The sequence below is a fragment of the Molothrus aeneus genome, chromosome 12 (assembly GCF_037042795.1).
Source record: "Molothrus aeneus isolate 106 chromosome 12, BPBGC_Maene_1.0, whole genome shotgun sequence".
NCBI lineage: Eukaryota > Metazoa > Chordata > Aves > Passeriformes > Icteridae > Molothrus > Molothrus aeneus.
Window position 1 is genome coordinate 4845175 of NC_089657.1, and position 122620 is coordinate 4967794.

At 47.7% G+C, this 122620-nt stretch overlaps 1 protein-coding gene across 1 annotated transcript; it reads left to right on the top strand.

Annotated features, from left to right (window-relative positions):
* The first annotated feature begins 40186 nt into the window (after positions 1–40186).
* On the top strand, positions 40187–118281 carry FRMD4B (FERM domain containing 4B). The gene is made up of 23 exons (XM_066557962.1): positions 40187–40348; positions 59705–59770; positions 60450–60544; positions 62021–62113; positions 65263–65347; positions 76752–76808; positions 77695–77717; positions 91221–91304; positions 92487–92552; positions 93607–93664; positions 94556–94642; positions 103904–103980; positions 104385–104523; positions 105011–105152; positions 105282–105415; positions 105506–105625; positions 106848–107076; positions 109710–109766; positions 111227–111374; positions 112314–112439; positions 113521–114326; positions 114887–115019; positions 116554–118281. The coding sequence occupies exons 1-23, from the start codon at positions 40187–40189 to the stop codon at positions 116672–116674; spliced, it is 3108 nt and encodes a 1035-aa protein (XP_066414059.1). The 3' UTR covers positions 116675–118281.
* Positions 118282–122620: the final 4339 nt, after the last annotated feature.

Below are 122620 nucleotides of genomic sequence, written 5' to 3' on the forward strand. Positions count from 1 at the left end.
CCTTGGGCTGAGACCACAGCACACTGAGGGGTTTTATGTGACAGAATTCCTCTGGAGGCATTGCAGTGCTAAATGTGTAGGTTATGGGAACACAGGTCCTGCATCCATCTTCACAGTCCTGCTTGGATGTTGTGGAAAGCAGATGTACACATCTGGTAGCTGTTGTGCAAGGGGCTGAGTCCAACCAGGGAAAAAAGCAGTTCTTGTAAAGGTAAAATGTCTTATATCTGAAAAGAGGAGGGGGGGAAAGTAGGGGTGTGCATGTTTAAGATTAAACACTGACATGCTCTATCGTGGTGTTTGTTTCTGAAGGTGGTAATGATGGAAAAATGTGTATCTGGAGCTTAGGAGACTCTCCAGGCTGTCTCTAGTGCATGGAGAGTGCTTCTTGTTTTCTTCTCACACTTTATCCCTACTCTTAGTTTAGACTTCTGCTCCTCATTTAGAAAACAAACTGCAAACCCCTCTGGACTGCAGATCCAGCAATTTAAGCATATTTAACTCTCCAGACACCAAGTTCCCTCTTGTGCATAATACCAAGGAAGTGTCTTTGTTTGCAGGAATGCTGCCTGACAGCAGGGCCGGGCTAAAAGCAAATTTTAAATTACCAAAATCTTAATAAACTCTCCCAGTAACATGATTACACCACACAGGATAGCTGCACATGGAGCAGAACTGAGAAGCGTGGGAACTGTTCAGGGATGTGCTGCAGTAGGAATCCTTCTAATGGGGACCATATTCCTCGATTTTATGGTAACATAGACCAAGTGTTTCAAATTGCTTGTTTCTCCTCCACTGTCAAAAAAGCTTAGCAGAGAGCTCACAGAATCTAACATTTTAGCAGCTCAAACACAACTGGCATTGATTGTAAGCATCCTTGTTAGTGGGTTGGAGAGATGTGTATGTATTGTGTAGCTAATGCAGATTCTGAATGCCTGGACTTGGTTCATCCTCCTTGCTTCCAAAAAAGTTTTTTTTAAATCAAGGCAACAGAATTTCTTCTAACTTTGCTGTCTCAAACACCTTGAAAACCAGTTGCAACTTTTTCTGATTCAATGGTCTGTACTGTTGTGTAGAAGAGAAAGTTTGGAGAAGTAACCTTTCCTAAACCCTTCTCCAGCCCCACCTGATTCTGCTTACATGGGAGGCAGAAATGGGAAGCTCCAAGGAGGTGTTTGCTTGGCAGCCTCGAGGCTGATGCATTATCTGGCACAGAGTTATGTGCTTATCTGTCAGTATTTCCCAGTGCTGACCATGAGAGCCTGCCTCTCTTGGCAGCAGCAGCAGAACTCCTTTGCTGTGCTTTTGCCTTCATTGCACTCACAAGAAAATCACTGGGAGTATCTGCTGGAAATGAGAGAGAAGTCATCTAATGAAGGGTTTCCATGAATCAGAGGGTGAGATGAAGTTGAGATGTAATTATGTTGAGTTAGTTTGGGGCATTCAGGAGATGCCAGGGAGCTTGGCCAGCTGTTTCTCTAGGTAATGGCATGAACCTGATAAACACACCAGAGTCAAGGCTTGTTCATTTTATCCCTTAGATGATCCCTGATTGTCACTGGGGAAGGAGAGGACACCATGGGCTTCATCAAGTCAGCCTGATGGTGCAGGGAGGGAGGAGAGGAGGGGTGTGGGCATGCTGGGGGTTACTGGGATGATAGAAGAGCTTGCTTCTCCTGTGCAGCCCTTGCTCACCCTTAAGGGTTTTAGTGACCCCTGCTTTAGTGCCACACTCAGGAGTGTTGGTTTTGGGTGTACTAGGAGTGGCCTTTAGGGATGGAGATCTCTTGATTGTCCACCCCTAGTCAAGGGAGGATGTGGGTCAGAGCCACGTGGTGGGTTTGGAAGGGAGGAGAAAGGTCTTTGCTGTGTGTGTATGAATCCATCTTTAACTCTGTCTTGGAGTACTTGGATGGTTTCTTGCTGTCTGGAGTTAACTTGGCTGCTGACTTGGTTCTTTCCACTTTAAACACAGGGGAGCTGGTGTTTAGACTAATTTTAACCTCCTCATTCTCAGCCTGAACCTCTTTTTTTAACCCAGTGTGAGCAGCTTTGATGCTTAATGACAGAAAGTTCTGTTAGCAGTGCATTAACATCTTGTCTTTCAGTAGTTACACCCTGTCAGAGCATCACATGCCTGTTGGGGCAAGCTACACCTCTTCTCCCTGCCTGAGGAATCCCTTTCCCTGCTCCAAACTCCTCCATAATACTCGAGTGGAGCCTGGGCTTTGCAGCAGCTGAGACACAAATGTTTATTCAGATATTTTTGAGTGTGTCATCTTTGCTCTCCTCTCCAGCAGGGCTGTGTGGGATGTCAGTGGCACCAGGAGTCAGACTCCAGCTTGCTGTAGCAGTTGTTGTCTCCAGCTCTGCTGTTGGAGCACAGAGTGGCAGGCTGTGCTGTGTGCCAGACTGTGTGTCTGCCACTTCCTCTGCGCAGCTCTGCTTGTTTGGTTTTGTTTTTGCATACTGGTCGTGCTCTGTAGTCCTGTCCTCCTAAAATAAATTGTGGTGGAAGGGGAAAAAAAAAAAGAACACAACAAAAGCCAACGGAGTGAGAAGAGCCATGGGTGGGACTGAGCTGGGGAGGGCAGGCAGAGGAGGGAGCAAAGCAAGCAGTGTTCAGTGGGGAGCAGCAGGGTGGAAATGCTCCAGGGAATGAGGTGCCTGGCACTGCACCCTTAGGAACTCACCCAGGGAGTCCAGGTGAGTGAGAGGTAACCTGAGATTCCAGTCTGGCCATTGTTGTGCTGAGTGGATGCAGTCCTGCTGCGGGCTTGGGGAGAAGAGAGGTGTTAGCTTTTATAGCTCTTTGTGTCAGCAAAGAAAGATGTGTCATTCCTTGCCCTTACTTGTGCAAAAACAGGAGGATGAGCTTGGGAGATGTGCTCTGCTCCCTCAGCTGTGGAAGCTGCAGGGGGAGATGTGGCTGCCCAGGGTGGGAGGCTGCAGCCTGGGACTGGGCTCCTGAGAGTTTACCAACACAACTCCTGCATGATGAGTCTTCCAGAGATGTGCCTTATGAAGGCTGCAGGCTCAAACCTCTGCTTCCAGGTCCCAGAAGTTGCATTTAATTTTCTTTTTAAATGTGTCAGTAATTTCTAAGTTGCAGTCCAGCCTTTTAAATCTTGGATGCTTGGAGTCCCTGATGAACTGAGGTGTGTTGGCCTAGCCAGGTGTGTTGTAACAGCTAATCTGAAACAACAGTGGGCATACTTTACTCAGTGGTGGAGCAGGTAAGTGCCTTCAGTGCACAGCAGGGAGGTGGGAGGAAGCAGAGTAGAGGAGGAAGGTCAGAAACTACAGCCTGACCCAGCTGTGCTGTCCCCACACCTGCCCAGCTGCAGAGCAGTGGAGTGTGGCCCTCACACCCCCAGATTTTAGGTATGAGCTCCCCTCTACCCACATGGGTTTGTGTCCTCAGGCTGCAGAGTGGGGCTGTGCAGAATTACCAGGAGTCAAGAGGAAATGGCCAATAAGCTCTTTGTAAAAATGTAGATCCTGGTTCCATTCTCACAGGATTAGTCTCGAATTCAGGAGGAGGAGATGGAGTCCAAGGTGTGAACTCCATTTAGAACCCCTGGTGGGTCTAACACAGCATCTGCTGGAGGTACCACTGCCTGTGCTGGGGGGATGTTCCTGCAGCAGCCTGTTCACCCTGCTGAAAGAAATAGTCAATTACACAATTAACTGGGGAGAATAGGGGGAAAATGGGATATTTGTTTCCTCTGAGCACCCTACAGGACAGCAGGGCATACACCCACATGTGCTTGTGCTGTGTTTGGTACTAAAGAGCTGTTAATGCTGCTTCACCAGGGTGCCAAGATGATAAAATGGTTAAAGTTAGGTTAAAATGGATTTTCCTGGCTATTTATCACTTGTGCCTGTCACCTCCCTCTGCAAAACTTGTTGGTGGTCAAAGCACCACTCTGGGCACCGTGTGAGAGCAGTGCTGAGCCTCAGGAGGTGCCAGGCTGGTGCTGCAGGGTTTGTGCTCCAGGCTGGTGCTGCAGGGCTGTGCTCCTGCAGGGTTTATGGTCCAGGTTGGTGCTCCAGGTTGGTGCTGCAGGGTTTGTGCTCCAGGCTGGTCCTGCAGGGTTTGTGTTCCTGCAGGGTTTGTGTTCCTGCAGGGTTTGTGTTCCTGCAGGGTTTGTGTTCCTGCAGGGTTTGTGCTCCAGGTTGGTGCTCCAGGGTTTGTGCTCCAGGTTGGTGCTGTGTGAGAGCTCTGGATGGAGGGGAGGGGTGGTCTCAGCCTGGCTTCATCTCCAGCTGTTCCACCCAGCGCTTCCCAGTCCTGTGCCCTGGAGCCATCCAACCACAGGGCCTCTCCCAAGCCTGGGGAGGGGGTTCAGGGCTGCTGCACCTCCCAGAGCAGCCAGGAGTGGAAATTCCTGTTGTAGAGAAAAAGATGTCTGATAACACTCCAGGTACTGCTCTGCCCAAAGCAGCTGATAATGCTGCTTTTGGAAAAGAATGAAAGGTTTGGGAGGAGGAGGTGGTGTGTGATGAGGAAGTTGGTAGTAGATGAATGATAACACCTGTGTGTAGTCTGCTTTCCTCCTCTGGGGCTAGAACAGGTGGAAGGTTTGCTTTCAGCAGCAGTGCCCGTCACCTCAGGCTGGAGAGACTTCTCATGTCCCATTGAGTCTCTGACAGCACTGGCTCTTTTGTCTGGGTTCTGGAGCTCTCGGGGTCAGTCCTGATGCTGGTTATCATATTGCTTTAGAATCATTTATTCCCCAGAAAAAGAAGGAAAGGCCTTTGGAATTAGCTCATCTTCATTCTGGGGTGTTGTTTTTTTTTTTTTTTTTTATCCTGAGAAATTCTGCAAGTTTGCAAGCCTTACCTTGGATTGTGGAATGTGAGAGGTGGTCCCCAAGGCTTGTGGCTTTAAATTCAGAGGTTAATTCTGCGTGGAAAATGAAAGATATTTGTGCATAGGGAGCAAAATCATGGAAAATTAAAAACAAAGCAAAATCTTTTTGAGGAGTTGAGAAGATCTGCTTGAAGTGTTCCCTTGGTATTGTGGTCTCTTATGTGAGCAGGTTCTTGTAGCTTGTGTAGTAACTCAGAGTAAATCAGTCTAAGGGCTGCAGTTCTGAGTTGAGGGGCTCTTTACAGGCTGGGGCTGCAGATGAACATCAGAGAAGGAGGGGTTTGCACAGGGCAGTGCAGAAAACCCATGGCAGAAGTTGGATGGAGCCAAGCTGCAGGCAGGAGAGCTCCTTGCTACAGGGTGAGGAGGAGTGGAAGCACAGAGCTGAGGAAGAAGGTCCAAGCCAGCTTTGGGGATGCTGTGGTGGGGAATTCATAGATAAAAATCCCTGCCAGGCCCCAGGATGGCCTGAAGAGAACATGGTTTTGGCTTGAAAAACCAGCAGGAGTACTCAGGGCAGAGCAGAGGCTTTGAGGCAGATTAATCTTGGCCCAGCCATACTGACAGGATCCAAGGGGGGACTTTTTTGTCATTTTAATGCAGTTCCTCAACATGAGCCATCTCTGTCCTAATGACTGTCTTGGGCTGTAAGAAATATATCTGTATTGTTACAGTGTCCATGTGTCACTTAGCTTCTGGGCTATGGTGACTTTGGTGACTTCCTTTTGCTTGAAATTGGGATCTTTTAATTTTTTTTTTTTTTTTTTTGTGCCTAAGCAGGATGTTGGGTAGGGCATAGCACCTTACCCTGGTGGAAGGAAGGAAGGATTCCAAGGGGTTTATTGATGGTGCTTTGTGCCCTTCTCAAGGACAAAAGGTTTTGAAAGTTTTGTATTTGCCTTTTCACTGGGCAATTATTTCAAGCCAGCAATTTCTCTGCAGCTGTGACACCCATGTCCAAAGGGAGGATGGGGAAAGACAGGAAGAAAAATTTAATTAAATTCAAATTTACCACTGTCCAGTAAATTCTCAGGACTAATATGACACTAATATAACATTAGCAATGGCTTCATTATGACAAATCATTGCTTTTTTTCATGCAGGATACTTTTTTTACCTGTAAGAACCTTCTGGCATGGTTACAGCTCCCCTTTTGTCTAAATAATACAGTTTAGAGCAACCATTTACTGGGATAAATGTGTTCACTGGGGGAGATTAATGCTATTGATTAACAGAGCACAAAATCAGTTGTGTCTTTGGTTTTGGTGGAAACCAGCAGCAAGGCCATAGCTGTGCTTCCAGACATTAGAATCCAAACTGTTTGTGTCAGCTGGGCAGGAATGTGCTGGTATTTACCCCAATTTTGAAGAAGACACTTAGCAGAGGAATGTGCTCTGCATGCTCACCATTCCTCTAGGAAACTCTGCATTTAAAGGAAACCTCAAGCAAATATTTGGAAGTCCAGGAGGGCTTCAGAGGAACAGCACATCCTCCAGATTTTAGGGAGGGCAACTCATCCCCACACATTCAGTTGTGCCTTGCAAGCTCTGTCCCAACCCATGCTGCTACCTGGGGTGGTTACAGTAATCCTCTTTATTTCATTTTAATGTCTGTGTGAGTACCTGATACTCAGAATGGGATTAGGAGAGGTGAATTGCTGCTGGAATTGGTAATAACAGAAAGCAAACCTGTCTGACAGCATCTGCCCTGTGATCTTCAGAGAGCAGGTAAAAGGATCCTTAATTAACTTTTGCCAGGGTGGGGTGGTGTTTTTGAGAGGAATTCATTTGAGAAAGTTACAGCATGAATTGTTGTTGCCCGAGTTAGAACAGCCTAATGAATTGCCATAAATTAGCTGCCAGCCTATAGGGAATGCTGTGTTTAAGGAAAAAAAAGCTGTGAGGATTGCTCTGGCCTGAAGAGAGGGAGCTGACTCAGAAAAACTTGTTAAAGGTGAAACAAGAGTGTGGTGATTCTCAACTGTTGTCAAAACATTTCCAGAAGCTCTTTGCCCTGCTCCTGTTTGGCTTTTCTCCTCCTGTCTCCAGGATTCCCCTCCAAGCTGGTCAGAGGCTCTGGTGCAGGCAGGATGTGCCTGTCATGGTTGTACAGGTCCCAGGCCAGTTACTCCACAAATATTTAAAATATTGTGTCCTGGGTTGCTGCACATCCCTTATTAACAGCTAGTTGGGTGATAGAAAATGGGAAGCTGTTAGAAAGCAGTGGATAATTCCATAGTTTGGGACTAAATGCACATTGCTTCCCAAGATAAAGCCTTGACAGATGGCTCTGTGGGTGCTGGAGAACCCAAATGGGGCTTTCCCTGTGTCAGGGCTGCTCTCCTGTCCCTGCTCCAGGGCTGCTGATGGATGTGTCCCCTCAGCTGCTGCTCAGAGGGCTGAGCACACTGCCACCAGGGGATTTATGGTGTATATTAATGCACACAATCCAGCAGCTTGCTGGAAACAGGACTGGGGTGGCTGGAGGGCAAGCGTGGAAGAGCCAAGATCCCTTGTTGGGAAGGATCTGGGTGGCTTTAGCTGTGGGACAGAACCAGGCAGAGCAACTCCTTCCCAAGGAATTGCTGTCCCAAAGCAAGGTACTCCTCTTCCCAGCCAATAAAACCACAGGGGTTGTTTGAATGAGAGTAACAAGCACCTTTAACTGGGTACAATTGCCTGGGAGGGTTAACAGCTTTGTGATGTTTGTGATGTAGTGCCCCTGTGCTGCTGTTCACTACCATGAAATTCTTGTGTTAAATACCCTTTCAGCTTTGACCCTGTGAAGGTGATGAAAGCTTTATACAAAATGTAAAATTTTTGTCTCCAGTGAAGCCTGTAGAAATTATCTGAATAAATTGGGTTGGTTAATACCCATCTCCTGGCAGCACCAGCTCCTTCATGAGCTGATTTTCAAAAGTTCTCTTTGTGTTGGGATGGTTTTTCCCAAGAAGTTTTTTCTCATCTTGGTTAGAAACTGGCTTGTATCCAGAAGTATCCAAGTGGCTTTGAGTCCTGGTAAAATTCCAGTTTATTCAGACCTTGCTCTGGAAAAGGCCAAATACTGTCATGCCTTTATGCTTTGGAGATGCAAGAATTTAATCAGCTGTGTGTTTGGCTTGCTGGAGGAACAATCTGAATTGCTGAATTCAGGGAGGGGAAAAAAATAGCTGTAACATAAACCAAACAGTATTTCTAAAGGCATGATGTCTTGACTGAATGGTTTTAATCAGCATAATTTGAATACTCTGTCATTGCTTAGCAAACAAAGCCCAAGTTGGCTCACAGAGCTATAGAATAACTAAAGCAGGCAATATCCCTGCCAGGGCATTCTTATCTTCCACTTTGATTCCTGTCTGTGCACACAAGAAGGATGAAATTGGTGCATGCACAGGAGGTAAGGGGAGCTCTTCTGCATGAGCAGGGGGTGCTCATTTGGGAAGCCTGCCCAGAAAGCAGCTGCCTGTCTGTGGAAGGGTTTGAGGCTCCACTTCTGGAAAACAGCCTTGGGTACCTTCTCATTTTTGCTGTGCAGGTTATTTGGGTTTTATGTTGTGAACAGGGAGTGAGCAGTCTGGTTTAAAACAACAGTTGGGCAGAAAAGTGGATCTTAAAGATGCAAGTAAAGAAGAAAAAGTGCTGCCATCAAGCTGGCTGTGTATGAGATGCATGCAGTGCCCACAACTTCTGCCCCTTGTTCTGAAGGGTGTTTCTGGGTAAAATCCTGTTTCTGTGTCTGGGTGAAAGCCTGGCCTGCTCACATGGGCACTGCCAGGCAGTGCTGCCCCTGAGCTCACTCCTGCAGCTCTCCTGCTTGCTGAGGATTCCATGGGAGCTGGCAGATCCTGGAGGTGTTGCCAGGAGCTTGGGCACATGGCCTCCTGCAGTGGCTCTGAGCTGGCAGGCAAGCCTTGGCTTGCTTCTCCTGGGGGATCCCAGCACTCCTGAGGTGCTGGCAGCTCTTACCTGGCCTGGGGAGAAGGTGGCCATGGGATGGGTGCAGCTCCCAGATCAGTGTGGTAGAACAGGAGGTTTGGGTGAATTGGTGCTGCATGAAATGAATGCAAATAGCAGAGGAGATGGAGGAGGAGGAGGAGGAGGAGGAATCCCCGTGGCTGTGGGGAGCTGACAGGCAGATACTTGTCCAGTGCTGCTCTGTAGCTGCAGACCTACTGATTCAGTCATCTCCTTCCAAAAGGGGTGGAAATGTAGGCCCTGAGCCAGGATTAAGCCTGAACTTTCTAACAATATCTCTGATTGCCTCACTTTAAAAGCATTTTCTCTTCTCTGCTGTTGGTGTGCCCCAGGTGAAGTGCACAGCTCACATGGGTGTGCAGGGATAACTGCACAGCTGCTCTCCAGGGATTCCCATAAATCCAGCTCCCTTTGCAGGTGGTTGTGCTGGTGGCACAGCCTTGTGTGTAGGGAGACTGTCCTCTTCTGATGTCCCTGCATTTCTGAAAGCTGACCACTCAATTCCTGGTAGTGTTCAATGGGGTATTAATTCTCGAGGCTTTCCAGGCACATCGATGCTGTTGTGCAGGGATGTGTGCCAAGGTGTTCTCTCATTCAAGCTGTCTCTGAAATCTGACACTCTTTGGAGCTATCTGGCTTTCAGGGTTGCTCTGAACCAATGAACCTGGGCTGCTATTTAAATAAAAAGCTTGCTTCATCCAGAGATCTCCCTTAAAGAAAAAAAAAATCCAAATCAGCACCAAAATAAGCCCAGAACAAGTAATGCTGCTGCTTTGGGGGAGGAGAAATGTGACAGAGCAGTGTCTGTGCCTTTGCTAAATTATACAGGGAGTAGGAAAACTGCTGTTTGCTGTTGCTTCTCTGAGTTACAGCCACATTATCCTGGTGCTGCTGGGCATGGCGAGTGCAGCTCTGGGGATGCACATTCCTTAATGGCTCTGCTGTTCTGCAGTGATCCACTCTCTGGAAATCTTCCCATTTATTTCACTTGCTGCATACAATCTTTGCTCTCAAGCCAACTTTCCCCTCCTTGTTTAAGGCTCTCTGTTTTGGAAACTGTCACAAGGTATTTCCAGATTAATCTTTCTCTCTTCTCCCCCTGCAGCCTCCTCATCCTCATCATGATGTGGTCTCTGGCTCTCTTTATGGCTGTTTTGCTTCCTACATTACTGAGACAAAGGAAAACCCACCTTCTGTATGCTGGCCTCAGGCCAAGCCTGCCTTATTTAAATTTAGTGTGGGCACTTGCCAGGAAGGAATCCCAAGTCAGAGTGTTTGAATTACCATGGTGCTGGCACTGGCTGTAAAGGGAGGAGTGAGAAGACACACAAAATGAGTTGATATTTTCATGTCTAGCTGTGTATTTACAGGATGTGAAACTTTATAGCCATGCAGTGGGAACCAGCAGGGCTATGTAAGGTATATTCTGCTGGCAGGCAAGAGCAGCAAGCACTGGTTTTCCCAAAAGGGTCTTGTTTTATGAGGATGTTTGTGGCACATGTTCTGCCCATGTCAGTGGCTATGAACAGCAGTGACATCTTGGCCCAGGAGCAGTGTCTGCATATTGCAGGGCATGTCCAAAAAAACATTCCATAGCCTTTTCCTTCTTTTAGGATAGGGTAAGGAATAGAAGCAGCAGAGAAATGTTGCAGCTGGGTGTTTTGTTGAGTGGCTAGATGTGGATTTTGGGGCAGAAAGCTCATTACTGCTCTGATTTGTTGGTAATGGGGGTCCTCTGCCTGCACTGGTAGGTAGGTCACTGTGGCAAGAAATGAGTTATATGGTGGTGCTGTTGAAAATAGAAATTGTATTTCTTGTTTTTATGGTGTCTTCTGATGTCTGTGGCACTCTGCCCTGGGGATTTAACATTCCAGGACAGTCCCTTTTTCCTGGGGGTGAGAGCCTGGCCCAGGTGGGTGAGCAGCTTGCCAGGCAGCAGGGGCTGGCCACTCCTGCTCCCACAGAGCTCCTGGGGACAGTGGGAGCCCCCCCTGCTTTGGGCAGTTTGTGACACTCACTTGCTGCTGCCCCTGCTCTCCAGCTCCTTGTGCCAGTGCTGCTTTCCTGCCCCTGATTCCAAAGGGGTGGGTTTTTGTTTTCCCCTCCAAGGAGACCTCAGGAGGACTGGTTTGCCTGGGCCACCCCCTTAAACATCCCTTGTTTAAAAGATGCTGCCATGGGTGTTGCACCTCCCACCACAACAACAGCTCCACGCCTTGCCCCTCTAGTGAAAACAGTGGGGGACAAGTGCCACTAGGGTGACAGTGTGCCACCAAGCCCAGCAAGTGCCATTTCCTGCAGGATCCCTGCTCCTGGATTCCTGCTCCTGATCCCAGCAAGTGCCATCTCCTGCAGGATCCCTGCTCCTGGGGATCCCTGCAAGTGCCATTTCCTGCAGGATCCCTGCTCCTGGGTCCCTGCAAGTGCCATCTCCTGCTGGGTCCCTGCTCCTGATCCCTGCAAGTGCCATTTCTTGCAGGATCCCTGCTCCTGGATCCCTGCAAGTGCCATCTCCTGCAGGATCCCTGCTCCTGGATCCCTGCAAGTGCCATCTCCTGCAGGATCCCTGCTCCTGGATCCCTGCAAGTGCCATCTCCTGCAGGGTCCCTTCTTCTGGATCCCTGAAAGTGCCATCTCCTGCAGGATCCCTGCTCCTGGATCCCTGCATGCCTCAGAGGAGCACGGGGAGCGAGCGCTGCCTCTCTCTTTGTTCCTGGGTTATTGGACCTGTCTGACAGCAGGGCTGGGATTTGCTCTGCCAGGGTTTCTTCTGTCTGTTTAATAGGTGCTTGTGGGCATCTAATAACCAAGCCCAGAATGAATTGCATGGGAAGGTGGGGCTGCAAGCAGGAGGCACATGAGCTTTCAGCTGTGTCTGCAGGGGATTTGTGTCCCTGGGGATGTGTTCCTGAGTGCTGGGCTTGTTGATGGCACAACAGAGATGTAATTACAGGTCTGTTCTCTGTCACAGCTGTGTTGTCCTCTTGTACAGACCAGGCATAAATTTGGGGTTCCCAAGGGAAAAATCTGAGTAATTATGTGTGTATTTTAATGTTACCCACGTAAACTAAAAGGAAGAATTTCCCACTTTTTGCTACCACGTGTCAAGCTTGTCTTTTCCCCCCTGCTCCTTTGCCAGTAGATGTGGATTTTTAATATTTTAATTTAATCTATTCTTTCATCTCTACAATTTGGTATTCTGTATTTCTAAACTTTGAGGCTACCTTTTTCTGAGTCAAACCAGCAGGATTTCTACCTTTTGCTCTTTGAATCTGCATGTCTCATAAGTCAGCAAGTCATCTGATACCTTTTTTTCCCAAAAACATATTTTTAAAAAAAGGTCATGTAACAAAATTTCCTGCAGTAAAGATGGTTTTAAATAGAAGCCCCACTTGGAGCTACTGAACCTCAAAGCATAATGCCCACCAAAGACTGTAAAATAAGGAGGTGGGGTGGGGTGTAAATCTCCATGTTTAATCACATAAAGCCAGAATCCCTTGAGTATCTCTAATGCTATGTGATGGATGAGAATTTCCCAAAATAGACATTTGAATTTTTTTCCCTTTTGAAAGGACTTTGTCTCACCATGCAATTGCTGACAGTGATGCATGAAAGCAATACAGGGAGCAAGCTCTTCTGTTGGTTCTCTTCCTCTGGCAGAGGAATAGGATAAACACTGTGTTGAATTCATATGCCTTATTTCTCACTGGGGCAAACATTTAAAACATTTGGGAGGAAGTGTTGGGCCTGACTGCAGTTATCTGGCTGTGCAGAGTACCTGGTTTGATTTCTGTCCCACTCAGGACAGAAAATGGAGATTGAGCTCAGAGCATCCCCTTCCCAAAGGCTGCTCACAGGAGCATTGTACTGCAGTTCTCTTTGTGTTACCCTAATTGTGGCATACAGTTAAAAACAAGAAATTAAACCTACATTGAAATTTATTTCATGCTCTCTCTTTTTCCTGTGCCTTTACAGGCTTTGCAAAGCCTTTGAGCTGTGATGTTGGAAGTGTAGCAGCATCAGGTCAGGCATCCCTGGGCATGGGGGGAATTGCTTTTGGTCACCCAGCAAAGAATGTGTTACAAATATCAGAAAAGGCAGGACAGCAGCCAAAGCAAAGCACCATGGCTTGGTGCCTGCTGATGGCAAATAAACAGCTGGACCTCTGTGTCAAATTCTAGAGTTTTTTTAAACGATTCAACAAAGCCCTACTTCAGACAGCTCCTTGTCACAGTGTGTGCCCTGGATTCGTGTCCCTTGACTGTAAATGGTGTGGGAGTGCAAATTGAGGACTTTGGCCACCACAGTGTGAAAAATTAAAGTCATGGTCACTGACTGGAAAGTGGCCAGACAGGGGAGTGTGGGCCACAGAGCCTGGAGAACTTCAGATGGAGAGAACCAAAGTTGGCTGTCACCCATCAGACTTGGACAGTTCAGAATCCAGACCCTGATTCCATTGAAATTAAAAGGGAGAAGCTTTTGTTCCTTACAAAAAACAGAGAAAACATCTTACTGTGGTGAGAGGAGCCTCGTGTGTGTAGGTGTTGTTTACATAATGCACCATATCAGGATATCTGCTAAATCCAAAGTGGCATCCTCAGCTGCAGACAGCCACCTTCTTTTCTGCTATAAATAATGAATCTATTTTTTGCTGCAAAAGTAGTCCCATTGGGGAAAACTGATCAAGGCCATTTGCAGGGTTTAGGAGCTTTTAATGTGTTTTCCAGCTGGGATGCTTTGTCTGCTGTGCTGGTCCTCAAGCTGAGCTGCTCTCAGTTGGTGTGACACAGCTTCAGTGCAGTGCGGTCACCCTGTGAAGTTTGTCAGGGCCTTGGTTTGTGTCACATCTTGGGCCAAGGACTGGAGACGTCTGTGAGCAGTTTCCCACCCATTGCTTCCAGCATTCTGCAACACCCTCCCTTGGCCTGTGTCAGGTATGTTTTACTCTCTTAGACTTGAATGGATCATTATCTTGTTGTAGTTTGATCTGTGAGGATTCACGGATTGTTTGTAAAGCAGTCTGTGATCTATTACTGAGATGAAATCATGTTTTCTTATAGCTGTGAAAATGTAACTCATGTTGAGTTTAAAAGCAATAAGGCTTCTGTCAGGCAAGCTTTTCCTGACTCTGTTCTGAGGATAAATTAGCTTTTTAGGAGCATTCTGTTACACGGGGTCCTGTGGGTGGGAAGACTCACAACTCTGGTGCTGCATCAGTCTGAGAAATTAGAGGTGCAGCAATTTTAAACAGTTCTTGCAGGGAAGGTGTGGTGTTAGCTGGTATCTCTTGCTGAAGGGCAGTTTGAGACCCTTTAGGTGTCATTTGAGTGTCAGGTTTCACGTGAAAGGGTAGCAGGGGTGTGGAGGAGGTTGGGGCTTAGCAGAGGTGCTTCACCCTGGCAGTAGGTAAAGGCTGCTTTCACACTTGGAGCATTTTACTGATACTGCTGGAGACAGCAAAGCACAGCCTCAATGATCAGAAGCTCAATTGGCAAATTGAGATGAAAGGGAACTGTTTCTGCTGTGTGTTGTGAACAACCTCAGCCAATAAATAGTGGGTTTGTGGTCACAGAATGGTTTGGGTTGGAAGGGACATTAAAGATCATCTGGTTCCAATGGACAGGGACCGCTTCCACTGTCCCAGGCTGCTCCAAGCCTGATCCAGCCTGGCCTTGGGCACTGCCAGGGATCCAGGGGCAGCCACAACTGCTCTGGGCACCCTGTGCCAGGGCCTCAGCACCTTCACAGAGAAGAATTTCTTCTCAATGTCCCATCCAGCCCTGACTTGTGTAAGTCAGAAGCCATTCCCTCCTGTGCTGTGCATCCCCTGCCCCGGGAGGCTGCAGAGCAGTGCCATGTGCTGTGCTTGTTCATGTTGGTGGGTGCCATCACTTCTACTGCTTTTCTCATTTTAATTTGCCCTCCCACTCCAGCTCTGGGCTTTAAATACTTGCAACTGGAATGGGATGGGCTCTGATTAAAATAAACATGATACAGCAGTTAAGCATGTGATTATAGAATCTGTGCTCCCACCATTGGTAGGTGGGTTTAAACAAAAATGAGGGTGGGTAAAAGTGGAAACAATTTGTATTTTTAAAAAAAGTTCTCTTCAGGGCTGTAAATCAGTTTGTCAGGTTTCTAAGTGCTTTGATTCAAGCAAAAGTTTCCTTTTGGTGCCCTAAAATCAAAATGAAGCCAAAAATCGCAGAACTGAATTAATTATCTTTGAGTTAAATCTTGCAAGTAATACTGTATAAACACTTCAGACCCAAGGGGGATTACAGGCAAACACTGAGCTGATGGAACAGTTTAGGGATGTTCTGAATTGCAAACCAGGCATTTAGAAAGCATTTCTGGAGCTGCACCTCTGGGCTGGGAGAGCATGGAGGGCAGGATGAGGCAGCTGAGAAGAAACTGGACTTGGCTGAGCCTGGAGAGCCTGGATGAGAGGAAAGGGAATGGCTGAATGTCTCTGTCAGGCTTTACCCCCTGCTCCTTCCCATCCATTCTCAGGTGCTGCCAGGGATGTTTGCAGTGCTCCATTTGCTCAGGGGGCTTTGGGGTGTTTCTCTCAGGAGGGTGGGGGGAAGCTCTGCCTGCTCCAGTGATCTTGAGCAAACAGCTTGGTATGGATCTGTTTGTTCATCTGGGAAATGAGCATCAGCCACAGCAGGGAACTCAGATCAACTGATCAAGTGCTTGGGATGGAATTTTACTTTGGATCATTCCTGAAATAGAGTGGGGTGTGAGATTCTGTGTTACTGTGGTGTGGCACAAATCACCTCATTGTGGCAGCAGGGGAGGGGAAGAGAGAACTTAGGTGTTTTTTGTGATGGAGAATAATTAGTGTATTGCATAGCTTTTAATGCTGTATCAGGACAGGTATCAAGTGCCAGATTCTCTCTCTTATTCAAGACAAAAGAGTTCTTTATCCTCTCTCTCTCTGTAATAAGACTACACATGATTAAATAATGGTTTCATTTCCCAAAGAACAGTTGATGAATCTAGTCTCTATCTTCCCTGTAGAGGCACCTACACAGATTTTATATTTGTTATAGAAATATTTTTTCTAGAAATAGAAATAATAATTATATTGAAATAATAAATATTTTTAGAGAAAATAAGAAATAATTATTTCTTAATAGAAATAATAAGAATGAAGAAATTAACTTCATTCATAAGTGAAATGTTACTTTGTTTTCCTAGCATTTTGGAGTTTTTCCTCTGTTTGAAATGCTTTGACTTCTCTGCTGTCATTTTTACCTGCTGTGACTAGTGGTGCAAGCTCTCCCTGCACATTTCATTTTCCTGGATGATTTATTTACTACCAGTGATACTGCAGAGCCCTTGACATAGTAATTGCAATGATGTGATCGTCCAAACATCAAAGGCAGGAGCCCCTGGTTTCTCATCTCCCTCATGCTGCTGCACTCCTCCCACCTCTCCCTTTGTGCTCCCTCTTTGTTGCTTTAATCCTTGAGGAGAAGGAAAGAATTATGTCATACTTGGATAAGAACTGGGCAGTGCTGGAGCAGGTTTCTGGATGTGCCTCCCTCCCTGGCTGGCTTTGCTCAGAGGTGCCAAAATGCTCTTTGGGCTTTGCAGTCCCCATGTCCCCTGCCTGACCCAGCTTCAACTGGCTGTGTCCCAGCAAAGATGGGCTGGGCAGAGAGCAGGGTGGTGCCTGCTTTGCTCTGCCTGGAGAAACACTGGGGCTGGGTGAGTGGGAGAGCCCTGGTTTTCATCTTCCCCACCTGTTCCTGCACCTTCAGGGCTCAGACAAGTCCTGTGCAAGAGGGGAAGGTGCTCTCCCCTTGATGGGCTGAGCAGGACCTGGCTGTGCTCCCGTCCTCCCTCTGCTCCCTGAGTCTGATCTCAGAATCACTGAGGCTGGAAAAGCCCTCTAGGACCATCGAGTGCCACCATTGTCCCAGCACTGCCAGCTCACTCCCACCATCAGCTCCAGCACTGAACCACATCCCTAAGCACCACACCTGCAAGTTTTCTGAGCATTTCCAGGGATGAGGACTCCACCAGTTTCTTGGATTTTTCTCTCTGCCTGATGCCCAGGAGCCCGGCCTGGGCTCAGCCTCTGCAAAGCCTGAGATGGGTGCACAGCTCAGACCTCTCTGTCCTTGTCACCTCTGCTCTCTGGAGCCTGTCCCAGGCAGAAGTGATGCTCTCCCTGGCTGCCACTGACCCTGGCTGCGTCTTCAGGGCAGTCCCAGTCCACTCCAGTGTGTGCAGCAGGTCCTGGGTACAGTGATTGCTGCAAACCAGAACCTGAGCATGCTGCATAAACACAGCTCTGCAGCTCCTAGAAATGTTTCCTGCTCTCTTTGCTCTCTTCTATCATATAAGAAAATCCATCTTGCAAGAGAAGATGCTGGCAGGATGAAGCAGAATCAGAACAGGTTTCATTCAGCAGGAAGGAATTTTAATTTTAACTTTGAGGCTCTTTGCAGGTCTGATTGGGGTTGAGGAGCTCATCTTGTGCACACTCTCCTGCCAGTTGCTGTGGGGCTGGGCAGATGTTGCAGATGTTCATCCCTCTGCAATGCCAGTTCCCTCCCAGCTCTGCAGCCCCACTGCAGCTCCTGAGCTCACTGGGGACCTGGGATGCTGCTCTCTGGAGAACAGGCTCCCCAAGAGCTGGCTTTTGGAAGAGGCCCCTCAGCAGGGAGCTAAATGTTAATGTGGGGGATTAAAGACTGCTTGGAAGGTGAAAGTCTGGCAGCAGTGTTGAAGTGCTAAATCACCGCTCAAGGCATGCTGGTTTCACCAATTCAGGCTGAGACCATTAATTAACTTGTTCTGTGAGTGTGCACATCTCATTTAAGCAGCTTTCTATTATTTGGGAGGAGAACAGAAGGGAAGAAAGTACTAGGAAAATATACTGATATTTCTTCATCTTTTGAAAAGCAGCTGGAAGCTCCAGTTCCTGCTGAGAGCAGAGTGGGGTGAATTCCCACTCCCAAGATGATGTACTCTGGGATTTGGAGGGACCAGCTGACCCAAGGCAGTGCACTTAGCCCTTGGCACAAATTCTGTCTCTTCCCAGACTGCAGGAGCCAAGGCTGCTGCTGCTCCATTACATGCTAATAGTCTGAGAAATAAAATACAATTATTAGTTGAATTGTTAAATGGACCTAGAGCCTGAATCAGAAATTGCTTTCCAACAGCAACTGGAGCATACAGTAACAAAACAAAACCAAAACAAAAAGAGGCAAAAGAAGGATTACTGCAGGGTTTATTTTATATGCTTAAGGACAGTGCAGTGGACTGTTTGGTAGAGGGGATGCAGTTCTGGGTGAGGCTGGGATGTAGCTGTGCTCCAAGCTCTGGAACTGGCTTTTTGTGTGCAGCCAGGTCTGTGCTTTGCTTCCTTTATCATAAAGGAGTGGGGTCTGTGAGAAGATGGCAAAATCTGTCAGGTTTAATGTGTTGTTCTGCATTGAAATAGTGAATATCACTGTGTTCAGCCCAATACATGCCAAGTCCAGCATTTCAGCACTGCCATCCTGGAGCAGAATGGATTCTCTTTTCTGAATCTGGCTGTTGAGTGCTTCAAAACACCCAGCAAGTCCTGGGGGTGCATTGGGAGGTCCTGTGGGCAAAGCTCCCCTCTCCCAGGGGATGACAGGAAGATGGGATGGGATGGAAGCAGGTCCACCATGGAAAAAGCTTGGGGCTTAGCTAGGTGCTGGTATCTTTGCTATAGATTTTGCTGTGGTTTATGTCCTTTTGTCTCTTGGTGAAGGTGGTAGCACACAGGGAGCAGCCAGCCCCTACCTGTTCCCCTGCAGCAAGAAAGATTCTGTTGGGAGACGACTGCCCCCAGTCTCTGCCAAAGGAAAACAGGCCAGGAGTGTTGAAGCTTGTCTGCAGAGCTGCAGGTCAGCATGGAATCTGCTCTCCCCAGAATGGAATGCACAGTGGGGTGTGGAGGGAGAGCATGTTTGGCTGTGAGGGTTTTGTTTATGCCAGGAGCTTGGCTGGGTGAAGGCAGATGGAAGTAATTTTAAGGGACAGGAGCCAGCTGACTGTTGCATCTTGATTCTGAGCAACTGTGGGCCAGCCAGTCCTTGGAGGAAGCTTTTACCCTAACCCCTGTCATTTAGTGGTTGTTCTGTGCCCTAAGAATGAGGTTTTCTGCTCCCTTACTGTCTGCCCATGGTGTTTTTAGATGCTGCTGCAACTCCAGCCCTTACTGGTAATCACAGAATGAGAGATCACAGATGATGGGGAATGATGATTTCCATGATGTTTGCAGCTCTTAAAGGGTTGTGGCCCTTTGCTTTTGATTTCTTTTCTTAAATCCTAAAGTCCAGACTCCTGGAGTGCTGATATTGCAGTAGCTGCTCTCCCTCTGCTTGGTTTGTGAATCTCAGGGCAGCTGAGGAGATCCTGGAAACAGGAACCTCAGAAGGCAGATGGAAAGAAGCCCAGATGATGATAACTGTATAATGCATTTCTCACTGCTTTATGCTGTCTTATCCCAGACAAAGCTTTATCTTTCATCCCATAATTATGTGATTCCCTGCAGGCAGCTTAAAGTGAGCTTTCCAAAGGTCGATAATTTTATCTATTAGATGCCTTCTGTGATCTCTAAGTGCAGACATGGGTACTTGAAGGAAGGTTTCCAGGGCAAATTCCTGTAGTTTGAGTGAAGTTCACTACAAGACTCAATTGCTTTGAGCCTGTTTAGCAGGATTGTCCACATTTGCATTTGTGATCTGCTGGAGGGGGATGCTTCCCCTGCCACCTTCCCTTTCAGCTTAAGCTTTGAATGCATTCCTCCAAGATCCTTTTCTTTTTCCATACCTGTCCCAGAAAATGAGCAGAACCAACAGCTGGCATTTTTTTTTTTGATATTTTGAACTTAATTTAAAACATGTCCATTTTTTTTTTTTTGCTTGTCATCTTCTTCTAGATTGCATTATGTGTTATGGTTCATACTAAAGGAAAATAAACTTTCATAGGTAGTGAAGGGAATAGATGTTTTTCCAGGCTGAATTCAGCTGCAGCTGTGTAGGACAACACTCCCAGGGTGGCTCAGCAGTGTGATTCAGGGTGCAGAGATCACTCAGAGCAGTGATTACAGAAGCCACATCCATTCATCCCTCAGTGCTGCCCTTGCTGGTACATGGCCTTTCCCTAAGGAAAGGGGAAAAGAGCAAACCTGTGAGCTGCAGGCTAAAGCAAACAGATAAGAAGCTTTGAAAACAGATGGGACTGGTTTGAATCCAATCCTGCAAGGGGGAGTGGAAGGTGTTGGGGGCTGATATGCAAAGGGGATGACTCAGTGCTGTTGTCATCCAGGTCTCCTCTTGCAGAATTAGTGATTATTGCCCCAGAACATCATTTATCAGAACCCAAACTGGAGACAAAAGTCTCTAACCTGAGACCCCTTAGCACAGGGTCATTTCTGCAGCAAGGTGCCCCTGACTCTTGCCCCAAGGCTCTGGCAGGGGGACCCTCAGTGCTGCAAAGGGTCCTGCAGGCTCTCAGGGCTGGAGATTCACCAGCCCTGCTCCTTGGAAAATCACAAGCACAGGGAACCCCGTGGGACTGCATCAGGGATTCATTGGCTGCTGCAGAGATGAAGTGAAATTGCTGGATTCCTGTTTGGAGGGGAAAGTGCCTCTAATGCTGAAGTGCCTGATGCTGTGGGAGCCTGGGTGTGGAGTGTGCTGCCAGCTGTGCACTGCTCTCAAAACGCTTTCCTTCCTTTTGCCCCAGTAACTGCGAGTTTGGGTGTGGTACCCTGCAAACTGGCCCATCCCAGGTACATATGGGTGAGGGACCCTGCTGCCATCTTCTCACAATCATCAGCCTGTGTCTGATGGGCTTTTAGGAACAGCTTCTTGTTTCAGAGTCTTTGCTAGATCTGATCTTTAGTACAGCCTGAGTTTTACTGAACTACAACAGATGCCAACCACTGCTTTGGTTACAGTGCTTCTGGATGGAAAAATATCAAAAAATTCCTTTAAAAAACGCCAAAAGAAATCACCCAACCCCTACCCCTGGAGGTGTCACAGACCAAAAGAGATGTCAGCCTCCCCAGTGCTGCACAGGTGCCTGGTTAGGAGGCATCACCTGGAGAAGGTGACAGCCCCTGGCACACAGAGCAGAGTCACAGCTCTGCAGGGACAGGGATTCTTCCTCTCCTGGGGTGATGTGGCCCAGGCTCCCAGCTGAGCTGGGTACCAAAGCAGCCTCTTGGGAAATTGTGCTCAGCAGCTCAAGCCAAGCCCCTCGATGCCTCGTGGGGCACTGCAGATCAGTGCTGGGGCAAGATTGGGCTCTTACCACAATCTCAGCTCTTTAATTAAAGTAACATGGAACAAAGCAGGGAGAATTAGTTAAAAATAACAACTCTCAGAAGTACAGCTTGTCTTTTTATTAGGCTTGTCCTCACTTTCTCTGCTGCTCTGATAAGGAGGATGTTCTCCCTCTGGGGTGGAGGGAATAAACTGGGATGGAACTCATTTGTTGGGGCATTATCTGTTAATTAATTTTGAACACTAATCCTGTTCCCCATGCACTGTTTCTTTTTCTCCTGGTTTTAGAATGCAGAGCACAGTTCTGCTCAAGGAGAGGAGGGGCAGCTTTGCTGTGTTACAGGAGGGGGGACCTTGTGTTGTCCCATTGTCCCCAGGGCTGGAGGAGCTTTTCCCTAACCCTGTGCTGCAGCTCACCTTTGGGAAGGTGGGAGCTTTCCCAGGAGCCCACCCAGAACGTGGAGAACTGAAAATTCACATTAAAGGACGCCCTGAGCCTGAGCTGCAGCCTGTGCTGGTGTGAGCCCCCCAGGGCGGGGTGGAGGGGCTGATCCAGTGAATCCCAGTGGAGCTGGCACTGCTGGGAGGGAATTTCCCTCCACAGTGGGCTAGGAACCCCGTGTCAGTCCCAGCAGTGCCTGTGCTCCTGCACTGGGCAGGAAGGCAATGCCAGAAAATCACTGCAGTTGAGGAAAAAGAAAAAAAAAAAAAAAAAAAATATATATATAGAATGATTTTTTTCTATACATTTCTCTTTTTAGAATAATCTGAAAGAATATTTGAGCCTCTGGACAACATGAGCTGGTTTCCTTTTTGTACCCAGTCTTCTGATGGAATACATTCTGTTTTTAAGTGGTCTCTTTAATCTGATGGGAAGTTTGCCATTCAAACAGGGGGAAATGTGGGCTCTCTTTAATCTTTTTTGATTAAGTGATATTATTTTTTTTCCTCTTCTTTTTAGTCCTTTCTCTGGCTCAGCAGTTACTCCTGGCTGCCCCTGCATCCTGCTCATTTAGCTTTGCCTGGTCTTTCAAAATCAATATGTGCTGCTAAATTACTGGAGTTGGAGAATAAAATAAAAAAACAAAATCCAATACGAGGTTTTGGCATGTAAGTATGGCTTATAAAGTCCTAGGATGGTCTTTAATACAAGCCATCTTGCTTTCTCATTTCTGGTGTATACATAAGAGTCCATAAGTGAAAATCCCTGTTCAAGGAAAGGAGTAATAATATTCAGCAATCCTGGAAAAGGGCTAATTCTTCATTCTGTCCAAGTTTCTAAGCTGCTGCAGGTGTCTCAGGCAGTGACTTCATGTGCTGCCCTGCAGATCCTTCCCACAGTGGCTCACTTTCTAGTAACAGAGTGAAGGGTGACCTCTGTGCTGTCATCTTGCTTGGAGTTCAGGTGGATTAAGGGACAGACTGGAAAAAATGTGTATGAAACAAATTCCAGCTTGCCAATATGCTCTTAGAATACACAGAGCAGGAAAACATTAATTACGTGGGGGCTGTGGGCAAGACTGATTTCTCACAGGGGAATTCTTGGATATGGTTTGTTTCACTCCCTAAAGCAAGGAGACATTTGGGGTCTGGGTATGGAATTGGGACCATGATGGCCTTGAAGTGGTGAGAGCAACTTACAGGAGGAAAACTGTCCTTTTCTTAAAAAATAATGTTCTTTTTGGTAGTATATCTTAAATTATGTTCCTTACTAGTCCGAGACCAATTTTCTTCTAACAGAGATCAATTTTTGAAGACTTTTATCTGTAATAAAACTGCATTTTGTTAGTTAAAACATGGAGTAGAACTGACTGAAGGGCAGTCCCTGCTGAGATGGGGTCATTCACAGGGCTGTGCTGGGTTCTGGCCCCTCCAGAACCATCTGTTGGCACTGGAGGGGCTGACCCAGCCTGGAAGGACTCCAGGAAGTTTTGGATCAGATTTCTGGTCCCTCACATAAATAACCCACCATCAGAAAAGGGTCCCCTGGGAATATTTGATCTGTTTAACTATTGTTCTAAGCAAATCAGTCCCAGTGGAGGTTATTAAATCCTGGTGAGAACTTACACTTAAATCCCTATTCCCATGATATTTCCTACTAGGACCAGGTATTGTTGCCATACAAAGGCAGTTGCACCATGGTAGGCATTTACTGTAAATACCTAAACTGCAGAGCAGCTCTCCCAGCACTGGGGTTTGATCTTGCTGTTTCTGGCATGAAGGAATTCAGCTGGTGAGGTCCTGGGTATTCCCATGGGAAAGGGGAACTTTGCTGTGCTGCTGTTGGCTCATTGATTTATATTTGTCTGGTATATCAAACAAAATTAGGGCCTGGATTTTTTATTTTTTGTATGTTTGGTTTTTTGTTTGGGTTGTTGTTGGTTTTTGTTGTTTTTATTCGGGTTGTTGTTGTTGTTGTTATTTTTGGTGTGTGTGTGTGTGAATTGCTAGGATTCTTCATGAATTGCTGTGTTTCCCCTCTGTAGGTAGCCAAATAACTCTCTGCCTCTCTCTCCTGGCGTTGTGGAGACAAATTTAGAGGTTCTGCTGAAAAACCTGCACTGTTCAGTAAATATTAGCACTTTGATGGGGAAAACCATCAAAAGCAGGGTTTAATATTGGAGCTGGTGAGGGGATTTGAGCAGCCAGGGTGCTGGGAGCAAGGGATGTACCTCTGAGAGTCCCTGTCAGAGCCACACCACAGGCACAGAACAGTTCATAAAGTGTTTTATTAACAGTTAATAAAGTACTTTATTAACCGGCCCTCAATATTTATCATAAATAAAATGTATTTATTCCTCCCTCATCCCACTGTCCCCTCTGAAATCGCTCAGTGCCGGTTGTGCTGAGCTCTCTGAGCTGTGGAGGTTTGGTGCTGGCTGCCCTCTAGTGAGGCACTGCCCGGCAGGAATCAATGAATGAATGAATGAATGAATGCAGAAATCCCTGCCCGGCCATCGCTGCTCTCCATCCGCGGCATCCCCGAGTTTTTGATCCATCCCTGGAACCTCAGCCTGGTCCTGCTCCGCCTTCCCGGTGGGAATCTGCTCTCGGCCATTAGTGGGTGTTAAATGAGAGGGGAGAATTCGATTTTCCTCAAGAGCATCACTGCAGGGGGTGCAAGGCATCTGTGGGGTCGTGGTATCCGTCTAATAAAATTTAATAAACTTTTGGGAGGCTTTGGACGGCTGGGGCAAGTGTGTGCCCTGTGTGCTGGGAGCCCCCTGTTCCTCTCAGTGTGCTGGCATCCCTCTGTGCCAGCCACACCCCTGGGAAAGGTTTTGCTTCATGTCCATAGGGCTGAAATACCTTGGAATGGGCATTTTTTGGTTTTTTTTTTTTTTGCTTTGTGTCCATAGGGCTGAAATACCTCGGGATGGTTTGTTGTTTTTTTTTTTTTTTAAATTCTGTATTTCCCTGGCTGTTTGTACATTGTAGTAATCGTGGTGTGGGGAGGGTGCAAGTCCTGCCACCATTATCATTGTGATCACTGGGATTAAAATGGAGTTTTTGAGGTGAGGTTGGCAATCCTGGAGTCCTTGGGGTTGGGACTCCCCAAGAAATGTGGGTAGCTTCCCTAGGCTTGAGTTTTATGTGAGGGCCCCCAAAACTGTAATCTGTGCATGCTGCAGCTGCTGAGGAGAAAAGCCAGGGAGAGCAGGAGATCTTGGCAGTGCTGGATGTTTTTAATGCTGGAGCTGCCCTCTCTGAGAGCAGGTGTGTGGATGCAGGAGGGGAATTGGACAGATTCCTTGCATAAAGCCAAGCTTGAAACACTCACTAGAGCCTTGGGCCATGGGAAGACCGGTCCTGCTGCTGCTTTTTGGGGATACCCAAGGGCTGCAGGAGGGAGATTGGGTAAACAGGGTTAGAAGAGCTCAGTCAGGATGTGTTTGTTTAAAGGATCTGCTTCAGCCTGAGTCTTGTAATTTGGTAACAAGTGTGTTTCTGCTCCTTGGAAACATTTCATTCATTAGCCTAATAGAGGGGAGGATTATGCAGAGATGAACCTAAAAGATGCTAAGCAAGGAGGGGTTTGCATGTGGACTGAACCAAGGCATGCAGCAGGAGTGGCTGCTGGGCTGGGGGACACAGGAATGTCACCATGGAGCTGTGCTGTGGTTCAGTCTGTGCCAGGGGGTCTTGGCTGTGTCCCTGGTGTTTTCTGTAATCCCTGTCTGCTGTTACAGGCTGGGACATGGACATTGTTCTGTGTGACTGTGGGTAAAAATCTGGAAAAATGTTTCCATTTAGGATGCATGAGATTTTTGCAAGGGAAAATAGATGTTCTGCCTGGTGGTGTCCCATAAAGACGCTGCAAAAATAGTGAAAAAATAAAAAGGACGAAATCCATACATGGTGTATAAAACTGAGGATGGGGAGCTGTGAGGATAAATTGATTAGGTTCCAGCAGAGCAATCCCAACAGCAGGCCAGAAGTGCACTCAGGCACAGATGCTTTAAATCCTGAATGTCAGAATCTCCAAGTGGAGCATTCTGGTTGCTGCAGGCAGGGCAGTGGCTCCTTTGGGGGTGCTGGTTTTGCACACACCTCTGGGATGCACAGTGCAGCAGGTGAATCTCTCCCCACACAGGTCTCTATTAGAGGGCTGAAATGCAGCAAAGCACAGGCACTAACAGTGCTGCAGTGAGGAAGGATAAAGTGTCCAATGACTTCTCCCTAGCAAGTTATTTTATTGGGAGAAGTGAGAAAAAGCATCCCAAGATCTGATCTCATTGGGGCTCTCTTGAAGAACTGAAGTGAGATTGTGTCTCTGATGGCATCAAGGGAGAGTCCCACAGCCACAGGTGGGCCAGTGGCTCCTGTGCCAGGCTGGCTTGGCTTGGGATCAGCCTTTCCCTTGGCTCTCTGCTGGCTCAGAGCTGTTTTGGTGCATTTATGTGGTGCATCCCTTAGGCAAAAAAGCAGCTGCTGAAACCTGCAACCATGGGAGTTGAGATATTCAAGGTGTAAGGAGAATATAACAAACAGGTTGTACTTCCAGATCAGCTGGACCTTTTTGAAGCATTGATGGATCCTCTCCTTTCCTTCCATGGGAGATGAGGGCAGGTTGTTTCTAAAGTGATGCCATTGTCTTGATTTCTTACAGCCTGTGACATAGATGGGGCTGGAGGGAAAGAAGTGGGAACAAGACTCCCCATTCCTGACTGAACAGTAAAATTAGGGCTGTAGAAGAGGAGGTGCTTATATGTAAAACAAAATCTGGGAGGAGAAAGGATTTGTTTTGCTACAACTTTGGCATTGACATTCTAGGTCTTGTTTTGGCCTTATTTCAGTCATCAAATAACCTCTTTGAAAGTAATTAGGTGAAAGTCTTAAATCCTACGAAACCACTCGATTTTTTGGGTATGTTTTTTTTTGTTTTCCAAGCTGGGGCAGGAGTGAACACATGACTTCCACACCTCCCGTGCCGAGCTGGCCCTCAGCAGAGGCAGCAACAGGCTGAACCAGTTTGCTCATTGCTTTGTGTGCTCTCCTGTCCCGCCTGCCCTGGGAGGTGCTGCAGGAATTCCCCTGCCTGCAGCCACCAGCCTGGGTGCCCGGGTGTGTGCCCAGAGCCCCTGGCCAGCGACAGCCACCCGGGCCAGGCTGTGCAGAAGAGCCAGGACGAGGTGGGGGCGCTGAGAGGAGCATCAGGACACGGATCCAGGAGAGTTTATGGCGTGTGCCAGAGGGTGAGCAGTGCAAGCAGCTTTCCCTTCCAGGAGGTGCCTGACTCCTGAGGCTCAGGTGAGAGCAACTTCTTTGAGCTGATGTTAGTTGAGCCTGGGGGATTGTTACCACCACAGGAGCTGGGGGATGTGGTTGGTGGAGGTGCTCCTGGAGCTTGGGGCAGAAGGGACAGAGCATGAAGGGTATTCAGAGGGTTCTCCCGGGTTTATTTTGCATGGGTGTTGCTCATGGCAGACCTGCTCTTGATGTGCCTCCCAATGCTGGTGGCTCAGCTGGCCATGTGGGCATGATGTTGACCGTGGGTGGTGAGGGGATGGAGGCTCCCAGCCCCAGAACACTTGCTGCTGCTCCAGCTGCTGAGGGCTCTGCTCCCCTTGCTGAGCACAGAGCCCCACCAGCTGCTCTGCAGGGAGAACAGCAGCGATTTGGGCCGAGCTGGGGTGCGGGCTTGGCTCTGTCGCCTGTCAGTCTGTCCAGCTGTAACTCAAGGGAGCTGCAGATGGGGCAGCCCTGGGAGGGCTCTGCACCCCCAGCACTGGGGCTTGGCACCCCCTGAGCTCCCCATGGGGACTGTCACCCTTGGGGTCAGCTCTGTGCTGGGCTCCCTGGGGCTTTGGTCACTGTTTGAGATCCGAAACCATTGCACACAGGAGACTGGGAGCTGCCTGACCGGCATCTGAGGCTTTCACAAGCTCTTGTGTACGAGTCCCTTGAATTTCAATCTAAAGATGTGGAACTGTTGGCTGCTTTTCTCCTTCTCCTCAATCATAGTGGAAAATTTGCAGCAACTCCTGGAACACTTAGAAGAGAAACTGCTGATCTAAATGTGCTCTGGCACAAGGCACAAACAGCTGGAAAATGTGCCTTCCCCTGCAATCTGTTAGGGATGTGTAGCATCATCAAGGGCTATTCACTGGAGCTGGCACTGTGGGCCTGTGCTGCGTGTGACAGAAAAGAAATGTTCTGTCCCCACCTTTCAGTGGGTTGTGTCCCCAGTGGGCAGGTGACAGATCCCTTTCTCTTGTGACAGATGCTCTGCTCAGCAGCTCAGCTCTGCCTTGGGAGGGCTGTGGGAGTAAATCCCTGCAATGGAAGCTGGCAGCGAGCAGATTGGGAAACAGATGGTGCTGTGCTACAATTTTACCTGCTGTAGGGCCAGTGCATGCTTAGCAATACAGAAACAGGAGTTGCAGTCCTTTGGCTGCTGTGTTCCTGGTGGGGGGAGGAATTATTTGATTTAATATTCAGCAGCAGGGGAAGGGGGAAAGGATGTTCACTGTAACTCTTTTTATATTTTCCTTAACTCCCTGAGGATTTGAAAATGTAACACCAGCTAGATTTGGTTTTGAAGCTCAGAATTTATTTTCCCCTTCTGTGAGTTAGTTGTGTGCTGAGGGAGCTTGCTGTCTCATTGGGGACAGGGAAGGGAAGGTATCCCCAAGAAGGGACAGATATCCCCATGTCCCTGCCAAGGCCACGGAGTGCCTGGGGAGGGGGGGAAGGACAGGGCTGTGATGGGGGACAGTCCCCTCTATCTATCCCCCCCTAAGGAGCAATGTTACTGTCTCTGCAGGCAGCCTGTGGGACATTTGAGCCCCTCTCAGCTTTCAGCTGTGCTTTCTTTGCCCTCCAAAGCCCCATTCCTGGAGCTGTTCCCACCCAAAAGCTCCCACCTGCCTTGAGGTATAGGGGGAGGAGGAAATGAAACTGGGTGTAGCAGGGCCCAGCCAGAAGTAGCTGGAAGTTCTTCTTCCTCCTGATGTGGAACTGTGGGGAGGGAGGAGCAGGTGCTCTGGTTCCCCTGGGCTGGATGTCCCCTGTCCCCCTCCAGCCAGGTGCACAGGGTTGGGTTTCTGGGAGCATCCCCCAGGACCAGCTGGGCAGGACAGGCTGCTCAAACTGCCAGGCCAAGGGCCCTTTGTGCTACAATTTTGCCCATTAATGTGAATGAGAACAGCAGACTTTAAAAAAAAACCAAAAAACTCAGTTTGATCCTCTGACCTCTGAAAGGGCCTAATATAAGCATCCCAGCTCTACTTCCAAGCATCCTCTTCCTGCTCCAAATGGCTTCCTTTTTCCTTGGCTAAGGTCTCATGTCCTCTCCAAGGAGGAAGGGAAAAATACATTACAATTCTGCAGTCTTGGCAAGTGAGGAATCACACCCATGAAAACAAATAGCCGCTAATTAGGGCCATGAGAAGCTGATTGAATCACAGCGCTGATAATGGCAAGGGCAGTTTTCAAGTCTGCTTCACATCCCAAGGGGGCAGGGAGAGGGAAGCAATGGGATTTCTTCTTTTAGGAAGCCATTTTAACCCCTCTTATCCATTAATTTAAAAGTTTCTCTGTCAACAGGTACTATTCAGTCCCCAGTCTGCGTTGTCTCCATTGGAAGTTGAGGGGGAACTGAAGTTACTGCCTGAGATAATTGTTAACAAATGCAGAATTCTCATTTGTGCCCATTACAGCAGGAATAACTTTAAAAGTGTATGAGTGGTCTCAGATTGACCCCATTGGGGAGTTGATGCTGTTGCAGGATGGCCAGAAGAGAGATCAGGGAATGTGGGGAGCCTGGCTGGGCTAAAGCCCCACTCTCAGCAAGTCTGCTGGGCTTCCCTTTTTGCCAAGATGATGAGGAGGGAAAAGCTAAAAGGAGTTAAAAACCAGAAGAAAACACTGGATCTGAAGTATATTGAGTTTTAACAGGCTGTTTTATCAACAGTCCTTTGGCAAAATGGGAGAATGGGCTTTACCATTGCCTTTTCCCTTCTGTTCTCTCCAGTTAGCTACAAAATGAGTGACTGAGCTGTGGGCTGAGGTGACACCCCTGCCTCTGCACCCTTTCCTCACCCTCCACGAGTGCAGGGATAAGTAAAAAAAACCAAAACAACACAGTTTTTCCTGTGGATCTGCCCATGGCCACCAGCTGTGGGGACAGATGTGCTGGCAAGGGGGGAGTTGCTGTGCCCCCTGGGTCTGGTGGGGTTGTGAGGAGGGGCTGAGCTGTGTGTGCCCTCCCCTGGCAGGGACAGGGCTCCGTGCCCACTCCTCACCCTGTTCCCTGCAGGCTGAGCTCAGTGTGTGCCCTCCCCTGGCAGGGACAGGGCTCCGTGCCCACTCCTCACCCTGTTTCCTGCAGGGTCAGGTCCTGCTGACCTCAATGGGCTGCCACAGCCCCCGTGGCCACCCCAGCTGTGTCCCCTCAGCCTTTCCCTCCCTCTTCCTCTCTCATTGTTTGTGTTTCTGACATTTCCCCACGTCACTGCTCCCACCCTGCAGTGTCTGATAGCGCTGCTGGCGTCAGGCCTTTCTCTTGGGGATTCCTTCATAAAAAAGAGGGAAAATTGCATCAGGACTTGTGGCTTTCAAAGGAGGTTTGCTCTGTCTCAACTTGACCTGTCTTGGTGAGAAGAACTTGGAATTTCTGTAGCATCAGTGCAGACTTCTTGTCCAACTCCTGGAAGCTCCTGGGCAAACACGAGGGTGGCAACTGGGGGAGGACTGAGCTGTGTGGTAGCTCCAGAAGGAGCCTTGTGGAGCACAGAAGCAGAGTTCAGGTTTTGGTGCAGATCTTGTGGGCCACAGCAACATCAGCAATGGATTAAAAACCTGTATGAGTTCCTGGGGCTGTGTAGAAAAAAAATATTTTTATATAAGTATATTTAATATATACTTGTATTAAAGAAGTATATTTAATAAAAGGGTGGCTTGAATAGCCAATGACTGCAGAATGCCTGCTGGGGCTGAGGAGAACAGGACAGCAGCGGCAGGAGGAGCTGCAGGAGGTGAAGAGTCCCCACTGGGCTCAGTGTGTTTGTTGGTGGGGCAGCTCGTGGGGCTCCCAAGGCATGCCCAGCCTCCCCATGAGCCTATTGAGGGCAGCTGGAGGCTTTCCACTGCTCTCAATGGGCTTTGGATCGAGCCCATGACATGCTGCTTGTTTGTTTTGGATGCCTGGTGAGGATGAAAACATCCTTTCAATGGCTGCTCTTTCTCCTTCTCCTTTGGACCAGCTGCTCCTTGCACCCCAGAGCCACAGAGTGACCCCTCTTTGGGAAAATGCCATGAGCTGCTCAGTTTGTTTCCTTCTCCACAGCCAGATTCAGCCACCCTGAAGCCAGGCTCACCTTCAAGAGATGCTTTACACCAGAGCTCATCTGGTCTAACAACAAGACATCCCAACCTGCCTGCTTTCAAATTTTAGATGGTTATTGCCCATTTATTTGTCCAGAGCTGGCAAATGAGCACTTTACAGGTAATTTGTTAATAAAATGAGGCACTAATTGTTGTAGCAACAGATGAGACATTGTGAAATGTTGTTTTGTGTTTCCTAGCTCTGGAAGTGCAATTGCAGCAGACCTGTGTTCAGAGAAAACATCAGTCCATAGCACCAAAAGTGCTGGCAATTTATTATATGGACTTACAGTACCAATTTATTTTTGTCTCTTCTATTAACAAGTGCTCTCTCTTTCCCCTGGTTAGTGGTTGTCCCCTGGCTGGGAAAATGCACAGCTCTGCCTCAGAGGATCTGGACTGACCTCACCTACAGCAGGTGCAACGAGATCCATTGTCTTCAGACTGTGCAGGATCAAATCCCAGATAAAAATGTCCACAGGACCATTCTCCTGGGTGTGCTGGAGGGGTGGGGCTGGGGCCTGGGGGAGGTGAAGTGGGTGCTGGTGTGATGCTGTTCACAGGGCTCTCAGGTTGAGGGAAGAGACGAGGATTTGACTCCATGTTTCAGAAGGCTTGATTTTTTATTTTATGATATATGTTACCTTAAAACTATACTAAAAGAATAGAAGAAAGGATTTCCTCAGATTTCCTTATTCTAGCTAAGAATAGAATAGGAAAGAATGATAACAAAGGTTTGTGGCTTGGACTCTGTCCGAGCCAGCTGACTGTGATTGGCCATTAATTAGAAACAACCAACATGGGCCAATCAAAGATCCACCTGTTGCATCCCACAGCAGCAGATAACCATTGTTTACATTTTGTTCCAGAGGCCTCTCAGCTTCTCAGGAGGAAAAATCCTAAGGAAAGGATTTCTCACAAAAGATGTCTGTGACATGCTGGTGGTCCTGGAGAGCATCAGCTGCTCTGCTGTGCTGCTGCCCTCATCCCTGCCAGCCAGCAGCCCTGGGGATGGGCTGCTTTAAATAAGGATTTTGATGCTATCAGTATTGGTGCTCTGCTGTGCCACATGCTGAATGGACACAGAAGTGAATCCTGCTCTTGCTGGGTTTGTGGCCTGGAACTGGGGACAAAGGCATCCAAGATGTTGTCTTGGTTTGTGTTTGATGGAGTGCAGTGATCTGAGCTCTGTCATCTGCTACCTAGGGAAGGGCAAGTCCTTTCCTGGGTGCACCTTCCTGGGCTAGGCATGACCCATAAAGCCTAATCAAGGGCACAGCATTGCTCTGAGTCATGACTTTTCTGGAGGCTACAGCATCCTGAGTTACTCATCCTAAGAGAATGAATGCACTGAGGATATAATTATAAGAGTTAGATATCACTTATTCTCACTCTTTAAAAGATTCTTGTCAGGAAGCTGGTAGGTTTGGGTTCTTATTTTGCCTCTTTGCCCATATATATCATGCAGAATGCTGAAACTTTACTATCTCATTTATGCTTCCTCTTACAGAGCTGTAGATGTCTGCCCAGAATTTAGGTTATGCACTAATTCTGCCCCATTTGCCACAGATTAACGAGGCTATAAAATAATCATAAAGCTGGGGCAGCCCTGGTTTTCCATGCTCCTCACGTCCTTCCATCTACTGTGAAATACTTCATCCAGCAGTAATTACCTGGCTTCTCCAAGCTCCCTTTAATGCTCCTTGACGACTCAAAATGAAGGAGACGCTGTCCCACGTTTGTCTGGGACATTAGCAGGGCAATGGCAGCATCCATGGTGGTGCCTGGGGGAAGCTGGGCAGGTGTGGCACCTCTTGGGGAGCAGGGTGTCCACCTGAGTGACCAGAGCTGGGGAGGAGCCCCTCCTGCAGCCAGGGACAAACCAGTGGGGCTGGATGTGTCACCTGCCTGGAACCCTTTGGTCCTGCAGACTTGGGGCCTGCCAGGTCTCTGATAAGACCCTGAAGCACTTCATGGCTCCAGTGAGGTGATGGGCAGAGGAGTGTCCAGCCACAGAGAGGAGCCTGGCACAGAGAGGAGCAGGGCTGGCTGTGGGAGGAGAAGGGACTGGGCTGACTCACCTGAATAACTGGGCACAGGAGGTAGAAATTCTGTCAGCATGGTGTGTGAGTGCACAGATGATGTTAGAGTTTTGCCTCCAAAACCAGGATGTGGAAAGTATTTTGTGCACTTTATTACTCTCCCCTGCCCCTCTGGGGGAGGTAGAGGTACAAGATGAAGGTGCAGAGGGTGTTTTGTCTCTTTCTCTAATTTATTTTCATGGTGTATAATTTATTTTCAAAGGGCTGCTTGCCCTTTGCTCTGCAGGGTCTCAGTCCCTCTTTGGAGGCTCCTGTCCCCTCTCAGGCTTGGGGTCCATCTCTGAGGGCTGGTATTGGGGTAGGAGGCATGGCACAGCCTCAGCCTGCATGGGAGTGAGAGTGACCTGCTACTGAGCTGGGACCTAGTTAGGAAACCCTGATGTGAAATCAGCACCTTCAGGTAGGTGAAATCAGCAGCTTGGAGAGAAACTGCTTTTCCTGCCTCAGCTTGCCAAGGCAGCCACAGTCTCTCCCCCCTGTGCTGTCACTTCCCCTGGATGCTCCCCAGAAGGACAGCCCTTCTGGGGCTGGGGTTGGGGTGTCCTCCCTCTCACAGGGGGCTGGTGGGGCTGAATCATTTCCTCTGGCAGCTCTGTCTCAGGGAGGGAGGCTCTGGGTGAAGCCCTCTCTGTTGGTGGTGCCAATCTCTGCAGCTCTGAGGATGCTCCACGTTTCCACCCTGTGCCATTTGATCTCTGGCTTCCTCCAGATGTGACCTGGGAGTAGAACCAAGAGCAGGATGGTTTCCCATGTCACTGGTGATGACTGTCCCCTCCTGAAGGAGCTTTCCTTGAGAAGGAAGCCCTTCCCACAAAGCAGAGAACAAGAGGGTGGTTTTCCAGGCTCCTGCCCCATCCTGGAGCAGGGAAGGCAGTGTCACATCCTGAGCTGCTGTGCTGTGTCCCTGGGCAGGTCTCTGTGCCCACAGAGGTGCAGACAGTGGTGCTGGTGGCTGGGTAGGTGTCAGCCTCCCTGCTGCTCCCCATCCTGCTCTGCTGGCCATCACCATGCAGCTGAGAAAGGACAGAAACCTGTATTTAGAAAGCATTCTAAATGGGATGCTTTGTTCTGTGTGATAGAGACAAATCCTCTTTCAGCTGGAGATCAAACTCTATTCTCCCATTTCCTCATCCTTCTTTCCTCACAGGTCTGGTGTTTCTCCCTACTGGGTATCTTTTTGTTACAAACTGACTTTGAGGCTGTAAAGTTCTCCCACCTTAGAAATACAAATTTAAATTTATAAATTAGAAAAATTTCAATGTATAAACCTTTAAGTACAATGTGTGTGTAGGTCCATGTTAATAGTGACCTGCATTAGAAGTCCTGCTCCCTGCTGCCAGGTGTCACGTAGCCTCCTCAAGCATCCCCACCTGATGGTGTTTGGACACGTGAGGTTTCACTGAAGCCAGTGGAGCTGGGCTAAATTACAGCCCTGCTGCACTGGCCACAGGCTATGGGAGGAACTGGGGTTGTGATTGAAAACTGGGTGATGTTGTTCTGCTGGTGATAGCGTGGCAGTGCAAGGTGATAAACCCTGACTGGTGAAACTGGAGCATCTGCTGCTTGTTTTGAACCTGACCTGATTTTGTCGTTCTGGGTATGGCAGGTATGAAATTTGCTGTTTGAGGAATCAGCAGCTGCTTAATCATTTATAAAGTTAAAAGACTGTGGCACCTCATTTCTGATGTGAAGTGCTAATTAGTTTACTGTGGAATCCAGACTGCAGGAAATTTGTGTTTCTGGCACAGTGGCTGTGCATCTTTAAAAATGTGTTCATCACAGTGTTGTGTTTATATTATTAGTGTAGAGCAATACAGTGCAGCCCAGGCTCTGTGAGAGGAGGGAAAACAGCAGCACCTCCTTTAGAAATATGTAAGGCTGCTGTTAAATAAGCTTGTTAGAGGCTGTGCCTCATCCAGAGAGGAGAGCATTAGGCATCAGCCTCCCTCTGGAGCTGTGGATCATTTTGGGTGTAGTTGTGGCTTTCAGCTACAGCAGGCACTTGACACAGGTGCAGTTCAGTGGGCAAAAGCTGGGAATTGAAATTCCTGGTGTAGAACCTGATAAATAAATAGCGTCACTGGATGCTGTTGTTAGCCTTAAAGGAGAGTAGCATGGCCCTTTTCATTTTTTCTAAATTTAATTTTCATAATGTGATGGCAGTAAATAAATCATTGTGGAAGTGTAGACTTAATTTCTGAGAGGTTCCCAGATTTGTGCTATATGAAGGATTAAGTAGGTTAGTTAGAGGCACATTATGATTAATTCTTTTTTATAATCTCAAGGAACAAAATTGGTTTGCAAACACTTTTACCAGAAGTTGAATCTTGCATCAGAAGCTCTCGATCAGGGCAGGCTGGATTACAGATTTATCCTGTGCACTGGTGCTGCTGCTTAAGCATCTTATGTACTGAGAGGTTAGAACATCAAAGAGAGGGTGCCCAGTGTCTGCATTTCACTTTATATTTAAGTTGGTAATTAAGGGCCAGAGTGTAGCAAAACCGATTTTTGAAAAGTCACTTCATCTTTATTTGGGGTTAATTGCATTAATGCTCACAGCTTGACAGGCTTGGTTCATGACAGGAATTTAAAAAACAAAGTTGTAGGGAATATGCAGCCTTCAGCATTGTCTGAAAGTCCTAATTCCCAAGTAATCCTGTTGTTCATGCTCATGAAACCGCCTACAAAACAGCACCTTTGAGCAGTGCTTAAGTTTATTTTTAAAGGCAGTGTAATTGTGTGCTGTTGGCTTCTAACTTGAGCAAAATGGGAAGATTTTCATGCAGATCTGCACAGAGATTTGTGCAGAAAGGAGAAGCACGTGTGGGTGAAGCAGGATGAAGTGGGACTGCATCTGGTTCCTGGTGGGAATTCAGAGGACAGTGAGGATTTTGGGTTCTAGCACAAATCTCAGTGATGCTTCTCATTGCCCTGGGTGGGCTCAGGGCTTCAGGGCTGGAGCCCTGGGAGTGCAGGTAACAGCAGATGTCAATAGTGGTGTGTGCCATGAAACAGAATTGCCTCTCATAACTTTGTGAGGGCTCTCTGTGGGTTTTTTGGTTTGTTGTTGTTTTTTTGTGTGTGTGTTCCCTGAACTGTACTGCTTTCTCTATGGAATGTTACAAATATTGGCTGCAATCAGGTGTAATCAATATGAGTGCAGAGTATGGATCAGAGCATGTTTTAAAGCTCTGGTCAGGACAGACATCTGTGAGCCTGCAGAATTAGACATTTTATGCATCTGCACAATAACTCACCTTTTTTGGTGGAAGGTTCAGAGACTGAAAATGATCAAAGCTTTAATTTCATTTGCTATCACCAGGGACTTTGTGTGTGTGTGTCCTTTCCTGCATGTCTAATCAAAAGTCCTGTCTAGGAGCAATACTGCAATGTAGATTTAAAAGCAGATTGATGCTCTTGTCCTCTGGCCTCACAGGCAGATGAATTCTTTATTCATCCTTATTCTGAACTTCATATGAGCAACTTTGAAAAGAGGAGCAGCATTTCAGCTAAGCCTGGTTCCATTAATTTTGGCATAGAAGATAACATGCAAGGAAGCCTGAGAATCCACTTGGGATCATCTTTTCCTATTATGTTGGTAGCAAACCTTTGTTCTTTTTATTACTCATTATTCTGGATCTGCAGTCAATAATGTGAGGAGAAGCATGAGTCTGCCACACATCAAGTTTTCTGTTGCCTTTTCAAGTGACATTCTCCTTAGATCACTGTTGTGTAGGCTTATTCCTTATCAGCAATGAATGCTGTGTTGTTCATATGACTGCACATCAAACAGATCTGCAGTAGCTGTCTCTTGTGCTCCCCTGACAGTGGTACATGTATCTACAAAGACATTTTCTGAGAGCCCTCTCCTCCTCCTTCTCCTCACAGAATAGAAATCTGGATGGTAGAGCCTTTGGAAACCACCTGGGTATTTATCCTGCTGCCTTTCCCTTGCTGAATCTTGTTTTCTGTTCTGACTCTAAGGAGCTTGGGTATTATTTAGGTATTTCAAACTAACCCTCATACAGTCAGATTCTTAGAGTGGAAGTCAATAAAAGACTAAGACTGATGTGAATGGATAATTCATCAGCTGCATATAACTCCACCCAAATTATCCTGAATTGCATTTAGCTGCTCTTTGCATCACAAACTTCATTTGCTTTTTATTTCTGTGTGTGTTTAACACTGTCCAGGTTCAAGGGACAGTGCACTCCTGTACTTGGGTCAGCTGGGAAGGTGAACTCCAGGTGGGACTTAATTCTTGTTTTATCACCCAGGGATGAAAAAATGGGCGAAGTTTCTGTTTGTGAGACTGGACTTGAAGTCCATGTGCCCTGAGAATAAGGGTGGAGAGAAGGTTCTTGCCTTGCTCCAGCAAACCCATGGAGCTGTAACTTTGCTGTAGGAACGTGAAGCCTGCACAAGGTGATGGGAATATGGATGGGAAAAGCAGCTGGGAGCAGTGAGGAGGGAAGGCCTGAGTACCTCTGGCTCTGCCTTCTGAGCTGGAGCATCTGAGGCCATTGCTCAGGCTCACAGGAGCTTGTGAAGCATGAAGAAAACTGTGCAGAAATGTAAGTTCAGTGTAAAGATACCATGGATCATAGAGCTATTGAAAAAAACCAAACACGCAAACAAACCCAAAACCAAAAAACCTAGCACAAATCTGCTGTGCTCTGATGAAAGAGAAAATCATCATCCTTATTTTTCAATCTAGTTAGGTAATGGGAGGAAAAAGGCAAAACAAAAAGGCACTGAGGGCAGCAGGCACAGCACAAAACCACGTAAACTTTTCCTGGTGGGTTGGTTGGATTTTCCTGGCACAGGACAGTTCCCTGAACTGTTTCTTTAGCTACAAAGGTCCTTTTCTTCTAGAAATGGCACTTGAAAACTGAATCTTTTTTTTTTTTTTTTTTTTTATCTCTGTGTTTAAATTTGGATATGACTTGACCGCAGTGAGCAGATGCCATTGGAGATTTTCCTGGCTGATTCCTCTCCAAAGCAGTGTTCTGTGAGGGAATGGCAATTCCCTGCTGCCCAGCCTGGCACTGCTGCTGGCTCAGGTTATTAGAATAACCCCATGGATATTTGTGACCACTCTCTCCCAGTGGAAGAGGGAAACCTTTTCTGTTCAGTACCTGTGGATTGCTGTCAAAGTCCTCTAAACACAGTGGTGGGCAGCACTGGAGGAGGAGGAGAAGATTCTTTTGTGGCTACAGGCTCTGAGTAATTCCAGGGCATGATAAAACCCGTGGAGTGGAAATATGGATGCTGGATTTCACTGTAGAGCCCAAATCTTTGTTTGTCTCTTGTTACAAGCAGGCATATCCTCCTCTGCTTGGGCTCACTTTGTAGCAGCTTTACCCAAATGAGCTTTACCCATTTGAAATGCGGTTGTTGTTTTCCCCATATGAAAGCAAGCAAGGTTTGGAGTGACCAGAACCCCCTGGCACCAGCACAGCCAAGGGACAGCAGCACCAAGAGGACCAGGGCTGCTTTCACTCTGTCATGCATGAAAGGGAAGAGGGAGATCTCGGAGACACAGGTCCAAAGCCTGTTTCAGGCAGGCAGGCAGGCAGGCATCTGCCTGCAGAATTACATCACCCAGCTGCCACAGCAGCGCTCACGGCGTGTGAGCTCCTGCAGTTGGGAGCAGGCTGATGAATAAGGGATGAAGGGCGGGGGGGTTGTGAATGCTTCCACTGAGCCGTGGGCACACAGGTGTGTTCCTCCCGTGAGGATATTTGGGACGGGCAGGCAGTGCCTTTGGGGAGGTTTGGTGGGATTTAGCTCTCCCACCCAGCCTGCGTGTGCCGGCTGCTCCTGCCCCTTTCCATTCATTGCATTGCACAAGAGTTCGCTCCTACAGGTCAGCCTTGCTGATGATTTTAGCCAAAAATCTTCTCCTTGAATCGATTCTTCAGCAAGGTGCTGATGGTAGCACACAGCTTCTGTCCCAAAAAGCTTAGAAAGTGTCAAATCCTTTGAGGAGGGGTTTAAAAAGATTAATCATGCTTTGTCTTCCTCCTTCCCTTAGCTTGTAATAGGGAAAAGTGCTCAAATGGAAGGTTTGGGAGCTTTAACACTTTAAGCCCCAGGAGGGCAGGGTGCTGTTTAATTTTAAACTGGCTCGAGGCAAGGCTGGAGTCTCCTGTGGGTGATTATTGCAGTGTTTATTTTCTGCGGGCTGTTGTGAAGGGCTCGGCTACAATGCCCAGCTTTGTTTTTCTCCTGCAGCAAGTGCTGTGTTAATGGAGGTAGTTCAAGAGTAGAGTTTAATCATCTCTTCAGCACGTTTTGGGTGTTTTACCCATGTGGTGCAACAGCCGAGGGGAAGGTGTCGAACAGAGGGATGGCTCTGTGCTGTGGGTTAGAGCTGGAAGAGAAGTTAGTGCATCTGTTTCACTGTGAGGCACTGGCACAAGTTGTGTTCAAAGCCAGCTTGGATAGGGCTCTGAGTAACCTGATCTAGTGGAATGTGTCCCTGCCCATAGCAGGGTTTGGGACAATATGAACTTTAAGGTCTCTTCCAAGCTATTCTATTTCTGCAGGACTGATTCGCCACCCTCCCCTCCTACCCCCCCTGCTTCCCAGAAGTGCCTTTTTCAAGTAGGATTTCTGCTGTATAATTTGAGCAAGGGCTCAGCCGCGAGAAAACGATGACAGCTTTGTTCCCCGTATAGCGGATAATGAGGTGTTGGAGGCAGATAGCTCGGGATTCGTGTGTGCAGCGCCTGCCCAGCTCATTGAAGGGCGGCAGCGCTCAGCGCCTTCCTCTCCTCCCGCAGCATCTAAATGGGCTTCTTGTCGGGGCATATGGCAAAAGGGTTAACATTTAATTGGAAAACACAGTGCTAGCTAGCGGGGCTTAACAGAGCTTTATATAAGCTGCTAAGGACAAGGCTGCTGTGTGAGCTGCTGGTCGGGCTGAGCTACTGCAGCCGCTGGCTGGGCGTCAGGAGCCGGGGCATGCCTGGGAATCTGCCCAGGAAGCGCCGTGAAAGAGGAGTTTGTTTGAAGGCTTGACCCTGGCTCTGCGCGGCAGAATAAAGCCGGGCAGCAGCCTCATGCCAGGCGTCTGAGCAGCGAGGCAGGCGCAGCATCCAGCGGAGGGAGCGGCCGATGGCTCCGGTGCTGATGTGCGGCGTGGAGGATGTGCTGTTCGGCGGCAGCCGCCTGCTCTGGACCGTGACCGTGGCCGCGCTGCGCCGCTGCTACTCGGCCCGGCTGCGGGCGTGCCGCCAGGCGCTGCGAGCCTGGTGTGGCCTCCGCGATGTCTACCAGGTAAAAAACACACCCAGCTCAGCGTCCCGGCTTTTCCTTGCAGCAGCGTCCCGGCTTTTCCTTGCAGCGGCGTCCCCGCACCTGCCCCGCTGCGTGTTTGTTCTCTCTGCGAAGTGGCTGCGATGGGGTGAGGAGCATCGAGGCAGCACCGAAGGGTCTCCAACTGGCTCGGAGCTGGTCCCGGTGTTGCTTTCTAAGTGCTGGCTCTCTGCCTGCATTCAGGGGTTGGGGGGGATGCTTTCTGTGGCAAGTGTGTTTTGTCAGTCAATCCACAAGTGTTTTGGCCAGGTGCCCCCCATATAACACCCCCTGGGAGCCCCTCTTGCTGCTGTCACCATCGTTGCCCTCGGGATTTTGGGGCAGAGCTCCGGGAGCTCCTCTCTGCCTGTGCCCTCTCCCATGGGAGACACTGGCTGTGGCTTTTTCTGCCGTGTTTGTGTCACTGAATAGCGGCAGCTTGTAACGTGATAGTCCTGTGCGTGGCAGAGGGATTGCTGCAGTGGGTCCTGGCATTGCAACTGGGGGGCTCCCCTTGAGCACAGCCCCGTACTTGCAGTCATTGTGGTGTCCAGTTGCAGTGAGGGTGGTGTCACTCCTTCTCGAGTCTGTTTTTGCTGGCAGGTGTTTATTTCTGTGTGTCCGTGCTTCTGTCTCGCATGTGAACTTGTGTTGCGTGCCTGCTCTCAGCCTCCCTGTGTGTGTTTGCTGCACCAGGGTGAATGTTTCAAAGCAGCTTCTCCCCTCTCCCTGGTGTGTTGCAATACAGAGAGTGACACAGCTCATAGCAAACAGCTCTCCAGAGCCACGAGGATGCAACTTCCCTGGGAAAGTCCTCATGCTAAGAGGACATCTGTGCCTGTTTAATCCTAAGGTGATCTGCTGGTATTTAGCTTTAGGGAGGGCTCAGGAGTGGGAGAGCAGCTTTGCAGTGCTAAATGTACCAGTGCTCAAATGTACCTTGGGCAGATGATGTATGGAAGCACTGTGGGGTGTGTCTGACACAGGTGTCACTGTGGATAGGGATCCATACAGGGATCCTGGCTAGTTAGGGAATGCAGGAGTAAAGGTGTCATTGCTCTTCCTTTGCCCACCTTTACTGACCTGTGGGGATGTTGTGGGAGGCAGCCCTGACTCTCTTCTTCCTCTCTAGCTACACCTGTGCTGTGTGGGTGTTATTTTCAGGTCCATTCACATACAGAGCATGCAGCCTAGACTGCCTTCCCTCCCCACTGCATCCCCATGGAGGTAAAATCCCATCCCTCCAGGGCTGGAATAAAGACTCAGTGAGGACCAGCTCAGACAACAGCTGTATTCAGCCTGTTCATCATACTCTGATGGCTGGCTTGAGATGAAAAGAGATTTTTTCCATACAAAGTGTAGCTGTATCTCTGCCCAAACTTACTGTGTCCTAGTGGCTGCTTTGTCTTGTCCTTTTTTTATGAAAAGCATCACTGACCTGTACCAGTGTCTGAAAGTGGGGATGTGAAAAGAGGAGATTGGTTCTTCTCTCATCCTACCAGGCAGACCTTGAGCCAGGGAAGTGGACAGGGAGTGCCCCTTCCCCTCTGCCCACAACTTGTCCTGCTGGGGACATGCAGGGACCTGTTGCTCCTCACCTGCTGCTCTGGGAGTCTTCCCTGGGAGGTGAAACCTGGCAGGAGCAAAGCAACTCTCACATTTTAACATCAGGAATTTGCCAGTGGTAATTTGGGGTGTATTAAAGTGAGATGGCTGAAGGAATTCCCTGCAGCCCTTCCTTTTTGGGTTGTGTAACACTTTGCTTTTTGTGCTGAAGTCTTGGCTCTCAGCTGCTCAAGCCTCTGGCTGAGTCCAGTGAGTGCAGGACTGAGCACACAGCGTTAAAGGTCACCCAACTGCTCAGATAGCAGACCCTTGCAGGAATCAAATTGGTTTTCTTAATTTTTTGAGCACTTCAGGCTATGGAAACAGATAGAGGCAGTGGCTGGGTGACCCCTGCTTACAGGGAGGAACTCTGAGCCTCTCTGGGCAGTGCAGAGCACTCCATGGGGTTGTTTCTCTGAGGAACTGGATGTTGCAGTGTCTGTGGGACAGGGCTCTAATCTTGGGTGTGTGGTTTTGTGTCTCATCATTATCACAGATCCTGCATTGTTTTGAGCAAATTGTTCTCCTGTGTTCCCCTGTTCTTTGTGGAAGGGGTATAGCAGCACTCCTACCTGCCAGGGATGCTGTTTGTCCTCTCAGATTTTTTCCCCAGAAGTCCTGTAGTTATTGCAGCCAGATGAAAGCCCTTTTAGCCCTGTGTTCCTATTGAAATTAACTCCTGGACAGGTGCTTAAACATTTCCCACCTTGGCTTCGTGGACTACACTCACATTTCTGTGGCTCTTTTGCATTCATATTCCAGATGTGAAAAATACCACGGGTTTCATACAGAGGTTTTTGTGGCTAAACATGGGCTTTTCCCCTCTCTGAGGGTTCCCTGGACTGTGCATGATGTGACAGACCAGGACACCAGGCAGAACTCAGTGCACTGAGCTGCATGCAAGGGATGAGCAGGGCAGGGTGAGGTGACAGGCACTTGTGCTGCTGATCAGCCCTGGAAGCCTCAGTTTGCTTTGAGCAGTATTTGGGAGTCACATTTTGTGGGCCAGTGGCTATTTTTGTGTGAGTTGGATGCTGCCAGCAAGTCTCTATTTAATCACCAGTACATTTTTGTGGAGAAAGGAAAGCAAGTAGGATTCCTTCTCCTTGGGGTGGCACATGTGTTATTGTGGTGAGGGGGATTTTTAGTCTTTTTAAAATACAAACTGCTTGGTAGCCTGGTGGGAGAGCTGAGCCCGAGCTGCAGCACAGAGAAGCCACAAACACCTCTGTGTGTCTGAGCAGGGTCCCAGCTGGGTTTGGGAGCTGGCAGGTGCAGAGGTGGTCACGGGGCAGGCTCAAATCCTCTCTGCCAGCATAAAGCCCTTACCTGCCTTAGCAGCTTTAAGCACAACTAAAACCCACCCCAACAAGCACAAACCAGCCTTTGTCAGTCACCTTCTCCTTAGCCTTTGTGTTTCTGGCATGTGTATGTGGGAAACCTTTTCCAGGGTTTCACCTGGGCACAGGGACTTCAGCCCCAGCCCAGGCACTTCCCCAAGCTGATCCTTGCTCCAGGATGCTTCCCATCATCTGTCCCACCTGCCAGAAGAGATGAGATGTCCTGCTTGCCCAGAGCCCATTCATCTGGAGGAGGTTGTGAGCCAAAGCACTGCTGAGGTTTCCCGGTTCACTCTGAAATAACCCCAAACCCTCAGGGGGAGAGAGGCTGCCCAGTGTGAGAGTTGATTCTCTGAGCCCTTGGCTTCTGTGCCAGGGAACATTCTCTTGTCCATGGCAGGGAGCATTTCAAGCCTGTCCTGGAAATAACAGATTTCCAGAGACAGCTGATGGAAAAGCTGGCACGGGTTGTTTTTCTAACAGCAGCAAGTCAGTATGAATTATTGGGGCTGTTAGGGAAAATTCCTGGATGAGAATTTGGCATAGAAACCTTTACTCAAGGGTTCCCTTTTCCTACCAGAGAAAGGACTGAGGGCTGTATTTGGTTGTGGAGCTGTGGCACATAGTGCTGTGGCTTTAGGGGGTCTTCCCAGAGCCCCTCCTGATGCCTGAGATGGGACAACATGGCATTTCTAGGTGTCCTGATGCTATTCCCAAAGAAAGCTTTCTGCAGGACCCTCCACATGCTGGGTTTATAGGCCACCTGTCTTAGATTTAATTATAGGGCAGTAAAACAAAGTGAAATTTTTATATAAATGAGGTTAATGAGCAGCTGCAAGGCCAAAGACTTCTAGAATCAACATTTATCCTGTATTTAGTTACCTACATTACCACTGGCCTGGTATTTATTGGGGTACTGACACAAAGTTTTCCTCTGAGATATCAATGCCACTTGCCACCAGTACATCCCACAACACAGTGATTCCTCAGTGTGGTTAAGCAGGAATGGGACATGGCATCAAAGTCTATTTAATGATGCAGCTAACTCTTATAAATTAAAAACTGGTCAAGTGAAAGGTTTAGGGTCAGGGTTGAATGTGTGTCAGTCAGTCTGCTCCACACAAAGTGGTAAAAAAAAATGGGAAAACTGTTCCCAAACTCCCTGCAGAATACAATGGCACATTGAGATTGATCTGCTGGACATACAGCCAGATATGGGAGCATCTCTGTGATTAAGCAGTTTAGGAGTAACTGAAATTACCAATTGCACTGGTAATTAGCTGATAAATTACAGCATAACAGTGTGAACTTTTCATATGGGTCTTTTGGACAAAGTGCTTTTTAACCTCTGAAAGGTCATTTCCTCTGCATGAAGTGAGAAATGTTGCTGATGAAGCACAAGAAATCAGCTTTGTCCGTGTGTCTGGCCCATGGTACCTGGGGTGGGAGAGGAAGTGGCTGCCTTGTGTTTCCTCCAGTGCTAACGTAGTTGGTTTGGATAGTGAGCACCATGCTTCCTCTGCTGCCACACCTTAACTTTCCATTATGAAAAGTGCTGACAACAAATTGAGATGCCTTTTTTTCCTTTCTCTTTTCACCATGATGAAAAGCAGTGCTGGAGTGTGGTGAGGGAGAGCACAAAGCTGGGGCTGTGTTGTCAGGGCAGGACTTTGTTCCACACCAGACAGACCCCAGGAGTGATGCTCAGCAGAGGCATCTCAAGGTGTTCTTACAGGTCAGGGCTTTTCAAAGGGAGCTTGAAAACCTTTTTAGAGGACACTGAATATATGTCTGTGTTCCTTCAAAGATTTCAACTAGTGCACTGGGGATTACTGGTTACCCTGGAAAAGCTTTGCTCTGGCTGCTTTCATCCATCCAGCTGTTTTTCTTTTTGAAGGGATCTGATCTAATGCAGTGATGCTGCTCCTGTGACACCTGCAGAGCTCCCATCGTGTCCAAAGCTGGCACAGGGAGGTGTCCCCATGGCTGGGACTTTGGGGCGCTGCCTCCTGACAGCTTAGAGTTAAACTTGGCTCTGCACACTCCCAACAGCAGCTTTCCAGAGCTCTCTGCCAGATCCATTTCCATCTGAGCTCATGATACAGCGTTTTCTGTTCGGGAGAGCTGATTCGAACAAAAATATCATTTCTTTTTTATGGCTTCTCCCTCTTCCCTCGCTGACAAACTTCACAACCAGACTGAACTTCATCTCATTTCCTTTGGGGTGTGATGGTGCCAGTTTCAAACAGTGCCTTCTATTCACAAAGCACTTGGGTCTGTATAAATATTTTCCCCCTGGATGTGACGCAGCTCACAGAGAACGTTGGATTTCGAATGTCGCTGGCGCCGCTTCTCAGAGGCAGCAACTCCTGCACAAAGGTGTCACTGTATGAGCTTGCTTGGATAAATCTCCATTCTGGCCCTTGCAGAGAGGCTGGCCAGCTTGCTCTGACTGGACACAAACTGTATGGAAAGGTAAATTAGAAGTGTTTCAGGCACGTGCAGGCACAAGCTTCATTTTCATCCTCCTGAGTGGTTGTCTCTCTGTCACCCCTTTAGCTGGCAGCACTTTGTGATCTTGCATGGACTGTCCATGTGCTTAAAATAACCCTGTGCTATCTTTGTCCCCTCATTTTCTGAAAATCAGGCCACCCCTTGTACAGTCTGCATTGCTCTTAAAACCTCTGAGTCATAATTAGTGATTAGTAATTCTACTAATCTTTTGTACAGATGGAGGCCAGTTCATTCTCAGAGACTGCAAAGAGGATAAAGCTATCAGTGCTGGAATATATTAGCTTAAATACCCTCCCACACACAAATACACATGTACACTTTTCCCCACTAATTGATCTGTCATTCATTTAAACATGCAGCAGTGGTGTGTTGGGGAAGGAGATGGGGAGAACAAGTGTCATCAAGAAGCTGAGAAAAGTTTGAATGTGCTGGATTTAGCCATTAAAAGTCATCTTTGACAGGCAATGCTAGGATTAAGGCTGTGATGTTTCTCTTGCTTTTCCAGCTGATGTGGGGTGGGTGCTGCCCTGGGGATGGGTGCCCCAGTGTGCATCTCCCTGCTGGCCACAGGGCTGTGGTGCCAGCAGAGCTGGGGATGGGGCTGGAGAAGTCACTGCACCTCCACCCATGGTACTGCTGGTGCTGTGCTGCTTCCTGAGCATCCTGGCTCCACTTTTGCTTGGGCCAGTGGTTTCTGGGCAGGGAGATGTGGGCTGGGCAGAGGGTGTGAGCTTTGGAGCAGGGTGGTATTTGCTAAGCCATAGTGAAAGTGGCAGTAATTCCTCTCTCATCTCAAGCTCAGTGCATCTGTTCACCTTGCTGGGGGGGCTGGGGTGTGCTGCATTCCCTGTAGGGTCACCCTTCACTGAAGGGCTGTGGCATTGCTGTCCCCAAACCCAGCTCATTTTGTCCCTCAGAATTGCAGAACTTCCCTTGCTCAACTCCAGCAGCTTCCTGCCTCTTACAGGTGTGCTGTATTTCTTTTAAACTTTATTTTTTCTCAGTTAAAGTAAGTTCTCTGTACAGCTGAATTATGCAGCCCTGCTCTGTGTTTGTTTGGAGGCCACAGATGCTCCCAGGAGCTGTGCTCTCCCTCCTCCAGCTATTCCTGTCATTGTGGTTGTCCCAGCAGGGCAGAAGCTGGCACCACCCAGGTAACCTTCACAGCATGTCTCTAAGGAAACATGACTCACTGTCTATTTTCCATCTTATTTTTGGGGCTTTGGAGTCTGTTTTGGAGACAAATGCAAGTTGGTTGCTCTGAAATCCCCTCCCAAAACTGTCTTAGGTTGCTGGTGCAGTCTGGACCAGCTGGCTGGACCTGACCTGGCACCCTCCTGCCTGATGTGGGGCCAGCTTATGGTTTTTTCATGAAACCTGTGATATTGGGCATAGAGTGGAAAGCTTTTGTAGTCTCATGACTATGAGAATGTTGGCTTTTACAAAGTAACTTTGGGAAAAAAGACAACTCTTTTGTCTGCAGCTGTTGAAGGGGTGGTTATTTGATCAAAGCTGGTTCTTCTGAATTAAACAAGGAGGGTGAGACACCTCTGGCACCTCACTGCATGCTGGTGTCTGGGGTAGCTGCCCCCTGGAGGTGTCTGGATTGATGTTACTTAGGGAGAATGTGAGAGAATGCTCTCCCAGCATTGTTGGGAAGGCTCTGTCCTTACCCAGTGCTCTGCAGCTTCGTGGAGCCTGTTCTTGGCCTCAAACACTGGGCACAGAGCCTCCTGTCTGGGGGACTGCAACAGGGCCAAGGGGCCTCAGGACCTCTGAGAAGAGGGAGCCACATCTCTGAGGTGTTGCTGTCCCAAGTTTGACCCGCTTTCATTCTGGGAAAAGCAAGGTAGTTTGTTCCAGGTGTCGAACTTCAGTAGAAAAAAAATTAAATAGATCTCGGGATTTTTAAAATTGGATTGGGAGAGTCTTCATAGTTTGTCCTCTGACTGCTCAGTTAAGAGCATACATAACTGAGTAAGAGCATTCAGATTTTTGAAGTAACTGCATGTGTAAATTTGAGATTTTCTGCCTCTTGTGTACCTGCCTGAGGTCAGCTTGGAACTCTGGAAGCTGTGGCTTCCTGGATTTGGGCGCACAGCTCTTTGTTGTTCTGATTTTTCCATTTTCAGTGAAAGCAGAGTCAGTTGTTTGAGTTTTCTTTGAGGAGAGCTGTGTCAGTGCCTGTGTGACACCTGTGCTCTGCCTGACACAGTTCCACAGTTTGTGCAGCCTGGTGGGTTGATGTGCCAGTGGGGAGGGAATCAGGGAATCAAAGCAGAGCTCAGGGTTTGGCACACAGAACAGCCTGCAGAGGAGCAGCAGAACAGCAGGTAGCTGATTTACTCCTCTGCCAGCAGCAAGGTGCACTCCTGGGGAGCAGGAGCAAGTTCACATTGATGGCCAAGGCTGTGAGATGGCCATCACAGCCATGATGTCCATGCTCTCAGTGCCCTCCCCAGAGTGCAGCAGCCAGGTCAGAGCAGCAGACCCGTGCTTTGGGGAGCAGTTTGGGCAGTCCAGTGCAGTGCTGTACCCGGGGGTGTCTTGCAGGGGGGGACAGTGCAGGTATCAGTTGATGTATGGGGTGAGGGTGGCTGTGCTGAGCAGAAAGCTCTGGTTATCTCTGTCCCTGTATCCCTTCAGATGGGTTGCTCCCTGCTGCCACAGGGCTCAGCCTTGCTCCAAGGGGTTCAGGCTGGGGGTGGCTTGAAGTTTTAGTGCCAAGTTTTTGCACAAAGGCCCCTCCTGTCCCCGGATAGGAGGAGTGTGTGGGGTGGAGGAGCTGGGAGGGGTGATGGCAATTCCCAATAAGCACAGAGCTGCCAGCATGGGACACTCTGTGACACAGGAACCATGATCCCACACCAGGGTGTCTCCCTGCCCCAGGACTGGCACCTGTGCTGTGCCTTTGGTCAGTGACTCCTGCTTGTTCATTCAGTTTTGTTTTATAATAAAGGGGTTAATATCACAGACAGGAAAAAAAACCCAACAACCAGCCCACAATTGTAGTGCTTTCCCATTTTTAACAATCCCATTTCAACCCCTTGTGTCCCCTGACTCACTCTGGAAGGGCTTTTGTTTCTGAATCTGTAATCAAAGCAACAAACAGTAAGGTCACTTCCTTCAGACTGTATGGCAACGGAAGGAGTCCGGGATCGTGTCTCCCTTCTCCCCCCAGCTCAGATGTGCAGAAAGCATGAAGGCTTAGTGCATGCACACTGGGAGCACTCCTTGGGTTTCTCAGGTCCATTTAAACCAGCAGGCTGTGCAATGTGGAGGTAAGAGGCTGTGTTTTAATTTCTGATGCTTAGCAGTGACAGATAACGTTATTTAGTGCTCCTGCAGTGTGTCCTGAGTTAAACATCGTGCTTGGAGCTGGGAGCCCTGGAGAGCCAGGAAACAGCACAGAGCAGAGAAAGTTTGGGGTGGGGTAGGTTGAAACCTTTCTGCTTGCTCTTCTCTTTGCCCTGGAGGATCAGTCCATAAAAATTTCTTTGCGTCTTTTGCACTCCATTGAGGAGATAAGGGGCTGTTTGTTTATCCCAGCACTTACAGCTGCTTTTTCCTGTCTTTGTTGTAAATGCTGCCTTGGCTACTTCAGCAAAGGGCTAAATCCAAGCTGGATTCTGATAACTTTGCTGCAGCTGGAGCAAAGATCTCTAACTTTTGGTTGGAGAGAAATCTCTTTTCAGAGATTACCCTTCTGGGCTGCCCTGAGATATGATTTAACCTGAACAAAGCACAGATTCATGAGTCCCGAGAAAAGGCGGTCGGTGCCTGGTACAGTAACTCCTTTCAGCATGCAACTGTTAAATATCTCCTCATAAGGTCCCCTCCTCTCTCACCCCCTAAAAAAACCTTTGGGAAGAGGTGGCCTGGAGATGCAGCAGTGCACACAGAGCTGGGGGTAACGGCTGCTGAGAAAGAGCCTTTGATCCAAGGCACTTGTTTTGCTTTAAAAGTGAAATGTGGAACCATCTGGATCAGCCCCCTGCGTGCCTGGCAAGCTGCTGGCACTGGCAATGTTGGCTCCTTGCCTCCACAGAAACACTGCTTTGCTGCCTGCTCCAGCCCATACCCACTATTGCGACTTCTCTTGCTTTATTTATTTGCTCTCTGCAACTTTTTTTTAAAGAGTTGCAGATTTCAAGGACTTGTGCTTTAGCCTTCTTTTTAAATTATTTTTTGTCTCCTCCTTATCTGATGTCAGTCCAAGGCTGGCATCTGGGTTTCCTGAGGGATGTTGCCAAGCATGTGTGGCTGGAAAAGTCCAAGGGGGGGGTGCTGGGTGCTGGGACCTGGATGGGGCAGGAGAAGAAGAGATTCCAGATGACTTTAGAGGATGAGATGGTGCCTGGAGGGGATGGTAGTTATTTGGTCAGGGCTTGTTCTGCATGTGTCTCCTGCTTTGGGAGCCTTCCCTCAAAAACCCAACTCAGGGGTAGCAGGGAGGTGCTGGAGGGGACAGAGGAGCATCCTGTGAAAAGCCATCAGAAATGGGGGAGAGCTTCAGGGCTGGGGAGAGGCAAAAAGACATCAAGGGCAGGTTGTGGGTCTCCAGGGATGTAAAACTACTCTTCTCTAAGGGTATGTTTTGATCTTCTGTAACTGTTCCTGTAAAAGGCAAAGCTGAGTTTGTTCGAGTGGGTCAGGGATGGCTTGTGGGGTGAGGTAAAACTCAGGAGTTACCAGAAGCTCTGCACAGAATAAACTCTGAGATTCCTGTTGTGGAGACTTAAGCAGAGAAGCTGGAGCTTAAGTGCTTTGCCTCCTGGCTGAGGAGCACAGGTCAGGACAGGCCACAGGAGGGCAGGTGGCTGCTCCTGCCCCTCCCTGGGCACTGCTTACTCAGGGACAGGGGATGCTGCTGCCTCCAGCAGAGCTCCCTCATGGGCAGCCCCTGCTTTGTTGTGTCAGGTAGCAGCAGGAAAGCACTCTGATCCCACAGGAGACTTTTTTCCCCTGAATTCCCAGGAGATTGCACTGGAACAAACCACCCCAGAGTGCTGTGTGCAGTAGTGACCTACCTGCAGTGTCTCAGCCCTGCTGGTGATAAGTGTGTCTCCAGCAGACACCAGTTTACAGGCTGTGTGCTGCCAAGGAAAGCAGATGTTGGATTTCATTGACTTGATATTTGTGGCAGATTTCTACTGATTGTTTCCTATTAATTTTCCAGATAGGTTTTTTAATAGCATTAGTGCAGAGTTGCCTGCCTCTTCTTTTCTCGCTGTGGCTTTAAATACAGTGCAGAGTGGCAGGAATGGAATGTCAGCACCCTGGGAATGACATGACCTGTTCAAGTTTTCAGCTTGAGGCACCTTTAAAGAGAATTCTCCTGCCATAAAGGTGCTGATCCTTCAAGAGGACAGCAGCCAACCTCTCCCCTCAGCAGCATCTGTGATAACACTGCCAGGGAGATCCTGTGGCCTTGGGCAGTGCCAGGAGAGGTGAAATTCTGCCTGGGTGCTGCTTGGCAGCTGGAGAGTCTGCAGAGCCAGAGTTTAGCAGCAGCTCTTTCCTCTGCCTCCTGCACTCGAGTGCTTTCATCCTGTGCTGGTGCACAGTGAGCAGCCCCTGCACGCCCACGTGGGATGGAGCAAAGGCAAGAACAGGAAAAAGCCATCAGGAAGGGCAGCCACACTGCAAGGTTTCCTCATGGGGAGGAGAGGGGTGAATTTTTTACACTGCACGCTCCTGGTTGGGAGCATGAAGCTGCAGTTCTGCTGCTTATATTTTGCTCTTGGCAACGGGCTTTAACTCCTGGCTGGGTTGCTGGATTTATCATTTTGAGGAAGATTGAATTAATTGGTTTCCTGGATTTTAATTTATCGCTGTTCTTTGGTTTTGTTCAGTTTTTGGAGGTCTTATTACAGCATGCTCATCATTATTTCTGAGGATTTTGGGAGAGGAGGATGAGATTTAGAGCCCCACAACCTGCTCTGGTGAGTGGGATCTTCCTAATAACCCCAAGAGACTGTGCCTGTCATCCTGTGCAAGCCATCAGTGGAGTGAATCAAAGAGCCCCTTAGATCTGCCATCCCCTGCAATGAGGAATAATAGAATAAATGGGGAATGGAGGGTTGCTTGGAAAGTCTGTTGGCACGTGGCCCTGCCAAGCTCCAGTGCCTGCAGTGAGGGAGAGCACTTGGGCTGTTCCTGTGCCAGACTTTTTCACTGGCTCAGCTGGTGGGGCTTACATGCAAGTCAGTTGATGCTCTGCAGGAGCCAGTTTTTTCATCCTATCTCCAGCTCTCATGGCTATTTTAGGAAGGTGCCATGCAACCCAGGCAGCCTCTGAGCCCCCTGTTCCAGGCACTGCTTTATCTCCAGCTCATTGCCAAACTTCAGCAGAGCCAACACTTCCATGTAGAGCATCATCAAAGGGGCTTCAAAGTGCAAAGCTCGCACTGTTCTCTGGCCTGTCATCTTAAAACATCCCTGTGCCTGTTATTCAGTTATGGTTTAAAGTGTCTGTCCCTGCCTGGCTGGTCCTGAGAAAGAGAATATCCCGAGGCCTGGGAATGGCTCTGCACAGTCCCTGAGTGCTGTGGGTAAACACCTGATGAGTGTGCAGAGCCCAGGTGGCCTCTGAGGCCCTTGGGGAGGGATGGGGGTGGCACGTGGAGTCACCTGGTTGATCCTACAGGATGGTTTGCCAGAGCACAGACCATGAAAGATGTGGCCAGCCACCGTGGAGCATCACTGGCTATTTAGCATTAAGCAGATACTGGCTTCTGTTAAAGGTTAATGGTGAGATAACAAATGATTTAAGGCAAAACCTTGACCCTACTAAAATTAATGGCAAAATTAATTGACTACACTGGAGACAGGACTTCAGCCAAAGGCTTCTTTATGACTTGAAGATTAGCAAGGAGAGGCAGTATGTCTGGAGACACAGTCTGCCCCCATAAAGCTGGTGGGAGCTCTGCCACTGCCCTGGAAGGGATCACTGCAGGTTTATTGTGTCTGTGTGAGCCAGACTGTGGTGCTGTGGCAGGAACCCACTGGCTGGTGGGAGCGGAGACTGGGGAAACTCGAGGTTTTGGAGCCAGGGCTGACCCACTGGGCATGCAGGAGGTATCAGTGAGTCCAGAGGGGCACTGCACTGCTCTGAGGCTGGTGGAGGGGCACTCAGTGGGGTGGGATGTGCCAGTGGCTTGGGGCAGTGCTTCCCTTCCTCAGATCTTCACTCGTGGGAGAGTGGAGCATTTCCAATCCTCATCCATCAGTTTCACCCTGAGCACCTCCCACCGTGGGACGCTGAGTGGTGGCACCCACACTGGCCAGGGCAGACCTGCGGGCTGCAGACAGGCTCCCCAGAATGTGCATCAGGGTGTTTTGGGAGATCTGTGCAGATTGCTTAAAAAGCTTCCACGGCAATGCTGCTATAGCCCCCAACTTCTGTCTGTTATTTTCCTGCTTATTCCTTCAAGCTCTGAGTGGCTCCAAGTGCTGGAACACGATGAAGCTTTGCTCTCCCAATAGACACACCAGGAAACTCTGAGGTCATTCCAACCATTATAACTTTTTCCCTCTTCCCCCCAGCTGCATGCAGGCCCCTTCCTTCCAGAAGGACAGGCAAAGGGTTTTTATTTTCCTGAGATGTGCCTGGCTGGGGCAGCTCCTTATGGCAAGACATTCTTGCATGTGATCTCACATTTTGATCAGGCTGTGCACGTTCAGGGCCAGACATAAGCTGGCTGGTTGTACCAAAGTCAGTGAAGCAGTGCTGATCTGAGGAGCTGATCCTAAATGTCTTCAGAACCAAAGGAAAAACCCACCTCAATGCCAATGAAAACCTCAAGTGTGGGGGCTTCAGTACTAAGCTTTGAAATCTCTTACAGGTTTATGAGTTACAGAGGAGAAGTTTGGGTTTAAAAAAACGGAACCTTTACAGAAAATTACTGGTGATGCTTTAATGGGTGGTGAAGTGCAGCTCAGGTAGGGATTGGGACATGAAATCCTTTAAAGATCCAGGTGTAGGCTTGTGCACCTGGAAAGCAGAGCTGCTGCCTCTGTGCCACTGCCAAAAGCAGGATGGAAGCATTTTGGGATGCCCTCATGGCACAGGCTTTGTGAAGTCACTGTGCAAAGGGACAGCATTGCCTTCTGGGAGAGGGAATTTTGCTTTTTGTTATCTATATTATTTTCTTCGGTGCTCTGACTGCCTGAGCCACTGTGGTGTGCCTGTTTCAGGAATAAATGAGCCAGTTTTTATAATCTATGTACTAATGATGTGCCATAGTCCAATTTCTCCCTTTTCCATCTGCAGGTTTAAGGCTGTGTGCTGACCATTTATGTAGTGAAAATAGTTCCCCTTTCTCTCTCATCAATGGATACATCAGGTGATTTTTTTCCTGCCTATTAAATATCTTTTGGAGCTATTCATCTGCCAGTGAAGTTTAATTTCACACAGCTACCCTGCCAGGAGCTCAGGGAAATAACATGCACAGTTCAGTGCACCTGGGACCCAATTCCTGGTGTCACCCTGGGATGTTTCCAGGAGCACCCAGGCCTGAACAAAGGGGTTTATCTGGGGAGGAAGGAAAGAGCAGAACTGGGGGGAGAGTCCAAAAGATTTCTCATGGAATTCAGAGCATTAGAGATGTGAAGCCTTGCTGGGTGTGGGTGGTTTTGAAGCTCTGCTGATGAGTATTTAGGTGGCTGTCTCTGGCAGGTTGCACTCACTGTGTGTGCACACCTGGGCTGCTGAGCCCAAACCAGGCCCATCCCCAGGGAGAGCAGCTGGGATGCAGGGCAGGGCTCTGAGCCTGTCACTGGCAGACACAGCTCCCAGTTCTGTCCTAATTATGTGCAGCTTACGTGTAATCCTCTCTTCTTTGGCCAGAGAGTTTGTAGGGTTTGGGTTTTGTTGGCTCCTTTTCTTTAGGTTTTTTTTTTTTTTTTTTCCTTAATTTTCTTTCTCTAGACCTTAAAACAAAAAAAAGGCTTAAAAATAGAAGTCAGTGGCAGATAGGCCAAGTGACTTCTTTGTAACTTGCCCAGTTCTGGCAGGGAGAAATCTGTCCTGGAGGGAATACAGCACATTGGGGTTTGCTCCTGACCCAGACCCTTCATAATTCTCCATTCCTGAGCTTCCCTTCAGGAGATGTGTTATTCTGACAGCTTTTTTTTTTTTTGGCTTAAGGGTGTTTTTGGGGTTTTTTTTTTGAGATTTCCTGTTTACACCCTGTCTAATTACTCTTTTTTCTTATGTTTTCCCTAACGGGATGACACACATGGATGTCTAAAAATATTGCATGTAACAACCAGCTTTGCATAAGGAGGATGTTTCTGTCCAAGAGAAATAGCATAAATATCCTGCATGTGCTTTTTTCCCAAATAAACATTCAGGCTTAGGATATTGTAGGGAATTGGTCTAAGTAGCCAAGAAGTAGTTTTTTTTTTTTTTTCTCTGCCTTCTCTGCTGATTTTCTTTTTAAGGATGGATGTTTTAGAAAATCTGCTTTGATGAATTTAGGTGGAGAATTTGTCATATTTTTTGGTGACAAAAAGGGAGGACAACATGTTGTTTCCTCCCAGCTAATGAAACCTTTATGATAATGCTAATTTTCTATGTAGAGCTACAATCTCACCATATGCTTTAATTTCCACACATGAATATTCTGAGAATTGTTTGTTTCCCTTCATTATCTGCCTTTTTTTTACTGAAGATTTGGGTGAATCAGATTCTTGCTGACAGCCTGTAAATTAGGAGAGCTGCAGTATTTTGATGTATTTCTACAGTAGAAAGTGTTTGTCTCCTTTCAGTCGTCTCAATTTTTGAGATTTTGCTGCTTACTTGTGTACAGAAAATTCCAGTGAATTTGGAAGGCTGGATTTTTGTTGTTTCCCAGTCTCTCAGTATGGTTTTGCCAAAAATAGGGCTGTGTAATGTCTCTCTCCTAATTTCCTGTTGGGAATGAGATGAGACACAGAGATGCTTCATGAATTTTATGTTGCTACTTCTTTTACTGGATAATAGCTCAAATATTAGCAGGCTTTTAAAAATAACTGCTAAGATGACCAATTTGGGGCCATGTTGCAAAAATTGTTATTTGTACAGACAATGCCAAATCAATGAGAATAAGCTGAAAACAGATGTGTGTGTGTATAAATATCTCAAGACTGTTCACAGCAGCTCTTGACTGAGGCAGACAGCTGTGCTCATCTCGTGATGGATTGGTCCAACACATAGAAAATCAATTCTATTGTTCAGATTAGCAGGGTGTCCTGAATTAAAGATTAAAGAATATGTATTAGTGAGGGCTCCAGGGCTTTGGGTTTTTGAGGACTCTGGTGCCCTGGGAGTTGGGACACAGCACAAGTCCCTTCCCACAGCCTGAGGAAACAGACCTGCAAGTGGATGTGCTGTGGGGAATAAATCAAATAAGTCACACCAGTGTCATTGGGGGAGTTAAACAGGAGTCCTTTGCTCCTGTGGCTCCAGGAGCTCAGAGTCTCCAGCTGCTGAGCTGGAGGTGCCTTTTCCTGGCCAAAATCCATGGATGAAAGTGATGGAAGCCTCTTCATGAAGCTCTCTAGCTTTTCTTCAGGCAAGAGGATGGGCCCAGGTTATTGGTACCTGTGACTGTGCTGGAGCATTGCTGTGCCACAATCATATCACACCTGGGGATTCACACTCCAGAGCCTGTGAGGTGAGCTTGCAGCTGCCACAGCTTCCAAAGCTGTTGGTTCTACCTCCTGTACAGAAAGGGTTGTGAAATGTGAGTGCTGCCCTGTAGCTCAGAGCCCTGTGTGCACAGGGAGGCAGCTGGATGCGAGGAGAGAGCTGTCTCCTGGAGATGGCCTCTCTGGTGGGTGACATTCCTGGTGTGGGATGGGCTTGTGCTTCCCTGTGGTAGCCATTTGGAGTGATTTTCTTCTGATTGCAAGGACAGGGTGAGCCAAGTGATGTGCTCTCTGCCCCATCAGGAATGGGGTGGGGATGCTTGGAGTGAGCTCCTGCACAGCTGCAGGAACCAGAGTGCTGGGGCTGAGGCTTTGGCTGTGCAGGAGGAGGAGAAGGGCTCAGTCCAGGCTTTGTTTGGGGCTTGGAGCCTGCAGATGCAGGGCTGATGGTCACACCAGCAGATCTGTGTTCCCTGAGCAGGCTGTGGTGGCACACAGTGAGTATCCCTGTGTCTCATCCTGGCTGGAGGATTCCTTAGCAGGAATGTGGCCCTCAGGTGTTCAGGAATGGGCTGGGGGGGTGGGGGCAGAGGGGTGCAAGCAGCTCTTCTTGGAGCTACAACCGCAGGCATCTCATGGCTCTGGACATCACTGTCCTGTGGCTCTGTGCTTATGTCCCCAAGTGTTCCTGGGGTGACACGAGCCTATGGCCACAGAGCTCTGGGGGTGCAGGTGGGGGCTGCCAGGTTTGTCACAGCAAAGGCATTTCACAGTGAGTGCTCTGTCACTGGGCACTTCAGCATCCTCTGCAGCTTCTTGACTGAGCTTTCCAGCACTCTGGGAAGTGGATGTGTGATTTCTGAGGAAAGATTCCTGGTGCCTCAGGTTTTAAATGTTTTCTGTGTGTATATTTGTAAATGAGACTTCTAAACTGTTTCCTTCTGTTGTCTCATCAATAAAATCAGGGATCTTGCCTATCTTCAGGGCTGTTATAGCTGGATAGCTGAATTGAAGCACAGATGATGCTTGGTATTTATTTTACATTTTAATCCTTCCAGATACTTTTCTTTCTCCTCAGCACGAGGCTTTGTGGATGTGTTTGCTCCAACAGAAACGTTTTTTACTTAACAAGAGATAACTGAGGCAATTAAGACAGTTAGAAGTGATTGATGTGATTTCACTGGGTGAAAACTGAAGCAGCTCACAATTAAATGATGGCAACCCTCGTGCTATCTCAGAGCAACAGATGGGGAATGATTTAAAAACAGTATTGGATCCGACACTTCCCAACAGGGGCAGATTGGTAACAGTGTGTCAGAGCCAGAAATCTGCTGCACCTTGAAGGGTGTGCTGATGAAATGATTAATTGATGGTAATGGGCAACTTAGTTACGAGCCTGCCATGGCAGCCCTTCAGCTCTGGGGAACAAATGGAGCTGGGAGTGGATCATAATGGGTTTAAGGGCTCTGGGTGCTGTGTTTGGGCAGCAGGGAAATCTCAGGGAGCGTGCTGCAAGCTGGAGTTGGGGTGGTGCAGTTCTGCTTCCAGACCCAAGGGATGAATTGCTGGAGGTGGTACCTTGCTGGGAGTGCAGGGCCTGGGGGATGATGCTCTGCAGGGAGCAGCACCAGGGGCTGCAGCTGTGAGATCACTGCTGGCTCCAGGGTGGAGCAGCCTTGGGCTCTGAGCTGCTGCTTACCGTGTGGCACTGCTCATCTGGCACTTCTGCACAAACTCATGTTCATAGCAGTAAGACAGGCAAAGGAAGGTATTTCTGTCCTTCTGTTCCTCTAGACTCGCTCTGCAAGCAGTCCTTGTACCAGTGTTGCTGTTTTGGTGGGCAGTGTGATGCTCAGCAGTGCCCAAAGTCGCTGCAGCCCAGTTTTCCAGGACACTTCAGGGAGTTGTGCCTGCAGGTGCTCATCTCTGACCTGCCTGCAGAGCTCCTCAGGAGGGCACTCCCTCTCGGCTTCTGGTCCAAAGGAGCTCCATGAGTGGGACAATGGAGCTGTGTTGGTGTGGGAGCTGGGGGCACAGGGCTGCCTGGGGACAGAGGCCGCTGTGTCTCGGCAGCCCCGGCTGCGCAAACGGGGGCAGAGCTGCGAGCTCTCTGTGGTTCCACTGTCATCACCCAGAAATTGTTTGTTTTTAAGTCTCTGCGAGGCTCGGGTGTGCAGCATGCACAGGGGCAGGAGGTGATGAGAGGGGCTGATGGCACCACAGCTCAACCCTGTCCTTGTCCCTGTCCCTGTGGAGCCAGAGGGATGTGAAAGGGGAAACCATTGTGTGTTGCTGTTTAATCCCTCTGGGAGCCGCTGTCTAAGCAAACACCCCCGGCCTCTGCTCACAGCTCACAATTTATAGTCGGCTGGAAGCTTGTGCTGTCAGGAAAAGGAGTTGCTTTGAGGCTGGGAGAACAAATATGAAAGCCAGGTTTCCTTCACCAACTCTCACCAGGAGAGTGTTGCAAAGCTGGTCCTCACTGGAGGTGCTGAAAGGCCCAGAATTAGAACAGATATTAAATAATGTAAAAGCTTTCATTGAAATGTATTAGATTTCAAAGGGCAGATACTAAAAGGGCATAATGGGCAGCTATTTCTGAATTGCTCGCCTGCTAAGGAGAGGAAGAGACTTAGTTTGCAGGAGACAAATGTGACATGAAAGAGGTGGCTCAGATACAGCATCAGAGGTTGCAAAGCTCATCCCATTCTTTGTGATGCAGTTCAGGCACCTTCTTGATGTATGTAGCTCCTATGTAAGAATCCCATGGAGGTGATGACTTTCAATAGCTGCTCAAGTGAAAATGTTACTCCATCTGTTCTAGAGACAGGTCAATGGACCAGATCTGGGCTGACCCATCTGCAGGGAGGGTTGGATGGATCTCTGTTTCCTGGGCCCCTGTCATTTCTTCCTCACCGGAGCAAAAGCCCAAGGCTCTGGCACTGGCCAGGCTGGTTCATCCTCACATTTAATTCTCACAGCATTTATGGGTTTTTTTAATCTGATCCTGAGTGCTGCTAAGCACCCTTAATTCCAGCATGAAGTTGACAGGAACTGCGAGTGCTGATGCAGCTCCCAGATGGAGTCCTTGGAGAAGGACTCTCAGCTTGGGTATGGAGTCAATTCCCTTATCCATCAAAATCAGACACTTGCTTCACCCTGCCCTTGTCCCCAAGCCTCACATGCTCTGGTGCAAGCCAGGAATGCTGCCCTTGCTGACAGGGCTGTGCTGCTGTCTTTGCAGATGACCGAGGGCCGGCACTGCCAGGTGCATCTCCTCGATGACAGGAACTTGGAGCTGCTGGTTCAGGTACTGACCTCGCTCTTTGGGCACTGGCAGCCAGGGCCAGGTTTCTCTGCTTGTTTTCTTTTGGGGGCTGAACTGAGGGTTGAAGACAGGTTGTACTAGAAAAACTCAGAGAGTGGAATAGGTTTGCTGAGGCAATGTGCTTCTCCTGACACCTGGATTAGCTGAAGGATTTCCCCGCCATCAGTTCTGCATTCACTTTTTGCTTTCACCAAAATCCATACAGGATATTAAACACACCCCTTGTGGTGGTGCTTTTTGCCATTTAGATGGGAAGAAAACTCTGTGGGTTTGAGGACGTTTTTTGTCCCGTAACAGAACTCAAAGCATGAGATCCTCCACTACACGATATTTTCTTAATTGAAAAATCCTTCCTGCCATAAGTGCAGGAAAGCCTGGATGCTGCCTTCTCCCCCAGAAAGAGGAAAGCAGCGCTCAGTCTGTGCCCTTCAGCTTAATGTCATGGATTAAGCACAGAATTGCCTCTCCATGCTCCACACATCCCACACAGCTCCACTGAGACACCCTGAGTCTGATAGATCACTTCTCTATTCACTTGTACAACAGGGTTTTAGCATGGCCATGTCCACTCAAATGTCAGTATTTGTACAGGAAAAATTTTATTTTTTATTAAAAGCCTGGACTGAAAGGAATAAAATAATTTTTATTCTTCTTTCAACAGCCCAAACTTTTGTCTCGGGAGTTACTGGATCTGGTGGCCTCACACTTCAACCTGAAAGAAAAGGAATATTTTGGGATAACATTTATCGATGACACGTGAGTGTGTTTATTTATTTAAACAGCTGTGTCATTATTGCTATGTAAAACCTTACCTCTGATACTGTGGCAGCTTGGCATGATGGAAAAATTGCTTTTTCTTTCAAAGAAGAAGGAATTTCCTACCTTGTGCTTGTGCTGCTTGGCTGGGGAGAAAGGAAGGCACAAAATAGAAAATATTTGGAAAATATCTTCTGGGCCCAAACCAGAGAATCCTTGTAAAATATTTTCCTGATGATTTCACATTTCATATTTGTCTCACGCAGTGAACAAACTGATTCAGTGATAATTTCCCATGTGAACACCCTCAGCTTTCCTCCTCTGCACTTTTAGTAACAACAAAAAGGTTTTGCGTTTATTTCCAAAATGAATTGCTTTGCACCTGAATCTCAAATATATTATTGAGCCTTTTAACCCCAAATTTCCCGAGCAGAGTGAGCTGTGAGGTCAGTCCTGCCCAGGAACCACTCTTCTCTCTCTGAGCCTGTCTGTGGTGCTGTGGGAGATGTGTTCCATGGCATTAACCCAGAGTCAGCTGGGTTCATGAGCTGCAGTCTCACCTGGTGCTCAGGCTCATCTCTCAGCAGGGCACTGAAATGCTTCCCCACATCTGCTGCCTGCAGAGCCAGCCTCTCCAGAGGAGTTACCTTCAGCTCCCCCAAAAAGCTGGAGCAGAGGTGCTCAGGGCAGTGGGGACGTGGAGCTGCGCACTGAAACAGCCCCTAAATAAACCTCTTGTCTAATGGGAATAACATTGCTTCCTGCTGCTCTCCATTGCCACTTTTTATGCAGCCCTGGATGGAAGCCTCCACCTACAGATCCCATCAGAGCCGTGTTTGGGGCCACCCTCTGAGGCACATCCCACTTGCAGGAGCAGGAGTGGCCCTGGGGACACCCTGGAGCTCATGGAGCTGCTCCCTCTGGGGCCCTGACCCCAGCACTCTGTTATTTTTAGCAGCCTCTCACATCTTGGGCTATCCCTGGAATGTTTTTGCCACATCTTTGTCCTTTCACTTGTTGGAAAATACTTCCCCCAGCTCTTCTCTAAATCCCTTGAGGATACTGTTTGTACTTGGCTTGTTTTTTTTCCCCCAGAAGAGCTGCCATGAAATTCTTCTGGATGGTTTTGGTTGCTGGCACCGAGTCGCGGTGAGGTTTAAAGTGCTGCCAGGGGATTATCTGAAAGCTCTTGGCTTCCCCAGAAACTCCAGTGGGATTCCAGGGCCTGCCTTGGTGTATGCACAGGGCTGGGTGCTTGGAGGGAGTGTTGGCCTCTGGAGGGCACCCATGGCTCAGCCTTGCAGGGTTAAGGGTTAGGTAAAAAAAAGGAAATAATTCGATGAGATGTTTGCTTGCCTTGGAGCTGAGGCTTGACCTTTTTAAAGTAACACTTGGAGTAGCTGGGGGCACCGAAAAGAACCAATTTCTGTATTTTCCATCCCAGTTTTTAACCTTCTCCCCAACCTGTTTCCATAGAGGTCAGAGTGTCTGGCTGCAGCTGGATCACCGTGTCCTGGACCATGACTTGCCCAAGAAACCAGGGCCAGCAACTTTGTACTTTGCCGTTAGGTGAGTAATTGTTTCCACCAAGCAAACATTACCACTTGGGTTTATTTGTCACCAAGGGGTTTTGTTTAAAGGAGCTGATTACAGATTTGATAAAGGAAATAAATGTCAAAGCAATGTGTTATTTTTAGAAGGAGATTAGGCCCTGGCTAAGTGCTGCTTTCTTTTGTATGTAACTATGATATAAAGTAGGTTGGAACCTGCTACTTTTTAAACTCTTATTAGGACATGATTCCTGTGGTGGGTTTGGGTTTTGTTTTTTGTTTAAAACCTCATATTTTAAGTATCTTCTTTGCCTGACTTTTCTTTGAGTGTGCTAAATTTCAATACACTTTATTCAAACAATTTTACTTACTTTTTTCCTTTTGTTTACCTAAGGGCTGTCTGTACTTTAAAGGGATTGCTGATGGCTGTTTTGCTCACAGCTTAACCAGTCCCCAGGAAAGAATAAAACCCCTGGCAAAATGATGATTTTGGCCAATGTAATTGCATTACTTTAGGGCTGTTGCTGGCAAAGCTCTGCTGGTTAAGGGCCTGAAAAAACCCCACATCATACGAAACAGAGCTGTGCTGGCAGAAGAGATCAAGCATCATCTTCTTAATATTGTTGGAGTCTTTGTTTTCCTTGCAGTCTGTGAGGGAACGTGAGAGCAGACTGACCTCATTTGCTTTTCAGATCTGGGTAAATTTATGCCTGGTGTGCTCAATTATTTGAAGCACTTCCAAAGCAGAGCCTCTTGTGTAGCTGGGTCAGTTGGCATTGGTGCCTCCCCGTGTCCCCCACTGGTCACCAGGGGAATGGGACAAACAAGTGGCACTTTGTTCTGCCTGAATACGTGCTGGGGTGTGATGGTGTCCAGAGCTCCTCTTCCACACTTAGCAGAAAGAAAAAGCTCCATTTATGAAGGGGTGATGGGCTCTTCACTGTGTTTACAATGATCAGGATCTGGGAGGCCAAAACCTGTGGCTGCCCAAGAAAGCTGTGAAGGCAATCCTATAACTTGAGCATTCTTTTGGTTGGAATTTATGCTCTTTGCTCATTTTGGCCCTCTCTGTTGCAAGGTGGTTCTCAACAGGACAGGGTGTGCAGAGACTTGGGCAGGAGTTAATGTGTGAGGAGTGGGCTTGGAAAGATCAACTATCAGAAGGGAATTTTAAGCTTGACCACTCTGTGGTCATGAGATCCAAAACAGGTAACCAAGGAGGTGGGCAGTGAGATGCAGAGCAGGAGGAGGAAGATACAGAAATAATTAGCCCTACAGAAACAGCCTGATCCATAGAAAAGAGATATTCCAGCAGAAAAGCCACTTCAAAACCTGCAGTTTCCAGTTGCATTACTGGAAATGGAGCAATCTCCAGATTGCTGGTTTTTCTTCATCTCTTCTCATCCCTGAACTTTTGCTGTTCAATAAGGAAACGTGATAATCCTTTGAGATTTCAATTACTGCCAGCTGGCATAAACTCAATCCAGTCACAGAGGTTTTTGGATGGCACACTCAGCTGAAGGGCTCTGTGATGCAGATTGAGGACTTTGACAAACGTCAGCACTGGAAGTAGAAGCAGAATGTGCACTTTATGGTGCTCCCAATTGTGCCTGCCATGCCCTGAACATCCTTATCTCTGTGGTCCAGTGTTCCCCACCTGTAGTGGGAGGATGAGAAGGTAAATCTTGTACCATGGAGGAAATGGAGCTGGGATTGGGGCAGTGCCCCCTGTGCTCTCACCCTAAATCCATAGATCCCACAGCTTCCTGCATTGTACAGGAGTGACTGGGAGCTGACTCTCTTCAGAACCAGAGCTGTCCTGCTTCTGAGGGTAATTCAGCCACACCTGGCCCTGGCTGAAAGAAACTGGAAGTGCAAATGAGGTCATTAGCTGAGGAAAATCACTTCAGGGTGCAGGGAAGGCTTCAGCAGGCTGAGGAAGGTCCACTCTGGGAAGGGCTGGTCTGGCAGGAGGGATGGGAAAGGATGAAGAGTGTGGGTCCTGCCCTCTGCTCTGCATTTCTGAAGAGGAACACTCAAGGGTATTTAAAGTAAAATTTAGCAAAGCTGTTGGGGAAAAAAATACATCAGGTGAGATCAAGAGAAGGTGGAAATACCTGTGGCTCATAGAGTTCATGGGGAAAGGTGAGTCATGGAAATGTAGAACAGCTTTTCAGATGTGTGGGGCAGGCTGCTGAGCTGCCCCTTGGCCAGGCTGCATGCCTGTGAAATGGGTAAATCATCTGCAGAGGCCTTCTGGAGAGTGCTTTAAAATTAATTCAATGGGACACGCTGCAGGAATGTGAAATATTAAAGCAATTACTATTTAATGTCTCACTTTTCTGAAGTCACAGCATAAACACTGCAAGCATTCCTGACACCTGTGGCAGGTCCCAGCTTCTCTGCTCCCTAGCACGTGCTCTGTGCTGCTGCTGGGGGCTTGTTCAAACGTCCTACAGATCATCCATGCCATGATCATCAGTCAAAAGTCAGGGGATGGAGCCTGAGGAGTTTGTCAGGAGCCTCGAGAGCAGCCTGGGGCTGTGGGAGAGATTGGTCTGGCTCTGATTGCCCTGTGTGGGTCATCCAGCCCCCCTGCCCTCCAGGACAGGACACTGGGGTGATCTGCATTGCTGAGGCACTGGGGGCCCAGGTCTGTGCTTGGCTGGGAGAAAGTTGTGTCTCCTGCCTAGCATTTAGTGGGAGCATCTGGAGCTGGAGTGAAGGGAAGGGTTCTTACTAACATCTCTGCTCTCCTGGAGGGAAGGTGGTCCTGCAGGGCTCCCAGACACCCCTGTCTTCCAGCAGAGTGCTGGACTGATTTCCCCACCATGTTTGGAGTGGCTTTTTCCACTGCTGTGACTTTACCTGCAGGGGAGAGAGATGGGCTTTGCTCCTGTAGCATTCAGGGTTTTCATCTAATTTGAAAAGTCATCAGATACCCAGGATCTATTGAACCAGGAGTCCCTGTCCCCTGTGTGCTGTCAGGCTGTGATTTCTGCTTGTTCCCTCCTAAAAGGCAGGAAATTAAGTGCAGTAGCTCATAGTTCCTCTGTGCTATTTTATTGCTGGAGAACAAAACACTGAGGAAATAAAATGACTTGGGAGGAAGATGAAACCTATTCAAGAGAGTCACTCATGGTTTTTGGTTCTTTTTTTAATTTTCAGGTTCTACATTGAAAGCATTTCCTTTCTCAAGGACAAAACTACAGTGGAACTGTTTTTTCTGAATGCTAAGTCCTGTGTACACCAGGTAAGACTTGGAGCTTCTTCTGCATCTTTCTTCTGTTGCTCTTTTGCCACATGCTCAGTCCTGAGAACTTGGTAGGAGCTGTGTCTGATTTCTAGAACTAATTGAAGTATTAAGATCTCAGCATGCTGGCTCTCTCCTTGCCTTGAAAGCTGATGCTTCGTGCATGTGAATCGGGCTGATGATGCTTTCCCAGCCCTGCTGTGTGCTCAGTGCTCTGCAATGAGTCTGAAATACTCAAAAGCTTTTAAGTTGCTTGAAATCTGGGTTGTAACTTCCCAGGTAGGCTCTGCTCAGTGGCACATTCTCCTACAGTCTGCATAGCAAACAGTGCAAGTGTCTCTTTACTGACCTTTAATCAAACCTGTCCTAGGAAGAAAAGGCCTGTGAGGAAGGTCCTGTGTTGTGGATTTTGTCCCCAATTCCTTTACTTCCTGCCTTAATTCAGTGAGATAGTAAAGTAACAGTAAATAGTAATAGCAAATCCTATAAAGCAGCAATCACAACCAGTTGTTGGAATATTTTCTTTGTGGTGGAAAAGCTTCCACTGTTTTCTTAAAATATTCAGATTGGTAAAATACATGTTTTTAAAAGGCACATGAGGATGTGGTAATGAAAATCTTAAAGATTAAGGTTGATTGTCTGCAGGCACATCTTGCTCTGGAATAAGAGTGGTGTGGCAGCCAACTTTGCCATGCCCGTACATGCAGCTGCAGTTCAGTGAACTTTACTCTGATGCTTCTGGGATTTTCCAGTTAATGTCAAACTCTGGTGCCTTTTTGTTTTCACTCATGGTTCAGTCAGTCTGAGAGGGTCACTTGGTTCTTACAACCTTTCCTTGGGAAGCAGTCCTTGGTGGTGGAGCTCACTGTAGCCAGCCAGAGCTTTCACCTTTAACATGCTTCAGATTCTGGAGGATTCTCATTCAGGATCCAGTGTTCATTGTTTTATGAAAGCATATAGAAACCTCAGAGGGGTTGATGGCAGAGCTGTGACTGTGCTTTGTACAGGAATTGCTTTCTGGAAGAGTGAAGGAAATTGGTGCATTTTTACAACATGCTGAAGTTTGAAAGATGCTCAAAGAACTTGGGGCCTCACTGGTTATGGTTATTAAAAAGCAAGTCTTCATTTGACATGTCTGCCACTTAAAATGAACGGTCTTGGCAGCTTGTAGCCATCCTTAAATTGCTCCTTAACTGGAGCAGTTTAACAAGACAGCACAAATAATTTTGGGATTGGAAAATGGGTCTGGTTTTGGGATGGAATGTAGAAAATGCCACTGCTGTTGAAACAAACCCTACCCAATATTAACACATTTGGGTGCCAGTATATGTGTTTATATGCATGTATAAAGCATATCAGAAAGCAAAGGAGAAGAGAAGCATAAAAAAAGTTTGAAGGCAGGCTGGCTCTTTTATTTTCCCCTGTGGTTTGCAAGGTGCATGCTCCTTGTAGCAACCCAAAGTGTGCCATCCCTGTTCCTTCAAGCAAAACTGCCAGGAGCAGGGGGTGTCTGCTGTTTCCAGTTTCTGTGGGCAGCAGAGGGATGAGGATGAGGAGCATCACTTCCTCCTGAGAGGAGGATCTCTGGGCAGCTCCAGGTGATTCAGCACACAGGGAAAGCTGGGGAGGCCTGGCTCTGCCTGCAGCCCTCTCTGTGCTGGCAGTTTCACAGCCCAGCTCAAGGCTGTGGCTCCTTCAGCAGGAGCCAGTTCCTCTACTCTAAAGCAGCTTTTAACTTTCCAATTAACCCTTGTAAAAATGCTCTGTTCTACGTGACAGACTTGGGGTCAGTCTCCAGGTTTCAGGTAATCATGAAGGGCATGTGGGGCCAGCCCTCATCCTGAGCCCCTGGGATGGGGACAGGAGGATGCACAAGGGCCCCTCAGATGTGCCTGTCCTCTCCCCTGGTGCTGCTGGCTCCTTTGTGGGGCAGAGAAGGAGCCAGGGGATGTCTGATTAGGAGCATCCCCAGCTGCATGAGGGGTGTAGCTGATGCTCACTGATGACAGCCAGGAATGCTCCCTGGCATTTCTCAGTCCTTAATCCAGCTCCCGGAGGTTAGACCTGCCTCAGCTTGGCTTTTTGTTTTTGCCTTTTTGTCCCTTTCCTTTCCTTGTTGTGTTCTTGGAGTGAGGACACCCCAGTGTGTACAAAGCAGGAGCCCCCACCCAGCCCATGTGCCCAGGAGAGCTCCCAGTGCATGGGCAGTGCCAGAGGATGCCCTGCCAGGGCAATGTCCTAACCTGGGTCTCTGCATGGAGCCTGTGCTCTGTGTGGGCCAGGAATGTGGTTTGGGATAGATGCTGCAATACCTGGGCTGTGCTAAGCCCTGTGTGGATAAGATTGCTTCAAAGTCAGTTGTGTTTCTTTGCTTTCACAAAGGTGTTTCCAAAGTTTTCGCTGTAGCTTTTCCCCACAGGGAAAACCCAAATCCAGGGTGGTGCAAATGCCTGATGCTTGAGTGCTCTTGTGACATTCCTGAGCACTGGCATGTGTTGACAGCACAGCAGAGTGTGGGTACCTGTGCTCCCTTGGCTTCTGTCTTTGGAGGACAGGGATGTTTCTGTGAGCAGGGAGGGGGTGATGCTGCCCTGCATGTGCCATGGGCATGCCAGTGCTCCTGCTGGCACCTGGGACACACCAGGAGAGCCAGGCAAAGGCTTGGGCAGGCACAGCCAGCACAATGGCAAAGCTCTGTGCCAGCCCTTCCTGTGCAGGGGATCTGTCCTTGGCTTACAGGGTGCAGAGGCTGCAGCAGAAATGTATTTACAGTGTTCTTTGAGATGTCTGTGTGTGAAATACTGTAAGGGGCTGTTTCTAATCAAAGAGAATGGAATCTCCCTAAGGAAGTCCAGCACCTCTGGGGTCAGGCTGGAGCTGCTGGGCAGTGTGTGCTGGCTGTCTTGTACCAGCTGAATGAAAATTTAGGGTAAACACTATAGCATGTTATATTCTTAGTTACATAATATATTACAAAATATGATCATGAGTAATAAATAATGAAATCAAAACCTGCATGACAGCTCTGAAAAGGGTGAAGGCTTGCTTGCTGTTCTGCAGTGCACAGCCATGATTCTCTTCCTCACCTTTCAACCCCACATGCCTTCTTGCAAGTCTCTCTGCTCCTTTCTGCAAATCAGGTACTGCTTCACCCTGCCAGGACTTGGAGGAATCTGGGCCTTGTGCATTTTGCAATCTCTGTAGACATTTTGGCAAGGAAGGGACAAGATAGACAATAAAATCTCAGCTGCCAAAAATGTATTTCTTTCTACTCCCCACCCACTCCCCCACCTCTGTGCTCCTCTCTACAGTCAAAGCTGATTTGTGCCTCTGGGCCCTTTGCTGGCACGTGCCAGGTTCGTGCATCCTCTGTGACCTGTGCTGCTCTCTGTGCAGTCTCCTCTGCCTGTGAGCAGCTGGGGAGCTTGGGGGGAGACCCCTTTGCCTGCAGCACAAGAGGGCTGAGAGCTCATTTTTACTTTTGTGAAGCCCCCTTAGCATGTGAACAGAACACAACGTGTGCGGTTGCACTTGGTGCCCCCTCACTGCACAGACCTTGGCATCCAGCTGAGACAGCAAATGCTGCCAGAGCTCTCACCCTGCCCCTGCCCATTTCCCCCTGCTCTGGTGCTGCAGTCCCCAGGCCCTCTCAGTGCTGTGTGGTCCCAGCAGCTGGCTGGCTCCTGCTCTGCAGCATCCACGCTCTTGGAGCTTGGAGAAGTCACAGCCATTGCCAGGAACAGCTTGGACCACCGAGCAGGAGGTGGGAGCTGGTGATAATTATATATCCAGGTCTGTGGAAGTGCTTTCCAGTGACTTGGTTAAAAACTCGTTTATCCACATGTATTTTGGGAGAATGCAAAGGCTGGAGCTGCTTTGTGTACATCTGGGCTCTTGTTTCTTACGTGCCTCTCTTTTCCAAGGCTGTGAGTTTCACTGCCTGAGAACCTTCAGTGGTGACAACTTCAGTTTAAAAGCCTTCTCACCCACCATTGACTTCAAGAAGCTGGGTTAAGATTTATAGCTGTCTGAAACCTGCTGTACAGCTGGAATTTAGGAGAGGGGCAGCCTGGTGCAGTGGGTACCTGAAATGGCTGTGTTTGCACAGGGAGCTCTGTAAATTGTTCAGTGTGTTATTGCACAGCCCGTGACCATAGCTGGGATGCTTGCAGGGAGGTGGGTCAGAACTGGTCACACACAAGCTGATGATAAATTTGGAAAGATAAATTAATCTTTTCTTCTTTTGAAACAGCCAAGTTTGGAAAAATAACACCCTACTTGGCCAGCAAAGCACTGTCAAGTTTATTGTGCATTAAGGCCAACCTCCATATAGCTCTGCAGTTGTATGGTTGAGTCTTTGCCAGGCCTTAAAATATGTTCTGTAAACTAAGATCTTGGTCAAGTTGGCTGTGTTCCCCATTTCCTCTGTATCTCTGGGTGTTAGGGGGTTTATTTAAATTCCCATTTGTTTCAAGGACTTGTAAGAATTGCTTTAAAAAAGGGAAAAAAAAGGGAAAAGTTAAAGGAAATGTAAGTTTTCAGAGGAGTCTGTGATAGCTCCATGAACAGCAATGCTTGTGAGCACTTGGCAGCCTGGAGACCAGTGCTGACCAAGAAGAGCTGTTGAAACAGACCCCTGGTGTGAGCATAAAGTCTGGCTGGTTCCCAGCTCCTGGGGAGCAGAGTGGTCATATATCAGAGAGCTCTCGAAAGTTTTATAATGGATATTTCCTAATTCTCCCCCACCTCCAGGGAGAGGGGAACGTTCCCATGTAGCCTTGTAACACAGTGTAGTCTGATCCTAGCCAAGGCTATTAAACACCCTCTGTCCCTTGCCTGAGTTGGCTGTTTTGCTCCCAAAGACAGCACATGTGAAGCCCAGGTTGAGGTTCAGCAGGAGCAGTTGGCTTTTTGCTCCTCCAGGGCTGTTCTCTCCTGTGGATTCTGCCATGGCCCAGCCTCATGTCAGCAGATGAGGAGGATGGAGCCTGTGAATAGAATGTGACAGGACCCTGCTCTGGTGTAGTTTGGCAGATCTCCATGGGCCCCCCACTCTGTACCCCCAGAGACCTCACCTGGGGCTGTGCTGGTGGCTTTGGGGAGGGGGCTTGGCTGTGGTGTGGGGACAGTCCAGGGGCTCCTGAGAGTGCTGAGGTTGATCCAAGTCCTGCTGTAAAGGGTGCCCCAGGGACCTGTGAGGCTCCTGGGGAGGTGCAGGTTGTGTCCCAGCTGGGCTGGCCCATTGAATATGAAAATTCAGTTGATTTGCAGCCAGAGTTCTGTTCCTCATGTCTCTGGATGTAGTCACCTCCTCCTGGGACCAACAACTGGGTTAATTGCCATGAAGAGTCCTGCAGCTTTGATGTCCTGGCCACAGAGCAAAGATGCTGTGACAGCTCAGCCAGTTCTGTTGTTGTGTGTGTTGATATCTCACTGTGATGGTGGGGTAGGAAAGCAAAAGGCTGTGATTATATGTTAAGGCTAATGACACTTGCTATGTGCCCTGGTTTGCAAACCAGGGAAGTCCTCATGCCTTTCCCCATTCTCTGCTTTTACTCTTGTATTAATGAGAAGAAAGCAGCAGTAAATGTGTTCCTGTTGCACTGTGCAGGTGAGTCCTGGAGTAGCTGCTCCTCTCCCTGGAGTTTCATCTAAATGTTGGCTGAGGCACAAAAAGCAGAGGGAAATGGATGAGAGTGGCTGGCAGAGACAGCAAAATAAAGGGTGTAACAGGGAAACCTGAAGCTGTCCCTTACCACTAACAGCTTTTATTTTTGAGCTGGGTTGGCCTCAGCCCCTGAGGTGGGAAGCAGCAGGTCTGGCCAGGGAGGAGGTGCATCAGCCTCTGCACATGCACTGAGCTGTGTTTGGTCTCAGCCCGTGCTCCCTTGTGCTTGGTGTGAAGGGCTGTGGGGTTCCATGCATGAAATAGAAGCCATCGTGCACCAGCTCAATGCTGTGAAGCAGCTGTGAGGCTTTCTGAGCCACCCAGGCTGCAGGGCCCCGTGGGGGAAATGCAGCACAAGCAGGAATCTGGGGTGTTCCTCCGAGGAAGGTCAGGAGGAGCAGACTGCCATTTGCTCCTCTAGCAGCTCGTATTCTGCTGCTTTTGTGCTTTGCTTTACCTCCCTGAGGTGCTGGAGGCAGAAACTTGCTTTGCTGTGCTTTTTCTCAGCTCAGTTTCTGTCCTTGGGAGCTGAGTCCCGGTTCGGGTGCTCAGCAAATCCTAGAGCAGCTGATGCAGGAGGGAGTGGGATGGTGCCCCCAGTGTACTGCAGGGCAGTGAGAACAGCAGGTGACACCAGCAGGGCTCAGATGTAGGTGTGCATGCTGGTAATTGGGACAGGCAGTTGAAAGCTGGAGTTGTCCATGTGCTGCCAGTGTTTGCGCAGTAATTAATTCCCCAGCACAGCCACCCCGGCGGGGCGAGTGACAGGATCTGCCTGACCCAGTTCCTCCTGCACAGCCTGTGTGGTGGAACAGGTTGTGGCCAACACCCACTGCCCTCCCCAGCCTGGCAAAAAAAGGCCTTAAACACCGAAAAGCTGCTCAGCTTTCGGCGCTGCTGGGCGGTGCCAGCCCATCTCTCTGGCTGCCAGGACACGGAGCAGGGATCCTGCATCCCTGGTGGGAATCACCTCTGTGCTGGGTAAGGGCACGGGGTGCTGCCACTGCTTTGTTCACTTGTGCTGGGTCCACACCCAGCTAATTGCCTGCCTCGGTTTGGGTCCTTTCTTTCCCTCTGACTAATTGCACCCTTCTTTCAGCTTTTTTTAAAGCACCTTTCAGTAATCACTGGTAATTATATTCAGTCTTGTGGCTGTCTCGAGGCTATTCAATCATGGTGTGTGCATTTTTGGGGGTGTCTTTGGCTAACACAGATTTTTAAGGAATTAGTTTGAGGGAACAAGCGTGTTGGTATCTCAGCTCTCAGATCTGCAGGTGAAATGATTTTGTTGTCAGCCTTTAACCTCTGGAGGTCACATGTGGTTTGAACAAACCATGTCCATTTCCACTTCTTGCTCTAAAGAGTTAAACATGACAGTTCCTGTGTGTGCTTATTTTTTTAAATCTGCTTTAATCTGAGTTTACAGCCTAAAGATTTGCTTAACACAGTTAATGCTCATCTGACTATCATCACTCTTGATCTGAGTTTTCATCAGGATTTCAGACTTGTATTTCTATGGCAGTAAATTCTAGTGTTGTTGCTGTGTCTAATGAGGGTTCACTGCTCTATTCATGACCAAGCTTGTGATTTTTATCACATTCTAAGTCCATGTCTGTGTAGCAAGAGCTCCTATCTGAACTGGGGGCTGAATTCTGCCCATGGGCCCTGAAGGTTGAGTTGTTCTTAACCAGATGCTGAGATAGTGACCTACTCCTGCTCTACAGTAATTGCCAACCAGTTTGGACACCTGCTGTAGCCTTTTATTACTCTGATGTTTATCAGGATGACAAAAGCCACCACCTGAATCCACTGGACCAAGTTCAGTGTTTAGATAAGCCAGTGGTCTCCCAGCTGAATCTGTCTCACTGGTTAAAATGATCGCCCCTGTGCAAACTCTAATTGAAAAATATCAGTTTCATCCCCTCCCTGGAGCTGCAGTCACCAGTCTGTTTAAACTCATTTACATCTCAGATGTAGGAGAGTCAGATTCCATTATCTGAATGACATACATCTACTTAACCTTGTGCTGCTGACCTTGTTCCCACTCAGATAAATTTAGGAAAACCTTCCACCTTCATCTTCAACATGTGTCTGTGGGAGCACTGGCTGCCCTGGCTCTCAGGGCCCCCCACTTGCTCACTGAAGCCTCTGCTGGAATTACCCTGCCAATGGCAGGCAATGCAAATTAATCTTCTTACAGTCATTCTCCTCATCTATTTTTGAAATCTGACCTTGCTGATAAAGCAATACTAAGACAGAAACCCCCATCTGCCAACCCCCAGGCTGAAGGATGATTATAAAATCAAAATATTGCCTGAGTGAGTGAGAAGAGTCATGGTCCTGCACTTCAGAACAGCACATGTCACTGTCTGGATTTGTGTCAAGCCAAGGGCTGTCTAAACTCCATGACAGCCCAGGGCAGAGCTGGATTACATTACAGCAATGGCCAATTGGTGAGCCAGATGGCAAATAATGTTACATTATGATGAAAAAGTACTTCCAGGCTCAGAGGGAATTGCCCAGGACACTGTCACTTGGAGAGCATTAGTCTGTCAGACACAGGCTGAGCCGGGCATCCTTTGCTTCAAATCCTTGCTCTGCTGCTTAGCTACTGCAGCACTTCAGGGCAGTCCCTTCACTTCCCTGCACTTTTTTTTTTTCTTTTTCTGTGATTTTTAGTCCCTTTAAATGATGGGTTGTTCTTTGGATTGGTTGTGGTTTTTTTGGTTTTTTTTGGTTTTGTTTTTTTTTTTTTTTTTTTCCTCCTGAGCCTTGCTTAGAGTGGCCCCAGTCTCCTGCCACTGTTCCTGTGTGGTGGCAATAACTGTGTGGGCAATAACTAGGGCTGGTCCACCATGTTCTGAGGTTTGCAGCAGCTGGAGAGCCGTGATGGCAGCCCTGCCCCTGGGGTGATCTGTTTGTCCCCTTTGCTTGGTCAAGAACATCTTCAAGAGGTCAAGTTAGGGAAGACCCTCTTGCCTCTTCACTCTTTACAGCTTCTAAGCTGTAAATTTGAAACTGAGGGCCCTGGCACAGCAAATGCCTCACTCTGAAAGCAAAGTGAGACTTCCTCACCTGGAGAAGCCAGTCCCCCTTTGTGCTCTTTGGGCTCCTAAAACCCTAAATGAAGTGGTTTGTGGGATCACTGTTAACACTTGTGGCCGTGCCATAGCAGCCAGTAAAGTGACCAGAGTTTCTTAAGGCCAGTGTCTAGCTCTAGAAAAAAGCAAATAAACACAGAAGAGCAGCCTCATAATTACTCTTGCTAATTAGTTAATGGCTGTGAGGTGCTTTGAAGATGAAAAGTGAGGAGGTGCTTGGTTATTATGTCCCAAACACCCCTGGAAGGGCAGCAGCAGCTCCTGCTGTGGCTCAGCAGAGTCTGCTGCAGCAGCTCATCCAGTGCTGCTGAGCTTATCTGGGAGCCAGCAATAAATCAAGAGGGCTTTGGAGAGTTAAATCTCCTTGAGTTTCTTGTAGGCTTAAAAGGCAATGAGCCCCATGTAGCTGACTCTGCCTTGGGGCAGGGCAATGGTCTCGGTGAGCTTTTAAAGCCCCTTCTGTCCCTGTTTTCCCTGATTTTGTGATCCAGGGCAGCTTTGCTGAGCCAGAGCTCACCTTTCCTGCTGAGCTGAGGTTCCCTGTGGTGGCATTTTCTCATATCTGAGTTCTTTGTCTGCTGGGGAAGGACACCATGGTGCTGGGGTGACCTGATCTCCTGTAATCCTCTCACCACCACAGCTGGCATCAGAGGTTGCTTGGGCAGATGCAATTTAAGCTTTCAGAAAGCCAGCTCAGCTGTGCATGACAAAGACTAACCTGATACAGACCTGGAAGTAACAAAGTGCCTTAAAATTGCACCTATGTGAAGAGTTTTTAGGCTGCAATCTTGCCTCTTTTCTTAAGCACCAGCATGAAAGAGATCTGAAGGAAGGATGCACTTCAAGCTATTTTTTTTTTTTCTCTGAACTTGTGATGCGCTCCTCCTCTTCTTCTAATAAAATATGTCTGGGAATGCTTTGGGGGCTACTCCTGCATAGCTGGTGCCACACCTGTTGGGAAGGGGAAATTCCTCCTGGTCTGCCTGTCAGAGAAGGCTGGGGGAGTGCTGCTGCTGGAATGTTTTATTGACAAAGCTGGCAAAAACACTTCCTTTCCATGAAAATTGAATTATTTGTTTGTTCAACTTTTGAATTTACTCTCTGTGGGCCAGACCTGCAGCTGTGGTAAATTAGCTCAGCTCCAGATGTGCCCTAATATATTTTGAGATGTCATTTCCCTGTATCTGTATGTGATTCTGTAGATCTTGCTGCTGCCCTGGTTTTGGCATTATTTCAGCTTTTGGTCTGCTTTGTCTCCTCGTTCAGCCAACAGATCCTGGGGCTAAGGGTGTGTTGGGATCTCAGTGACATGAGGCAGGCATCATGTCCACCATCTGCATTTGCAGAAGGTCAATAAGAAAAATCTGTGTTCCTGGGCTGCTCCATAGGCTCAGTTTTGTGCTTTGCCCACTGTTAGCAGGATGCAGGAGGAGTAAAAGAGTGCAGCTGTCAGTGCATCTCCTTTGCTCTTCCAGTGTCACTGCTGGTCCCTGAGTAGAACCAAGGCCAGGGGTTTTCCTGGTAAGAAACTAACCTGGAAAGTTTGTACTTAAGCTTGTAAGCAGGAGGAAAGGAGGAAAAAAAAAAAAAGATCCTCATGTAGTTTTGATGCTTTGGCACCTGTGGAGTTTCTGAGTACATCGTGCTGTTAGGACAGGGCTGGTTTTGGGGTGGTGTCAAGGCACAGGAGATTTCCAGCATGGATTCCATGCAGTTTTTCTGAGCATTGCTCTAGAGCTTCAGTGGAGTTGGAAGAAATGAAAGCTGTAGGATGCAGACTGAGCAGGACAAAGGACTCAGTTATGCTGCCCTTGTGATTAATCAGTGTGGCTGGTTTAGCATCAGGGGCCTGTGTACCACAATCACAACAAACAAGGAATGGCCCTAAAACTGTAAGCAATAAAAATCTTTATGGAGAGATGGATGTAGTTCCTTGGTTTTCTCTTGGCTAGGACAGGGCTATCCCAGTGGACACATGCACCCAAATGAATGGAGAGCAGAGAAATGAGCTGGGAAATAAGCAGCCTTTCCTGCAGATGGTCTCAGGGGTTTAGATCTTGTCAAATACTGCTGTTTGTGGAGCTGATAGGTGCTCCTGGGTGCCATCCAACCATGTATCTGCCGTGGCCCATCCCTGCAAGTGTTGAATGCCAGGTCATGGAGCAACCTGGTCTGGTGGAAGGTGCCCCTTCCCAGGGCAGGGGGCTCGGGATGAGATGGCTGTTAAGGTCCCAAACCCAGCCAGTCCATGATTCCATAGATTCCAGTCTATGACACCCAGTCTCTGATGCTGTGACCTGTGACCCTCACCCATTAACACCCCTGGCTTGCTGCGTGCCAAACTGGGGCTGGCAGCGCGCCGGGACCGCGTCCCGCTGAGCTCGGGCGCAGCAGCGCGGGGCAGCACCCCGTGAAATGCAGCAGCAGCAGCCGCGTTCGTACGGAGGGCAGGGCTGGGGCTGGGGCTGGGCTGGGGCTGGGCAGGGCTGGGCAGGACGGGCCGTGTGTGCGGCGGTGGCAGCGGGGACACGGGGCGGGAGCGCCGCTCCGGCAGCGCCGCCTCTGCCGAGCCCCCTCCCTCCCTCCCTCGCTCGCTCGCTCCGGCCCCGCTCACGCTGCGCTCTCTCCCGTGCAGGGACACATCGAGGTGGACAGCGAGACCGTGTTCAAGTTGGCCGCCCTGGTGCTCCAGGTGAGTGTCTGCCCCGGCTCGGTTTGGCTCCGTTTATTCCCTTCCCGGAGTTTTTCCTCCCCCCCCGCAGGGTTGTTTGTGGTCTCCGCGGCAGAGGAAGCTGGAACACATAGGAGTTCTTTTTTGAAATGTTTGTTTGAGGAGTTTTAAATGGAAAGAGTAAAAGCTAATCAAGGGAAGTCATTTATCTGGGCAGGTTTCCATTCAATTTATCACTTAGCCCTAATTTAAATACATTCCAGAGATCTGGGAAGAAAAGTGTAAATATTGTGGCTAAATCAGCTATATTATGCCTGTGAATCTTCTTTTCCGAGCATATGGTTTTGATACCTCTGTTATGTTAAAATATACAGTGTCATTTTTCCCTCTCATTAATCTAGTTTTGTTCTACTGAGACTTAAACTCCAGTTATTTACCACTTTCTATGAAATAAAATTCTGCCTTTAAAAAACTGGGGTTTTCCCCCATTGCATTGTCACTGACAAAGTGCCACAGCAGCAGCTCCATCTGCCTGAACAGTTGTTTTCATCTCGAGTGAGCACAATTCCTCCCAACTGCTGACCTGACTGTACAGCCAACCTTTGCCTGGATGGGAGAGGAGGGAGAATTGTATTTCACTTCTTGTGCAGTAAAAGCAGCATTTGATTTGCAATGTGAAACTCATCCCCGTTTTGGAAGCAGTTTTATTTGTGCTGTAGGTGGATTGTCTACAGCTGGGAGCACGAGGGGCCAAGTCCAGCTCTTGAGGCTCCGTGTTTTGCAGGGAGTGTGGTGGGGGTCAGGATCTGCCTGCAGAGCTGTGGGAGTGGGGAAGTGAACAATGCTGGGAAAATCGAGGGTTTTGAAGAGATCATGTTTTAATTCTGTCACTGTTTTTCAATTGTAGGAAGCTAAAGGGGACTATTCCAGGTAATAACATTTTCCTTTCTAATACTGGTGTGCTTGATGGATGTGTTTTTCTGTGTTGGCATTGTATTGCAAACAATCACAAATGGGGGTAAAGTCCAGCTGCGAGCAGTGCCCGAAGAAAGTGAAAAGTGCTGCTGGGCTGGATAAAATCTGAGTCTGCAGGGTGAGTAATGCCTTTTGTGAGCAAACTCTGAGTCAAAACAGTGTTTGAGGCCACCACGCTGTGCTCCCCTCCCAAGTGTGGGTGCCGCAGTGGGAGAAAGGGAAGCTCCCACACTTCCCTGCTGGGAAAACCTGTGCTTTGCCAAACTCTTGCCAAGAAGACCATTGCCTGTGCTTCTGCTGGCCTGTGTTTGGGTCCCTGAGGGTGACCTTGCCCACAGCCCTGCCCGTGCAGGGACACAGCCATCAGCTGCCCCGGGATCAATGAGCCATGTTCTCCTGCAGCTGCCCCGGGGCCTCTCCCTCCCCACACTTGACCCAACACTTGTGTTCTGGCTGATGTGCGACCCCCTTGCTCTGCTTGAGCTGTTTAAAGCTGCATCATCAGGTCTGCTTTCCCCTTGGAGGTGCTGCTTACCCAGCTCTGATTGTGATAAGGAGCTGAGGGGGAGCAGGTGGGGTCACCTGGACCTGCTGGAGCCACGGGGAAAGACCTTCCATTAGAAGCAGCTCACTGAGCAAATAGAGATCCAGAAGATTGGCTTTGGTCATGTTAATATTTTACTGCTTGCTGAGTTTCCATAGGGGGGAGAGGTGTATTTTACACTTTAGCTACAACAGCTTTGGAGAGCCTTCAGTACAGACCTGTGTGCCCAAATGCGGGGAGCAAGTCACGTTTGACTGCCAGAGTGACTCTGCTATCCCTTGAGGGGCCAGTTGTCAAGTAAATGCCAATGCCAATCCCTAGACCCCTTCCCTTCAAAGGCCTGTCTGTTCTCTGCCAGAGGACGCGCTCTGTGAAGTCCATCAAACCTCCTCCTCCTCCTCTTTGTTGGCATGCTGTCACAGCTGCAGGGAGAAGAAGGTGTTTTTGATCAGCTGGGTGGGCTGGCTGTGCAGACCACTTCTGTTCCTGTTCGTGCTGTAGACCTGCTCTGTGACCCCCAGTATACTGCTTATACCTGCAATATGCTGCATTTTTCTCTAGAAAGACCTCTTATCTTGCCTGATCTCTACAGGGACGCCCTAAGCTTAGCTTAGTTAGGCACAGATAACCAGAAAATCACTGCTGACTCCACAATAAGTAACTTGTTAAGCTGTAGCAACTGGTGGCACAATTTTCTTGATTCTCAAGAACAGGGGTTAATGTTAAAAACCACCTTGGTGGTGAAAAGCTCCCTTATGTGGTTTAAACTTAACACAGCCTCCTTATCATTTGCCATAAATAGGTTTGTAAGTATGGCTTCAGGAGCCCAGGACCTGTGGCTGTGGCTGTTTTCTGTGCTTCCCTGGACATGTTGCAAGGAGTGGATTGCCCGTGGTTACCTTCAGAAGTATTTAAAGAAAATTGTAGGGAAGAGCACTCTGCTACAAGAGTGATTTCCAAATGCAGCTCTTCCCCTAAGAGTTCCATCGAAATAGCCGCAGCAATTGTTCCCTCTGTTAAACTGAACATATGTTATGCCCCTGTGGCAAATGAGCACAGCCAGCTGTCCCAGGCCCAGTGAGCACACCAGGAGTGAAGGAATTCCATGTCACATATCACAAGTGGTCCTTTGGGCCAGTGCTGATAAAGCACTGGCTTAATTACCAGCATATCTTAACGAGGATACCGGAGGACTGGCCTCTGCTGCACGGCTTGCTGTGCTGCACAGACTGTGTCCCTGTGCAGGGGGATTTGCCTCCCTTTGCAGTGCCTTGAGAGTGTTCTCTGCTCGCTGTCACTTGGACATTCTGCTTTGAATCACCTTCTGGAATGTGGCTCTTGCACCACCTCAGCTTCCGTGAGAATGTGCGGGTTGATTTTTTTGGTACTGGGTTAGTGCTGAATGAACACGGGTAAATACAGGAATTGCCTGAAGTCCTGGAGATTAGCTCTGTGGAAGTGAGGATTGGGCCAGTCCAGGCAATGCTGGGGATCTCTTCCTGTCTGATTTTTCACACACATCCCCTAGGCAGCTTTTCCATGGGGACACATCCTGTGGTGGGGGTCACCATGTGGCATTCCCCTGACGTCAGCTCCGTACCAGGGCCTGAACGCTGTGTTTCTCTCCTGTGGTTCTATAGGAACCTCTTTCCCAATCCTCTGCTCAAATTCCCAGATAACACCCTGATGGCAGGGAGCAGCAGCCTGCTGAGAAACACCCTCCCCTGCCCCATGCTGAGTGGGCGAGCACATTCCTTGGAAATCTGTTTCTTTTCAGTGAGCAAACCTGACACGTGGGCGCTTGGAGAAAGTAAAAAACTTTTGATTTCTACACCACCAAGGTCACTCTGGAGGGGCTTCACAGTCTGGTAGCACTGGCAGGCATGGGAATAGCAGGGACTTTGGGGTTTGGTCCTTGCAGGTGCTTTGCAGTAGGAGCCCAAGGTCCTGAGCTGGGCTCTTACATGACAGGGGTTTCACAGAATCATGGAATGGTTTGGGTTGGAAGAGATCTTAAAGATCATTTAGTTTGTGCCTTATTATTTGGGGAGAGACTTTATGTCAGATGATAGACCCAAGTTCCACTTTGAGAGGACCCTGGTTTTGAAGTCATGTTTATAATTTGGGAAGAGACTTTATGTAAGATGAACCATCCAAATCCCACTTTGAGAGGACCCTGGTTTTGAAGACATCTTTATAAATCTTAAGTGCATGCTTCAAAATTACACCCCCAGCATGTCCTGATTTGGACAACTCTAGATTCTCAAAAGCCATGACTGGCTTTGGGACACAGGAGGAATGAGGAGCAGAGGTGGCAGCAGTCCATCATGTACCCGTTTCCTTTTCCTGTTTACCCAGCTGGTGATCCCAGCCAAGATAATTCCCTGCTGTGTGTGGTGAAGAGGATGTCACGGGGATGCTCAGTGAGGTGTCCCTCTCTCCCCCACCTGGGATGGTGTCAGGGCTGCCCTGAGCAGAGCAGGACAGTCCTGCAGCTCTGCTGTCCCCAGCAGGGCTGGGATGCTGCAGATTCCTGCCCCCCTGAGCAGCGCTGGGCACGCTTTGCTCAAGAGGAAGGATGTAACGCTGGCTCATGTTTGCTTTCCACGACTCATGCATGGCTTCCAGTTGACTGCTCGTGTGTTTCAGCTGAGTTCCCAGCACTTTTGACCCAGCTCCTGCAATAGGAACCCCCAGCAAGCATTAGTCATTGATTGGAGTTTTGAAACTCTGCGTGAGTTAATTGCATTCCTCCACTCTCCTATTTGCAAATGAAACAGAAAAATCTGAAGGCCTGGTTTTATGAAATCTTGGTTTTTAAACTCTGTGCAAAGGTTTTAGAAAGATAATGCGATTCAAATTGTATCTTCTGGCATGGCTCAGTTTTGGGGGGGAAATGTACGTGTTCTGTTTATTTTAGGAATTCTATTTGAATTTTAAAGAGACAATGTTTTGGCAGTCTGTTAATTATTCATCTTGTAGATATACAACACATAAAGCCTGGCCTCCTTGGGAAATAAATAATTTAGCTGTATTTAGTTTACAAATTAAGCATCTGCCCTCAAAAATCCTGTAAAATATTGTATACTTTTATTTTCCTTTGTAGTTTGATGAGAGAGACAGTTTATAACTGAGAAGTCCTAAATGCTGTCCTAGTACTGGAAAAATGTTTATCAAAATCAGATTAGCTGCAGAGACTATATAAGGAAAGCAACTTGGGGAAAAAAAAGAAGTTTATTTTCTGACTGGTAATCTTGGACTGTATTTTCCCCAGTACCATTTCCAGGACTGAAACCCAGCCCTGCTCCCTGGAAGTTAATTAAATTGCTGGAGGAGGGCTTCTATTTTCTTTAAATAGCTGACACATTCGTTTTTGATTCTGGCCTGTGGGCTGCAAAGATAACTCCCGACTGGTATAACATAACACAGACAAAATAATGAATTCCTGATAGCTGACATGTGCGAGGCACCGGGGTTTATCGTTCTGGGGGTGATAAAGGCAGTTTGGAAAAGGGAAAGGTTTGGGTGAGAGATAGCCCTGCAACTGAGGCTATGGAGTAATTGGTTCAGAAAGTCCTGAATTTTAAAATCCTGCTTGGAAAAAAGTGAAGTTCTTGATCTAGGTGCAGAAAGTAGTATTAACAATTTGCTCTTAATTAAGAGTGCTCAGAGTGAGATTTTTGGGTAGTGTTTGGTTGGGAAGCTGAATATTTTGCCAGGCAAACTGGAAGATCTCTTGGTAGAAAAGAATGTGGGAAAGATAACGTGGGCAGTGCTAGAAAATAGCTGTTGGAAAGAAGTTAATAATTGTCTGGTAGCAAAGCACCTGCTCACTCTACCGCTAACCCTAAGATTAAGGTACCCTCAGGAACAGGACACACCTGAGGTCTGTTGGAGGTGGCTTGTCCAGCCTGTTTCTGGGAATTTTGCCAGGTTTATGTGACCAAAATTCCAGGTGTGGCCACGCCCAGGACTGGGGTTGGAGCAGGAGGACAAGTCTGGGGATGAGTTACCAGGGCACGTCTCATCTGGCCAGAGCCCAGTCTGGATCCTGTTTCAGCCCCAGCTTTTTCCTCACACCTGTGTCAGTGGGTGATACAAAAGAGCTGGTGGGTCACCAGAGGGTTCACTCTCAGAACACCCATCTGGTGCCTGGAGCAGCACTGTAGTTCAGTTTCTGATGTTCTTTTCCATGCAAATGCACTTTTTAAATGCCCGTGCACCGATACCCTGAGCCTTTTTGCAGGCTGCCCGCAGCTCCCCATGGGCTGTGTCTGCCTGGCTGTAAATCAGTGCTCAGCCCTGGCGCTGCCTTGTGCCCCTTGTGCTCCTGGCCCTTGTTTGCCAAGTGACTCATTGTGTGCTTTGCCTTTCAGCTGTGACTCCCAGCACTTTTTCTTTAAATACCTGCTGAGGCACTGGCTCTGAACCATTAACTCTCTCTCGGTCAAACCCAGCTGTGTGCTTTCCTCAGCTCCCTTTTTTCAATAAACAGCTGATGTAGGACAAGGTGAGCAAAGATCTGCTTACTCAGAGCCTGTTAGTTGAGGGGGTTGATTATTTATTTTGCTTTATTTGGGAGCATCTGATGAACCAAGGTAGTAAATAAGCAAGTTTAGGGAAAGTCATGTTTCATATCTATTTCATACAATGATGATGATCAGCCTACTGACAGGTATCAGATACCCACTTTCCCAAGAGCTTAATTGAATTTTATACCCTTTTCAAAGAAAGCTGGTTGAAGACTGCAGTAACTTTTCTCTAGCAGGGTGAAAATTTTGCTTTCCTTGGTGAATCCCTGCAGGTCTGCCATGAGGAACAGGAGCTGAGGGAGCCAGGCAGCTCCATCTCCCTGAACACTGAGGCAGCAATTATGAGATGAAAACATTGTTTTCTCCCGGTGTTTTATTTTTCATGTAAACCAGGTGCAAATACAAAGAAAACGTACTTAAGATGCCATTTCTTGTATAGACTTTTCATAGCAACAGGTTTTTTTCCACTGGTGCTACTTGTAGATTCATCCAGTTCAAGGCAGACTAAAGCATATGCAGTCTGCAATGATGTCATTGTAATGGTTTTTTACAATTTCCTATTTTAAAGCAATTCTGTAAGGACTCTCAGGGAATTTGTATAGAATGCTTATTATGGAGCAGATTAATTAGGTGGAAGAACTGTGGGTGGAAATGAGCAAAAAGGATTAGATGAAGAGGGAACAAAAAAGGATGTTTGCAGTAATTTAATAACCTGATCTCATGGGATTTACTTGTATATAGCACTGTAACTCTTAATATTCACACATAATTATGGCAGTTTGGTAAGGAACAGTAATTTTTAAATTTCACACGTGTGGTGTTTGCACAGTTTCCATAGGGGCAGAAAAGGGGTTACTGTGTTTTGTCCTCTTTAATAGTCCCTCCACGGTACTTTCTTTTCTTTGGTTTTTCTTTTTTTTTTTAATTATTTCTAACTCAGAGAGCAGAGCTAGAGTGGGTACAACCCAGCCACCTAGAGAGGTCTTTTGTGTGTGCTCTGCATGCAAACAGATGAGAGACAAGGCAAGCAAGGCGCAGGGAAATTCAACATCCCCCAGCTTGTCCCCCATGCAGGGGAGAAGCTGTCACGTGGGGCAGCATCATGACAACCACAGCCATAGGTAAGAGATGCTTACCCTTGTCCTAGAAATTCCCTTAAGTACAGGTTCAGTATTAAAACACGTGGCCTTTCCTGTTGTAAAAATCACATTTCATGGTGAAAAATCACATTTCACCTCCATTTTGTCTAATATCTGCAGAGGTCTACAGGGATTTTTTTCCAGTCTTGCACTCATCTGCGAGCAGGAGTTTGGGCTCTGGTCTGAGTCCTAACAACATCCTCACTCTAGAAAAGCAGAAGTAAATATTTTGCTTTTCCTTCCCATGGTGGCTGAGATCTATCACATGAGGTGTGTTTTGTGCTTTGAGGAAATGGAGCGACAGCTTTTCAACATCAGCTTTTTTTGCTTTTGCAGATTTGTCAGGTCTTTATCATTATTTGGACACTTTATTTTTCTTGTGGTTCCATGTATCTCCATGTATCAGCTGGGCTGTGATAACAAGCTTGAAACTTTGCTACTGTACTCAGACATGCTAAAAACCCACAGCTAATATGGCTAAGCTGACCTTTGTGTGAACAGGAAGAAGTGTGAATGTTAGAAATAACAGTCTGCTTTGTGAGGCAGGGCTCGGGATCCTTCAAGCATTGTATCAACTGTGAATATCCATTTTTGCTTGGCAGTAAATCCCAGGTAGAGCTGAGCCATTCTGCTTTTGTCTGGTCTGTTAGGGGAGCACTGCTAGCATGTGCTGTGGGTATGAGCAAGCAGATCATTAAATATGGATATGTCACAGCAGGTCTGTGGGATGGCATCCACCACCCATTGTAGGTGGTAGGTCGAAGGACCAAACGTGTTTGTCTCCAGAATATTCATGTTTCACATCAAGAGCTGCAAAAGAAGACATGAGGATTTAGGGCACCTGCAGGTCACAGATTTTCTCTAGCCATGAAGAGCTGCTTTCTTGGCACCCTTGGCATCCTTGCCTGCAAAGTGGAAGTTGTAGCATTGTCTCACCTGGCAAGGTGGCTCTGGGAGCAGCTCATGTTCCTGCTCACCATATCCTGATATGGAGAGGTGTGTGCGTACAACTGATGGGAGAAATGTTGCATTTTCCTTGGTGCTCCTGGCCCATCTTCCAAAAGCCCATGTTTGGGGTCACCAAACCCCTGCAGATCAGGAGGTGCTGCTGCTCTGCCTAGGACTTGGGCAGTGCTTGGGAAGCAGAGAAATTGGGCTCAGGTAACAGGGCTGGAGTTGAAGGTGAGGCCGGAGAATCCAAGGCTCTGGTTCAAGTATGGGGAAGGGTCATCCAGTCCCAGCCACACTTTGTGTTTGGTGCAGCTCCTCCTTGAGCCGTGGAACTAAAGCTGCTGCAGCTGCACAAGGTGGGGACCCCCAGCACAGCCACCCCTAAATGTCCAACAAGCTGGGGTTGAAAAAGCCATCTGCACTGCTTATCAGGGTCCTTCTCACAGATGGGGTTGGAAGGCTCTTAAATGCCCCTTCAAATACCTCTCTGAGCAGGCGGCTGCTATCTGCTGTTCAAGTGGCAGCCTCTGCACCCTGCCCCCAGCCAAGCTCCTGCTGCCTGCAGGGAAGGTCGGGCTCTGAGGCTCTGGCAGTCCTGCACCAACGGGAGCCCCTTGGTCATGGCCTTTCCACATCCTGGGCTCCCCTCAATAGAAAAATAACTTTCTTGAGTGGGCCAGCAGACCATGAACTGAAAGGTTGGGAAATGATGGGAAACGTCTGGCATTTGTCACAAAAGAGGATTTGTCAGAGAGCACATTTCAAAATCCTGCTGCCAAGATCCTGCTGCTCTGGCATACTCAAAAGCTGCTAAATCCATCGTGTCTCCCTGCACCTCCCCTGCTCTCTCTTCCTTCCCCCCCCACCCTTTTTTCTCCTGCCCTTTTAACCCTGCTCATTTTTTCCCCTCCACTGCCTCACTGCTTGCTCCTCACACCTGTTTCTCGTGGTCCCTCAAAGGGCAGAGCAGCCTCCACGGGGCCTGAGGTTGCCTTGCTCTTTATTTTACAACAAACCCAAAACATACAGAGCAGGCACCTGTTGCAGAAGCAGCCCAGCTACAAAGGGATGGTCCATGTTGCTGGTTCTCATCTCTGAGTGTAAGGAATGGGAGCACCTTGGAGACCTTGGTGTCATTTCCCTGAGTCTGCACCAAGCTGAGAAAGTCACTAGGACCTTGAGAAAGTCACTTTAGGACCAGGCTGGGGTGTGGGCAGCAGCACAGGATGTGCTTGTACAATTTGGTGCAAAGCAATCTGGTGGTCATTCTAAAGAAATGGGGCTGGTACTGACATCAGCTGAATAATCTGACCCTCTGAAACCCTTGATTGTCAAGCTTTCAAGCATCTGCTCTAATTTTGTGCTGTTTTGGAGTATTTCTTTTCCTGGCTCTAAAAATCTTGAAGAGAGTGAGGTGACAAATCCTAATGGAAATGCTTTGACTCATCTTCATGATGTAGGGTAATAGTGTATCATACTTCTGTGCAGCTGCACGTTTCCCTGAATCTCATACATAATTCTAAATTTGCTGATATTTAGGTGTCCGTGACATAACTTCCAGGTTAATTTTGAGAGGCTGCTTAACATTTTCTACAGGCAAGGCCACTCTAAATTCTACCTGTGCTATGCCTAAAATTCATTTCAAGATTTAACTGAACATGAGATAATGACATTTAGGAGAACCTGGGAGTGACTTATTCCAATGATCCTGTGGCAACACGAGAAAGTGTGTGAGGTCAAGGAACTCCAAGAATAAAGTTGCTATACAGTGCACTTTCCCTAGTGATAAATTTGTACCTTATAATGTGTTATAAACACAAATTCAGCAGAGGCAGACACGCTTGCCCTTGCTTTAGTCAGTTAAGAGTTGTCTGAAGTCCTGTCCTCATCAAGTTGTTAATATTTACAAAGAATCTGTGGGCTGATAAGCTTCTACGCTGCAGTCCAATATAAGGGTTTTGCTGCTGGGTGTGTTGCTTGCTCTGCACGTTTTGTTACTCTCATTTACCACATCTTACTCCATCTAAGCTCTTACCTGCTTTAGCAAGGGCCATAAGCTGGTTTTTGACAGTGGGTGCAGGGAAGCCCAGAGCACCTATTGACAAATGGTCCTAATTAGCACAGTTCTGTAAATCTTTGCCTGGCAGGGAGTGTTATATCATTCCATTACAAGCTGTCAAGATGCACTTTCTGGGGGCATAAATATGTAAACTCTTTTTTAATTTTCAGTAATGCGCTCTAGGCAGAGCGTGCCACGATGGTCTGGCTTGGTTCCTTGGTGGATTTCTGGTGGGGGTTTTAGCAAGATGCCTGAAATCTCACTGTAACATAAGCAGGGTGTAGAAAGCTCCTGAGATTGGTCCTGTTTTGCTGCTGGACTTTCAAGTGAGAAGTCCTACTGATAGTATGATACATGATTAAATATTTTTAATCATGTTACCTGCTTGTTTTAGAATCAAGCTCCCTCTCCATAGAGCTAGCACTGACGAGCAGGGCGTGCTGGGGACAGCATCTTGCCCAATGTTTGATCATGTTGGGACAGAGAATTAATTATGGGCAGTACCAGGAGTGCAAGTTGAGGTTCAGTGTGAGTAGGCTCTGATGCAGATTTTCATTATTTCCATTTGCATTGCCCAGATTGATTCAAGTTCTGCTTTGTATCTGCCAGAGAGAAAACTCCTGTTTAGAGGGTGGAATAGGAAGGAAAGGGTCTGTCTGCTGCTTTTGTTTAATTCTTCCCCATAGTGGAAAAATACTTGAGTTGAGAGTTTCCTATATTCTCCTCCTGGGGAATAAACAAAACTTTGGCCAGAAAATGTTCAGTCCCATTGACTCTGGGCAGTTTATATATTGAAATTATGCCAAAAACCACCAGTCCAGAAACCCCCTCTGTAGCAGGGGTCAGATTAAACGCAAGTTGGGCCTCCCTGTCCCGACAGCCACGTCCTCCTCCTGGTGGGAACCCACCATGGACGTGCCAGATACAGCACTGGGTGTTGGGCTGGCAGATAATGGGGATGGTGGGACATCTGGAGCCAGGGCTGTCTGCCCTGGGATTGCTGTGTCATCTCGTGGTCCTTGTGAAACCAAACAGGAACAGGTCATAATTCAAAGCGCCCTCCTGCTATCGGGAGTTGTCACCTCTGGGGAACAGCTGGGTCTCAGAGGGCTTGGGAAAGTGATCCTGAAGGTCAAGGGGAGACTTGCTTGGTGCAGATGAAGTGATAATGGACTCTGTGGAAGGAGGGGGAGGACCATTTGAGGCTTTTATTATTATCCCTGAGAGCCGTGAATCATCCGGAACGCTAATCCTGGGCCGTGCAGTCAGCAGATCCAGGCTGCTGCGTGCCAGCCTGCGCTGTCTGAAGGCATCCAGCCTGCAAGGAGCTGTGCCCTGTCTCTCCCAGGTCTTTTACATTTTTCTAGGATTGTTTCATGCTTGATGTTACAATTATGCAGAGAGGAAAAAAATCCTCCTGTTGCTTCTCAGAGAGTTTCAGCCCTTATAAGTGCATTTGGATGGACTTCTCCCAGTGCTTGTGGATGGGATGGTGTCTGAACCTCAGGGTGTGAGGTTGGGTCCTGTGAGGAAGACAAGTCCCAGGAGCCAATTTTGCCTCATAAAATCGGTGTTATTGCGAGAAATTGGATGGGTTTGTAGGCTGGCAGAAGAAGAGAGGAGGCCCAGCTCTGCTGTGAGCTGTCACAGCCCCGTGGCCTCTGCCTGCTGCCAGTCTGCCCCCTGCCATGGCACAGAAGTGGTGACAGCCCTTGGATCACTGCATGTCCCAGCTCAGAGCCCACAGGCCCTGCTTGGAGGCTGCTTTGCTGGCTGGCCCTCAAAATTTAAATTCGGTGGTAGACATTTTCATATTGATGAGCTGCTACTCATCACTCAGGCTTAACTAGCACCCTTGTTTTGGCATTGATGAGGATAAAGGTGCTACTTAGCCAGATTTAGAGAGGCAGGGGGTCCAAAAACCAAACCAGAGGGGTGAGGAGCCCAAACAGGAAGGGGAGTAGTGCTGTTGGAGGCTGCAAATGTTGCAGAAGGTGGCATTTCAGAGCATGGGAGATGCATCTGCCAGGATTTGTGGCATTTCTGCAGACTCTCAGTGGTGGGGAGGCTCCTGGCCCTGTAGTGGTTGGGGAAGGAGAGTTTGGGACCTCTCCACCCATGTGTAGTGGTGACAGCTGGGTGTCAGCTGTCCCCTGCTCTACCAGAGCTCAGCCCTGGCTTCCCAGCATCAGCCTCCTTACTGCCTCAGCCCTTAAAACCAGATTACTAAATAAGGGTTTAATGACCACCCATTAAACTTCTGATTATGAATACGAGGCTGAGAATCTACATTTACAGAAACAGCCCTTTTGTTTGGTAAAAATGAGCTGTTTTGTTAGTACTTCCTTCCAAAACCTCTCCTACTTTGCTGTAGTTCCCTGCCAACTCTGCCTGCTAGAGCAGCCATTGCAGAGATAAATCAGGTTTAAAAATAGGAGGAAAATTGTGGTTTAATTATCAATTATCCTGTGAGTCTGTGACTGAAGTTGGACAGGACCTTGAAGGACCAAGCCATTCAGCTTTAAGAGGGTGTTCAGGCCATTTTGTATTTTTTTGTTGTTGTTTTTTGTTTTGGGGTTTTTTGGGTTGTGTGGTTTTTTTGGTGTGTGTGTGTGTTTCAGTTTTTTTTGGTTGGTTGGTTTTGGGGTTTTTTGTGTGTGTGTGGTTTTTTTGGGGGTTTTTTGGGTTTTTTGGTTTTTGGGGTTTTTTTTGTTTTGTTTTTTTGTTGTTGTTGTTTGTTTTGATTTTTTTTTTTTTTTATTCTTTGCTTTGGTTTATGAGGCCTCAGAAGAGTGTGCTCTATGTCTGCATTTCCATGTGACCCAACAAACCCCTGGTAATCCACCTTCCCTCTGCAAGCTGAGATGTCCTGCAGCCTTTTGATCCCATCAAAATAGGCCTGCAAGGGGTGAATAAAACTCAGCCTTTGTGAGCATTGGCTGTATTTGAGCGCTGGAAGGAGAGATCCTGATTTTCTACCCAGCTGTCCCTGTTTGTGGCACTTGGGTGCTGGCCAGCTTGCAAAGAAAAATGGATATTCCTGGCAGAAGAGTGCAGCAAGCAGCACTCCTCGGTGCTAATTGACCCTTTCTTGGCAGCTTCATCAAAGACGTTGAAGAATAAATAGGCTGTTGATTGAACTGTTTCCTTGTCCCCAGAGGTGGTCCCCCTTACTCAGGGCTGAGGCTCATTGTCAGGGCTGGGGAAGAGCCTTGCAGAGCCATTAGCCTGTGCTCCCAAGGAACAAAAAACCAAAACAAAGCAACCTTTCATCTCCTGGTTTTCCATGTGGCATCTGGGAGATGGAGTCATGGGAGGGAGGGTTGCTGTGTCCTCCATGTGCAGAGCTCCATCCTCAGCACCCATGGCAGAGGGGGACATAGCTCTGGTGAAAACTCTGACAGTTCAGTCTGGTGAGAAGAGAGGTTGGGAGCAGAAAAAACACCTTCAAGGAAAGCCTGGGCAAAGTTGAGGCAGATGCTGATGGACGTGACTGGTGCATTCTTTGCATAGAAAAGTCGTGTTGATGCTTGCTGGTGCTGAAGGCATGCAGAAATCCTGCCCAGATGGGGCGTGCAGGTTTCAGCTGATTAACTAATGGACCATGTGAGGAGAAAATATGAACCATTTTATTGATGCCTGTAAATACGTTTTAAAATATTCTGCCGGGGTTTTGTCATGACAAATTGCATTCACATACTTCAGCCCCCCCGTATTCATTTCAGGCTGGGCCTAGAGTTCAGAATATTTGAACTTTCTGTACAATGGGCAGTCCAGGAGAACTATTTTCACTGGAAATATTTGAAAGTGTATGAACTGAAACCCTTTGTTTTGAATCAGATCACTGTTAAACTTCTGTGATTTAACAAATACCACACTGCTTCATGAAATGTATTGTTGAAAACAGAGCAAAACTTAGCACTGCAAGCCTTACTTTTGGGCTTTCCTGCAGCTGTTTCAGGGCTCATTCTGCACTCAGCAAATAGAGTGAGGGTGTGCAGAATAAATATTGATATGGTGGTGGCCTGAGCATCACGTGTGTGTATAATGAGCATGACACCATATCCATCACTGTCATGTGAGAGGACATCTAGAGTTACGTTGCTATGACAGCCTGACATGGGGCAGCACTCCACGTTTGTGAGCAGCAAATACAGCCCTTCCTTCTGCCCAGACTAATGAGTCCATCTCTGATTCACTAGCACTGACTCTGGGCCATTTTTGCTTTTTCAGTGATGAGAACACTAGAAAAGACTTGAAGACACTGCCTGTCTTTCCTACCAAGACACTGCAGGAGCATCCATCACTTGCCTACTGGTGAGCTGTTTAATTTAAAATGTAAATCACTGCTGTGAATGATAACAAGAAGATCACTTTTAAGCAGTTTGCAAACTCCTCTAAAAGTTTTCAGCCCAGGACATGGAGCTGATTGCTCATGTTCAACATTTCCAGTTTTTGGAAGATTATAAATTATGCAAGATCTGATGCAAATTCCTCCTTGAAAGTTTGCTCAAATTAAATTGCTGTGTCAGAAACTGCTGGATCAGAGTTTGTGGGGACCCTGCAATAGAAGGAGCAGAAGTCTGAACTCCAGCCAGGCCTGGGTTTGCAGAGAGCACCTCAGTCTCATCTGTCACACAGTGGAGCCTTTGTGGTGGGCTGACCTTTGCTGGCTGCCAGCTGCCCACCCAGCTCCTCTCGACAGGACAGGGGAAGAAAATAATCTAGGAAGGCTGGAAAGAGAAAGACAGTTCCAATTCTGGGGCTTGAGTTTGCTGTAAAAGGAACACAGCGTTTAGGATGAATCAGTGATATTGTTTCCTTGGAATTTATGCCCTTTGTGCAAATTCAACCTCCTCATTTGTTTTGGTTTTTTAGGCTTGATGTGTACGTGATGGATTTTCAAGTATACCATGCTTGCTTATTATTTGTTTGTTTCTGAATGAACACTGCTGGGTTTTTCTTTGCTTTCAAGTGTCTGACACAGAAATGCATATTTTATTTCGCATTCCTCCGAAACAAAATGTTGAAATATGTAACAGGAAAAATGCAAGAAGGTCATTGCTGACAAATGTGTGGCTTTCTTCACCTAAGAAATGTCAGGGGGAGAAAATAGACGGGAATGAAAACAGCTCTGGTTGAACTTCTTCTGTCTTACATATGGAGCATTAACCAGCCTTTGAAGTTCGGGTCCTTTAGAACATTAAGATGAATTTACACAATTAGCACCATTCTTCTGCAGCAGCATCTGCAGCAGAACAGGCTGATCTGAAATGGTTGGTTAATGGGTCTGGAAGGCAGAATGTGATGGAGGGGATCAGCCAGGCAGCTCCACACTGCCTAATGAAGGGTGGGAAAGAAATCTGCAAGAACCAGAATGTAAACTAGAGCAAGAAACATGCATGGGGACCCTTCTCTGCATGCTGAGCAGGTGTCTGAGCTTCGACACATGAACGAAGTCACTGAGCCTCTAAATTGGGTTTTGTGCTTGGTTTGCAGTGAGGACAGAGTAATTGAGCATTATACACAAATTAAAGGTCTGACCAGAGGACAAGCCATTGTTCAGTGAGTATGACACTTGTTAATTTGTGAAGATGATATTTTTACTTTTCTCCTGTTCTTTTTTGGTTGAGAAGTGGCAAGGCAGACTCTTTAGGTCATTATTGCCTGCAAATGATGTCGTTTGTATCTGTCAGATTCTCTTTTTATTGAGTTACGTGGCAAAGTGGAATTATTTGAAGTCTCACATTTCACAGGCTTGCAGTTCAGCATTTGTGTAGTCATTTGGGTACCTCAAATACAAAAGAAATTATTTGGATCTTACTTTATTGGAAGATTCTTCTCCATACCTTGCTTGACATCAATTAATTTTCACTCCAAACTCTTAAGGGTGCATATTACCCTAAGTCCTCCAAAAATTCTGAAATGTTCAGAATTTGGCTTTCAAAACATCAAGGTCTTCCAAGCTGCCCACTGAGCCTGTGGAATTGTATTTTTCATTTACCATTAATATTTAGTGTTCTTCCTACAAGCAGATGCAGTAGGATGTGTTATGAGATGTTTGAGATGATGGCCATGACTGCACAGTGCAGACTCCTTGCAGTTTTTCTCACGTACCTCAATGCCTGTAAATCTGTCTCAAGAATTTGTGGTCCTTTTTCAGTAGAAACAAGGGAAAAATGGTCTGTTCAGTGGTTTTATGAATTGCCTCATGAAACAGTTGTACAATGGCATAAACATATTCATTTGGAGCCTGTCCTTTGTAACCAGAACTTCATAATGGAATAATTATAGGCAGGTCTTTACTGCCAACATTTCCCAAAAGGCTCACATGTTCAGTTCAGAATTTTTGCTTTCAGTTCTATGACCTTCTGATAAAAGATTGAATTTTCTGTTGTATGAGAAATTTTCCTTTTGCTTTAGCTGGGCCAAAATACCCCATCTTTCCCCAAGCCAAGATGCTAAGTTTTTTCTGAAAATATGGGCCTTCAGCTATTAAGGCCTTCAAAATATGCAGATGATAAATGACGTGTCCTGGATGTATGTGTGAAAAAAATATGTTAATAGATATTACTTCCTCCAGAGAAAATAATCTGATATGCTATAAATCTGTCTGCAGGTACATGAAAGTGGTAGAAGCTTTGCCAACATATGGAGTTCATTACTATGGAGTAAAGGTCAGTAACTGACTACAGATAATGTGATTGCTGAGCTTATTATGAGGGATTGCATTCCTGAAGGAGCAGTTGCATGATTCAGTGCCCTTCTATCAGTATGGAACCCCACATTTTTCAACCTCTGTAATTTTTCCCCGTTCAATGTACTTTAAAAATTGTTTCCAGACAGCAGAAAGGAATCTTTGTAAAACCTTTATGTAATCCTATCAGGAGCTAAATTCCTATCATCTTAATTAAACTGGATATCACTTCTAGACTTGAAGCAGTTAATAGTTTCCCCAGAGACATTAATCAAGATTAGAAAAATAGAATGTGGAAAAGACTCCTCCTAAGTGGCAGGTGATTAGTGGTGCGTGCTTGGAGTGGGGAAATGCTGAGAAATACTTTTGGAGAGTGATGGAAATACACCATTTATTCCCACTTGTAGAGCAGAGCCGGGGACAAAGTGCTTTGTGCAGAAGAGCTCAGCAGAGATGATGTCTCCTTACTTTTGAGTCATGGCCATGACTGTGGTACCTGAGAAGCTGATGTTTTGTGCTGGTGTCTCCTGTGGCTGTCCATGCCTGAATTTAGTGGTAGTAGCAGTCAGTGGCCACAGGTTTTTTCTGTCCCCTGTCCTTCCCCTTCACAGCCACTCCTCCAGCAGTGACACCCCGTTGTTTGAGCAGCACTCTTGCTTTTCTGCCCACATTGCACAGCCACCACCTGGGTTTGTGCCTCTGGGAGAAAGTTTCCACCTTCACCCCAGCAATCCACTTCACCTCAATTTGTTTGCCAGAAAATCCTTGTTCTGTACCTACTTGTGCTTGTCACAGAGTGAAAAGGGCTCTAATCTTGGAATTGCCTCATTCTTAAGTAGCTCTTGGTTGACGTAGACGTCCCATTTTTCAGGATAAACAAGGAATCCCATGGTGGCTTGGAATAAGTTACAAAGGAATCGGCCAGTACGACTTACAAGACAAAGTGAAGCCCAGAAAAGTAAGTTTTTTTGCATCTGATTTTTTTGTGGGGGGAACATGGTATGGTGTTGCATGTCAGGATATACTCTTTTGAGCTGTTGCTTATTAGACTGGTGGGCAAAAGACCAAAGGCTGGAGGCAGAAGGAGATTTCTGCTGGCACTGAGGCAGTAAATCTCTCCCTCTCCTAGATAGTGGAAACTCCCTTTGGGAGCTTTGGCTCGTGTGTCTTGAGTTTGGTGGTCTCAGGATGGGGATTTTGGCAGCCCCCAGGGATAACTACAGAAATATGAAGCAGTTGTGTTTCTGCAAGGCCTTGTACTCTGGCAGTGTTTTCACTTCACTTTTGTAGTTGGGTTTTTTTTTGTGCATGAAACATAAAAGGCTCCACTGATAACAGCAGAATATGAGAGGAACCGTGTGAAATTGAAGGCTTGTGGAAGTGTGTGCTTCCATAAATTCTAAGGGGAAATTGAGAATAAATGCCAAGTACTGGAGTTGATTCTTCTCCTTCTCCAACCCACTGTTTCCCAGTGTGTCTTTACTGAAACATGTAAGCCATGAGAGGATGGGGACCTGGGAGTTTGCTGTTCTTTCCCCGGGAATGATCTGGGCAGGAGTTCACATGAAGTTGTGCTCCCTGCCAGGGAATTTTTACATTTGCAAAATGATATTGTTTGGTGTATTGGTGCCAAAAAGCACAGCTTAACAAAACTTCCTTGTTAAAGAGTAATCCCCCCCTTCAAGCTTCCAACTTGATCATCTCTTTTTCCAGAGCGGGCTATGACTTGGTTTCTTTTGGTGTATTTATGTACCTGTGTGTCCAAGGGTGAGCTCTCATGTCCTTCCTTCACTTTGTTTAGTAAAATACAGAGTTTTATCCCAGGTGTCTCTTCCCATGCCTGCACTAAAAGACACAGGAGGAACCCTTTGTAAATCAAGTCAACTTGATGAAGCTATTGAATGTCAAAGGAGGAGAGCATCAAGGAGGTCCTCATGCCCTTAAGCACTTCCCTGATTTTAGGCGACATCTACAAGATTTTCCAGCCAGGAAAAGTTAATTCTGCAGCCAAGATGTCCAGCTGTGACCAGCAATGCTCTCCAAGAAAATGGAGCCTGCCTGGCTGAAAGCATTGCTTCGCCAAGCATTTTTTATGCTTGTGGGATTTCAGTTTACAACATCAACCAGGCAGATTAAGAAAATTTTTTAAGGTCAGCAGGGCCCAGATACCAAGTCACACCCTGCTACAGTTAGTTACGAGGCATTGCCTTTGAATGCAGCAGGAGTTGTGTTTAAGAAAAATAAAATAAAAACCAGAGGTCATCTCTGCAGTGGATGCATTACAATGGAAATGAGAATAGTTGTTGGCTTCACTGAAATTATAATTATACAACAGAGGATAGAGATTTAAAAGGGAAGGTGAGAGAGAGGAGCCGAAATGCAGGTGGAAGGTTTAATTACAGAAAGCTCATTGAAACTGTGGGGATGGATATGGCTGTAGTGTCCTTAAGTATTTTCCTGGTGTCAGTGCAAAGGGACAAAAATGATGTAAGCCACAGCTTGTCCTGAGCCATGATTGCCTTTAACAAGTGGGTAAATATGCAAACAGTTTGTTTATATGAAAAATGTTTCAGGATTTGAAATACAAAGAGCACTTTGGGTAAGTGATTGGAATCAGATCACTTCTGGGAGGAAAAGCAGGCATCAGGTCTAGAGGGGCACCCACACCCAGACTTGGGTTTGGAGTTAAAATGCTGAGATACTGCTGCTTATTTCAGTGTAGCTACAGCCCTGCTGCCTGTGATGCAGCAAGCAGAAATTCCTTTTAATCAGTGTTGTTGTTTGTTCATATTTATGAATGTATCAGAATTTATTTCAGAGAGAGAAGAGTATTTCAGTATTTCAGAGAGAGAAGGACAGCTTGCCTGAATCTCCCAGGAGTCTCTCTGGAGCAGCAGGCAGGAGGGGAATAGGCATGTGAACTATTCTTGTCTTTTGGAGTAGCAGTGCTAGTTTTGCTGGATTTAGCAGAATTTTCTTGCTTTGCTTTTGGGAATGGAGCCAAACTCACAACTGCCGTGTGCTGGTGTTATCCAGCTGTTTATACCATGGATCAAAAGCTGCTGTTGTGTTTATCCCCAGCCATCTGGGAAAGAGCATCCTCATTGTGCTCCACTTCTCCAGTTGGTGATGTTTAAATATACATGCAGCTGATAGATAAATAGAGAATAATAAGATGGAAAGGCTGAGTCCAAGTCTAATGAAAACCAAGTTGGCCTTCCTGAATTTTAAAGCTACAAGTGATCTCTGAGTGTGCAAACCTCTCTGACACTGGTTGTGGTGGGAAAGCTGCAGCATTTTGGATGGGAGGCTTTTAACAGGAATTGGTGCCTGTGCTGCAGTGAATTCACAGCAGGGGGATTGATTCTGCTCCCTGTCTTTTCTGCAGTGCTGTCAGATGTGTTTGCTTCACCACAGAATCACAGGCATCTTGCAAGAGCCAAGTCCATATTTAGAATAAAATTTTACTATTAATAATAGAAATAAAATCTACATTGGTTGCACCCATTAACGGAGGATCAGTTAAATACAAAGAAATATAACCACCCTCTTAAAAAAAGTGAAATCTTTTGGCTTCATCCAAGTAGGTCTTCAGGCAAAAACACCTAAATCCGAGCCTTGGAGCGCAGTGGTTTTCCCAAGATTTTGTTATTGGATCAACACCAGTGCATGGAGTCCAAGGCTGAGAGCTCCTCACAGGAAGGAACTTGCAGGAGAGGCCTGGGTGAAGCAATCTCCAGATCCCTATCAGCCAGCCCTGCCAGGGCCGAGGGGAGCCCAGTGCGTGACTCGGGGCTGGACCTGGAGAACCTGCCCTGGCTGTCTGTCTGTCTGTCTGTGCAGGGCTGGCTGGGGAGGTTTGGCTCCAGCTATTAATATTTTGCTGGTTGACCTGAGCTGGTTTGGACAAGGGAGTTTTGTTGCTCCAAGTCACTCCTGGGAGCTTGTGTTGCTTCAGGAGCAGTTTCTAGAAAAGCCCAAGTGTTTCCCATCACCCAGGAGTGCCAGCTGAGGCACTGAGGGAAGCACTGTGCTCCAGCTCTGTAAAAGACTGAAAAGGGAGAATTATTTTCTGTGTCATTTATGAAAATTGTCTTTGTAGATAAAAGCTGTGGCTCCACACTGGCTGGAGGTTATACTGAGCTCACTTGATGATCATCCTGAAGTCTCACAGGGCATTAAAACAGACTGGATTTGGCAACCCTTGTTCAGATTTGAGCTCAGACCTGGGATTAGCTCTGCAGTCCTGCTGCTTTGCAAACATATTCTCTTTCAGTTGCAGTTAATATTGAGAGTCACCTCCTGCTTGGAGAAGTGCCTCTGCTTGCTGTGAGGTGGCATGCCAAGATCCTGTCCCCAGCATCCTCTGAATCAATTAGGAAAAGTATAAAACAGGTCCCAGGACTTTGTTTGTCATTTCAAGCCAGAATAGATCTCCCTTTATCTCTGCCCCATTCTTCTCACTGGTGAGATAAACAATGTAAGTCTTGTTAATGGAGGGTGTATTGAGGCATGAGTTGAGTTTATTCTGTGTTCAGCCAATATGTGAGGATCCTCTGAGGGCTGGAGAAGGCAGCTTGCTGGCTCTTGGACTTGTTCTCCCACTTCATTGTGTTTCTGTGGGCGACTCCCTCGTGATAAATTAACTCTGTTATCTGAAGAGAAGAACTAATCTTGCTGTGGTATTGTTTCAAATGTCCAAGAGTATAATTTCTACTGCTTGATGTCTTGACTGCATTGTGTTCTCAGAAGTGTTTTTGTTAGCATATACTCATTTTGAAATGGGGAATGTTGAACACAGGATGGTGTGGGCTGTAAGGAACCTGAAAGATCATCTCATTTCCATCCCCCTGCCATGGCAGGGACACCTTCCACTATCCCAGGTGCTCCAAGCCCCATCCAGCCTGGCCTTGGACACTCCCAGGGATCCAGGAGCAGCCACAGCTTCTCTGGGCACGTTGTGCCAGTGCCTCATCACCTTCACAATATCCCTGGCTGGATTTAATACTTTCAGGGCTTTAGCTTTCCAAAACAGACCCCTGGCTGCTCAATTTCTCTGTATTTCTCCCACTCTCTTTGGGGGTCTTTGTTCATCCTGGCAAGCATCCTGACACTTTTCCATTACTTTCTCTGTGTTGGGATGCATTGCTCCTGAGCTGTGAGGAGGAGGTATTATGATATTTCTTTCTTAAGTCAACATATGCTAAGAGTTGATGCTGAAGGTTTTCCCTTGCAGAACATTTACTTCATGTGAATTTGCTGTCCTGCTTTGCTGAATAGTTCAGAACACAGCAGCATTGGAACAGCCTTCTCAGCAGGCTGCTCTAATTAGGCAGAGATTTCTTTTATGGTGTTTATTTCTCACCAAGCCATTGATTTAGATAGAAGATACTAAGCTCACATAATTACTTAAAAAAAAACCACAGCGTTTTTATGAGGCTGCTCTGAAATTCGCATCTTTCCAGATGTGCAAAAAGTTGCTTGAACATCACCTGCTGCAAAACACAAATGTTTTGGGGTATTTTGATGTTGAGACATCTCTCAGTCTTATGATGCCAGTGCTAGTGAGGACCAGGCACAAAAGCATCATAAAGTATTAAATACATGACTGAAAAGGTCTTTAGAGGACTGGTTTAATATTTAAGGGATGAAGGATGCCTGCAGGTGAGCTCTGCCGAGTTATGCTGGCACAGGTGGGAGCTGTCTGCCTCCTTCCCTCAGAAGTTGCTGCAGGTGGGGCAGTTTGGCTCTGCTGCCATCTCCTCAGGTGCCTCCCTCCACGGGCAGGCACAGCAGCAGTGAAACACAGGATTCCAGCTGAAGGCAGGGTGCCAGACAGCTGAGTGCAGCGGAGGGGCTGAAAGGCAGCCTGCTCCCAGCCCTGCTGCCAGGGTGGTAATTTCCCTCATCGGGTGGGGTGCATTCCTGTGGGCAGAAATCTTTTATGTTTCCTTGCTCTGAATTGCCAGATTTGTCTGCAGATTGCTGTTCCCAGCCAGTTCCTGAGGTGCTGGTTGCTGGGCCTCCTTGCAGGCACTGCACGTACCACGAGGTGCTTTGGAAGTGCTTCCCGAGGGAAAGGCTGCTGCAAACACTGTGGCATGGCTTGCACTTCATGCTGACCTTAACCTAGGACCTCTTGGGTGGAAAGCCTGAGATTTGGGTCATTTAGCTCTTGGTCAGAATTTGTCACTAACCTTGGGAACAGTTCCGGCACAGTGGGCTGGGGCAGCAGCTTGTGGCCACACAACCCCTGCGCTGAGCTGCTCTCCACATTTACACCTTGTTGCAAAAAGAAACTGTGTAAAAAAAATACTAAAATATTGTTTTTCAACAAAATCCATCAGGCTCACAGCAATACTGAGCCAGGAGCCTGAGCAGCTCTCCTGCCTGTCTCTTTGGGCAGGGTCTCTGCCAGCTCCTGCCTGCAATCCTGACAGGGCCGTTTTTCTGAGCCAGTTTGCTCCTGCTCCCCCCAGGCTGGGACAAACCTGCATTTTATTCAAAACTAGATGCAAGATCAGCCAGGTGAAAAACCAGCTGCTGCTTTTAAGGTGTTTCAGCACTCAGCCATGTCTTCTTGGGCTGCCTTAGACTATTATGGTTCTTTTTGTGCAGGAAGGACAGTGATTCCTTTTTCCCGTGCTTCCTGGTATCTGCAATTGAATCACAGCAGAAATACAGGGAAGCCTAAACTCGTGGGCTGGAAAAGCAGCAGCTGGGTGGTAGGAGTCTGGCTGGTGCACAGAGGTGCCTGGGTAATGAGATGTGATCAGAGCTGCACCTCCGCCTTCTACAAAAAAAAAAAAAAATCAGAAAAACAACCTTGACCAGGCCAAGTTCTACTCAGAGTCAGACAGGCAGCCCCTGGGATGCTCAGTAGTTTTCAGGAGCATTTAAGGATCTGACAACCTACATGGATGGGGAAGGCTATTAAGAAAACATTAATTAGCTCAGGTGGACTTAATCATCTGGTTAAAGGGAACATACATTGCAAAACTTCCACAAAAACATTTTAATTATTCCTAATTGTTCTTCCAGCCCTCAAAAACCAGTTCCAGACTTCCAGATTTTTTTTTTTTACCACTCTTTTGTCTTTAAATATGCATTTAGTTTAGGTAAGATTGAAATTAGGAATTATTTAGGAACATGTCTGTACAGGATAGAGAGTATTTGAAGGGAGCAGGATATCTCTAGAGCACTGATGGTTTCCTGAGTGTTGCCTTTTGACCACGAGTTAGAAAAATTTCAGTTGAATAAAAGTTTATTACTTTATTGCTTTGTCCTTGTTTGTACTGAGTCCATTTTTTCCCTCTTGCCTTCATGAATCCAAGTGTGTTAGGCAGGAAGGTATAATACTTTCATTCAGGATTATTTTTATTTGCATCTGTATAAATATTACTGGCTCACAACTTACTCTGAGGCTGTTCATTTAATCACCAGCCTTTTTTTACAAGGACCTGAGTTAGGAGGGTTTGTCAGATGAGGTGATAGCTAAGGAGCTTATATTGTTCTTCAGTGAGATAGTCTGAGGAGGAGAGGGCACTTTTTCAGGGCTCAAGAGCAAAGATGTGTCTTGGGTACAATTCCCATCTCTGGGATGGGAGCAGCAGGGGGGGAGCTGCAGTTATCCCAGGCTTTGTGCAAGGAGGCAGAGATGTCTTAGTGCTGAATGTACCCAGCAGTGAATGCTTGGGGCGCCCGTCAGCTCCTTTTGGGCTGGGATGGATCTCGCAGGGTGGGGAGGAAATGGAGCAAAGCTCTACCCACATCCTGAGGCAGTTCCATGCAGGTTTTCTTAAAAATGCAAACGCCTCTTTTTTTGTTTGCTTTTTTTTTTTTCCCTTCTTTTCTCGGCACTGGAAGTGATCCCGGTGTCGGATTTGCACAGACCCCGTGTCCCTCTGTCCCTCTGCCAGGGCAGGAGGCTGCTCCAGTTGCTGGGGCTGCTGCGTTTTGCCGTCCTGCCAAACACGACCCTCCGCACCTTGGGACAGGTGCTCCGTTTTCCCACAACCCTTAGGAATACCGAGCACATCCGGAGAGGGAAAACCCCAAAGGAAGTGATAAAGGGGACGGGGAATCATCCCCCGCCACGATAAGAGGCGCAGCGAGGCAGTTTTTTCTCCAGAGGTCATGTCTGAAGCACGCCCATGGTTTTTACGAGCGTGGGAGCGGGCGGCCGGGATGATGCTGCCGGTCGAACCTGCTGCTGCCTCTGGGGGTGAGTCAGGGCTGCCGGGGCCGGGACACGGCACCGCGGGGACCCGGGGCAGCCCCCACGGCCCTGGCCCCCCCAGGCAGCCGGGGGGGGCTGCCAGGGGTGCAGCCCCTCGGTGGAATCCTCCCCGTTCGCTCGCGGTCGGGTTTTCCCTGGATGTGGGGAGCGGGGCGTGGGAGGCGCGGCGCGGAGCGGGTGGGTGGTGATGTCAGGCGTGTGTCAGCGCTGGGAGGAGAGGCTGCCACGGCACAGCGGCGGGACGGAGGGACAGACAGAGGGACAGCACGGCTGTGCCCTGCCCATGCCAGCCCTGACACTGCCCGGCGGGGCCGGGGAGCCGGCATCGGGATCGGGGCTGCGGGCAGGTGAGTGCGGGACGCGGGAGCAGCCGGGGCTGTGCCGGGGTCCCGGCTGGGATCGATCGCTGCTGGAGCACCCACGGGCACCTATTGCTCAATGTCCCGACACACTGCCTGGGTTGGCTCCTTTCGCGTTTTTGTAAATGTATTTATTTTCAGAGTTCATGCGGAGTTGTAAAGAGGCGTTTCTGACAGCGGAGTGGCTGGGCAGGAGGGCTGTGAGACAAACATAAACTTATTTAAGCAGCAGAGGGAAACTTCCACAATCGTCGAGAAAATAATTTATTAATTCTAGTAAATTGCATTTCCACTTGGCTTCACTTTTTCTGTGGCAGGTTCTAATAGGCAGTTGTAGTCCTAGGAAAGTTTTAATTAAACAGAGGCAGAGGCTGCTGAAAGAGCCACTTTTCCCCTGATACACAAATGTGCTGAGCTATGTTTCATTGTGTTAGAAATGTTTCAGATGCATCACAGCCTGATACGTAATTTTTTACAAAACCTGAAGTGTTTCTGTACCGGGAGGTAGCATGGAATGTCAAGTTTTGGCAAGGCCAGCGGGAATGTTGTGTATCCTGGGGATTTCTGGTGTGGTGGCTGCACCCTTGGAGGCTTTGGAAAAGCTCCAGTGGGGGAAGGAGGGAGTTGCTGTGAGTGCCTGGGTGCCTTGGCTGGATCCCTGGTGTCCAGGGCTGATCTCTCACTGAACCCTGTCTATCCCTGCCCAGCTGGGTGGAAGCACGCCCAGGATCTCCGTGCGGGCTGCAGCTCTGCGAGCAGCTGATGTAAACTCCATCTTGCTGCTGCACCTGTGTGGCCCATCATGGTCAGGGGGACATCCCTGGGGACATGCCATGTACATCCAGGCACTCTGGCACTGCTGGAGAAGAGGGCAGGCGGTGGTGCTGCCCAAGCCTGTGAGGCTGGGCTGGGAAGATGCAGCCCCCAGTGGCTCATCCCCAGGGGGATCAGCAGGGCCGATGCTGCTGCAGCAAAAGGAGAGCGAATTCAGATGAAATTCTGATCCCACAGGTGCAGCTGCCAAGCCCCAACTGACTTTGATCTCTTCTCCCAGCTGGCACTTTGCAGGAAATATGTGGGTTTCTAGCAAGAGGATGTGCTGGGGGTGGCTTCCTCCTGTAGCTGCGGTTGTTCTGTACATGCTGTACCTCTGCTCCAAAATGTCATGCTGGATGTCTCACACAGTGTCTTCACAATAAAAAAATTTTGGTTTTTCCAAGCTGCTGCCATTCCCTGGGGATGTTCTGACTAGGGAAGTAGACCATAGTTGTCTATACAATTACTTTGTAAAGAGATTTTTTGCATTTAATCAGAGAGAAAATTACTTTAGCTGCCCTGCCAAGATCTCTGGGAACTTCTAGCAGTGAAATTAAATGTGCTATTGATGGAGGCACATGTTGTCACTGACAAAATCCTCAATTTGCAACACATTGTCTGTAAGAGTGTGAAATTACTGAGGGGGCATCCTATACTTATGTTCTTCTTTTAATTGATGTTACGAATGTAGTTATTGCTCAGTCCATGCCACAGGAATTGTAATTTGCTGAAATGATATCACCTTGGAGTGAGAGGTTTGGAGATTTAGTGACCACGTTGTGCTTCTCTCTCCCAATTCTCCCAGCTATTTCAATGGAAACAGCTGGAAAATCTGTATTTCCGTGAGAAGAAGTTTGCTGTGGAGGTGCACGATCCCCGCAGGTGAGGCTGAGGAGGTTCTGCCATCGGGGTTCATCTTTGCCCACAGTGGGAGCTCATCATCACCTCTTGGTGGATGGGGTGGGAGGTGCCTCAGAGCTGACCCCTGAGTTTACTCTGGGCTTTGGGACTGGTCCTGATCCAGCGTTTGGTGGGGCAGACTGGGGCTGTCACAGCTCGGGGTGTCCTCTCAGATTCCTGTGGGTCCATTCAGGGAGTTCTTGGAGCAGGGGGAGGACTGTTTGTCATGGCCGAATCTGCAGCAGCCCTGGGTGATGGGATGAAGGAAATCTGAGTTTTTGCATCCCTAAAATAAAGACTGAGCCTCACCTGGTTAAGAGAGAGGCATTGTGGACTTGAAACCTCAAAGACCTGTCTTGAAATTGCATTTCTTTTCACCTCCTCAGAATTTCAGTGTCAAGAAGGACCTTTGGTCAGAGTGGGCTGGTTGTGCAGACCTGGTATGCAAACACTTCCCTGATCAAGTCCATCTGGGTGATGGCAATCAGTCAGCACCAGTTTTACTTGGACAGGAAGCAAAGCAAAGTAAGTTATGAGGCATTTTACTGCAAGCATGGGTTTCAACACCTTTCAGCATGTGTTTTTCCACAGATGAACTACTCTCCAGAGAAAAACTATGAATTGTTTTTGTCAGCTTTTTGAGCAGTCTCTTAGTGGTGGTATTGGTATTCGATCCATTTTAGCCTGCCTGCAGTTAAGGCCTATGGCAGTGTAATCATGGAAGAGGGAATTCCCATGTCTAGGTGTCTAATCTGCCTTTTCTTTTGTCTCCTTTCCTATGTTTGTTTTGAAAGCTGCAGAGTTTTTGAGCTGGGAGATGGTTCAGGTTTTGGGGGAGAGGGGAAGAGAATGCCAAACAGCCCTTAAATACCACAAGCACCTGTGTGATGCTGTTGCTTTAGCCCTTAATTTAGTGGGAGATGATGTGTGAAATGTCATCTTCTGTGATGTGCTCTGAAGTTAATTAGAGGTAACTCAATGAGGCTGTTGGGGTTTTTTTTAACTCCTTCAGGCAAAAATTCCGTCAGCCAGAAGTTTGGATGATATCGCCATGGATCTGACAGAGATGGGAACTCCAAAAGTGTCAAAGCTGGTGACCTTGGAGGCCAAGAACCAGCTTATTATGGCCAGCAATGGCAGTTTGATCTCATCAGGTAATACTGCACATAAATGTGAAGTAGCCAGGTTTAATGGGGCTTGTTTGTTAAAAGAGAAATGAGACTACCAGACAATTAAAATGGCCTTTACCTGGAAATCCTCTGATAACAGAATGTGTTTTCCAGGCTCTCAGGACTCAGAGGTCAGTGAAGAACAAAAGAAGGAGAAAATTATGGAACTAAAGAAGAAAGAGAAACTCCTTCAGGAAAAACTGCTTCAGAAAGTTGAGGAGCTGAAGAAAATCTGCCTGCGAGAGGCGGTGAGAGCTGCACCTCACACTGGGGTCAGGCAGGTGGGAGCCTTTTCCTCCCACTGGGCCTTACCTGGAGCCCTCTCTGTTGTTCCCCAGGAGCTGACAGGCAAGATGCCCAAGGAGTATCCCCTGGGCGCTGGAGAGGAGCCTCCCCAGGTGAGGAGGCGCGTTGGCACGGCGTTCAAGCTGGATGACAACCTGCTCCCCAGCGAGGAGGTGAGCGCGGCAGCTTGCTTGCACACAGGGCTGGGCTGCCCAGACCAGTGGCCAAAGCCACTTGTAGATAATCCAGCTCTTCCCTGGGGCTTTTAGGAGGAGGCAGCTGGGGCAGTTGCTTGTGTGGAGTGGGAAATTTTGGTGGGTTCTGCCCCTTTTTTCAGCCGCGCTTTGAACTGACCAGGAAATTGGCTGTTGCTAAAGGCCTTAAGTTCACCCAACCTGAATCCCTGCATGAATTTTAATGGATATTTTACTGCTAATTAGAGAAGATCAGGTGCATAATGCTATTTGGCAGCCCGTGGCTTTTCTGGAGCATTGACTTGTGTCATGTTGGGATGGTGTTAGAACCCAGAATGTGGCAGGGGTGTGCTCTATCCGCCTTGCAAAATCATCTGTCTGTGAGCATAGTTTTGTGACAGGTGACAGGAGGAGGAGTTTTACCTGTAGCTTAATGAAGATTCCACCTGAGTAAAACCTCCCTGGATTGCTCAAGAAGCTAAAATGAACTTTGCTGGCAGGGACTGACTCGAGTGATAGGATAATTCAGATGTTTGCAGTTTCTGGACACACTCCGTTCCCCCTCATTCCTTGTGAGATTTGTTAACAAGCTGTATCATCCAAATAAGTAGGTGTTGGGCACTTGGCATCTGTCCTTCACCAGAAACTCACTGCCCTGCCTCATAGGGCTGGTGTGCTCCTTGTCTGCAGCAAAGTGATTTTGTGGACTGCTTAAATGCCATTAAACCAAAATCCTGCTGACCAGATTTAATAACGTGTTGCTTAGCACTTCTGCAGTGCCTTTCATCTGAGCTTTTCAAAGTAGTTTACAAACAATTAATTAAAGCCTGAAACTCCCTCTTACGTAGGTATGGTGATACCAATTTCCATTTTTATATTCTCTGAAGTAGGGAGAGATTTTGAACGATGTTTTCAGGGTTGGACTCATAGCAGGAGGTTTAGCAGCCTAAACCTGAATTTAAGAGTATGTGTTATGCTTCAGAACTTTGGACCTTGCCCAAGAAATCTCAAAATTGTACCCTAGTCAGAAATAAGACCTAAGACTTTCATATGCTGAGATTGTCTTGTGTATGTACTTTGGTATTTCTGTATTTGTGCTCAAGATTTCACTTCACCACAAAAATAGATCTTTATATTAATGACTTTCATTGATAATTTCTCTCTGGAGTACAAGCAAATAACTTCTCTCATGAATTTGCAGGATCCTACTTTGCAGGACTTGGAGAGCAATTTTATCATACACCAAAAGCTGGTGGAAGCTGCAAAGAAACTTGCCAGTGAGCCAGACCTCTGCAAAAACGTGAAGAAGAAAAGAAAGCAAGAGTATGCTGATGCTGTGAAAAAGCTACAAGAGATAGAAAACTCCATAAATGAATATAGAATCAAGTGTGGCAAAAAACCAACCCAGAAATCAACTCTGGCTCTACCAGGTGAGAGAATTCCCCTTGTTCTGATGCAAACAGGAGGAGAAAAGAGTAATTTGGCTTACTTAGAAACTTTGTGTTCATCTTTTCTATATGGTTTTTGTCTTCTCCAAGGCAGTTAAATAAGAAAAAGATGAAACTGCTGCATCTGATACACTCAGTGCACTGGTGTAGGCTGGGGGCAGAGTAGCCACAGTTTTAGGAGCAAGCCACAGGCATGTTCCAGCACCAGGTATGGGCTGAAGGTGCTGTGCACAGAAAGGCTGGCAGCAACACCTTGGGTGAAGCTTTTCTGATGCCTGAATTCCTGGTGGGATGAGTGCAGTTGTACATCTGGGATGCCACATGCAACATCTCTCCCCCATCCCTCCCGTGGAGCTTCAGTTCCAGCAGAAACAGAGCAGGCAGGGTGTTCTGCAGGATGGAGGATATTGCTTCTTGATTTAACATTCCTGATTTCCCAGAAGTCATAAGTGAACTTCAGGAGTTTATGAATGCAGTTAGTAGCAAACAATTTTTTTAACTAAATCCATTGGCCACTGATGAGCACAGCAAAAGCAGATACTCCTGGCCCCTCCATTCTTAGTGTGTTTCTCCTAAGGGCAGTAAGATTCTTGCTGCTTTGTTGATCATGTGTGAAAGCCTGTTAGTATCCATGCCAGTTGAAGGAGTTCTGGATCCTTACCCCTGACACACCACAGCATCACTGGGCTATCCATCATCACAAATGATTATTCTGAAAGGCTGATGATCAGCATTCAATGTGGCCCAGCTTGTTTCTGATTGACAGAGGGGAGGGAAACATCTGTTTCCAGCCTCTTGCTCACCAGTGTGGATACTGATTGTGGCAGATCCTGCCTTACCTGGGGCACCTGGTGTGTGGTAATGACCAGGAAGGCTGATGAGCAGAGAGATCCATCCATCCATTGTTGTTGTTGGGTGCCACTGTTGTTGTTGGCAGTGTTTTTCTCTGTTGTCCAAGCCAGCAATAAGCAGCTGCATTCCCTTCCCAGTGCCAGGCTCTCAGCCTGCAGTGTGTATTTGTTTACCTGGAGCAGAGCTGTGCCCTGCTTCAGTAATTGATTTTATGTGTAACCTTGTCACCATCACCAGCAGTGCTCTCCCGGTCTGGGTTTCAGGAGGCTGAGCAGTGATGAGTCACTCGAGTCTGTGAGTTCAGGGAATTACTTGTTGCAAGTAATATGTTAAATAGTCCCACTGATTTATTGAACCAAACCATAGCTGTTTCCATCCCAGCCCCAAGGGATAGGAGGTGAAGGACATATTGGATTGCTTTCCGTGTTCTACTTTCTCTTCCCTTTCCTCCCTCTCTAGCCCAGAGTTTCTTCCTCCTTTGCAGGGAGTTGCACAGACCTGGGATTTAAATTCAGATATGTCACCATATCTGAATATGTCAGCATTGCACACCCCCCCCTGAATCCAGCACTGTAGCTTTAGGCTGGCTTTTTTCTTTTCCTCAGCAGGCTTTGTTCCTCCCCACTCTGGGCCCAGTTCCATATTTTACCACCCTGTGGTCAGATCCACATTAATCAGCTCCCCTGGAGCTTTTTCCCAGTGTCAGGTTGCAAGCAGGGCTTCAGCCCATCCTCGGTGGTCTGACAAGTCCCCCCAGGGCAGGGGCCAGGCCTGGTTTTTGCTGTTTTTGAACAGCTGCTCTCTTTACTGCATTCTTGTAACCAGAGCTTTCCTGGCAGCAGGCTGTGACAGCAGGAGCAGTGCACATTGCACGTGCTCATGGTGGCTGGGGGCACAGGCAGGTGTCATACACAAAGTGGCTGCCACTCTCATTGTTCATTGCTTCCTTTCTCTCATGCTTGAAGATTCATGGAGGTTTTTTACCCCACCAGTGCTGAATCTTGTCAGAACCAGCCTAGGGATTGAGCTGTCCGTGGGTTAATTATCTCTAGTTCAGCCTCATTTCTCTGCTGCTGGTGGTCTGCTCCAAACCTGAGTGAGGACAGGCTGCTTCTCATTGTGTAGCATCAAGGTGAGACAGGTACAGTGAAGTGCTGTGAATAAACAACAAAATGTAAAAGAAACAAAAAATTAGTACCCCCATGGAACAGTTCCTGTTATCTGTGTTGCTGGAATTTGCAATACCTTGATAGAAATCAGTGGAATTACTCTGGATTGATCTTAATTTAATTGAAACAGGATCTGTGTGCTGATGGAACATTCAAAAGTGAGTGCCAAATTTTAAAAGGCTTTTTGTACCTACCTGGTGGGGTTTCAGGTGTACCTGGAGGAGATTAGCTGCTAACAGCCAAGATCTACATGTCTTTGTAGGCTCCTGACTCCTCCTGAAGCACCAAAACACCCTGTGAGATCTGTTCGAAGTGGGGTGGAAAACACCTTTGTAAATCTTGGCCTGATTCCTGCTGCAGATTAAAAAAAAAAAAAATCTCCTTTGATAATTACCTGGGTCGCTTGCTGAACTGCAGTGAACACACAGAGTGATGATGTACCAAGGCTGTCTTTAGGCTGTGGGGGCTAAAGAATAAGGATTGCAGCGCTACAAGTATCAGCTGGCTCTGAAACTCTAGAAAATAAACTGTACTAAGATATTTGTAAGTTGATGTTGGCTCTTTTATGCTTAAAGTGTTTGTTTTTATTCACAGATGATATAATTCCGTCCGAGAGCAGCTCCCTGTCAGACACAACCACCTATGATGATGGTATGATGCTTATCCTTTTTTTCCCCAATAAGTTTGTCCATTCAGAGATGTTTCTTTGACTTAATGTCCTTTAGCATGTCCCATCCCTGGAAGTGTTCAAGGCCAGGCTGGACAGGGCTTTGAGCAAAAACATTTAGAGGAAGGTGTCCCTGCCCATGGCAGGGAGTTGGAATGAAATGAGCTTTAAGGTCCCTTCCAGTACAAGTCAATATATTATTCTGTAGTTTTGGTGGCTTTTGATGATAAATTACTTTACAGAAGAGGAAAAAATAGCTACTCAGGAATGTCATTCCTCTTAATGGGTTAGTTTCTGAAAGGTTCTGCAGCTCTGTGAGCTGACCTGAGTCATCTTTAGAGAAGGAAGTTGGTTTTAACATGACCAACCTGCAAGCTGAGGACACTGAGTGTCAAATACATTGTCCCTAGGGCCTGGCCTAGAACTGAAGGACTTACAAATTGGGAGAATTAGCCCAGCCCTTCTGCCCTCACAGCTACCATAAAACTTGGAAAAAGAAAGGTGCAATAGTCACAGATACTAACGCTCTATTTACATTTATCTGTTCCCTGGTGAGCTTGCATCTTGCACGGGGTGGTGTTTGCTCAGCTTACTCATTTCACACACACACCCACAGACACACTCACACCCTGTTCCACAAGGTGGAAAGGACTTGGCCTGCCTCTCCCTTAAACTGGATAATCATCATTTGGGGACAAACATTATCTAAATCATTACTCACTTTTCGGTTTGGGTCTGATTCTGATCTCACTTTGTCCCAGTTTTAGACTTGTACAAACCAGGTGGTGCCATAAAATGGATTTACACCTGATTCCTGCTTGTACAAGTAGAAGTGGAGCCAGGCTTGTGAACGTGTTCTCTGTGATGCTCATCCTGCATTTATATGTATTAGTTGGAGTTTCCTGTTGGCTCTGTCGGAACCTGGTTGTGCCCTAAGCAAAGTGAGAACAAGGATCAAACCAGCATCTTCCCAATTGCCTTCAGCCAAATGTGTCTGTCAGTTGTCTTTGCTCATTCAGTCGCTTTTGAAGTCAGTCTCTTTCAGGTTGTGTTTCAAAACTAATTCTTAAAATGTCATTTTCAAGAGCTGGAAGGTGAAGGAAAAGAACTGGCCTTTGCAGAGGCTGAGCTTGTCTGCTTGGCTCTGGAAAGGATTGTTCTGCAAACAGATCTTTTCCCAGGAAGTTCCATTCTGTGATCTGGCATAGCCCCAAGCTGGGTGTAGTCTCATAGGAGTTGGTGCTGCTGGGATCTGTAGGAGCCTCCACAATGTCCTGTCTGTGTGGAGAGAGCTCAGTGCAGGCAGGAAATCTTTTCTAGGTCCACAGCTCCTGTCATTGTCTCTGTACTGCAAAGTGCTTCTTCCTTAGGGGCCACAGATTTGCACACAGGGCAGAAATATCAGGGATTTTGCTCTAACAAAGTGCATATTCCTTTCCAACAGTCAGTGAATCACTTCCTGCAGCAGCACAGAGACCCAGCTCTGCACAGCTTTCTCCAAGACTTCCCCCGCCAAAGTCCCTTGGCGTGGAGAGAATTCATCTCAGGAAGTCATCCATAAACGAGCAGCTCTTGGAAGGCAGACACTCCAGGTAGGCAAATCTCACTGCTGCTGCACTCTGCACCTGCTGCCATGAGCTGCATCCTGTCCCTGCTGAGCATTCCAGCAGAGCCCACTGCCTCCTTGCTCTTCTGGCCTTACAGGCTTTGGGGATGGGAGCTGAATTTCCTGGCTAGGAACACAAGTGTGTATAAGCAGTTGACAGAGTATCTCAAACCAAAGAGCAGTGTAGTTTTTGTGAAGACGTTTGAGATGGGTGAGAAATATAATAGCAAGGGCTGCATTTCAGGAGTTGCTTGTGCTGTCATTCTTTGTGTCAGTTTCTGGGTTTTTTCAGTGTTCATTTAACAACTTGTCATCTTCCTGATGACTGTGCTTAGTAGATTCAGGCAGCACCAAACCCTACCCATCCCTCCTGATGGGTATCAGTATTTCAGCAGGTACATTATCAAAGCAGACATCATTCATGTGAGACCTGATGGAGAATTCTCTGTTTACAAGCAGAGTTACTGGGATTCAGACAGCTTCCATCATTAGTGTCAGCTGTGTCTCCAGCCCAAATCTATGGGATTTGGTCACTTTATGAGCTAGAACAGCTCCATGGAGCACATCAAGAGCAGTAGGTTTGCAGGTGAAGAAAAAAGGAAGTTTATTATCTGACTCCAACATTTATAGTTTTCCAAAAGTGACAGTGGATTGGAGGTGACAGTGCCACCTCTCCAATGACACTGGACAAACCAACAGCCCATCAAATTTCTCCTCCTCCATAAAAGAATGCAAAACAATGAGCTATTTACAGAAAGCGTGTGAGAAAGAATGTAAACATCCTAAAGGTTAGAACATCTTAAAAAATCAGGGCGACATTCCGCCCTTCCTTTTGTTTCTCCAAGACTTCAGCTGCCCACGGTGGGTGTGCTGTGACATGTGGGGGGGATGTTTAACCTCACTGTGTCTGTGTGCCTTGCTGCAGGGAGGTGCTCTCGGCGCACAGCAGCCCGTTCCGCGCGCTGGAGCGGCCGGCGCCGCCGCAGGGCGGCAGGAGCATGCCCACCACCCCCGTGCTCACCCGCAATGCCTACAGCAGCAGCCACCTGCAGTAAGAGACCTGGGCTCTGGGTGCCACACATCCCTGGGGAAGCACAAGGGTGAAAGGAAATGGTGTTAAGAGGGCGGAGGGTTGTTGGCTGTGCGGCTTTCCCAGAGTGGGGTATCAGTGTTTCAGCTGGTACATTGTCAGAGCAGACATCGTTCATGTGAGGCCTGATGGAGAATTCTCTGTTTGCAAGCAGAGTTACTGGGATTCAGACAGCTTCCATCATTAGTGTCAGCTGTGTCTCCAGCCCAAATCTATGGGATTTGAGCACTTTATGAGCTAGAACAGCTCCATGGAGCACATCAAGAGCAGTAGGTTTGCAGGTGATTGTGTGATCATGTCAGATCTGGTGCTAGCAGCTGTAGCCAGTGTAAGGATTCCCACTGCTTTCAGAATGTTGGTTAGAGATATTATATTGGGAAGCCAATCCACAGTGGAGAAGGAGAGATGCTAAGAATCTTAGAATGTTATCAAAAGCTCAAGGTTTGTTTGGTGGGGTAATGCAGCCGTGAGAGACAGTTCCAAAGGAAACCCATCTTTGCATGTTCTGCTCCAAGCTCATTACTTGTCTAGGCTATTCCTTTTAGAAAGGAATGGAGATGGAGATTTCCGATGTTTACATGATGTTTACTGATGGAGAGTTCTCTGTTTGCAAGCAGAGTTACTGGGATTCAGACAGCTTCCATCATTAGTGTTGGCTGGGTGTATCTATGGCATTTGGTCACTTTATGAGCTAGAACAGCTTCATGGAGCATATCAATAGCAGTAGGTTTGCAGGTGATTGAGGGAGCCCTCCCGTAAATCATTGCCAAATGTGTGTTTGTGACCTTAGCTCAGTGTGTCCCTGTCACAGATTAACCTTGCTCAGCCTGACAGATTATTATAAGGCAGATCTCCTGCTGTTGCAGCCAATACAAAATTCAGCCAAACTGAGTCCTGTGCGTTGCAAATGCTCTGTGTGGAAACATAAGGCAGGATTTGCGTTGTGCTCGGGCTGGGGAGGCAGCTGACCTGTCCTTGCATGCTCTGTGTGTTTATTTGTGTGAGACTTGCCTTTAACCAGCCAACATCTGCGTTGCTCTAGGCCAGATGTTTCCCCACGCCACTGCCGGCAGCGCAGCGGAAGCCTGGAATCGCAGACACACCTGCTGTCCGAGGCTCCTGCTGACAAGCCAGCCTTCTCCCTCTGCAAGTCCCAGCGGAGCAGCAGCACAGAGATCCTGGACGATGGATCATCCTACACCAGCCAGTCAAGTGCAGAGTATTACTGCGTGACACCCACTCCCAATCCCTATTACACCACTCAGACCCTCGACAACAGGACCAGGGGCCGGAGGCGCTCAAAGAAACACAACATTTCCGCAGCAAGTTCAGGGAGCATGCCAAACCTGGCACATAAGGACGCCCGCAGCGCTGTCTTCCACAAAAATCAGGAGCAGCCTTCCTCTAATTACTACATTCCTGGGTACTGCCCTTACACTGAGCCCGACGTTTATTACAACGGGGGGTACGTTTATGAGAGTGACACGGAGGGGCAGTACAGCGTGAACCCCTCGTACCGCTCGTCGGCGCACTACGGCTACGAGCGGTACCGCGAATTCCGCTCCTACCACGAGGACGAGGTGGACAGAGTCCCACACAACCCCTATGCCACCCTCAGGCTCCCCAGGAAGCAAGTTGCTAAAACGGAGCACATAACCAAAAACATTCACAAGGCCTTAGTAGCAGAGCATCTCCGGGGCTGGTACCAGCGTGCCTCCAGCCAGAAGGAGCAGGGTCACAGCCTGCAGGCGGGCTTTGAGTCTGACAGAGGATCTCAGAGGAGTTTGGGCTTTGCTGCTCTGCAGACGCCGTGCTCGCCCAGCAGTCGGGTGTCGTCTTTCTCTTCGGGTAAGGTCTGATTTCATCTGTGCCCAGTGCTTTTGTAAACCCCTGCTGTGCTGTCAGCTCTGCCCCCTGTCACTGCCTCGGTGATGTCAGCAGAGCTCTGTCCTGAAAGGTGGATGAGGAGCCAAGTAGGATCTTGTTCTGTTCTTGGAAGGAAAGTCTTGCTTGTTCTCTTCTCCTAAGGGTAAATCAGCCTTTTGCTCTTTGTGTAAGCACAGTAACCCAGAAAAGTTCAAAGAGCATTTGAGTTTGACAGGTATATTTAGCAACTAGAAGGAGTATACAAAGCTTCATGCCATGTAAATGCAGTGGCTGTGATGGCTTCCAAAATACAGCCCAGTGAGCATCACTGACTGTGTCAGAAAGCACTTTAAGAGCTCCAGAGTACCACCTGTACAGTGCTTGCCTCCCTACAGGGCTTGTAAATCATATTTTGTGTTTGCGTTGTCTGCCTTTGTCCTGCAAAACCCCATAGAGATTGCTGATGAGAATTTTCTTGTTTTCCTCAGCTGATATAGCTGAAGAAAGGTGTAATTTGTTGTAATCCTTTTTTTTAATTGCAGCATCTTCTACAAACACTGCTGGGAACTGGAGAACCCCCCTTGCACTGGGACTTTCAGACTACGATACGTTGTCTCATTCCTCCTACACCAGCTGTTATGGGAATGTTTATGGCAACCTTCCTTTGCAGAGCAGGTGAGTAGAATACATGAAGATTTTCTGCCCTTCCTCCTGCATGTCACTGGCTCTTAAATCTGAGCAAATCAGCTTGATTTCAAATAGCCAGGATGAAAAGTATTTATAAAATTGACGTTGTGAGGGCAGTTTTCTGTGTGGAGCAGATGAGCTGTTCCACCACTAACTGTACCCCAGCACTGAAGGAAGTGGGGAGCAGTCACAGTCAAGGATGAACTCAGTCACAGTCAAGGATGAACTCATTGGTTGCACAACTTTTTCCTGTGGCTGGTGCAAAACAATCAAACATCCTGCCCTCCCTGGTAGCTGTGATGCTCTGGGCAGTGTTGCAGGCAGAGCTCACAGTGAGCTCAGTCCCTCTGGTGGGGGGAACTCTCCTGAACCCCATTAGGAGTTTCCCAGGACACAGTCCTGTTGGGTTGCTGAAGCTTTAGTGCTTGTGCTGATAAACTTTTGGGAAAGCAAGGAGAGGAAACACCTCTCCAGCCTCGTGTCTGAGGTGGTGCCACCTCTGCCAGGTGCATCCCCTTGGCAGAGCTGAACCTGGGAGCCATGGGGGATGTGCTGCTGTTTGCTGACACCCCCTGCTTGTGGGGGCTCTCCCCAGGGCTGCAGAGAGCCCAGGCTCTGCTTGGTCCTTGCAGGAAATCCTGCAGCTCTCTCTGCTTCTGCCTGGCATTTTGGATGTGTCCCCCCCACTGCAGAGCACTTGGCTGTGAGGACAGAAAGCTCCTGCCCTGGGGAATGACTCTGCCCCCACAAATGCCATCACATTTAAATACACTTATGCTCAGTGTAATAAGTACCCCACGTGTGCCTCCTGCTTTGTGGGTTGCAGTTTATGCTTGCTGCCAGACCGACTTGTGTGAAAATACTGAATTTTTAATTCTGTTTGTTTTAAAATAAATGAAAGTGTAAGGGAATACATAAAAGCTGCTGCTAGATCCTTTTTTTTCTAAGCTAAGTGCTATGGGCTGTTTTACTGAAGTGATTTAAAATATCTATGGCAACAGTGTTTAAAAATACTGTTTCTACTATTTTTTAATTTCTCATAATTGAGCTTTGAAAATTCTGCTTGTATTAGCAGCTTTATCTAAATGAGGTTCATTAGCTATTAATTTTCCACATTCTTAATCACTTGTCTGATTGTTCATCTGCTTTATTTTCTACTTTAATGCGATCATGGCAAACAAGCAATCAGTACACCCAACAGTCTTGACAGTGCTCAAGGCCAGGTTGGATGGGGCTTGGAGCAGCCTGGTGTAGTGGAAAGTGTCCCTGCCCAGGGCAGGGATGTTGGAACAAGGTGAGCTTTAAAGTCCCTCCAAGCCAAACCAGTCTGTGATACTATGGCAGCTTTGAGCAGCTAAGATTGCTCTTGCACACAACTTTACTGATTACAGCACAAAAAACGGGTTTGTGCTTGGAGGCAAACTCAAAATAACCAGCATAACCTTGAGCCCAAGGGAGATGCATGAATTCCAGAGCCTGGGGAGGACCCTCAGCTGAGCCTGGTGCTGTGTCTGTGTTGCAGGACCTACGTGGAGCCGAGCCAGCTGGGAGGGGACGAGGAGGATGGCTTGGAGGCAGAGCTGCCCAGCAGTGAGCAGAGGCTGTTCTGGCACGAGGACTCCAAGCCCGGGACGCTGGTGTAGCCCCCGTGCCGCCCCTCACTCCCTCCTACCCCTGCGTGCCTTGCACAGAACGCCGCCACTCCGGGGCCCACCTCGGGTGGAACTCGCAAAAGGAACAAAAAGAAGCAGCAGGCTGTTGGTTCTGCTGGGAAAGGTGGAATTCAGCATTCAGGGGGACTGTAGCCAACTGACAAAGTCTTACCACGAATGGCGTCTCTGTGAATCCGTACAGCCCAGGGCAAGCCACAGTTCATCGACGAGCAGATGCAGCACTTGGTTGAAGTATTTATATTTAGCAAGCACTTTTTGGGAAGATTGGAAGGTGTTGAAGGCAAACCTCAGAGAAAAAAAAAATAAAAAATGTGAAAAGGAGACTCTTATGGAAAAACCAGGAGTTTTAAGAGCACAAGTCTGATGTCTGAAAGAAGAAGAAAAAATGAAAATTTATTCTACCATGGCTTATGAGGACCTGGAAGAAGTTTCATAGGCTTATGAAGGATGGATCTGTGTGTGTGAGTGAGGCAAAGGATGACTGAATCAGTATTGGAACATTACTTGAAGGAAGGCTGGAGTTTTTTTTATTATAGAGGTTTGAATGAGTCTGTCCAGTTTTTGGAGTGTTGTCAAGAGTGTTTGTTAGCATCACAAGCAAGTTCTGGAAAGAAAAACAATTTGCTGACACATACATTGTGTAAAACCAATAGCTAGTTGTGGATTTGGAAACAGAAGGAGTGAACTTTGAATTCTCTTTTCCATGATAAAACATAATTAATAATGGCCCATTTAATGACCTTTCCATGGTACAACCTCACTGTGTGGAGAAGTAGGCAAATTTTCACCGTGGCTGCATAGTGGCCCCTGTTCAGCGGTGACAGTGACACATTGCTGTGCCACAGTGGGTCAGGGATCCACAGTGGGGAGCCCCAGGGAACAATTTGGGAGCAGTGGCCAGTATTTTAAGGTGGATGCAAACACAAACAGCCAAGTGGGTGCCTTAAAATGAGGGGCATTAGGATTGTTCCACGAGTCACCTGAACTGCCAGGTGCGTTGCAGAGTCACTGAGTGACAGAACAGCCTTTTCACAGAACCATTTGTGTAGGAAGAAAACATGTGACTGCAGTCTAGTTTTAAGAGGGATAAACCTACCTCAGGTCATCCATCTGTAGGAACAAACTGGCACAGGGTTATCCTGCCCGATTCCTGATGATTCGTCTGCATATGGTAAAATCTCTCTCGTTTCTCAGCTGTACTGTGCTTCAGGATTCCAGAAATGGTGCTCTTTTGTTCTTTTATACAGAAGATTAGTTACTCCTTGTTCATATTGTGAATAGAAAGGTTTCTGATAAACTTTTTTGACGTTTTTTTACCAGTATTCCAGAGCATGTAATATATACAGAAGGACACACTTGTTAAGCTGGTACTTAGTTGTTTGTATTATTAGAGTCGCAATTTGGAATTAAACGAACAAAAACAAAATAAAAAATAACTTATTTCCTTGGTTTTGCATATTTGTATAGCCTTCTAGAAATGCGAGAGCTCTTTTTGCTTATTCTTTTACTACTCCTGAATTTTTTAGACCTATTATTTTGTATAGGTCAATAAACTGAAAAGTGTGCTACCAAAACCACTTCAGCATTCCTCCTGTTTCTCCTTGAGTGCTTGGGAGAGTGCAGTGTGTGTTATTTCAGGGCTTTGAGGATAATCATTGTGCTCTGATTTCTTTTGGCCCGTGGTGTTGGCTGGGGTGCAGAGGGTCAGTGGTCTCACTTGAAGGAAGGTTGGCCCCAGGCAGGTCAGAGATCCAAAACAGCAGAATATCAGGTCAGAATTTCTGCTTCTCCATCAGCTGTACCGAGGGAGCCAAGCTGGGCTCTCTCAGCATCCCTCCCATGTTACAGAGACAGAGGTGTCCTTGTGTTGTTCAAAATGCTTCTTGCCCATCTGTCCTTGCACTTAGGAATTGCCACAGCCTTTCCCATTTGGAACATGGCTTTTAGGGTTTGTGTTGCTCGAGTGCTGGGTCCTCTTTGGAGTTGGTGCCCCCTGAGACACCCACCTGTCTGTAAGAGTGACTTGGCTTTCAGATGTACAACTGCTTCTGCACCCTGGTCACCCAGTAGCTGAGGTTATTCAGTTTTACTCTCCTCTCTTCAGAGTTGTCGTTCCCTACTTTTTGAGGTGCCCATAAACTTCACAACCACCACTGAATTTTATTCTTTTTTCCAGGTTGCTGGTGGAAATAGGTGTTTAAAAAACCTGCAGGTGGGCCCATTAAAATTACCCCCCTGACACTACAAACCAGCAGTGCTTTGAGCAGGAAGCTGAGTGGTCCCAAGTCTCCAGTTCTTTACCCAGAGCTCATGGAATTAGCACTATCAAAGCTTTTCCTACAAAAAGGAAATGAGATGTGTAACAAGGCTTGTTCCCTATTTAAAGCTTTGTTTGCAATCCTTTGTTTTAATGCTGTACCCACAGAATTTTGTGTTGGCTTTTCTGAAAGCATTCAGGATTTAGCTCAGCCCAACACATCCGTGTTGGCACAACCCTGGCACTCAGCCTGGCTTGTTGGGACAGCACCAGGGTGATTTTGGATGCAGTTGTTGAGAAAATGGGGATTTGAGGTGGGTTTGGGTTGAGGATGGTCTGCTATATTTGGGGGTATTGTGTATAAAACCTCTAGGGCCAGAGTTCAGAGCCTGGTTGCAGTTTCCAGTTAGCAAGAGCTGAGCAGAGGAGCTGGACATGGAACAGAGGTGGTGGAGCTGTGGCTCTCAAGCCCCTCTTGTCATTCTCCACATGCCTGGCTCTACAAGGGTTTTGTTTTTAGGAACTTCTATGAAGGGTGGAAATACAAAGTGAAGAAGGAGGCCCAGAAGAAGAGAATAAGAATGTCCAACTTTTCTCAGATGTTGCTTAGGGTCAGTCTTGGGTGGCACAGGGAGAGAAAGGGAGACCATGATGTCTCTGTGGCATCTCCTGCCTGTCAAGGGAGCTGCTGCTGCACCCAGTTGTTGCCATTTGTTCCCCAGGACCTTTAACTTCGCCCTTTACAGATTCCCAGCTTGCTTTGTTGAGTTTCTGGAGTGATGTTTTGATGCAGATGTACAACTGTTCACAGAAACAACTGCAGCTGAGGAGGTAATAAGGGCATACTTGTAATCATGATCTTATTTGTTCACAGCTGAAATACAAATTGCCTGTGCTTTGTTTGAATTCCTATCTCATCTGTGTGTAGCTGTTTAACCACAGCCTGCCTCACCAGGATAACTGAGGACATCTAGTGCCTGACAGCAGAGTTGGAGAGAGGAGCCTTCCTGCCTCGTGTGCTCCTCTGGAATCCTCCCTCACCCTTTCTTCCAGTATGAAGAAATATCAGAAATTCTTATTTAGTAATATCAGAACAAAGCCAGGAGGTGAGCAAGGTGAAACACCTGACCCAGAGGCTTTGATTTTACAAACATCTCTCTCTTCAGAAGGTAGATGCTGCTGATGGGAGTGTGAAGGGGAAATAAAACCCCACTTAAATCTGTGTGTAGTGGAGTGGTTTTGAGTGCTTTGAGTTAAAAAGAAGACCCAGTCCTTGCCAGGAATCCTTAAAAAGGAATTTGGGCACTGAGCTAAAATAAGCCATGCCTGATATTTTTAATTACTGTCTGCTTCTTCTCTGCTGTTTTGAACAAAACCACTGAGATATGGGAGGACAAGCACTGATAGGAGTTGCCACGAGCCCTGTGGGAGGCTGGTGTTGGACATTCCTCCAGTGCAGGGACCAGGAGGGATGAGGCTCAGGCCAGGAGCCCCTTCTCCAACACAGGAAAATCTTTTTAAGACCACTGATCTTTAAAATTCACCTGACTATACTGATGTGAAACTTTCTGGCCAAGGTGACTTAGTCTGTGACTCTTGCAGGTTTCTGCTGACTTCTCCTTTATGATCTTGGGCTTGCTCAGCTGAAGCGTGAAGAATGCAGCAGCAATGTTTGTAACTCCTGGGTGGGTGAGAAGCCTCCACCGTGACCCAGCCCATCCCAAAACGTGTGTAGGAAATCCTATAAACACTGAAGGTTTGCTCCATCTTCTGGGCTTTGGGATCATTGCAGGAGAGCTCCTCAGCCTGGGGAGAAGCTCCCTGTGCTTGCCTGGCACTGTCTGGATTGTGTTCATTCTACTCCTAGGAAGGTTTCTGCATTCCACACTGTTCTTCCATCTCCTTTGTACTTTTCTGTCATATTTAATCAATTTCTAAGGTATAAAACTGACAGTCTCAGCTACAGCAGGGCCTCACCTGCTGAGTAGTGAAATCTCTCTCAGTGAAATCTCTCCCAGGACAGGATTTATCATCAAAGTTTTTTACCCTGTGCTCTGCTGGAGCAAATGAAGCCTGAGGTGACATTTCCTCCTCGGAAAAGGGGCAGTGTGAGTTGTGATCAGTGCTGGTGGCCCAGGAAGACACATGGCACAAAGGTCAGGGTCTCAGTGACACAGAAGCAAGACTCCTGGCCAGCAGCAGCTCCTTGCCATCCATCCACCTTGGTTATCCCTGCCTGTCCCCTGTGATGAAGGGAATCACCATAAATCCTTCAGCAAGTCCTTGACTGCAGAGGGATGTGCTCTGCCTCCCTGGGCACCTCCTGCCCTGTTCCAGCACAGCAGGAAGGAGTCTCAATTTCTATTTCATCATTAGAGTGCCATCACAGAGCTGCAGATGGAGAGGAGTTTGCAGCCAGCCAGGGCTCAGCTGGAGTAACTCTAGAAGAAATCCTTGCACCTGCTGCCAGCCTGAGGTTAGGGCAGGACGTGCCCCATGTGTGCAGAAGGAGGTGGCCGCGTGGCCTTTGCAGCATCACTGCCTGTGGGCGCATTCTGGTGGCAGGAGGACACGAGGTGTGGGGCTGTGATAAGTTTGGGTGCTGTAAAGGAAAGATACACCCTATTTCAGTGTGAAGGGTGACATTGTTTCTTAGGATGAGCCTGTTTCTCATCTGATTTGCTTATGCTGAGTTCAGTGTTTCATATAAATGTGGAGGTGAATGCTCCTTGCAAAGGTTTTGTTGTTGCTTCTTGAAGAATCCTTGACATTGTGTTATTGCAGTTCTGATTTAATAGTGCTGCCAGGCAACACTGGGAGTGAAAATACACATTTGGCCTAAAAAGAGAGGGTATATTTTAACATTTAATTCTAGCCACTGCTTTTAGCAAGAGGCTTTTATCACTCCTGGGTTTGGTTTTTTTTGGTTTTTTTTTTTTTTAATATTTTTCCCTGCAAACCCAGAGTACAGAAAAATTGTGAGAATAAAGGTTGAGTTAGCAGTAAATAATTGCTGAATTGCACATGCTGTCACAGACAGGTTCTTGCACAGTTTTCAGGGAGGTGAACGTCTTCTCTCAAGGTCTGAGCTTGCACTTCTGATGCAAGTATTGAATCTCTGAGCCTGTTTTGCACAAAGATTTGGAAGAGCAAGCCCTCTGTTAGTAGCAGCAAACATTTGGGTGAATGCCCATGGGTAGTGTGGGGTTCAGCACCGTGTTTGCCTCGTGCCAAGGCCAGCTGTGCCCATCAGACAGGAGCCAGTGCTGCCCCAGGCTCTCTGTCCCCAGGCAGGCCCTGGTGCAGGGCTCAGTGTCCCCTTGTGGTGGCCACAAGCAGCAAAATTACTCATGGTCTTTCACAGACCTGGTTTTATTCACCACAGGCTGGTTTTCTACTCCTTTTGGCAGCTGTTAGCACTGTGCTTTGGGAAGAAGAGATAACAAAGCACCACACAGGGATGAAAACATTCAGGTATTTACAAGTGCTTCACCAAGGTCGCGTAAATAACAAGCTGGGAAAGGAAAATACCAAGTGAGCAGAAACCAGGGCTGAGTGTTTCAGCATCTTGCCCATGCTTGTGCCACATCTGGGAGCAGAAAGTCCCTCCTGTAGCCACAAAGCTGCTCTGTGTAACAGAACATGGTGCAGAGCAGCCC

Excerpts from the sequence above, each read along its gene's own strand:
- FRMD4B (XM_066557962.1), top strand. The coding sequence starts at position 40,187 with ATGGCTCCGGTGCTGATGTGCGGCGTGGAGGATGTGCTGTTCGGCGGC. Across the intron at positions 93,665-94,555 it reads TTCATTACTATGGAGTAAAG|GATAAACAAGGAATCCCATG; the intron begins GTCAGTAACTGA and ends CCCATTTTTCAG. Across the intron at positions 105,153-105,281 it reads TGGCAGTTTGATCTCATCAG|GCTCTCAGGACTCAGAGGTC; the intron begins GTAATACTGCAC and ends TGTGTTTTCCAG.